This window comes from Podarcis filfolensis (assembly GCF_964270895.1).
Source record: "Podarcis filfolensis genome assembly, chromosome: 17".
NCBI classification, from domain to species: Eukaryota; Metazoa; Chordata; class Lepidosauria; order Squamata; family Lacertidae; genus Podarcis; species Podarcis filfolensis.
The window spans coordinates 1393778-1535149 of record NC_139621.1 but is presented as its reverse complement, the minus strand read 5'-3'; the positions used below and the strand labels follow the sequence as shown (position 1 = coordinate 1535149).

At 46.7% G+C, this 141372-nt stretch overlaps 5 protein-coding genes and 1 long non-coding RNA gene across 23 annotated transcripts in view; 4 read left to right on the top strand and 2 right to left on the bottom strand.

Moving 5' to 3' along the window:
- S1PR2 (sphingosine-1-phosphate receptor 2) overlaps nucleotides 1-22353 on the top strand; it is a 49705-nt gene extending 27352 nt beyond the window's left edge. The window contains exons 2-3 of one of the 2 annotated variants that reach the window (XM_083592272.1): nucleotides 12728-12844; nucleotides 16352-22353. In XM_083592272.1, coding sequence (XP_083448398.1) covers nucleotides 16478-17533 — 1056 coding nt within the window. In that variant the 5' untranslated portion in view covers nucleotides 12728-12844; nucleotides 16352-16477 and the 3' untranslated portion in view covers nucleotides 17534-22353. Of the gene's footprint in view, nucleotides 1-12596; nucleotides 12845-16351 lie in introns of both variants that reach the window. The other variant, XM_083592271.1, reaches the window with a different exon arrangement.
- Nucleotides 22354-54833: 32480 nt separating this feature from the next.
- On the bottom strand, nucleotides 54834-60842 carry LOC310752296. The gene is made up of 2 exons (XR_014542900.1): nucleotides 59290-60842; nucleotides 54834-55826 (listed from the first exon to the last, which is right to left on the bottom strand). It is a non-coding gene; the product is annotated as an uncharacterized lncRNA (long non-coding RNA).
- Nucleotides 60843-60940: 98 nt separating this feature from the next.
- On the top strand, nucleotides 60941-109625 carry DNMT1 (DNA methyltransferase 1). 2 transcript variants are annotated; one of them, XM_083592089.1, is made up of 34 exons: nucleotides 60941-61126; nucleotides 67223-67265; nucleotides 67396-67503; nucleotides 69303-69579; nucleotides 70352-70424; nucleotides 71404-71506; nucleotides 71841-71881; nucleotides 75438-75489; nucleotides 76460-76543; nucleotides 76625-76734; nucleotides 78274-78392; nucleotides 79839-79931; nucleotides 82022-82173; nucleotides 82486-82673; nucleotides 83366-83555; nucleotides 87311-87408; nucleotides 88023-88170; nucleotides 91087-91202; nucleotides 91872-92076; nucleotides 93609-93742; nucleotides 93977-94150; nucleotides 94653-94874; nucleotides 97093-97285; nucleotides 97773-97869; nucleotides 99623-99757; nucleotides 99955-100237; nucleotides 102064-102205; nucleotides 102689-102855; nucleotides 103599-103776; nucleotides 104292-104487; nucleotides 106147-106310; nucleotides 107281-107397; nucleotides 108299-108389; nucleotides 109127-109625. In XM_083592089.1, the coding sequence occupies exons 1-34, from the start codon at nucleotides 61080-61082 to the stop codon at nucleotides 109162-109164; spliced, it is 4578 nt and encodes a 1525-aa protein (XP_083448215.1). In that variant the 5' UTR covers nucleotides 60941-61079; the 3' UTR covers nucleotides 109165-109625. The 2 variants fall into 2 exon arrangements, with proteins under 2 accessions (XP_083448215.1, XP_083448216.1); XM_083592090.1 differs by having other exon boundaries at nucleotides 60947-61126; nucleotides 97773-97864; nucleotides 99624-99757.
- Nucleotides 109626-111093: 1468 nt separating this feature from the next.
- On the top strand, nucleotides 111094-118536 carry EIF3G (eukaryotic translation initiation factor 3 subunit G). 2 transcript variants are annotated; one of them, XM_083592278.1, is made up of 11 exons: nucleotides 111094-111263; nucleotides 112351-112397; nucleotides 113741-113863; nucleotides 113963-114051; nucleotides 114518-114577; nucleotides 115611-115715; nucleotides 116107-116296; nucleotides 116427-116534; nucleotides 116734-116870; nucleotides 117122-117228; nucleotides 118432-118536. In XM_083592278.1, exons 1-11 carry the CDS (start codon nucleotides 111244-111246, stop codon nucleotides 118445-118447), a joined length of 1002 nt encoding a protein of 333 aa, XP_083448404.1. In that variant the 5' UTR covers nucleotides 111094-111243; the 3' UTR covers nucleotides 118448-118536. The 2 variants fall into 2 exon arrangements, with proteins under 2 accessions (XP_083448404.1, XP_083448405.1); XM_083592279.1 differs by having other exon boundaries at nucleotides 111099-111263; nucleotides 117122-117392; nucleotides 117453-118536.
- A 2215-nt stretch (nucleotides 118537-120751) lies between these two features.
- On the bottom strand, nucleotides 120752-136503 carry LOC310752244 (suppressor of SWI4 1 homolog). 2 transcript variants are annotated; one of them, XM_083592222.1, is made up of 12 exons: nucleotides 136235-136503; nucleotides 135948-136118; nucleotides 135129-135230; nucleotides 134118-134168; nucleotides 132996-133166; nucleotides 129965-130041; nucleotides 128040-128147; nucleotides 127439-127562; nucleotides 127141-127219; nucleotides 125732-125861; nucleotides 125431-125591; nucleotides 120752-124672 (listed from the first exon to the last, which is right to left on the bottom strand). In XM_083592222.1, exons 1-12 carry the CDS (start codon nucleotides 136250-136252, stop codon nucleotides 124239-124241), a joined length of 1626 nt encoding a protein of 541 aa, XP_083448348.1. In that variant the 5' UTR covers nucleotides 136253-136503; the 3' UTR covers nucleotides 120752-124238. The 2 variants fall into 2 exon arrangements, with proteins under 2 accessions (XP_083448348.1, XP_083448349.1); XM_083592223.1 differs by lacking the exon at nucleotides 132996-133166 and having other exon boundaries at nucleotides 136235-136394.
- Nucleotides 136454-141372, top strand: part of KIF17 (kinesin family member 17) — a 38680-nt gene continuing 33761 nt past the window's right edge. For 7 of the 14 annotated variants that reach the window (XM_083592163.1, XM_083592160.1, XM_083592159.1 and 4 more), the window contains exons 1-2: nucleotides 137536-138616; nucleotides 139736-139882. In XM_083592163.1, the coding sequence (XP_083448289.1) occupies nucleotides 138386-138616; nucleotides 139736-139882 (378 nt within the window). In that variant the 5' untranslated portion in view covers nucleotides 137536-138385. The other 7 variants (XM_083592169.1, XM_083592167.1, XM_083592161.1 and 4 more) reach the window with 5 other exon arrangements.

Sequence of the window (141372 nt, the reverse complement as noted above, 5' to 3'; positions counted from 1 at the left end):
CAGCAACATAAAATCAATAAAACAGCTAATGCTAAATACAAAATTGCAAACTGTGAAACATCCAAGATCTGAAGGCTTCCTGTTTCTGTTGTTGGTTAAAACAACAGCAGCAGATCCTGCCAGCTGCTTCCAGACAGGCCTGCTCCAACAAACACGTTAACCATCAAGAGACCTGCTTCGGCCTCTTCTCTCCAGGCCTTCAGCTCCATGCAGACGGGGGTGAGCCCTGACACAGCTCAAGCAAATCTGCTACTGGAGGCTTCAAGAGTCAGCAGTGAAACTGCGTGTGCGCAGGCAAGAGGCTGTGCCAGGGCAGGGTTGTGCTTTCTCTCTCCACAGATGGCACTAAGCCAAACAAGTTATTGGCAGCTATGAAGGAGGGGGGAAGCGGGGAGCCAGCTGGAACTGGGGCTGAAGCTGGGATGGGGTTGAATCTTCATTCAGATGGGAAGTGCCTCTTGCTGTTTGTACTTGGGAGGTTGGAAAAGCCCTGTGGCGCTGGCCTTGTATCCACTCTGCAGAGTGTAAAAGCATTTAATTATATTAAGACAAGTTTGTAAATAATCAGCCAGGCTTGCAATGATACTCTCCAGGCAACCAAGCAAGGACGTTTCTGTAAAGCGGGAAATAGTTGCTTCCTTCCCTTTGCCTCTTTTGGGCCGTTGGTGAGTCATAGTGACTCATTAGACAGGTATGCATAGTAGGTAGGCTAGTAAAAAGAATTCCTAGGTTAGTTACTTTTTTGTGGACTAACTGGGAAGACTGTGGATGACAAAAGTTAGCAGTAAGTATATATAATGTCGCGGGTGGCGCTGTGGGTTAAACCACTGTGCCGATTGGGCTTGCCAATCAAAAGGTCAGCGGTTCAAATCCCCGCAACGGGGTGAGCTCCCATTGCTCGGTCCCTGCTCCTGCCAACCACACAGTGCAAATAGATAAATAGGTACCACTCCAACGGAAAGGTAAACGGTGTTTCCATGTGCTGCTCTGGTTTCGCCGGAAGCGGCTTAAGTCATGCTGGCCACATGACCCGGAAAAACTGTCTGCGGAAGCGGACAAATGCCGGCTCCCTCGGCCTGTAAAGCAAGATGAGCGCCGCAACCCCAGAGTCGTTTGCGACTGGACTTAATGGTCAGGGGTCCCTTTACCTTTACCTTTACCTTTATATATTATGCATTTGTGTGAACTATGATTTCTATAGAAAGAAGCATTGGGGTTCACTTCAAGAAGAGAAACATGGTGGACTGTACAGTGTTACTTTGGTTCTCAAACTTAATCCGTTCTGAAAGTCTGTTTGAAAACCAAGGCACGTTTTCCCATAGAAAGTAATGCAAAATGGATTAATTCATTCCAAACTCTTAAAAACAACCCCTAAAACAGCAAACTAACTTGAATTTTACTATCTAACGGGACCATTGATCCATAAATTAAAGCAATAATCAATGTACTGTACTATAAAATAAATAAGACAGTATTGGAGATGATAAAAATTGAAATTAATTTTTTTCCTTACCTACACTGGTGATAGTCATTGTTTGCATGGGGGGCTTTTATCCATTTCCACATTCACACAATCAATCAATCAATCAGTAGCTGAACTGGGTTCCACACAGTCACAAAAACAAATTAACCAAAAAAGCCTCAAAAACAAAAATACAAAATAAATAGCAAAACCAAAAGTGCCAAATACAGTGGTACCTTGGTTCTCGAACTTAATCCGTTCCAGAAGTCTGTTTGACTTCTGAAATGTTCAAAAACCAAGGCACAGCTTCTGATTGGCGCAGGCACCTCAGAAACAATAGCCGACAACCGCATCGGATGTTTGGCTTCCGAAAAACGGAACGCTTATTTCCAGGTTTTCAGTGTTTGGGAACCAAGGTGTTTGAATACCAAGGCGTTTGAGAAGCAAGGTACCACTGTACATCCTTTGCCAGCAGGCTGCCGACAGAGATAATTACGTGGCAATTGATAATAGCCAGGTGTAAATCTTGACTATTGAATTCACTCTGGAGATAAGAGTGCACAGGGGATTAACCTCTAATGCTCTGAAAAAGCTGTTTTCTGCATTGGGAGACTGTCAGCTCCTGGAAACCTTCACAGGTGTGAGCAACTTATGAGCGGAGGACTCTACATCGTACCCAAAAGCCACCTAAGAGCCCTAATGGGCATGGGATCTGCATAAGCCCCCCTTTTAAAATAATCTCTGAGATAGTTATAATTTACAACTAAAAGAGGTTTCTCTGTCTGCTGGTGGAAATTCACATTCAGTGTGTGAGCTACTTACTGGCTTTAGGAAGAAGGGAAGGGTTATACTTCCTCTGTGGGAAAGGAATATGTTTTGATAACACTGTGAACATCTTAAAGTGGAGTCGGGAATTGTAAATAAGATCAAGAACATTCAGTCTTGCAAATACATTGTTGGACATTTACCTCCAACCCATTTCAAAATAAAAAAAGAGTACAAAGCCTTATTGGCTGCAAAAAAAAGGCAGTCTGTATAAAACTCTTGGTCTGTGTTGCTGAACGCTTCGCTAAATAATGATATATATAAATAAATAAATAAATAAATAAATGCCCAGTAGCACCTTAGAGACCAATTAAGTTTGTTCTGGGTATAAGCTTTCGTGTGCATGCACACTTCTTCAGATACACTGAGACAGGAGTCACCAGACCCATATATATAGTGGGAGGGTGGGATGGGGTTTTTCTCAGAAGGGTAGTGGGAGATGGGTAATGATGGGTATGGTAAACCTGTTGACGACCGTTAATGACTGCAATTAGTCCTACAGGAAAAAGCAAGGGATAGTATGCAGAGAGCTGGACCATAAAGAAGGCTGATCGCAGAAGAATTGATGCTTTTGAATTATGGTGCTGGAGGAGACTCTTGAGAGTCCCATGGACAGCAAGAAGATCAAACCTATCCATTCTTAAGGAAATCAGCCCTGAGTGCTCACTGGAAGGACAGATCCTGAAGCTGAGGCTCCAAGACTTTGGCCACCTCATGAGAAGAGAAGACTCCCTGGAAAAGACCCTGATGTTGGGAAAGATGGAGGGCACAAGGAGAAGGGGACGACAGAGGATGAGATGGTTAGATAGTGTTCTTGAAGCTACCAGCATGAGTTTGACCAAACTGTGGGAGGCAGTGGAAGACAGGAGTGCCTGGCGTGCTCTGGTCCATGGGGTCACGAAGAGTCGGACACAACTAAACAACTAAACAACAACAACAACAAGTATGCAGATGACCAAAAATAGCTTTAGCATATGTAATGAGACAAGAATCCAGTATCTCTATTTAGACCAGGTCTCTCCGTAGTTTTCAGTTTAGTAATAAGTTGTAATTCAGCAACTTCTCTTTCAAGTCTATTTCTGAAATTCTTGTTTTGGTCATTGGGAGAATTACCGGAATCTTTGGGAAATGCCTACATTATGTTGATTCTGAAACAAGAGACTGATTTAGTGTTAGTGAAAAATTATAGGCCAGTCACCTTGCTAAATAACTATTGTAAATTATTTTTAGCAGTATTGGCAAATCAGCTGAAATTAATATTAAAGGACTTAATACATCAAGACTAAACTGGATCTTTGCAGGGTACAGAGATGAAGGAAAATGTAAGAAATATAATTGAATACCTGGAAGTAGGAAACAAGAAACAAGCAGTACTGATGACTTTAGATGTAGAGAAGGCTTTTGATAATGTTTTGTGGACTTTTATGATCAAAACACTAGAGATGATTGACTTTGGGGAGACTTTTATAAAAGGCAATAAAGCCATATATTCTAACCAATATGCAAGTTTGATTGTAAATAATATAACTTTAGAAAAATGTATAATATCAAAAGGGACAAGACAGGGCTGTCCTTTATCACTGTTACTTTTTATACTGGTTTTAGAGGTCTTGGCAAGAAGAATAAGAAGTAATTTAGATATAAAAGTCACATATCTGTGGGAAATGAAGACACCGTGGTGGCTTTCGCCACTTGAAAGACATGACTGGGCAACATATAAATACCTATTAACAGAAGTAGATCAAGATATAAAATTAAAGAGGTTTGAAGAGTTAGGACAGCAAGTAACTGATTGGCTACAGTATCATCAGCTTAATGTTTCATTAAGTTCGATAAAAGAATGATTTTTCTAACCTAACCTCGCAATTTGAAAGAGATCTAATAGAAAATAAAGATAAAGTGATTTCTAAATTGTACAAATTACGTACTATTGGAATGGCAAAGAAAAGATGATCAGTGATGATACACAGGGCGAGGGATATAGGTTATAACATTGAATTGGCTCCTTGGGAGAGGTTATGGAATGTTGATTTGAAAATCATAGCATGTTATATTAAACAGTCAAATGGTGGAATTGTGATGATGGAGTGGAATGAAGCCATGGATGGAGAGATTAAGAGGAGATTAAGAGACATCCTGCGCTAGCAACAATAGAGCTAAGAAAAAGCTATCAAACCTCTGGCACGTTTATTGGAAAAAGATTGAAGAAGCATAAATGGAAGGGATAATTTTTAAAAATAGGATGGAAAACCACTCAAATACAACAGATCATAGAATTATAGAGTTGGAATGGACCCTGAGGGTTAAACTGGGTGCAAATTAAGGAATACATATCAAGAAATGAACTATGGTATATTATTTTAATATACAGTGGTACCTCTGGTTGCGTTCCGCTCTTGTTATGGACTTTCAGCTTATGAACTCGGCAAACCCGGAAGTGTTTATGCCACGTGCACATGCGCAGAAGTGATCTGTGCGCTGCGCGCATGCGCAAAAGCACTCAATCTCACTGCGCACATGCGCGAAAGAGGCACTCTAGTTGCATACTTTTCAGGGTGCAAACGGCACCCCGAAATGGATTAAGTCCACAACTGGAGGTATCACTATAAATAAATAAATAAATAAATCTGTATAACTCCCTCCATCCATAGATTTCAGGGTGGTTCACAACACAAAAATACAAGATTTTAAAAAACCAAAAAAAAAGAACAAAAAAAACCTCAATAGCCTCCCTCGCCCACTAAACGATTGAGTTCTTACCCTTCACCATTAGGGTCCCTGGGCGGGCAGGCATCAACACAATACAAGAAAAATGCTAGCATAATAAAAACATGATCATGGTGTAGAGACTCTGATGTGGACAAAGATGGAAAGGCTTATTATTGTTTAATAATATAGAGAAATGGTTGTTGAAGTTATTGGAGACAAAGCTGATATGTTTGATTAGAGGAAAACCCATTGCTGCCGTTGGGGAAATATTGCTTAACATCCTGGAGTGAATGTTTTGAATAATTTCTTTTATGTAACTGACATTTATGTAACTTCTTTTCTCCCCCCCCCTTTTCCCCCTTTGGTGCCCTCTGCTCTGGGCCACTTTTGGGGTCCAAGGATTATAGACACATGAAGGTAGTGGATGGTTGGTGGAAGGAGCCTGAATGAGAATCTGGGAAGGGAAGGCATCCAAGAGTGAGAGAAGAAGGGAGTCTTCCAGGCAAGAGCCTTCTGTGGGTGACAAGGGTTAAGAACGTCCTTGGAGACAGGAGCCTGAGTTTTCTTTCTCTGTTTTTGTTTTTATTTAGATTAGTTTCTTTTATCTTATTGTAGTATGAAAAAGCTTAAATAAAATCTTATTTTAGGAAGCAAGCAAGCAAGTATGGGGATTCATATGATACTTACTCCATCTTTAAGGCAAGAAAATGGGGTGGGTGTACTCATCTTAAAGCAGAACCATTCAGCGTTGGAAACTGAGGTATGAAAGCTGGGCTCTAAATGGCACCTTAAACCTTGGTTATGGCCCAACAATGGAATGTCTAGGCACTTTTTATAGCAAGAATTCAAAGCTGAAAATGAATGAACTGCAGCTAAAATCTTATGTTCATTTTTCACATGGTCTGGTCCTTCCCCTGCCCACCCCCCTGATATTCTTAAGAGGGTCTCTTCTCCAGTCCTTAAGAGAGTAGCCGGAAGTGGGAAGGCAGAAAAAGGTCCTCCTTTCCTTCCACTCTGCAGTTTTAATCTGTAATCTTAGGCGCAGTACTGTGTCCAGAGCTCAGAAACTGCTCACGCTATGAAATTCCTTGTCGCAAAATGCGCCTAGAACAATGGGAGTTTCAAACATTCTATATATGTTTGTATATATGGCAGCATTCCATAGCTAACTTAAAGCATCAGCCAAATGTTCTTTTTTAAATTTCCTAAGAATTTTGAAGAAACTTGATTTTCAGGCTTTTATGTGTGTCCATGAGGACTAGGAAGTTGTTGCACTCGATGGATTTCTGCTGCAAGGTCCTTCTTCTTTCTGGACTATTGGCTGAAAGGCATTGTGCCTTCCACTCATTTCAGTGGGCTTTTTATTTTTTATTGTTACAGTTACAGCTCACCACAAGGTTCTCTCCCTTCTCCTTTTATCCTCACAACACCCCTGTGAGGTAGTGACTGCCCCAGTGAGCTTTGTGAATGAGCGATGACTTGAGTCCTGGCCTCTCCGGTCCCCATCCAACACTACCCACTCCACCACATGGCTCTCTGCTGGAGAACTTTCCAGTGGATTGGGCCCCTCTGGTAATGCCCCTTCCCAAAACCAAGAGCAAGTGGTAATATTTTTTGATGTTTTCACAGGAACCATGTTTCTAAGGAGTGTCAGTCAAATTAAAAATGGCCCTTCCCCTATTTTAGTCCCACACATTTAACAATAACTGAATTTGTAATTTTTAAAGGTTGGAAGAAACAGGTGTCCTCACTTAGGTTATTAACCCTCCCCTCCCCACCTGGGCTGTTGGATATACGCAGCCATACCAGGCTCTGGCTGTGCTGAAATCAGCATGCGATAACGAGTTCTGTTGCTTGCAACTGTCCTGGTTTGCTTCACCCTAAATTATGCTCTTTAAAAAAGGCCTGAGGGGAGCTTCTCTCTCTTTCTCTCTTTCTCTCTCTCACACACACAAACGCACACATGCACACAACCTTAGCAATGGAGTTGCATTGGATGTGGGTACTGAATTTCTGCTACAGAGAGTCCTTAACCAGGTTTGATATCTCGGAGTGAACAAACCCCAAGCAACTTTATGCATAATAACCAAATTCTTAGAAGCCCTGTTAATTTTGACCAGTTCCTGCATAGCCAAGCATAAGCCTCCATGGTTTTTCTTTTGTCATTTAATTGAAGAGCATGGAAAAACCTTACCATTTCTCCCTGCCTGACTGATTTTTATTTATTTCAGTCTACTTTCCTTAAAGGCTGTTAGCAGTTAATAATTAAAAATGTAACACATCCAGAATTTTTAAAGGACAAGAAAGCAGCTGATGTTCTTGCTAAGAGACTGTGGAAATAATAATAATAATAATAATAATAATAATAATAATAATAATATCCTCTCTCTTTATGTCTTCACACTTTATTTTGGAACTTTCTAGAATAAAAAAGAAGCAAATGACATTCTTTTCCAAAAGAGCTAAGTTGGACTTTCTATGATACTGTACTCTCTCCATAGAAAGTTAATTGAACTAATTTGCTGTCTTAAACTTGGGGCAGGAAGGAGGAAAATATGCCTTACCTGAAATAAGATGTTACCAGGAAAGGTCTGTTCTACAGCAGCAGGAGAGCCATTTGCCCCTTAGCATTAGGCTTGGCAGAGGCGGGGAGGTTCAGACCTGAAAGCAGCTTGTGATGCCCCCAGAAGCAAACAAGAAACGTTATTGGGGAGAACGAACAGCAATTGGAAAAGACGTGGATAAGCTTGGGAAATTGGGGTGGGAGCCTCAGACGGGTGATGGGTTGGAGCCAATGCAAGGGGGAGAATGAGGCTGTAGAGAGGCACAAGGAAAGGAGGTATGGCGGCAGTGTGGTGTAGTGGTAAGAGTGTTGGGCTAGGACTGAGGAGATCCAGGTTCAAATCCCCACTCAGCCCTGAAACTCACTGGGAGACCTGCCATAGAATCATAGAGCTATAACACTGGAAAGGGACCCTGAGGGTCATCTAGTCCAACCCCTTGCAATGCAAGAATCTCAACTAAAGCATCCATGACAGATGACTAACCTTTCTCACAGGGTCATTGTAAGGACAAAATGGGGTGTGGGAGATTCATGCATATCGCTCAAGCAACTTGGAGCTTAAGCTGGCTTGTGAGGTCTACTTTGTTGTGGTTTGTACTAGGACTCTGAGGTCCATTTGGCAGAACCAGATGCAACACAATCATTTGGAGCAGGGCAAAAGAGAAGGGCGAGAGATGTACACTTAAAAGGAGGGATCAGGACAGGCCACCTCTGAGCATGTACTCGGTCCATAAAAAGCAAAGTAGCCATGTTGGCCTATAAGAAAACAAGTCCCAGATCCACACTGGGCAACACTTTACCAACGAAAAGGTCACCAAAGTGTATCAAGCTTCTGAGTTCTCCAGAACTCTCCATCAGGCAAGATGTTACACAAAGCAGGGGCGAGGGAAGCAAAGAAGAGCAAGAAGAAGAAGAAGAAGAAGCACAAAAGACTGGGGAGCCATGAGTTAAAACTTGTAGACACAGTTCCAAGATGGAGATTACAGGCTGAAGAAGCCCTTCTCAGGTAGATATCTAGAAGGATTCTGCTTACAAACCTACTCCATTCAGAAATTTGTTCTCAGTAGTACCAACGCTGAGCTCAGGGTTCATTCTCAGGAAACTTGATTTCTGGCTTTCTCCTGATGCTTCTTAGCTTCAGCTGCCCAAATGGATTAGGGACTGGTGATGATGGAATGCCTTTGTGTTGTTGCTAAACAATTGGGAAGTGGAAATCTGTGGCTATATGCAAATCATCCTGAGGTTCTACCTGCATAGATCCTGATCTGCCTTCCGCCCTTTGCTGCCTTTATAGGAAGGCGCCATATGAGCAAACATGAGGAAGACTACGAGGAGGAGGAGAAAGCGCTGGCCCTCAAGCCCACACAGACCAAAGCCGGTCCTGCCTGCATTTTCCTACACCTTCTCATCATGTAATAGTATAATAATAATAATAAAAATAATAATTACATTTAATAATAATTAATAGTAAAAAAAATGAATGACATGTCCCACCAGGAGGTAGACTTGCCCGTTCTTCCATAATTGGAAGGTCCCAAACAGCCACAATGAGATCAGCACCATACAGAGCATGTTCTGCTAGTTTAGTCTTAAGGTTTTTAAAAGGCAATATTCAAATAGGACCCAAAAATATAGTTGTTTTTTTTCCACCAGATTGCTGGCATGAAGGAGAAGCACATTTGGGAGTGTTACTCTTCATCTGGGGGTTTCCAGTTAGTTTCTTTCCACTTTTCCTCCGCAAGTGTTGGAAAGGTCAATCAATATAAGCTTTCCTAGGAAGGACACCCCAGTCTCATGCTATATCCTAAATATCTTCACAGAAGCTTATGAAAAGCTTGGTCTGTCACTCAGCATCCAAAAAACCAAAGCGCTGCACCAACAAGCACAAAATAACCCCTCTGCAGCACCACAAATCCAACTCAGTGGTGTAAAGTTGGAAAATGTTGATCACTTCTCCTACCTAGGCAGTTATCTTTCCACAAGGGCCAACACTGATGCCAAAATCCAGCATCACCTGAGCTCTGCAAGTTCAGCTTTCTCCCAATTGAAGTGCAAAGTGTTTGAGGACCGGGACATTCACAGGGAAACCAAAATGCTTGTTTACAAAGCTATTGTACTACCAACCTTACTGTATGCTTGTGAAACATGGACCACTTATAAACGCCATCTCCAACTCCTCGAAAGATTCCATCAACAGTGTCTCCGAAAAATTTTACACATCACTTGGGAAGACAGGTGAACTAATATCAGTGTACTGGAAGAAGCAAAGATCACCAGTGTTGAAGCAATGATTCTTCAACATCAACTTCGTTGGACTGGTCATGTTGTGCGGATGCCTGATTATCATAACTGTCAACGTTTCCCTTTTTTAAAGGGAAATTCCCTTATTCCGAATAGGATTCATCACAAGAAAAAGGAAAAGTTGACAGCTATGATGATTATCGTCTTCCAAAGCAACTACTCTATTCCGAACTTAAAAATGGAAAGCGTAATGCTGGTGGTCAACTGTCTCAAGGCAAATCTAAAAAAATGTAGTATAAACACCGACAACTGGGAAACACTGGCCTGTGAGCGCTCCAGTTGGAGAACAGCTTTTACCAAAGGTGTCATGGACTTTGAAGACACTCGAACTCAGAACACAAGGGAGAAACGTGCTAAGAGGAAGGCACACTTGGCAAATCCACACTATGATCAACTCCTGCCCAGGAACCAATGTCCCCACTGTGGAAGGACATGTGGATCCAGAATTGGCCTCCGCAGTCACTTACGGACTCACTGTTAAAACCATGTTTATGGAAGACAATCTTACTCAGCTACGAGTGATCGCCAAAGAAGAAGATATGAGCATATGAACTCTTAATGTATAAAAAAATCAAATCTGTGTCCAGTGTCTGAATTTCACATCCAATATAAATGCAAAATGAGTTGTCTTGCATGATTTTTCTTCTATTTTTAAAATTCTGCCATTTGTACTGTTTTGCATAGCAGGTTGCTAATCAGGGGAAGCGGCAGGGTGCTGTGCACTGGAGCAGGGTCCTCTGACTGCCAGGTATCTTACATAGCTGCTGCTCTCTCGGGGAATTGCTCATGGCCACAGCCCACAATGGTTAGCAGGTGGCCCAGTGATCCTGAATCTTTCATACCAGGCCCCAAATTCTCTGTTCCGTCCCTCTTTTTATAATTATATGTTTTACTTTGCTTACAGGGTGCATCTTAATTTTTCCCAGAGGCGCTTTATACATTTACAGTGGTACCTCGGGTTACATACGCTTCAGGTTACATATGCTTCAGGTTACAAACTCCACTAACCCAGAAATATTACCTCAGATTAAGAACTTTGCTTCAGGATGAGAACAGATATTGTGCAGCGACGGCGCAGCGGCAGCAGGAGGCCCCATTAGCTAAAGTGGTGCTTCAGCTTAAGAACAGTTTCAAGTTAAGAACAGACCTCCAGAACGAATTAAGTATGTAACCAGAGGTACCACTGTATACAGATTTGTGTTAGGGACTAGAAAGAGGCAGAGGTTAGTCTAGTTCCAGAGCCACAGCATTCTGTGTTCTGTTTGGCCTGTTGCCCCCCCCCCTTTATTTCTAATAAAGTTTCACCATGTGACCACTGAGGTGTGTGCAGTTGGCAACCTCCGTTTCAGAAGTCCCCATGTGCCCAGATCCCTTTGGGCTCCGCACTGCTGGAAGCCTGAGGCCAGGCTGGGTAAAGCCAGACCTTTGCCCTGCTCTGGGAGAGAAGCCGAGGCCTGGGGAGCTGGCTTTTCGCTCTGCCACTTGGCAAGGGATTGGCTGGAGGCATGAGGGCACTGGTCCAAGATCCCAGGATCTGAAGAACTAACCGTACATTCCCAGTTTATATTGGGATGTGAAAAGGTGCTAGAAGATGATATATTTTTTATGTATTATCCTTCCTTCCTCACATTTGTGAGATCAGCAGAGTGCCCTAGATAGGCTAGTTTTAGCCTTTTAGTCTAAGTAATGCAGGAAGCTTTAAGGCAGACCAGATTCTCCTGGTATTTCACCCCTTTCTCTCCCTTAAAACAATAATCACACAAACAGTCTTGTAAAAGGTTTTACTCCCTCAGAATACTTGTTGAAGAGTAACAGATACAGAAGCTTTGTTTAGGCAGGCTTAACATGGTAATTCAGTTACAAATACATACTTAAGTCTAGCTTAAAATTGATGTTCTCACATTGCTGGCATGGTGAAAAGAGGCAGGTGGGAGAATATCTATAGCTCTGCCCTCCCCATGTCGGCACAGTGGGAGCGTCTCTCACAGAGTTCTCTCTGGCAAGTTTACAGGAAAACTGAGTTTCAGCTCTGATCCTGTGCCTATCTAGCAAAACACGAATTGTTGGTTTGACTGCACTTTAAATATCCCCCCGTTTCCTTCCTTGCTTCTGGGGCTGTAGGTGACCAAAAAGGGTGGTGGTGGCAGCAGTTGCCAGAGAGCAACCCTGGCAGCCCTGCAGGGTTGTTGTGCGGCAGTTGAGCAAGGAAAAGGTGTGAGAGGCTCTCCTGGCAGCTCCCTTCCCAAGTTCTCTGAAGCGCTTGGCAACATCCCTGCCCACAGACTCTGCCTCCAGGCACTTTCCCCCAGCTGGGAGCAAACTACTCAGGGGAAAGAGACGGTGGGAGTGAGAGGGTTGCGCCTGCAGCCCCCTTTGGCCATCCAAACCACCTTCCTTGTCACCGAGTCATTTGGTGATCTAGTGCCTGAATCACTGTCTGCACAGAGTCCTGCACTGTTAGCAGAAATCCAAGGTGCTTAGATTATGCAAAGGCAAAACTAGGCATTATTTCACCCGGGTCAAAGACCCAGTTTGGCACACCCTCCCATGCACATTTGCGTGTGTGTGCGCGCACACACACACACAGGCTGGGAGCCTCAATGGCACCCCACCCTGGAGGCTTCACCCAGAGCAAAAATCCTGGCTAGCCCCCCTCCAGCTACAGCTCTGGCTTTTGCAACTTTATGCATGGCGTTTCCCTAAACTTATTTTAATTTATACCTTGCCTTTTCACAGGTGGGCACCTAAGGCAGCTAACAGTATGCATACCAGAAACGCAGCATAACTTGCAGCTATGAGAAGCCTGGAGAAAATGACCTGTGGATGGTCCACCCACTAACGGCTCTGCATTTTGTATTCTTCCTCAGAAGATTGCAGTGCTGGCTGCTGCTGGAAGCTGGGATTCTGAAGTGTAAGTGAAGCAGGGATATTCTGCATCGGCCAGCAGCCTTTTCTGTGCCTTACCGAAGGCTCTGCTTCCTCAGGTAACTTGCATTTCCGTTGTGCTTAAACTGCTGCGTTATCTGTGTGGGGGGTTTTTTGGGGGGGGGGAGGATTCCCCACAATTCTTGGAGATGTTACCATAGAGGACTTGCCTGATTTTCAATACTAGAAATGAGATGTGTCTGGAGAGCTTTCTTTTCTAGTGCATGATAAATATGTAGTTATTGGCTCCATAGGATCAAAAGTGCACTCTTCTCATTCACCCCAACCGCACATCTTTGCACGGAATGACATTTTTGTAGTACAGGCACGACCATTTTGCATGGGGATGGAGTGTGCATAAGCTTGCCCTGTTACACCCTGCCCCCGTTACTCCCCCATTCACCCCACTTCTGGGTCCAAAAGGACCCACATGTCGGGGGTCACACATCAACTGGATACACCTAAACAGATTGCCGACTGCATTTGCTTGCTGGATAAGTGCTAGAATTTGCAGTGTTGCTTGTGCTGTTTTATTGCTCCTATTGCCCATAGTACCACTGGCAAAGTGCAACACTTTTTCTCTTATCCCCGGTCCCTTCATCTCCAATGCCACCACCATTTTAATACAAGCAACAACCATTGTACATGTGTTGAATATGTGTGCAGCTGTGCGCATGTGCATTGCCCCGAACCCAGACGTGACTAGAAAAATGTCAAAAACAGCCCTAAAAAGAACACTGAAAGGGCAAAAATGTTGCAAAAACAGCACCTGTGTTTACAACAAGTCCCACGAGCCTTACAAAGTGCAGTCCCTGGAGCCATCAGCCACTGAGGCCTGTGGAGAGTTGGAGTTTGAGCAAGGAGGTTTGGAGAGAGTCTGTCAAGTGCTGCTGGTTTTTAAAAGAGGTTTTCAAGGCTTTCCAGAGGTTTAGAGGGTGTTTGCAGGCTCTTTCAAGGATCTTCTCAATATGCACTATTTCACTTAGACGTGTGGCGTAAAATGGTTGTTGCCTGCATTTTAAAAGTTGGTGGCTTCCCACTGTGTCTCTCCAGTGGAGGTGGGGGCACTTGGAGGAGGGTGGAATATGCTTGGCAAGCCATCAGTAAGGTTGTTTTCTATCCTTCAACAATCCCTGGTCAGCTATGTACTTCCCCTTTAAATTCCCTGTGCCTTAATGTGTACATGACAACACAGCAGCCCTGCAATGTCCCAGCATAATCCCCTCCCATTCTAACAGGCAGTCTTTTCTTTGGGGCTGGTGCCTGCTCTCAGGCCTGGTTCTTAGGAAGGTAAATCATTAATGATTTGGGATAGAGACAAGGCAGCGTGATTGAGGGAAGCCATTTCCACCCCACCCCCACCTCCTGCCTTTCCGTGGGCGCGGCCGTCGCCTGCCCTTCCCGCCTTGCCCCCGGGCCAGACCTCGCAACTCCCAGAGACTTGTGTTGGAGAGGGAAGGTGGCGCACCTAAGCTAGTATTAAAGTGAAAGTTGAAGTGTGATATCTATTTAATTAAGAAGAAGAACACTGTTACTTGAATACCTGCCTTGTTGCTCTGACAGTAATGCTACATTGTTTAGTAAGTGGAAGCACACCTTAATTGTTATATGGATGTTTCATTAAATGTAAGGATCTCATTACCACTGTACTGTGTATTCTACCAAAGCAAGTTGAAAAGATCAAAGCAATGAGTTATGAAAGCTGAGACTTTAACAGAAGCCGTGTTGGCCACGGTTTCTTGGCAGGGCCTGCCAATTGCTCCTTCTTGCTCCTTCTTCCCTTACAGCTGGCCAAGGCCTGGCCTACCAGCCAAATGTGGCCCCCCAACCACACATGGAGGTCAGGGGCTTGACCATCCTTTGTTTTTATTTTTGCAGTTGCTGACAGGTAGCCAAATAAGAGGCTCCTCAACACCCTTATTGGAAGTCTATACATGGCCACTGGGCTACACTATGTAGGCCTGATCAAGTCTACATCAGTTTACCGTCTGCCTGCAGCTGTTTGCATTCCCATTTAATTTGCGTAGTTCACCTGACATTATTCTCAAACAACACTGGTCTTGATACTTTCCCCTTCTAAAGTTGGGTTTACTTGACACAGGGCTAATCTGATAAATTAGGGGAAATTGGGCTCCAAACAGCTCTACGCATTGTCAGAGATTATTTGTTTTAGCATCATAGAATTGTAGAGTCAGAAAGGACTACGAGGGTCATCTAGTCCAAGCCCTGCAATGCAGTGCCCAACATGAGGCTCATAACCCACAACCCTGAGATTCAGAGTGTCCTGCTCTACAGACTGAGCCAGCTCAGGGATGAGCAGATTGATTGTCTTTTCTGCTGCTCCCATAACTGCTGTTCCTTCTGTGCTTTCCCCCCATCTGGGCTCGTAACTCTTTTTGGGGCACTCCTGAAAATGGGAATGTTTCCTTTTATTTTAAATCCCCAGATTAACACAAACACAAAACTGTACAACCAAACTTACATAAAATTTCCATGGTGAATATATTGAACAGCCGTGTGTGCTGAGAACTTACAATCAGAAATGGGGAGGCCTGGGGAAAAACTGGAAAAATTGAAAAACAACAACAGTTCCCCCCTCCCCCGTTTTTGTTTTTTTCAAATAAGGAAAAATGGCTTTGGGGAAAAATGGGGGGGAAACCTGGATTCCCCCCCCCCCACACACATTTTTCCAGTTTTTCCCAGGGCTTCCCATATCTACTTACAATAGCTTTCATTTGTTTTTCATACTTCCAATTTGTGCAAAATCAGAAAATAGCACAAACAAATTTGCAATTGCCTGACTGCAGCATTGCACACATGTCTGGTTGGTATTTGGTTGTCACAACGGTTTTGTGCTGTAATTTCCCCAATGTTTTCATAGGTCATACCATGTGATTAAATTTGGAATGGTGTCCTGGCATACAGTTCTTTACTGCCACTTTAATGGGGAAACAGAAGCAAGTCCATGCGTAAAGGATGGTGACATGTCCAGTGGCCTCTCCTGTTGTGTGGCACCATGCCCACTAGTGCAAATGAAATTTAGTGCAACATGGCAGCATGTTGATAAAAAAAACAAAACACCACAGTTCCATAATGCAACAGGCAAAAGGAATGTTAGCAACCAGGACACTTTTTTTCTATCTCCCTTAGTAAAAAGCTGAAGCAGGAGGGGGGAATCTGCAGCCCTCCGGATGTTGCTGGACTACAACTCCTATCATCCCTGGCCATTGGCCATGCTGGCTTGGGCTGGTGGGGGTTAGAATCCAGCAATACCTGGAGGGCTTTTGTCTCTGGGCTAAAGACTTGTGCATTCATTTTAGAAGGGAGGAAGAAAAAGAAAAAAGAAAGGAAAGCTGCTCTCTTGCAGTCAACTCACACCCACGCACACCCTGCAGGCCATGACCCTGTAAATGGAAGGCTAAGACTTTGAAGACTAGCACTTCTGATGCACATGCCTCTCTAACAGGGTAAGGCTATATTTTGCCTTGCATTCCCAACACCACACTCCTTGTTCTTTGTTCTAAGCTCCTAACCCTGTTAATTTTATGTGTTTTCATCAACCCCAGGCTTCTGCAAGTTGACCCCTCACCCCTCTCTTCTGAACGAACACATTCTCACTGTGATCTTGCCTTGATGCCTTCTAATACAGACGTCCGTGAGTGGGCACAAGTGTAACCTGTTGTTGGAAAGCCATGGGGAACACCTTCGATTCCTACTTCAACAAGCACAAGATTGTGGAGCACTACAACTACACCAAGGATAGGCTGGAGAAAGATGATGACCCTTCACTCTCAAGCGGCTCTGTTGCTATCATTGTGCTTTGCTGCTTTATAATCCTGGAGAACCTGCTGGTGCTCATGTCCGTCTGGAGGAACAAGAAGTTCCACTCGGCCATGTTCATCTTCATCGGCAACCTAGCCTTTTCAGACCTACTGGCTGGCTCAGCCTTCATAGCCAACGTTGTCCTCTCGGGCCCAGCCACTTTCCACCTTACCCCGCTGCTGTGGTTCGTGCGAGAGGGCACAGCCTTTGCTACTTTGGCAGCCTCCGTCTTCAGCCTGCTGGCCATTGCCATAGAGCGGCATGTGGCCATCACAAAGGTGAAGGTCTACAGTAGCGACAAGAACTGCCGTATGGTGCTTCTGATTGGCGCTTGCTGGGTGATTTCGGCAGCCATTGGGGGGCTGCCCATCCTTGGCTGGAACTGCATACATGACCTTGACAAGTGCTCCACTGTCCTACCGTTTTACTCCAAACACTACGTTGTCTTTGTGGTCACCATCTTCACCGCCATTCTCTTCTCCATTGTGGTCCTCTACGTCCGGATCTATCGCATCGTCCGCTCCAGCCATGCTGAGATGGCTGGCTCCCAGACTATAGCCTTGCTCAGGACAGTCACTTTTGTCCTGGGGGCCTTCATCATCTGCTGGCTCCCTGCCTTCATCATCCTCTCAATAGATGCTTCATGTGCCAGGAAGTCTTGCCCCATCCTTTTCCAGTCGAAATATTTCTTTGCCTTTGCTACCCTCAATTCAGCCATCAACCCTCTCATCTACACCCTCCGCAGCAAGGACATGAGGAAGGAGTTCCTGCGAGTCCTCTGCTGCTGGGGTATGATGGGGCAGGGAAAGCCGTCAGAGCGCTGCATGATTCCCCTCCGCAGTTCCAGTTCCTTGGAACGCTGCACCCAAAAGCAGGACAATCCTACTGCGCCTTTCATGAAGAAGGAACATTCCACTTTTGTGTGAAAAAACACAAGGAAGGGAACTATGGGGTGGATGATGAAAGAAAGGGGAGTGGGTTGGACCTAAGTGAGCGGTACAAAGGTGATGTGGTACATGGGATGCTAACCTCCTCGTGGCCAAATCAACCTGCCTTTGACATAGCTGGAGGTGTCCGTTTGTTCACTAGACCTGCACAGTATTAGAACGTTCTGTTAGTGTGTGTGTGTGTGTGTGTGTGTGTGTGTGAGAGAGAGAGAGAGAGAGAGAGAGAGAGAGAGAGAGACTGAATGACTTGAAGTGAGTGAGCAGCCTGCTCAGATGCTGACACTTTGCTTTGGTACAGTTCTGCGCCTTTACTCTAAAAGGTGCCCTGCCTGTTTTGTACGCCCAGAGTTCCTTCTGTCCTGCACCTCAGAGCATGCTTTCATGCCTTCCCTCCTTCCCAAAGCATTCACTCCTTTCCAAGGAAGTAGCAACCAGTCACTCAAATCTGCTTGGTTCTCTTTGCCTTGGTCCTAATGTGGCCATAGAGCAGCCAAGGAGCTTCCTTGAGTGACTGGAAGTGAAAACAGATGCAAAACATTTTTGGAACAACAAGGGCACTTTGATAGTTCTGTTGCTGCCTGCAGTGCAAATGTGTGTGTGTGTCTCCTGCTCTGGGCTCTGCTCAAACTGGTTTTGCAGGTTTTCTGTGCATTTCAAGTTGAGCCAGGAAAAGGCCAATTCTTCCCGTCATGGAATCACAGAATCATAGAACTGTAGCATTGAAAGGGACCCCAAAGGTCATTTAAGCAAATCCAGAGATGCTTGTGTGGCTGGCATGAGTGCATGTTGGCTAGAGTTTGTTTTTTCAGTAAAGCCAATCTATGTGCTCTCTCCATCACTGATGATCACTTTGGCAACTGTTCTAAAGGTATCTGGTTACCGCACCGCCACCCCCCTTGGTGAGGTGAAGGATGTGCATAAATGCATATAGAGCTCTTGGGTGGGGGGGAGTCGTATGAAACTGTCCTGCCCTATGCTCACACTTAACATGTGTGTGTGTGTGTGTGTGTGTGTGTGTACACACACAAACACACACACACACACACACACACACACCAATATATATTATTTTTAGCATGGCTTATTAAACAGTGCATTCAGTCTCTCCCATTCTTAAAGTGTTTTTTTGCAAAGAAGTAGCAAGAAATCATTGCAGCATTGCCTTGCTGACTTAAGATTGAGGAGAGAGTCACAGGGGCAGTTAGTTATAAGGGAGGAATCGTGCTGGAAATAAATACAGTGACCCTGAGAGCCACTTCCAGGCAGGAGCAGGAGCAGGAGCAGGAGCAGGAGTGGTCTGGTTCCAAATAAGGCAGTTTCCTGTGTCCAGCTGGATGGGAGGTGCATCAACAGTCCCCTTGGTTGTTGGCAGAGATGGGGGGCCGGGACAGGGGGCTGAGCAAAAGCTAGAGAACTGGGTGTTTCAAATTTTGTACCTTGTTTGAAGGGCAACCCATGCCAACATGTGGATAAGTGCCGGTCTTTTGATGGCTCAGGTTCTGTATTTAAAATGCAGAGCAGTTTCCCACTGGATTGTATCCCATGACAATTAGCAGGAGAGGCTGCCACCTGGATTTCCCTCTCCCGGCCCTTAAATGTCTTGTGTTGAGCTGGAACAGGGGTCAGCAACCTTTTTCAGCCGTGGGCCGGTCCACCATCCCTCAGAACATGTGGTGGGCTGGACTGTATTTTGAAAAGAAAAATGATCGAATTCCTGTGCCCCACAAATAACCCAGAGATGCGTTTTAAATAAAAGCACACATTCTACTCATGTAAAAAACGCTGATTCCCGGACCGTCCACGGGCTGGATTGAGAAGGTTATTGGGCTGCATCCGGCCCCCAGGCCTTAGGTTGCCTACCCCTGAGCTGGAACAAGCCCATCACCAGCTGAGCTCCCAGCCCCCATCCTCAGCACACCCTGGGTGAACTGGAGGGCGACTCAGAAGAATTTAAAACATACTGCAGCCTAGGGAGACAGGCGTACGGGGTGTGCCAAGGCAGCATTGAGGGGAAAGTTGCTTCTATGATTATTAGTAACAGTGTGGTGCATGTCTACTCAGAAGTAAGTCCTGCTGAGTTCAGTTTAAATTACTCCCAGGGAAGTGTGTGTAGGATTGATGGCTGGTTAGACAGACTTGGCTTCATCCTGTTTAGTCATCAGAATCAAGAGCCCTCTTTCCTCCAGCACTGTGTGTGTGTGTGTGTGTGTGTGTGTGTGTGTGTGTGTGTGTGTGTTGGAAGGCTAGATTTGCACACACATGCAGCCACCCTCAGGATGCATCCCCAACCTGTAATACCAGTCGACAACAGGAGGCCCTGGACTTCCAGCCCCTCTGCAAAAGTTCTTCTGTAGTGTGGGAACAAACGTGTGGGTTTGGGGGAGGTGGGTTTGTGAGGCTGGGGGCATTGCTAAGGAAGAGGTGAAAAGAAGAGAGGTGTGCGAGGGCTATTCCTTGAAGGAAAGAGCCAGGTGTGGGTGGGTATCCTGCCTACAGCTGCTGCAGGTAGAAACGTGATTCACCCGGTATGATGTGCGGGGACATGCCATTGAGAATGAGGAGGGTGTTTTTATGAATGGAAATGAGATGCAGGCGTGGGAACCATGTCCCTCCTCAAGCATGGGTGATGCAGCCCAGAGGCTGGAGGGGGTGGGAGATTGCTTTAAATAACGCACCCTCCTCTTCGCTGCCTTCACCTCCTCAGAACAACATTTTGTAGGAATAAAATAAGCCTGTGTGGTACTCTTTTTAAAAATCCTTTTCCTGGCTAAAAAGCAAGCAAAACTTTAAAGAGTGTTGCTTCTTGGTTTAACATGGCTGCTGGTTCTAAACAAGAACCCATAGAAATGTAAGACTTGCTTATGAGTGGGGAACTGCAGTGTAAGGGTCTGTTAATGGGCAGTTATGCACCCTGTCAAATGTTGCGTATAAAGACCTTGATGCACAAACCAGGACATATCTGAGTCAGGTCTATTTCATCAGAATATGTGAATTGGGATTTCTTTAGTTGGATAGTAGCTAGCCAGCTAAGTCATCCACCTCAAACAGAGCCCTTAGGATATTTTTACCCTGGCCCTTCTGCAGCTATAAATTTAAGCACTGAAAGGTACAGATACCAGGCACATGGCAAAGTATGCAGAAGATGGGTGAAATTGCAAATATGTGCATGTATATAGTGAGCCAGTGCACAGCAAGTTGAACTGAATAGGACTTACTCCCAGACAAGTGTATGTAGGTTTGACGTTTAAAGCTGTAGAGCCTGTGAAGCATATGTGTGCATGCTCTTCTTCTTGTAGCAATGAAGTATTGCATGTGTGTGCGCACACAACCTCTGTGTGCAAGTGCCAGTAGTTGTGGATGTGTGAAGTTGCCTGGCTGCAAGGTATTTCTTGAGTTATAATTTTGTAATCTGCATTGACACAGGTCTGTGGCCTGTGTCCATGCAATCCAAGCCAGTGACGTGTGCATTTAGGCTGGTGCCTGTGCTTGTTTGTGCATATGAACATTTTCGTTTTGTGTGAATGGACCTGGAGTGCTGCTCTCCTCCAGCAATAGCATGGTACCACTGTAACACTTATGTGCACGTTCTGTGATGCCATGCAGAACCTCACTGGCTCCCTGTTCCCTGTGTCTGGTTTTCTTGTACTTGCTTATATCTCTCGCTTCTCTTGAGCCCTTGGCCGCTTTCAAGAGGAGACTGCTCCATGGTGCTTAAGTGTATTCTTCTGCCTCTGGAGAGTGAGGGCCATCCCACCCTTGCTTTAAGCACTTATTCCAAGCTACTGCAAGCAAATGAAGGGGGTGCACCCAGGGAAAAGAGAGCAGAACATTTTTATCTCTCCCCCCCCCCCACCAAGAGTTTTGGCTTGCAATGTTTCGTAGGATTATTGCCTCTGCTGTGAGCTTCTTCCCACTGTTCAGAGGTTTTGCAGGATTTTGTAGAACTTCAAAAACCTTCCAGTAGCGCCTTAGAGACCAACTAAGTTTGTCATTGGTATGAGCTTTTGTGTGCATGCACACTTCTTCAGATACACATACCAATGACAAACTTAGTTGGTCCCTAAGGTGCTACTGGAAGAAATTTTTTTATTTTGTTTCGACTTCGGCAGACCAACTTCAAAAACCTTGTTTAATTGGAGACAACACTGGGGCAAAAGAACGGCATGTTGTTTGTGTACAACACGCACACACAAAATGGCTCTACCTGAACCCTTTCATTTCTCCTAAGAACTATTGTTTGTCCTCACTTCTGGAAACAGCCAATCCACTCCCTGCTCCCACATCCAAATGCATCAAGCCCCTGCTTGATGGCCACCCCTCTCCGTTCCCCCATGTCCATCACTTCATAGCACTGCTGTGAGTAGTGACAATTTCAGGACAGGCTGTAGCTGGGAATTTTAGCACTGGGTGAGGCCTTGGAGATCTTTCAATAGAATTTTCAGCACCCTCACTAAATTGCAATTGCAAGGTTTCTGTGGAGGAATAAATGACCTTAAAAATATACGAAGCTGGCAATACATTTTGTAGTACAAAGTGAATTTAGTGTTGGAAAGCACTGGGTCAGTCACTGGAAGAATTCTAGAGGCAGAAGCGGACTGTTGCACTCGCTCTCTCTCTCTCTCTCTCTTTCTCTCTTGCACACACCAAAGGGTACAGTCTTGACTATTCAATCCTACTATCCTTTCCCTAATAGAATCTTGCCTGTGGAAACACTAACGGGGTGGGGTGGGGTGTTTTTTAAACATAATTCTCCCTTTTAATGGAGATCTGTATGTATTAAAATACTTGCTTCTACAGTTGTCCTTTGTGCATTTTTCCCTTGCCCATGTTATCTGAGGATGTGCACATTTGCAAAAACACTTAAGGGTTGACCCTCTTTGGTTTTTTACCCTGGGAAAAATATAATCATTAGGAGTCTCTGCTCTAAATAGAATCATAAAAGCTTCCAGGTTCTGACCACCTCTTCCCTGTCCCAGACCTCCCAAGGCTTATGCAAGAAGGCACAATGATTTTTTCACATAGTATGTTTAAAATGCATCTTTTTGGCATTTCCACTATGGGAATGTTAATGTGAGACAGATTACAGAAGCTATTCAATGTAAATTTTGCATTTGTATATGAAAGAAGTGGTTCAGCTTAGTAGCTAAGAGTGTACTTTGAAGGAAGAGTATACGTAAATAAAGGATGGAGAACGTGTAACTCTTCCCATAATCCCCATGGCTTTCCTTGCATGGCTAGGGCTGATGGGATTTGGAGGTCTGCAGGATCAGAAGAGCCACAGGTTTCTCCTTCCTACTGTAGGAGCCACTGATATCCCTCATGCTCAGTCTACCCTTTGGACTCTTCACTGACTAGGATCCGTCGAATCCATAATGCATGAGATCTCTTCCCTTATGTACATCTTACCTGCTTTTTCTTATAGGAGTTGTCACAATTAGTGAATAGTCCCATGGACGGCTCCTTAAGAGGGGTAAGTCCAGGCATTTGGCAGGGCCCCAACATTGGGCCTCCCACTCCTAAGAATGCCTCGATTTCCACATTGCAAAGAGTACCCAAGTGGGCAGATAAGGGAATTTGCAGCTCTCTCATCTTAAGGGTGTGCTGACTATGGCTGATGGCAGTTGTAGTCCAACAAAACATCTGGACAGCACCAGGTTGGGAAAGGTTGACCTGGTGGTGAAAAGGCTGTTTTCTTTGAATCTCCAGCTCACGGTTGTCCCACTTTCTGGGACTCCAGGCTTTATTTCCAAGCATTTCATCTAACACTAGGTTGTGGATGGAATGGGACCATAGTCCAAATTATGAGGCTTTCCCCAGCCTTGCTGGAGCAAATCTTACTGCTGCTTTTCCTCCAATCCATTCTAGCAAAGAGGAAAGGGCACTGTGTATTTCTTTGTTCCAGCCCCTGGCCTCCTGGATTCCCTCCAATCCTTCTGTGGGGTAGGGAAGGGAAGGAAATATTCATGTATCAATTTGCAGCTGAAATACAGCAGTAGCTGGGAGACACACACACACCACTTTGGCCCTGTGCACGCACACACACATTGTCTGATAGGCTATGGGAGCCAAGCCCTTTCACATCGAGGGGGACAGAATGATTGTACAAGATTGGTATTTTTTTACTGTTAAAAAGCCTCCTGCCTACCCCCATCTCCTAGAGGGATCCAGGCAAGAATCCTGCTGAGAACAGCACTTTTCTTTGCTCCCAAAGGCTTAGCCCAGCCACTCCTATTTAACTTTGGGGATGATGGTGCAGTAGTGTTGAAAGGAAAGCCATGCTCCTTTGGGTGTAAAGTAACAACACAACTGACGTAAACAAGCCCTTTTCCTGACTCTCACATCCACAGAATCCTTCAGAGCTGTTCTTTCTTCCACCCCACCATCAAGGATGGTGACTAGTGACCCAAGGGCTGAGTCTGGACCCTAAAGCTATTGTTTTTTAGCCCATAATACAGGTATTGGGGATCTGTGGCTCTTCAGATGTTGTTAGGCTCCAACTCCCACCATCCCTAGCCAACAGGGCCAATGATCAGGGGTGATGGGAGTTGTTAACCAACATCTGGAGGGCCACAGTTTCCCCCACCCGGCCTTAACCCAGCCAAATTTGAATCAAAGTGCTGATAAAGAGGCAAATGTGTTTTGTGTTTTAAAGAAGAGAGCAAGAGAGAATTCAATATTTTAGGTGCCAAGCAAAAATGTTCTTTTTTAACCAGGCCTTTGGTTGATTTGATTGACATCCTATGCCCTTTTAAAATGTGGGGTTTTTTTGGGGGGGGGGTTATTGGGTTGTTGTTTTTATTTTGATTATATATTTTGTGGTTTTATATTTTTATTTTGTTCTGTGAACTGCCCTGAGACCTCCAGGGATACGGCAGTATATAAATTCAATAAATAAATAAATTAAATAAATCAGCCAACCTAGAAGTGGTGGGTTGGGGTCCAACAAGTGCCCTTGTACACTGCCAGAAGATGTTACCTACACAACTGAGTTTTTGAACATAGAACCTTCACATCTGTTGTTGCTAAGTAGGGATGTGGAAGAAATGAAATGTTCACAAAGGCAAACATGCTTAATTTTTCCAACATTGCAAATCTAACCTTATTACCCATATCCATCCCACTGTCTCCCCTCTTGCCTAATTTGCACTTTCTGAAACAATACACAGGCAAAAGCAAAGCTAGCCTTTGAAATTCATACTTCTCCTCATTTTGCAATGCAGTTTGCCAGCCATGTAGTGGATGAAAATTCACACAGCATGGTAAAGTGTAAATGAAAATGTATATATTAGTGAAAATAACACAGAGAATTGTGTTGCTTTGCAACATTGTGCACATGTGCTTTTTTTAAAAAAAATACTTTTTTGACATACCAGATTTGCACAAAACAGTGAGTTGCATTTCAGTTTTTAAAAAAGTGTCACCAGCAGCCCCCTGAGGAGTGCCTCACCAAGCGGAAGTCGGGGGTGTAGTGATGGATGGTCCCCAGCAAAGCATCATCATTCATGTGAAAAAAAAATTATCTCCACACAATACGCTTTAGTACATCCATGGCTGAGTAACATATTACTTTACACTGTTTTTTTCCTTCTTATTGCATTATCCGCAAAGCGGGCAAATTGAATTAAGTGGTCAGAAAATGCAGGCTGCCACCTGGGTGAGGCCAACATTGTGTGAATCACATGCCCACATGGGATGCATCAAATCCATTTTAAACAACTGCTGTGTGTACACAGCCAGAGCCTCTCAACAATTACCGTATTTTTCGCTCTATAAGACGCACCAGACCACAAGACGCACCTAGTTTTTGGAGGAGGAAAACAAGAGAAAAAATATTCTGAATCTCAGAAGCCAGAACAGCAAGAGGGATCGCTGCGCAGCGAAAGCAGCAATCCCTCTTGCTGCTCTGGCTTCTGGGATCGCTGCGCAGCCTGCATTCGCTCCATAAGATGCACACACGTTTCCCCTTACGGTAAATTGGTGGTTGGGATAATGTAGGAGCAAGTGGTCCTTCAAGTAACATGGGCCCACAAACAATGAAGGACTTCAGAAGGGTTATGATCACCGGCACTTGTAATTGGGCTTGGAGGCATTTCGACAACCAGTTCAGACATTGACATCACATGCTCCAAGTAGCTGGCCGCCAATAAGAGCTGGGCAACAGCACTGTGAGTCAGTCACAGTTTCTGCACTCCCTTCAGTGGTAGCCTCATGTAGACCACTTTACATTAGTTCGATGGTCTGGACTGTGAGGAAGCTCATGTAAAGGTAAAGGACTCCTGGACGGTTAAGTCCAGTCAAACTTGACTATAGGGTGCTGCACTCATCTCACTTCAGGCGCCAGCGTTTGTCCGCAGACAGTTTTCTGGTTCGTGGCCAGCATGTCTAAACTGCTTATGGCGCATGGAGACACCGTTTACCTTCCCACCACAGCAGTACCTATTTATCTACTTGCACTGGCGTACTTTTGAACTGCTATGTTGGCAGGAGCTGGGACAGAGCAACAGGAGCTCATCCCATCGTGGGGATTCGAACCTCCAACCTTCTGATCAGCAAGCCCAAGAGGCTCAGTGGTTTAGACCACAGCGCCACATGTGACAGTGGCCAGATCTGCATTTTTCAGGAACAACTATACTTGACACAACAACCTACCCTGTGCAGAAGCACCTCAGCCACAGCAGCAACCTGACCCACCAGGAGTAAGATCAGGTTCAGAAGTACTAATATTTCTTCACAATATTAATTTTGAAACATGTTGCCAGCACTTAAGTTCTAAGGCCAAAATCTGAGATGTTCAGAATTTTTTTGTTACACCCTATGATTACATTTTTTCCTGAACGTTTTTTGGTTTAAAAACCCCAGAATCCAAAATATGCACCCAGAGTTGTTGTTTTTTTAATTAACAAATTTCACCTAACCTTTTGAATATATTAGAGCTTGAGCTTTTGTAATCCAGTGTCACCTCAGCTTTGCTCCCACTGCTTTCTGGCCACAGAAGGCAGGGTAAAGTATACCACGCAGCAATACTGTAATGCAGAGGTTTCCAAACTCTGTATTGTGACACGTTAGTATCAGCTGCAGTGTGTAGGTGTATTGCGTGAACGTGCTCCTCCTAGGACTCAAGGGGTTAAGTTTAACCCCTGGTTTGCTAGTAAAACTGAATTACTGTGTCACGAACTTTTGGATGTCTATAAATAGCTCAACAACTTTACCCCAAAAAGTTCATCAACTTTTAGATATCTAAAACCCTATCTAAAAAGTGTGTCACCAACATGAAAAGTCTGGAAAGCTCTGCTGTAATGAATAATTAGATGCACAACCATTTGATCAAAAGGTGCAGGATCTGAAAAGAAGTTAGGGGAGTTATTAATACAGGCCAGATTTCCCAGTCTTCCTTTCAAGCCCTCCTCTGTCTTACTGAGCTCATCCCACTGGGGACACAAGGTCCTCCGTCTTCAGCATAGTGAGGCCAAGAGCTACTGAGAGCTTAGACCCGAAAGAGAAACATTCCCAGGGAAGCTGGAGGGGTCAGTGCCTCCTCTGCGGCTGCACAGGCCACAGGCGGCCTGGGGGGGGGGTGAGGGAAGCATGTTTTTCTTTTGCAGACCAGCATCTGCAATGGATTTGCTTGACTCTGTGTGCACAGATGACCACAGAAGCCACAAAACACAGTGCAAGAGCCACCATCTATTTGATATACCTTTCTTACATATTTGGTATGAAATTCTCAAAGTGGGGAATGCATGCTAAACTGCAGTGTGAAACGATAAAACAAAATTGTAAAATAATGCAAACAAAATAGGTCATTAATACCTTCTTGCTGCCCAGCAGTAACTCAAGACTCAGTTCTTGCGATTTCACAAATAATTATCCTCCTAGTTCAGCCACCATTCCCCATCTCCTATAGACCACAAAGTATCAATCTCAGAACTTTCACTGGGCTAGGAGACCTGGGATGGGGAACCAGTTGCCCTCCAGATGTTGCTGGACTCCTTTTCCCTTCTGCCCCAACAAGTACATTTGACTAGAACATCCACAGGGCCACACCCATTCATTTTAATAATATGTCAAAATCTGCATATCATCTGGGGTGGGCTGCCTTGCCCTGCTTAATCCCTTCTCTGGTATATTACAGCTTTCATTTAGTGGGGGAAAGGGGGGGATAAGTCATAAACACTTTCACATGGGGTGGTAAGAGGGGAAAGATGCTCGGGGCATTCGCCCTAATTGCCCAGAAAGCGCCTGCCTTTCAGTGTTCTAGCCAATTAGTGCAAAGGCACAATAGCATAACCGGCAAGCATGGGAAGTAGTAAAAGCCTGCTAAATTTCCATCCCCTCACCAGTGAGGGGAAAGGAAGCAAGTGTGTGTTTGTTTTTGTACTTTCCTCCCTTCTCAGTTATAGGCAATTGCTTGTCAGCTATGGAAGGATTTCATCCATATAGGGAATTTTGGTAGGACATAAAGTAGAGCCTGGCAATTAGAGTAGAGCCTGGCTGCTGGATCCGGGCAAAGGCCCATCTAACGCAGCCTTCTTTTCTCACAGTTGCCAACCAGGCGTCCATGGGAAGCCTGCAGCTGCAAGCCAGACTGGGCTGCAACGGCCGCTCTCCCCCTGCCTTCCCCCAAAGCTGATTCTGCCTCTGACCGTGCAGGGAGAAGCTCGGCAGTGCGGCTGGCAGCCCTGGAGAGCCGCCTCCTCTGGGAATGTGACTTCCTCCTCTTGTGAGCTGGCGCCCGTCACTGCCTTTTGAGGAAGTGGGCTCCGCAGGCTGAGCATGGGCCAGGGGAAGAAATCCTTCCTCTTTTCGGAGGGTGGCCATATGTCCACTTTCCCCAGCATAGGTCGTCTTTTTCGGTGCTAAAATTGGAGTCTGTGGGGAAATGTAGAATTTGGTCAAATGCGGGGGGGGGGGGGAGCAGTGGAGGACATGATCCAGCGCCTGAGCCGCCCCTCCCCTGCCTCCTCTTCCCTGCTCCCCCCTCGCAGAGCTGTGCCCCTCCTCGTAGAAATGCTTCCGGGGGGGGGGGTCTGGGCTGGAGTGGTTTCTCCCGTTCCTTGACGGGGGGGGGGCGCAGGCAGCTCTGGTTGGCTCTCCTGGCTTTGCCCAAGAAAAGGGGGGGGCAACTTTCCCATGTTCACTCCCCACCTCCTGAGGGAAGAAAGGGGAAGCGGCACCCTGTCAGGTAGCTGAGGTTTACAAACCTCCACCCCACTCTCTCCTACTCCCTGGGAGACTGGGAGGATCGTGGCGCCACCTTCCTAACCAAATGCACACGCCGAGAAGAGGCCCAAAAGAAAGGGGAAAGAGAGAGCTGCCGGCAGATCCCCCCCCCCCCCAGTTGAAGACACCCACACTCCCCACTATTATCAATATCAATACAATCATGACCCTCTTTTAAATCTGAAAGTGACAGACCATGAGGTATTTGTTTATATTTGTTTATACTTCTAGCAAGGCTGTCTTAAGCATATCCGGCACCGTGGGGCAAAGGGGAAGGATGGCCAGTGGTGCCTTGTGGGGGGAGGCGGCGAGCAAGGGCTGTCGCTCGCTGCCCCCCAAGCGCTGCATTCCTCCGCCGCCGCCGCCGCTGCAGCAGCACCACCCCCAGCGGCTCCCACTGCCTCTGCCCTCCTCCGGTTCCGGGTGTTACTTGCGGCCCCCGCTCCGGGTCCTGGGCCGATGCTGAGCAGCTCGGCCCCAGCAGTGACCGCTGCTGCTTCTCCTCACAGGGCGCAGGACAACACGGAGAGGATTTGGGGGGGGGGGGAGAGAAAGTTCTGGCTTGGGGAGGGGAGAGAGAGAGAAGTCAACTGGCTCCTCAGACAGAGAACTTTTGCCTCCCTTTGCTTCCCCCCCTTAAACTCCCCCTCCCAGGTCCAGTTAGCCACCTCCTTCCATACATCCACCCTGGACGCACTCCTTGTTCCTCCAATGACAATGGGGAGATCACTGCCAGTTTTTTTTGTAATGCGTAGTAGATCGCAGCCTATTTGAAGCTGGACATTTCTGGTTTATTGCTTTCATTTTATGGATCAATGGTTTCGTTAGATAGTAAAATTCATGTTAAATTGCTGTTTTAGGGGTTGTTTTTAAGAGTCTGGAATGAATTAATCCATTTTGCATTACTTTCTATGGGAAAGCGTGCCTTGGTTTTGGAACGCTTTGGTTTCGGAACAGACTTCCAGAACGGATTACGTTTGAGAACCAAGGTGCCACTGTAATCCCTAGCCCTTTTCACAGCTGCGGCACACTGGGTCACCATCTTCCTCAGGCAATCCAAAATGGCCCCTAGGTCTTCTTTCTGGTCAGTCACTGCAAGTACATGCGAAATTTAGTAGAAACAATTTTTTCCATCAATGTGCATTGTTTTACATTTCCTTTAAGTGTAAATAAGAGTGACTGTTTGCTACAAGACAGAAAACACTGGAGGAAATGACAAACAGATAGTGGGGCAGGGGGCAGTTTACAATCCTAATGTAGTCTATTTTCAGTCTAAAAGCAAAATTGATGTGGAGTCTTGACCACGGTGTGCACGTCATCTCCCACTGCTGGATCGGAGCCTGGGGTATGGCCAGTTGGGACACTTGGCAGGTCTGGCAGCGCAGGACCCACTCTTCTACTGCCCCATCAATGCCTGGCCATCATATGTAGCTCCTGGCCAGAGCTTTCGTATGTACGATGCCTGGGTGACTCACATGCAGAGCCTCCAGCACTCTGGTCCACAGCTTAGCAGGGATCACAACCCACTTTCCCCACATCAGCCATCCCTTGTGGACTGACAATTTGTGTTGCCAGGTGCCAGAGTGCTGTCAGTGGTTGCCCAGGGAAGTATAAAGACAATGAAAAGTTTATTATAGTCCTTGATTAGTTTATTACAGTGCCATCTGTCTTCAAGCTCTTTGCTCTTCTACTTTTAAGCTCGCTGGGTTCTGGGAGATGGTGGGTCTGGAATGCTTTCTAGTGACAACGTGTCTGCCAGCTGCTGCTCTGGCTCTGCCTGCTCCTCCTCTCCCATTATTTCCCAACTTTCCCCCTCATCTGCCTCCGAGCTGTGACTTCCTGCAAACCTCTGTTGTAAATCTATACTGTCTTCCTCTTCCTCCCAGGAAGGGTCAGGATGGGGAGGCGGTCTCCACCACTACTGCTCCCCTGCCCAGCCCATGACACCAGAAGTTGAATGGAGAGAATTCTGCATCGAGGGGCCCCAACATCTGTGGCACTCCCTCCACACAGAGTGGAGGACGCAGGAGAGGGTGCGATGCTTCGCCGAGTGCATGGCAATGTCTGTGGTACGGAGTGGGGGCTGAGGCAGAGTCTCCAGAAGCATTATGCTGTGGGCTGGGGACAGGTCAGCTTTAATGCCTGGCAATGGCAGGCAGCTTAGGGCATCTGGGTGGCCCAGGCTCTTTCTGAGACGGTGGTGCAGCACATAGTCATATGCATTGAGAAAGATGGACCACCGCAGCATCCTTGGGGACAGGATCTGGGGATCTGATGATCAAGAGGCCCAGCAGAGGCTTGTGGTCAGTCACGATTGTGGGTGGAAATCCTGCCACGACAGCCAGGGCCGCCTTGTTGATCTGGGTGCAATTGCATTCCGTTGACGACAAGGTCCTGGAGTAGAATGCAATGGAGGCCTCCCCCCCATCTGGCAGTTAGTGGCTGAGGACTGCCCTGATCCCATATGGGAGGCGTCACAGGCAAGCACAACAGGCTTAGTCTCATTGAAATGGGTAAGGACTCTGTCAGAGGAGAGCAGGTTTTTGACAGCATTGAAAGCAGTGTCCTGAGTGGGCCACAGATCCAAGGAACTCTCTTGTCCAAGAGCTGGTGTAGCCGCTCCACATTTGCTGCCTTATGCGGAAGAAAGGAATGGTAGAAGTTCCACAGGCCCAAGAAGGACGGCAATTCTTGCTTGGCATGTGGCGGTGGAGTGCTCTGGGTGGCCTCAACCTTTGCTGGTGTGGGGTGGATGCTGTCAGCATCAATCAGGAACCCGAGGAACTTGGGTTCCTCATCACTTTTATTTCTTCACCTTTAGGCCGGTGTCTTGTAAATGGCAGAAGACCTCTTGAAGATGGCCCACAAGCTCTGCCTTGGGACTCCCGCCACCCCCACCCCCGCGATGACGACGTCTTTAAAAGATGGAATGACATGAGGGAGGCCCTTCAGTATATCTTCCATGAGATTTTCGAAAAGGCCTGTCTTTTCCACTGTCTTTTCACTGACACTGAACTGTAGTCACTTGATGCAGAATGCCCTGCAGTTGGTCTTTGTCTTTGCCTCATAGGTGGCCTCCTGGTCGATGGGCCAGGAGTTGTTGGTATGCCTGGCCAAGTCGAGCTTCACAAAGACCTTTCCACAGGCCAGCAATGTGAGGAGGTGACTCACGACTGGAACAGGATACCTGTGCTGCTGTAGGGCCTCGTTGAGGGTGCACTTGTAGTCAGTGCAGATCCTCACGTCCCCATTTGCCTTGAGGGGAGTGATTATTGGAGTTTCCCATCGAGTGTGTGGAACCTTGTTCAATGAGGTAATCCAGCTTTGCATTGATCTTCGGCTTCAGGCCAAATGACACCCACTGGCCTTCATGCGGATCAGTACGACAGCTGGGTTGAGGCATAGTGCGACCAGTGGGCCTTGGTAGCACCCCAGCAATCCCATTAAACACGGCTGTGAACTCGTCACAGATGGCCTTATACCTGGACTGGCCAATGTGCTGAACCCCAGTGACATGGATGCCCAGTCGAGGCCAAGTAGGCTAGTATGGTGGCCTTAAATGACCACCAGCTGCAGGGGTCTGCTAAAGTGCTTGAACTGGACTGTGAATGTGCCGATGTCCCAAATGGGCACACGCTTCCCATGGAAGTCAGTCAGGATCACTTCAAACGGTTGCAGGTGGGAGGCTCTGCCCTTATAGCAGATGCATTGATATGTCTCAGCACAAATCATTGAGAGCGCTGACTCAGAGTCAGCCTCCATTTTGCAAGGTAACCCCTGGAATCTTCTCTCGAGTAGGCTGCTGCACGCTCTGGATAAACATGGCAGCTGGCCCCTGTGTGCAGGCACACTTCGAGATGGCGTGGCATTCTTCTGCATGTGGGGTCCCGCAACCCTCCCTAGACCCTAACATTGGACTCCGGGGGGTGTTCCACTGCTCCTTTGCCCAGCAGGGGTGTGCAGTATGGCCAGTCTTCCCACATGCTCGGCACTGAGCATCATGGAAACAGCATTACTGGCATTCATGTGGGCCTCTGCAACTGGCGCAAATCCCCCTGGCACTTTTCAGTTGGCCAAAACACTTGGACGAGCTGAGGCGCAGTCTCAGGACCTCCTCACTGTCCACAATCTCCTCCGGGTTCACAGCCTTGGCCTTCTGTTTGGTGAATCTCTCTTGTCATCCTGTCAGCTATCTCCGCCATGAGGGCCTTGTCTAAGACAATCTGGAAGGTCAGGTCCTTCTTGGCAAAAAGGCGCCACTGTAGTTTCTTGTCCCTCAGGCCACACATGAGACAGCCATGGAACATTATCTCCAGATTGCTGAAGTTACAGTGGCAGGCGGCCTGCTGCAAGGCCCCAATGGTTTCACAAAGGCCCCAATGGTTTCACCTGAGGCCTGGTCTCATTTATAGAAGGCGTTTTGGCAGGCAATCTCTCAAGGCTGGGGAACAAAGTATGTGCTCAGCTTCTCCATTATTGTGTTGCACAGCATCTCACTCAGCTTGGCCAGGGCCCATAAAGCCTGGACAATCTCAAACATGACAGGTCCACACACACACTGAATAGCATGGTCTGCTTCAGTTTGAAGTCGGTCACCCGTTTGGCTGTGAGGAAAAACTCAAGCCATGTGACGTAGGAGTCACATTTTCCTGGGACTGTGGGGTCAAATTCCCCGATGTGGCCCTGCGTGGCCATGAGGTCCAGCCTTGTGGCTGTGGTCAGTGATTCCAGCCAGCTGAAGCAGTAAGTCCTCAGCGGAGATTCAGCTCAGCCGAGGCAACAGTTTCCCAGCAGTGATTTCAGCTTGTGGAAGCTAGCCTAGCACCCCCTCCTTGTCACCAGTGAAGTATCTGTGGGTCAAGCAAGACCCAAGGCAGTGATTCACCTTAATGGCTTTATTGAGGCATCAGGAACAGACTGGGGGAAACAGGGGAAAGGCTCTGATTTATATTCACTTTGGCCATTATGTGAATGAGCAGGGGGCACTCAGGAACATAACATAACACTACCTGCCCTGCTCCCTCTCTTTTCCCCACAGGCGAGTAGCCTTGCCCTTGGCCTATCTGATCTCATGGATAGTTTGACTTCGCCACGTAACCCTGCTCTGGCCTTCTTGATGCAGCTCAGCTTCTAGTTGTGATGCCTTTTGAGACGCGTCCTGCAACCAAATCCAGCCACCACACAAAAACTGCAGCATGAAGCATCCCTCTCTCTCAGCAAATGAGCCTAAAACACCTTGTGAACGCCTGAGCAGGCTTATAACTGAAAATATATTGTAACTTATGCACCGCTGCCAGGAAACTAACTGGGTTACGAATGCTCAGTATTAACACATTTCTTCTGTTTAGAATTGACTCATCCTTTCTATAGAACTTATTCCACTTTGTATGCAAAGTTCTACATGAGTTTCATTCTGATGTGTGTGATACAGATTACTGCACATCCCTAAGTGAGGAAGGAGACCCTGGGCAAGTGGAAATCTCACAAAATTGGGTAGGGAGGGCTATGGTGCGATGGTGTTGATGGATTACTCTAGAGAAGGATCTGACCAACAGATCAGTTCAGGAGACCATGGAGGGAATTCAGCATATTAACTCATTGAAAAAAACAGGATCATGTCTGGATTGGGATTGACGTTGTGTGTACAATGCTAAAACAACCCAGCACACAGTGTGCCAGGAATGTACACTAAACTAGTGTGTAAGTAGCCTGATAAGACCCTTGCTCGTGTGCAGCTTCCCATTCCATTTCAGAGGACAGGGGCAGACTTTGGTCTTTCAAATTTCGCCATGCCAAAATTACCATGCCAAAATCCCCCCCACCACCTCTTGCCTTCCATTCTGCTCATTTCCCTATGTCATAGTTGTGACACCTTACAGCACCCCTAGGCTCGGGATCCAGCGCAGCGGGACCAGTCATGCTGCCTTAAATCCCCCTCTGCAGAGGGCAGGGAGAGCCATGTTCTGTGGAACAGGGCAGGGTCTGCCCAAGACCATTTTGTGCTTGAGGTGAGCCGCAAAATGGCATCCCCTCCCCTCCAGGGAAGAAGGGGTGAGTGAATAAGCGGGAAATAAAAAACCACATCAGGATCTGCTGCCCCTGTGGGTCCTGCCATCTGAGGCAGTCACCTCACCTTGCCTCCTGGATGGGCCAGCCCTGGAACAGGGCCTCCAGTGACCACATATCACATGACAGCCGGTGGGGGCAGTGGCAGACAGGGCCCACACCAATACCAGGGGTGGCATGGGCATGTAAGTGCTCACCAGGACTGATGCTAGTCACCATGATACCCTTTCTTTCATTTTTAAAAGTTTATTTCCAGGCATGTACATGGTTACAGATGTTAATTTTATTCATTCTACTTTAATATATATATATATATTATCCCCTCTTTTTCAAAACAATAAAACGGTATTTATTCCCATGCCCATGTTTAGCATCAGGGCAGCAGAAGCAGAGCATGTTTTATTCCTGTAGTAATGATGATACTATTATTGAAGTAAGTTTCAAATGCAATGTTCTTTTTCAAACAGGACTAGCAAACTTTGTGTGCGTGTGCTAATGTATCAGGAACGTAGAAGCAGATGCATGGAATGACAGTACAAGGGCAGGAGGAACAAAATGGTTAATTGGGCACTTTCACAAGTGAAGTAATCTGCTTGCCTATCTAAAGGTTACCCCAATAAGTGCTAGCAAAGTCACTTAAATAATGCAGAGTCTAGAAGCAAATGTCCTGATAACACTTTACTAAGCCAAAAACTGTATAATTTGAGGGGAAAGGAACAGAGAGCTTTTGTCTTTCTTAGTTCAGGCCTTGTACATATAGCAGGGAGACATTTAACAGAAAAATACAGAGGAAAATGCCCTCAGAACTACACAGTCAATCAGAGCATGTGTTACCTCAGTAAATATCATGCCACCCAGCCTGGATGCTAAGCAATACCGCCACATAACCCATCCACCCACCCTTTGGTTAGCTGGCTTACTGACAACAAATTTAACTCTTTAAGTTACATACTGAATGATCTCTGCTGTTGCACTTTCAACAATAAGACCATTAAGTCCAAGGTCTACACAATCACCAAGATGTGCCACTGGAGGCAGGCCCTGTGCATCTTCCTCACATCCTGCAGGTGAATGCTGGCCACTTGCCCAATTTCACATGATGACTGAGCTACTTCTTTCCCTGGCCTGCCTGGCAGTGGCAGTAGCTGCATTGTGGGGTGGAAGAAGGGGCTGCGGAACCACTGACTCAACGGCGGAGAGAGCTGCCAATTTCTGAGTGGCAGCATTTGATGCAAATGATCTGGACGTGTTTTCGCATAGTGAAAAATAATACGCCTCCAAGTCAGACAGTTTGACTTCTTTGCTGGCAAAGCTCTCAGATGCTCAGCATCTCTAGTACGCCAATGTTTGAATTGCTTAATCGTCTGGCATCTGACCAAGTGTTATATGCCCTGCCAGTGTGTTCATTTCAAAACACAGAAACTGTATTACATACTAAGGAAGACACATCATTTTTCAAAAGAGGAAAGTCCCTTGGTGAAGCCCACAAGCTTACTGATAAATAGAGCTGTTCCTACCATGATGGTAAGGTGACAGCTTTGGGGGCAGATTTTAAAGAGTGGGGGAAATTTTTCAGTCTGAGGACTGCATTCTCTTTTGGCCAACCTGTCAGGGCCGTGTGCCACTGGTGGCCAGAAGCAGAAGTTTGTTTGCTTTTTATTAAATTTATATTCCAACTATTCTCTAAGGAACTCAAGGTGATCTCCTCACAACAAACCTGTGAGGTAGGTTAGGCTGAGAGACTGTGACAGACCCCCAAATCACCTAACAAGCTCCTGGCTGAGTGAACCCTGGTTTCCCAGCTCCTAGGGACGTGGATGGCACTGTGGTGTAAACCACTGAGCCTTGGGCTTGCCGGTTGGAAGGTCAGTGGTTTGAATCCCCGTGACGGAGTGAGCTCCCGTTGTTTGGTCCAGCTCCTGCCAACCTAGCAGTTCGAAAGCACGTCAAAGTGCAAGCCGATAAATAGGTACGGCTATGGCAGGAAGGTAAATGGCGTTTCCATGCGCTGCTCTGGTTTCGCCAGAAGTGGCTAAGTCATGCTGGCCACATGACCGGGAAAAACTGTCTGTGGACAAACGCCGGCTCCCTTGGCCAGTAAAGCGAGATGAGCGCCGCAACCCCAGAGTCGTTCGCGACTGGACTTAACTGTCAGGGGTCCTTTACCTTTAGCTCCCCCCCCCCAGCTCCTAGCAAGTCTTACCCTAGTATGCAGGCTACACAATCCAGCCATTCAAAAGCCAAACATTTCCACACCTCCACACCTCTCCATCTTGGCAAGCAAGAGGCATTGCCACAGTTTTAGGACTCTTTCCAGCCAGGCCAAAGCAGTCAAGGAGGGCAGGGAGCAGTGGCAGTGAGAGACATAACATCAGCTGGATAGCTCAGTTGGTTAGAGCATGGCGCTGATAACGGAAAGGTTGCAGGTTCAATCTCTGTAAGGGACAGCTGCATATTCCTGCATCGTAGGGAGTTGGACTAGAGGATCCCCAGGGTCCTTTCCAACTCTATGATCTCCATGATTTCTTTGCCCCGAGGAAAGCTCCCATAAGTGGTGGGTCAGACATTGTGTTAAGGGCAAAAGAGGGAGGACACGAAGATCTGGCCCAGGGATGGGTTCACTCCACCAGGACATTCTTCCCGAAGAGAACAGGAGCTGTGCAAGGTGCCTCCCACACATATTAAAAGCTGGGGAACAGAAGGCCATTTGGATTTTACAATTCCACCATGTAATCGCCCTTTGGTTTGGTCTGTGCCTCCTCAAGGAAACCTGTTGGAGAAAAAGCAGTGATTTAGTCCTGCTCCATCATCAGAGGTGACAAGAAGAGGTCCTTGCAATCCCAAACAATGTCACAACCCCCAGCAAGATCTATCTCAGGAAGTAACCTGCTTCCAAGCATGGGAATAGCCGGGGGGCAGCTGAACCCCAGATAAACAATAAGTAAAACAATAGAAATGTTTAACTAACCGACCAATCACATCTGTTCTGCCCCCCACAAAAGTCCTGGCCACACCCATCCTCCCACAGGCAAACCAGAGAGGTCCCAGGACGAGGTCTAGTTCCAGTGAGTCTCCTTATTCAGCTGACGTGTGGTTCCTTCTCCTTGCAAAAGGAAATAACTTTTTGATAAAATACAGCTGGCTGTAGCTGTGCTGCTGTTACTGGCTGGGCTTCTTGTAACAGCTCAGCAGGCAGGGACTTATAAAAACTATTTGCATACACGCGCACATCCGCTGCCTCCGTGTCTGTTCTCCACTTCCTAATTAGGGACCGGATCCTGAAGAGTAATGAGCCTTGTTGCAGTGGGACTTCTCATATGCCATGCTGGACTTGTGGGGGAGGTGGCCTCTGAATAATCTAAAACTTGGAGAAAGTCAAAGCCCCTTTAAAGAGGAAATAGTTGCTTTCTGTGACTGCCTCTTATATGGAATTTAGAGAGGAGCTGAGCTTCCTCCTGTTCACACCAGAAATTTACTTCTTCCAGCCCAGCCAGCGTGGCTAGTGATCTGGGATGACAGGAGCCGTAGTCCCAAATATCAGGAGGGACCACATTGGCTACCCCTGATTTAAATGAACAAGTTGGAGTTGGGAGCAGGAGAGGTCAAGGGGTTAATAAGGGGCTGGGGAAAGCCCCGCCAAATGGCAATGGTGACCAAGTTATGGTTAGTGTCAGGATTTGGACTGAAATTCCTTGCCCTTGGTGGGTGCCTCAGCTGTAGATTTCACTACTCCCCTCCAGTACCAGGTTTAGGGTGGAAACAGACATTCCAGAAATTAATTAGAAGCTGCATTCTGATGCATTTGATTACAAGACCGGGGATGTACTTTTTAAGCCACTTCCAATTCAGAAGTAGGGCCAGAAGTGGGCAGAAGCCAGAGTGGGAGAGACAGGCTTGATTTCTGCTGGAATCCAAGGCTGTGGCTGTGAGAGAAGCAAGACCTTTGGGTCTTAGTGCTGTGAGCCCCTTTAGTGTAGGCTTAGGTTGTATATATAGGTAAATAAACACATATCCTAAAGACACCACAGTCTTGGCTATCCCTCATTCCAAGGAAACCAAACCTTGGATAAGCGCCTGGAATCCCTAGAATCTCATACCACTTGGACAACAATGCTTACCTTTAATCCAGCAGAACACTGGTACTTGATAATGCTCTGTCTCCAAGGCAGATGATAGGTGGGTATAGATATTTCCAGAGAACAGCCTGCCTAGGTAACAGATTGATCAGCCTATTGTTCATGTAAACCATAGACCCTCTGCCTGCCCCTAATTCTTGCTGGCTTGCTTGCTTGCTTTTGTTTTGCCTTCCTAACCCACTCAAGTCTATTTTTCACCTCATTCTGTTCCTCCCCCCCCTTCAGATGAATGATTCAGTTACCAACCTTGGACTGCCCCAGTAATGCTGCTGTGCTGCTGCTGAGCCCACCAGCCCTTTAATTTGTCTTTGTCTCTTTGTCTTTGTATCTTGTCTTTGACAATGGAGACTATATTTTGCTCCTGCTTCAGTCTTGTAACCACTGTCAGCTATGAGCATCTGATCAGATATCATTTTTAACTTATGAAAGACTGAGGACCCAGTGTGTGGGCCATCCCTGGATGTTCCATTTAGGTTCAAGAAGTGTTCTCATTAGTGGTGCTGTTCCAAAAATGTGCTTCCTTTATTTCTTTCAGAACCATTCTCAATCAATTAATGAGAAAAGAAATTGCATTCAAAAATTATCAAAGGGAAGAGTGAAATTCTTATAGGTGTGATGCAGACTTTTTATCCTGCTTAACATACTTTCATGGTGGCAGAGGGGTATTTGTGAGGGACCTTTCTGGCATTCCTCAAATCATCTCTCTAGTGGTCTGCAGCCTGTAGCCTTCCTGGGTGCCGAGGTGGGGGTGGGGGTGGGGAACCATGAAAGCACACCACTCATGGGACTTTTCAGATCAGGAAGCACAGGCAACTAGCGAGACTGTTGGGGGAATGTTTAAAGCAATGAGTGGGGAACCTTTTTTGGCCTGGTGGGTCAGACTTTTCTCTTTATCCAGCCCCTCAGGCTAACTTTGACAGGTGGGTTGGATAACCCCACCTGTCAATTGCCTGATGCAGTGGTGGACTTTGGGCTTTACAATTACAGTGATGCCCTGTGTGAGCCCAAAATTTGGTGTGCACCACCACCTCTTGCCTTCTGTTGTTCATCATTATTGCAGTGCCCCCTCGGCTCAGCACCCAGCACAGGCAAGCCGGTCACGCTCCCCTAAATCTGCCTCTACCAGATGTCAGGCAGGTGGGTTGTCCTGTCTGCCTGTCCAAGTTACAGTGGTACCTTGGGTTAAGCACTTAATTCGTTCTGGAGGTCTGTTCTTAACCTGAAACTGATCTTAACCTGAAGCACCACTTTAGCTAATGGGGCCACCGCTGCTGCCGCGCAGCCGATTTCTGTTCTCATCCTGAAGCAAAGTTCTTAACCCAAGGTACTATTTCTGGGTTAGTGGAGTCTGTAACCTGAAGCGAATGTAACCTGAAGCATCTGTAACCCGAGGTACCACTGTACTTGCTCAGCCCTTTCCAAGCACTCGACAGCCAGCTGATTGTCAGGTGCTTGAGAAATGCTGAGTGCAGGACTTTGCCAACCTTATGCTCCCCAGTTGTGAAGCTGGCTGTTTGGGAAGCGTTGTTCAAAATGCTTGGTGAGACTCTACACTTCCTAAGTCCTGAGCATAGGGTGGGCAAAGCTGATTTCTGGAGGGATCGGCTGCACTATCAAGTTCCCTACAAGGGAAATCAGCTGCACAGTGGCAGTGGTGTGTGAGTTTGGGTATGGGTGTGTCATTCCCTCATAACAGCGCCCCCTCAAATAAAGGAAAATCTAGTTGCGTTCCTCACTGACTAATGCAAAGAACAACTCAGTCTCAGGGGACTCTGTTACACAGCTGTGCTTTAAATGTGTTGTGAAGTGCAATATACAAATATGACACTACAGTGAACGCTCGGGTTGTGAACGTGATCCATGTGGGAGGCACGTTCGCAACCCACAGCACTGCATCTGCGCATACGCGGGTTGCGATTTGGCGCTTCTGCACATCCGCAAAGAGCGATTTAGTGCTTCTGTGCATGTGCGAGCGAAGAAACCCAGAAGTAACCCGTTCTGATACTTCCAGGTTTCGGTGCATTATATGCGTGTAGATTCCATCAGGCACTCCTATTCAGAAGTAAGCCCCATTGAGTCCTCCCAGGTAAATGCACACAGAAAGAGAGAAAGGTGCACCTCATGGAATCATATAATGGTAGAACTGGAAGGGACCACAAGGGTCATCTAGTCCACCCCCTGCAATGCAGGAATCTTTTTGCCCCATATGGGGCTCAAACCCATGGCCCTTAGATTAAGAGTCTTATGTTCTACTGGCAGAGCTTTCTTGTTGAACCTGGAAATGAGCAGCAGCAAAACGAAAAAGAAATGAGATGAGGAGGGCAGAGGCATGGGGAGCAGCCCAGAGACACGGAAATGGGGGAACTCCAAAACCGGGATATGGCAAACACATATCACATGGCACAGTGGCATGGAATGGATTTAGAAAATTTCACATTAATACCAATTAGTTGAAAAGTGGATTTTAGCTTCAAGAAACCTGACAAATCACCCTGCCTGTAGGTGTCATGTGTTTCCTACCCCCCAAAATGAAGAAACAATCAAATTTTGAGATGGTGCAGATGAACGTTCAGAGTCCAGGAGTTTGTTTCAGTAGAAAGACACTTGCTGGCTGTGAGTGATCAGGAAGGGACCGGGTTTTCTGGCAAGACCTAGTGAATAGCCCCATCTGCTGCCCAAGCAGTAGTGCTTTATATTTGCCGAATGTCTTCAGACACTGGTAACTTAACTGGCTTCAGATTCTAGTGCAAAAATAATGCTGAGAGAATGAAAAGCAAGTATGACTGTGATACAACTTCAGCACAAACTAAACACTAGACACTTTTATTGTTCACTGTGGCTTTTGCTGGCTCATGATGTTAGCCACTGTAGACTTTTAAAGATTTTTACTGCCTGCTTGATTTGATTAAATTTCCATTGTATTTGCATAGTTTTGAATTGTCTTTGCAAAAATATTGTACATGTCTGCAAAATAGGCAGTATATAAGTATCTTAATAAATAAAATAAAGCAGAGTTGGCATGCACAAAATTCCGAAACTGGTCTCGGTCCAGCTTTGTGGTTGCCTGGGGAAAATTTTTCACTCCTTTGTTTTGGATTCTTTTCAACAAGGAGTTCAATGCCTTTATAACAATACTCCTGTTAATCAGTTTACCAGGGCCAGTATAGCTGTTCTAGGAATACAGCAGTAGTTAGCTGATCTCCAGTTTTAAAATAGCACTATGGTTTTGACTATGGCTTTATGCATAACTGCTGTAAACTGCTCTGATATTTTTTATGAATAGAAGTATATAAATATTTTTATATAGAAATAAATGTGGTCTAAATGGTGCTGTCTTTAAAATGTATCATAAGAGTTTAGTTGATACAGAATACAGCAGGTAGATTGCTGACAGGAACCCATAAACTGGGTGTTAGCCAATACCTGCTTTAAACAGTTACAGGAGAAAATGAATGAAATAGCAAAATGCTTGGGGTCAGGTTACAAAGCTTATTGAAACTGACAAACGAAAAAATGAAGGAAAAATAAATGTTAGAAATTAGAATGAAATTATTAGAAGGAAATAAATATATCATATATATTCTCTCACTCACTCATTTGGGTCAGCCCTGTTTTGAATACTGTGTGCTATTCTTGTTGCCAAATCTAAGAAAGATTGTAGACTTGATAAAGGTAAGAAGAGAGAAAGAGAGAGAAATCATATAAAATAATATTATCCAAGGCTGGAGACATTCCTGACTTGGAAAATCTTAGCGTTTGGGTTCCTTCTAATTTAGAAAACTTTAAAATATGAGTTATTGCCTAACTACATATTAGCTGCAAACTCAAGTAACAGAAACACATATGCTGTTTGAGGCTTTTTGTTTTAAGGGAAAATCAACTTCAGGAGAGCAATTTCTGATAAAGGTGCTTAATCTGTTCCCCACCTGAAGTTTCAAAATATTCTCCTCAGATGCTTGTTGCCGATACATTTCCAAGTGTGTACGTAATCAGAGCCATATCATGAGAATTGGCACATCCCATTAATGTGATTTTGCATTGAACCACCCTGAGTCTGTGGATGAAGGGCAGTATACAAATTTAGTAAACAAAATAAATATGTATGATTGTTTATTGAATGGTTTCCTGTCCCACCACAGGCATCTTCAATACAATATTCTCAGCAACGCTGAATAAATTATTGCCAATCTTCAACTGTAAAAGGTTAAAGGTGGGAGAGGCTCCAGAGGAGGAGGAAGAGTGGCAGCTGAAAATGATGGAATGCGCAGAGCCAGCAGCCCTAAGCAGCAGGGCAGGAGAACAAGAAGGACGAGGGTATAAAGATGAATGGGAAATATTTGGGGAGTATCAGGGAAACAATTGTAGGCAAGTGAAAACGCTAGCAGGATTGTTGTAAATTCAACAGTATAATGTAGATTAAGATATAATGGAAAAGGGGAAACTAGATGGAGGAAACAGAATATGCAGTTAATCTTAGAAGTACAAGGAAGTCGTTGGATGTATTGTATTGACCACCTGTTACCATCAAGGAAATCAAGTCACTAATTGGAAAAGTAAGTCTAGGAAAGCACCTGGGGCTGACTTTATTCCCCTGAACTTTTGAAGTGTAACATCAAGTGGTGGGCCCCTCTGTTGGTGACTACACACACAAACACACAATCTGCAGGTTTTTACAGTAGTCATGCTAATGTCCTGATCTTTTTGTAATTTGTTTGTAAATATTCAATAAACCAGTTCCATTTTTTGAGAAAAAGTTTGTTGTCTTGATTTCTTATTCTCCCGATAAGTTCCACCATTTCTGCATATTCCATTAATTTCTGCAACCATTCTTCTCATCAGGACTTACTATTCTTTCCATTTTGGGGAAATATTCTTGCGGCTGTAGTTGCATACATAAATAAGTTTCTATATTGTTTAGGTAGCTCTGATCCCATTATCCCCAAAAGAAAAGTTCATTATATATCATTTCCCAGTAAGCTTTAGCCTTATTACAAGACCACCACATATGGAAAAAGGTACCTTCTTTCTCTTTACATTTCCAACACTTGTTGGATTTTGATTTATACATTTTTGCCAATCTACTAGGTGCTAGTTACCATCAATATAACATTTTCATATATTTTCTCTTATACCATAACACGCTGTAAATTTTATATCCATATTCCACAATTGTTCCCATGCCTCCATTTCTATATTGTGACCAATATCGATTGCCCATGTATCATTGAAGATTTCACTTATTCATCTTTTGTCTCTCATTCCAATAACGTTATACATTTTAGACATCACTTTAACATTACCGTAATACCTCCGCGAATGTCCGCCTCGTCTAGTGGCCGTTCCAGCGAACGTCCGCGGCAAACTCGGAAGTACCAGAACGTGCTCACGCATGCACAGAAGCACAAACCGCTCTGCACATGTGCACAGAGCGTCCTTTTCGGCTAGCGGCCAGGGCTCCGGAACGGATCCTGGTCGCAAAACAAGGTACCACTGTACAGTCTAACAGGTCTTTTTTGAGATATCTCCCCCAAAAAACCCCTCGTTTCATATCCTTTTTAAACACTTCATTCAACTGATTATATTGTATCCAAGTTGTTAACATTCCTGATAAATCAATAAACACTTTTAATTTGAATTCTCCACTTTCCTCTCTTAACAAATTTCTATACGCTACACAGTTTTCATTTTTAAATAATAATTTTTATTAGTTTTATTAATTTACAATTACAGTCCAATAACAGCCTCATTATAACAATACCAATTTATAATACAATTATTAATATCAATCATTCAAATACCGAATTATATAATTTAAATAAAGCTGGGGCCCACGTGCTAGATTTGATTATTTTCTTTATTTCTGTGTTCCAAAATCTTGTTAATCTCAATTACATTCTAGTCGTCATCATCATCATCCCTCATACAACAACTGCAACATTAATAACTTCTATTCATGTTGACACATTAAATGATTTATAAAACAAGTGAGGAACTCAAGCATTACCTTGTTCTTCCTGTGTGTGGCAATTATTTTGTCCGTGGTGTTTCTTCCTGTCCTTGTAAGATATTATGTCTGTGTTTTCCCCGGTTGTTGCTGTTATCCGTCATGCCTTGGACAGAGCTGATATCCCATTATTGTTCCAGAAATTTTTCCATCGTTCCGTGCTTCGTTGTTTTGCAACTTTAACAGAAGCTTGATTTTATCTTTGATAATGTTAAGACCTACTATTTCTGAAAAAATTTAAATCTCTTCTAATGCTTTTGGAATCAATATCACCACATCATCAGCAAATACTTTTAGTTTATATTGTCTCTGTCCCCACCCTTATTCCTTTAATTTCTTGATTACCTCTTATTCTTTGCACCAAAACTTCTAAAACAAATAAAAATAATAAAGTTGACAGCAGACAGCCTTCTCTAATCCCTTTAGGTTTTTGGTTGGGTTTTTTTACAATTCTCCGTAAACACATTATTTACTATCAATTTTGTTGACTGTTCAGTATATATTGCCTTAACTCCTTTGATAAAAGTGTCTCCACAACCCATATACAGTGGTACCTCGGGTTAAGAACTTAATTCATTCTGGAGGTCTGTTCTTAACCTGAAACTGTTCTTAACCTGAGGTACCACTTTAGCTAATGGGGCCTCCCGCTGCCGCCAGAGCACGATTTCTGTTCTCATCCTGAAGCAAAGTTCTTAACCTGAGGTACTATTTCTGGGTGAGCGGAGTCTGTAACCTGAAGCGTCTGTAACCCAAGGTACCACTGTGTTCCAAAACTTTAAACATAAAGTCCCAGGAGACTTTGTAAAATGCTTTCGCTGCATCTAAAAACATTAAGGCTGCCTGCTTTTCATTTCTCACTTCTAAATATTCTATTACATCAATTACGTTCCTAATGGTATCTTTCATTTGTCTTCCTGGAAGAAACCCTGCCTGATGTTGATGAATCTTTTATTTTATTTTATTTTTTAAAAGATATTTATTGAAATTTTCACAAAAAAACAAAAAACAAAAAAACAAAAACAAAAACAAAAAGACACATATAATTGCATTCCTTTCTTTCAATAACATATTTCCTTGACTTCCCCACACCTCCCCTTCTTGTATTCCAAATCAATTTTTAGTTCAGCAAGTTCTTATCCCCAAATTTTACCTTATTATATTTAATTCATTTTAATTAACCAATTTTAACATAAACCTCAGTCTTTATGCATCAGTACTTATTCTTAATATCTTTTTCTAAGGTCGACCCCAATTCCCTTTCATGAGTTCCCCATTTTAATATAAGTAGCAAAACAAAATAGATAAAAACAAAGTATAATTGTACACCCTTTGGATTCCCAAAGCCCCACTCCCCGCCTTTCCCGGTTTCGAACTCCAACAAATGTCCATCAGTCTATCTGCAGTCAGCCTGGTGACCTCACATCCGAGGCTCTTAATTCTCTCTCAATTCCTCTCTGATGGTTTTTTTGATAGTCCTTTATATTAAACACCAAATCTCGGAGAAGCTCTGTCCCAATAAGGTCCATATTTCTTCCAGCCAGACCTCCCTATTTAAAAGTGTAGTCCAAATCTTGTTTCTTACTTCTTTTAAGTCCAAATGTCCCAGAAACTCCAGTTTCCACTTTAGTCAGGTTTGTAATCCATAAGTCTTCAGATCTCCACATGAGGAGATCTCTCCATTCCTCATTCTTCCATTCAAACCAGATTTTCATAATCTCATTCTTATTTTCCTTTATATCCATCTTAACAGGCCTCTGGCTCTCCTTAATCATCTGCAGCATTATAGCTCCTCCTTCCTTTCCCTCCAAATCTTCATATATCTCTTTCCCCACTTTCTCAAATTTCTCAGATTTCTTTTCTTCTTCAGCTGCAAAGATTTTTAATTCAGCTACAAAAACTTTTTGTTCAGATACAAAGACTTGAATCAAGTCCCTTCCAGATTCAGTAAGTTTATTTACTGTTTCATTCAATGTTGTGACATTTGTAGCCAAAACATTGCTTTGTTCTTGTAACTTTCCCAGGAGAAGGAAAGCCCTTTCCAGTTCAGTCAGTTCCACTTGCAACCATTCTTGTAATGTCCCAGAGCCCCCTCTAGAGGAGTTCTGGTTACTTAGTATTCCTTCCAGTTCCAATCCAAAAGTCAAATTAACTTTTCCTCTTTATTTTCAACAATTTATTCCCTGAATGTAACAAATATAACCAGCAAAGGCAACAAAAACAAAGTTCTCTTTTTTCCCCAGCTTTGACAGCTAGTTTGACAGCTGTCAAAATCTTCTATGTCTCTTCAACAGGCTCTCTCACGGATCGCTCCCGGGTCCTGGGGGGGGGGTGACGGTTCCACTCTCAAAATTAACTCTTATCCTCCAGCAAATTCACTTATACTGCCAAAACGTGAAATTAATTACTTTTATCCTCTCAAGAAGAAGGTGTTCTCTCAACCTTAGTTATCTAGTCCTTGCTTTAAAATGTTTACAGGACGGGGAGACAGACTTCCTCTTTGCGCCTTCCCCGCTCGTGCCAAATCCGAAAAAGAAATTTAAAGTCCAATTTCCGTATTACTCACGGGTTGTTACTTTTAGTCCAAATGTTCAAAGGAAGAAGTCAGCGCTCTCCGACCATGGCATGCGGCTTCACTCCGTAGGGGAAGCAGTCGACTCACAGCACCGCGCCGCTCCCTGTCCCCCGTTCCGAAGCCTTTAAAAAAGCTCCTTCACGGGTCGGGGGGGCGCAAATGGTGCCCGCCGAGTCACCAGGTCCACAGGCTTCAGCACCTGTGGTTTCTGAGGGTCCCCGCGTCGCCGCCGCGGCAGGACCCGTCCCCTACTGAGCAGATTCCCTCCGGAGCTCGGAGGGAATCCGCCATTAGTCGATCGCGCTAACCCGGAAGTGAATCTTTTAATACAGTTTTCAATCTATTAATTAATATGCCTGCAAAAAGTTTATAATCATTATTCAACACAGATATAGGTCAATAATTCTTAAGCAACTCTGGGTCTCTGTCTTGCTTAGGAATTAGTTATACATGCACACTTCCAGGATTCTGGGAGCTTTCCTGTATTTAAAGTCATATTCATAATACCTTTTAATGGTTGTAATAGGTAATCTTGTAACTTTTTATAGTACATTGCTGAAAGTCCATCAGGTCCAGGTGCCTTCCCTGCTTTTACCCATAATATTGCTTGCTGTAATTCCATCATTGTCACCAGACCATTCAGAAATGTCATTTTGTCTTTTGCTATCTTAGGTATTCCACTGTCTTCTAAATATTTCCCCATTTCTTGTATATCACCTTGTTTAGCTCGATATAGTTCTGTAAAATAGCTCACAAATTGATCTCTTATTTCTTCCGGATTTTCCACAACTCTTCCTCCTATATATATTTTGTTAATACAAGTTTTTTCTTGTTTCTTCTTTATTTGCCTAGCTAATAGTTTTCCAGACTTATTGGCCTGTTCCAATTGTTTCTGTTTTAAATATTTAATCCTCCACTCTATTTCCTGATTTACTATCTTTGAAAAGTGTGTTTGCAATATCTTTCACTGTCTCCTTTTTCGTGGGGAGTTTATTATTTTTCTTTTCTTATCATTTCTTCTAAAATGTCTTGTTTTTCTGCTCTTTTCTTTCTTTGGTATGTGTTTTGCTGTATGAAAAAGCCCTGCATTAACACTTTACTCACATCCGAAACAACCTTTAAATCTGTCATAGAATCATAGAGTTGGAAGAAAACAACCTTTCTACCTCCTCTATGTGACATCCTTTTATATATTTGAACATGGCTATCATATCACCCCTTAACCTCCTCTTCTGTCAGAGGTTACAAAGTCCTTTCCCAATCTTTTGTTAATCAGAATTCTTCTATGTTTCTTCGCAATATGTGTTTCTTGGAGACTGATCACATCCAGATTTAACTTCTTCACCACATGTTTGATCTTATTTCTTTTAGTTTTACTATTCAGTCCATTTACATTCCAGGTTAAGATTTTCAATGCCATCGTATTCTTTATTTTTCTTTCACCTCAACTTTTGTCGGGTCTTATTCTTCCTGTCCTGCTTCCAGTCCAAATGCATTTTCTCCTTCTAGCTCTTTCCCACATATTCTCCATAATTTGTCTGTTTCTGTAGGATCCTGACACCTTTGTTTTCTCCCTTTATATGTAAAATATACTCCTTCTGTATCAGAGCTGAGGGCTTCTTTCTTCACCACAAACACCATGGGAGCCTCTCGACGTTTTTATAGTTGTGATGGCCTGGGAATCCGATTCAGAGGCTGAACCGGAGGAATCCCAGCCTGCACAGGAGTCCCCGCCTCCAGGGCCAGCTGAACTGGGGCAGGGCCTTGATTCTGAAGCGCCTGCACCTGTGCCGGATCCTCAGGAGCAGGCACCAGGTGAATCCATTCTGGCTCCAGAGGTGGTTGAGGGCTCAGTGCCTACAGGTGAGTCTCCCCCTGGGTCCAGTAACCCTTCAGCCTCTCCTGAACTGCAGAGGCTCAGGACAGAGAGGCGGAGGGAACTGGTTTCTCCCAGGAGGAGTGCTCGCCTTAAGGCCAGGAGAGGTGGGTCTCCTGGGGGCCGGGACCGCCCCTGGCCTCAGAGAAGATAAAGGCCAGTCAGCCCGGTCCCAGGTTGCGGGAGTAATGTCATTGATGAGCTGTTTCGGCCAGCATCCAGTCCTGTTTCCCCCAGAGTTCCTGTCCTTCCCGGCTTCCTGCTGTGGACCCCGCTTCGCCCAAGGAGGACTGTCTGCCGACCCTCAACTCAGGTTCTGGACCTCGCCCCACGGTAACCTCCCCCCTGGACCAGCACAGTTTGCTCCCGCCACACCTGCACTCCCCCTTTGTTGGGGTGCGTTCGGGAAAAGCCAGAAGCCATGGCCGACCAGGCAGCTGCGCTGGTGGCATTGGCCCAGGAGAACCAGGCCTTGACTCACACCGTGCAGCAGCTCAGCGATGCGGTTACGGCACTTCAGCAGCGGTTGGACGCCCTAACGGCTCCTGTGGCCGACGTCCCAGCTCCAGGCAAGTACCCAGTGGCCTTGCCAGAGAAATTTGATGGGGCCCCGGCCAGCTTTCCCATGTTCCTCGCCCAGGCCAAGTTGTATATTCAGGGGCGAGCCCGGAACTTCCCTGACGACTGCACCAAGGTGCACTTTTTGATCAGTTTGTTAAAGGACCAGGCGGCCAAGTAGGCATTGTCGCTGCTCAGGCAAGACTCCCCTTGCTGACAGACTATATGGGGTTTTGCAACCATTTGGAGGCCGCATTCGGCAACCCCCAGAAGGAGAGTCAAGGCAACCGGGCAATTAGGCGTTTGAAACAGGGCAAGTCCACTGTGGCTGCCTACACCATGGAATTTCGGCCGTTGGAGCAAGACTTGTCTTGGAATGACTCTGCACTTCGGGACCAGTATTTTGAGGGACTGTCGGACGAGATACTGGACCAGTTGGCCATGATGGATTGTCCCACTACGCTGGACGCCCTTATTCAGCGGAGCCTGCAGATAGGCGATCGGTTGGAGGACCGTCGCCAGGCCCGGGACCGCCAGCACCCCCGGCTCCTGGCTCCAGTCCTTCCCAGCAGGTCCACGCCCACAGCCGAGTTGCCGGACGAGCCAAAGCAGCTCAGGGCTGCGCGACCTCGCTTCTCCCCCTCGGAGAAGACATGGCGTCTGGAGGGGAACCTGTGTCTTTACTGCGGTGGGAGTGGACATTGCGCCCGATCCTGTCCCGAGAAGATGCCAGTCGCAGGAAAACCGCCAACCTCAGTAGCCGAAGGCCCTAGCAACCTGGGACCCCAAACCATGCAAGAGGGGCCATCACCAGTGGAATTGCGACATCTCATGGTTCCGGTGCGTCTCTACCCTCCAGGTGGGCCCTGGATTCTTACTCACGCTCTGGTAGATTCGGGGGCAACCCGCTCCTATATGGACGCTGCCGCTGCCATGATTACCGGGCCCTGAACAAAATTACCATCCCAGACCGGTACCCCTTGCCCCTTATTTTGGAGTTGCTGGAGCGGGTGCAAGGGGCGCAGGTGTTCACCAAGCTAGACCTCCAGGGGGCCTACAATTTAATTCGGATCCGAGCTGGGGATGAGTGGAAGACAGCATTCGGGACCCGGTACGGGCAGTTCGAATACCTGGTTATGCCCTTTGGATTGTGCAACGCGCCCGCTGTGTTCCAACGGTACATCAACCACGTGTTCCAGGACTTGCTAGACAAGTACGTGGTGGTGTACTTGGATGACATTCTGGTTTTCTCCCGTGACCCGGCTCGCCACAAGGGTCATGTCCGGACCGTGCTGCAGCGCTTGCAGGAGCACCGCCTGTATGCGAAGCTCAGCAAGTGCGAGTTCCATCAGCGGTCAGTGGACTTCCTTGGTCACCGACTCTCTCCAGATGGGGTGCAGATGGATCCTGGGAAGGTGGCAGCGGTTCGGGAATGGGCGGCACCTTGGAACCGCAAGGACCTACAGCGATTCCTGGGGTTCGCCAACTATTACCGGACCTTCATTGCAGATTATGCTCATCGTACCACCCCGTTGACCCGGCTACTGCGCCTTCTAGTTTTCTCTGACCATTTCACTAAGATGGTGCACTGCGCCCCCTGCCCATCCGTACCCACAGCTAAGGAAACCGCTCAGCTGTACCTTCAGCCTGTCTTCCGCCTGCATGGCCTACCTGAGCGTGTGGTGTCCGACCGGGGCGATCAGTTCACATCCCGGTTCTGGCGAGCATTGCACCAGACCCTCGGGACAGAGGTCTGTCTCTCATCAGCCTCCCACCCACAGACCGATGGCCAGACGGAACGGGCGAATGCGGTGCTGGAGCAGTACCTCCGGTGTTACTGCAGCTACCAGCAGGATGACTGGGTCGACCACCTAGCATTGGCGGAGTTCGCCTACAACAACGCGATGAATGCGTCCACCCAGCAGACCCCGTTCCAGGCCAGTTACGGTTATCATCCACGGCTGTTTCCGGATGTGCTGCCCACATCCGCGGTCCCTGCGGTGATGGAGTGGCTTCAGGAGCTCCAGTCCCAGCAACAGCTATTGATGGAGCAACTGCGCCAGGCCAAGGAGGCGTACAAGGCCCAGGCCGACCGCCACCGCCAGGTGGGGCCGGAACTCCACATCGGTGACCTGGTATGGCTCTCCACTCGCCACCTCCACCCCTCTTGACCTTCGCGGAAGCTGGATGCCCGTTTCACCGGCCCGTTTCCCATCGTGGACCAGGTCTCGTCTGTGGCATTCCGTCTCTGGTTGCCCGCAACCCTGAAGGTTCACCCGGTCTTCCACAGGTCCCTTCTGAGTCCAGTGGCCCCACCCGACGAGTTCCACCCGAACCGTCCCCGACCGCAGCCAGTTTTGGTTCAGGTGGAGCCTGAGTACGAGGTGGAACGCATTCTGGACTCCCGATACCGCAGGGGAAAGCTACAGTATCTCATAGACTGGAAGGGGTATGGACCGGAGGACCGTTCCTGGGAACCAGCAGCCAACGTCCACACGCCTGCCTGCCTCCGAGATTTCCATGCGGCGTACCCCAGCAAGCCGGGTCCAGACCCTCGATCGAGGGGGGGGCCTGGTAGGGGGGATGGTGTGATGGCCTGGGAATCCGATTCAGAGGCTGAACCGGAGGAATCCCAGCCTGCACAGGAGTCCCCGCCTCCAGGGCCGGCTGAACTGGGGCAGGGCCTTGATTCTGAAGCGCCTGCACCTGTGCTGGATCCTCAGGAGCAGGCACCAGGTGAATCCACTCTGGCTCCAGAGGTGGTTGAGGACTCAGTGCCTACAGGTGAGTCTCCCCCTGGGCCCAGTAACCCTTCAGCCTCTCCTGAACTGCAGAGGCTCAGGGCAGAGAGGCGAAGGGAACTGGTTTCTCCCAGGAGGAGTGCTTGCCTTAAGGCCAGGAGAGGCGGGTCTCCTGGGGGCCGGGGCCGCCCCTGGCCTTAGAGAAGATAAAGGCCAGTCAGCCCGGTCCCAGGTTGCGGGAGTAACGTCATTGATGAGCTGTTTCGGCCAGCATCCAGTCCTGTTTCCCCCAGAGTTCCTGTCCTTGCCCGGCTTCCCGCCGTGGACCCCGCTTCGCCCGAGGACTGTCAGCTGACCCTCAACTCAGGTCCTGGACCTCGCCCCACGGTAACCTCCCCCCTGGACCAGCACAATAATCTTTAATTACAGTATTTACAACGGGTCATTAGCACATCATTATCATCCATCAGAGTCACTCAGTTCAGATCTCTGCTGAGGCCTGCATTTGCGCCTCCAACAGCTCATAAAATAACAAAGTTTCCCACCTCCTTTCAGCCCTCCTCTTTTCCACATGCCTCGCAAGAGCCCCCAATTCTGAGCTCGAGCTTAACCCTTGCGTTTCCTGTGAACGTCCCGGCTCCCTAGCCCTTCCTGCCTCCTGCTCTCGGCTTATTCCAATCACTCTCTCCTCGTTATCTCCCTCCCCCTCAGGCACCTCGTCCACTTCTTCTGCTCCCAGGCTCCCCCCTCCCTCTGGGGAACCTGAAACCCCTGGTTCGTCCCTGACATTCTGTGTATTCCCAATGAAGGGGATTTTATTACCGTATTTTTCGCCCTATAGGACGCACTTTTTCCCCTCCAAAAATGAAGGGGAAATGTGTGTGCATCCTATGGGGCGAATGCAGGCTTTCGCTGAAGCCTGGAGAGCGAGAGGCGTCGGTGCGCACCGACACCTCTCGCTCTCCAGGCTCCAGGAAGCTATCCGCAAGCCTTGCACGCCCGGGGGGAGTTCCCCCAGGCGCGCAAGGCTTGCGGACACCTTTCGGAGGACGCCCTTCGGAGGACGCCCCGTGCTTCGCGCAGGTGTCCGCAAGCCTTGCGCGCCCAGGGGGAGATCCCCCAGGCGCGCAAGGCTTGCGGACACCTTTCGGAGGACGCCCTTCGGAGGACGCCCCGTGCTTCGCGCAGATGTCCGCAAGCCTTGCGCGCCCGGGGGAACTCCCCCCGGGTGCGCACGGCTTGCGGGCGGCAGCCAGCAGCCTGCAGCGCGGAGCACGGGGCGCCCTTCAGAGGACGCCCCGCGCTTTGCGCAGGTGTCGGCGAGCCTTGCGCACCGGAAGGAACTCCCCCTGGGCGTGCAAGGCTTGCGGGTGGCAGCCTGCAGCGCGGAGCACGGGGCGCCCTCTGGAGGACGCCCCGTGCTTCACGCAGGTGTCCACAAGCCTTGCGCGCCCGGGGGAACTCCCCCCGGGTGCGCACGGCTTGCGGGCGGCAGCCGGCAGCGCGGAGCACGGGGCGCCCTTCAGAGGACGCCCCGCGCTTCGCGCAGGTGTCGGCGAGCCTTGCGCACCGGAAGGAACTCCCCCTGGGCGCACAAGGCTTGCGGGTGGCAGCCTGCAGCGCGGAGCACGGGGCACCCTCCGGAGGACGCCCCATGCTTCGCGCAGGTGTCCGCAGCCTGCCTCCATGTCTTCTTTCATCCTCTCTTGCTCCCTCTTATTTTGACTTGTAGTTTCTTGGAAGATTCCTCCAAATATGAAGTTTTGGCCTTTAATGTCTGCACTGTTTTTCCAATTCTAATGTTTTATGTGACAAATCTTTAATTTCTGTTATACAGTGGTACTTAATTCATTCCAGAGGTCCGTTCTTAACCCGAAACTGTTCTTAACCTGAAGCACCACTTTAGCTAATGGGGCCTCCCGCTGCCTTTGTGCCGCCGGAGCACGATTTCTGTTCTCATCCTGAAGCAAAGTTCTTAACCCGAGGTACTATTTCTGGTTTAGCGGAGTCTGTAACCTGAAGCGTATGTAAGCTGAGGCACCACTGTAAATTTGCAACTGCTGAGGTTTTCTGTTCCAGTCTCTGTATACCTCTTTTCATTTTCCCCCTAATTTCTAATAAAATTGCCATCAGGTCTGACTTTGTTTACCTTTCTGCGATTGAACCTTTACTCTGACCTAGAGAAGTTGTTGGGCCTGAAGGTGGCTTTTTTGCTGTGTTAGCCATAAAGTTATGAGTTGAATTATTAAAGTTCAAAATACAAAACTTATCATCATCATCATCATTGTCTTAAATTTTCAATTTCCATAAAATAAGAATCAGGACTTGTGATTTCCTCAAAATTCCAACAGATGGTTCTGTTGCTCCTCTCCTGGGAAGGTGCTTAATGAAAAATAACAAACGTAAAACAAACAAACAAAACAAATCCCCGGTAATTATTTTTCCCACCAGTGTCGCTGTATTTTTTGTCTCAACTATTGCTCTTTCTGATGTTTGGTTTTCTGTTTCCTGAACAATTCCAAACTTGAACTTCAGGGTATTATTCTAAGCAATGGGGCAATAATCTTTGCACGAGCATGCTGATAATAGGGCAAGTGTAAGAGAACATGGTCTATAGCAGAGGTTTTCAACCTTTTTGAGTCCACAGTTCTCTTGACCAACTACTCTTTCTGTGGCACCCCTATGGGGCTCAGGAGCCCAGTTATGTCCCCTCCCTTCTCTCCCCCCGCCTGCAAAGCTGGCATGGAGTAAAATCTGCAGGGGCTGACAAAAGAATAAACAAATACCCGCTAATAGTCTTTTTAATAAGCATTCCAGTACATGAACTGAACTAAAAACGTGCATCAAGGAAATACTGGATGCATTATTTTTAGACTTTATAAGTACTCTGTCAGGAACGTCCTACACACGAGTAGGCATCCAACAGAGACACATCCCCGACTGGCATGTTCTCTCCCTCCTGGTCCATCTTTCGGGAGCTTCAAAAGCTTTCTAGAGCCCAAACATCACAGCGACTGATATCAAGAAGTATCAGCACACTTCAGGATTCTGCAGAGTACTGGCAGTTTGCGTGACAGACTCAGCAGCACAGCATTTTGGCTAAACTACTTTATTTACCCCCTTCATGGATCACTGCCTTGCCGTGGCGAAGGGGCTTGAATAACTCAGAGAAGCTATGAACTATGTCAAGCAGGGCACCCAAGATGAACAGGTCATAGTGGAGAGTTTTGACCAAACGTGATCCACCTGGAGGAGGAACCGGCAAGCCACTCCAGTATCCCTGCCAAGAAAACTCCATGGACAAAGCCAACAGGTATATAAAAGTTATGACGCTGGAAGATGAGCCCCTCAGGTCGGAAGGTGTCCAACATGCTACTGGGGAAGAGCGGAGGACAAGTACAAGTAGATCCAGAGCTGATGAAGCGGCTGGGCCAAAGCCGAAAGGGCGCTCAGTTGCGGATATGCCTGGAAGCGAAAGGAAAGTCCAATGCTGTAAAGAAAAATATTGCATAGGAACCTGGAATGTAAGAACCATGAACCTGGGTAAGTTGGATGTGGTCAAAAATGAGATGGCAAGAATAAATATTGACATCCTGGGCATCAGTGAACTAAAATGGACGGGAATGGGCGAATTCAGTTCGGATGACTATCATATCTATTACTGTGGGCAAGAAAACCGTAAAAGAAATGGAGTGGCCCTCATAGTCAACAAAAGAGTGGCGATAGCTGTACTGGGATGCAATCTCAAAAATGATAGAATGATCTCAATACGAATCCAAGGCAGACCTTTTAACATCAAAATAATCCAAGTTTATGCACCAACTACTGGTGCTGAAGAAACTGAAATTGACCAATTCTATGAAGACTTACAAGACCTTATAGAAGTGACACCAAAGAAGGATGTTCTTCTCATTATAGGGGATGGGAATGCTAAAGTAGGGAATCAAGAGATAAAAGGAACAACTGGCAAGTTTGGCCTTGGAGATCAAAATGAAGCAGGGCAAAGGCTAATAGAGTTCTGTCAAGAGAACAAGCTGGTCATCACAAACACGCTTTTCCAACAACACAAGAGACGACTCTACACATGGACATCACCAGATGGGCAACATCGAAATCAGATTGATTATATTCTCTGCAGCCAAAGATGGAGAAGCTCTATACAGTCAGCAAAAACAAGACCTGGAGCTGACTGTGGCTCAGATCATCAGCTTCTTATAGCAAAATTCAAGCTTAAATTGAAGAAAGTAGGAAAAACCACTAGGCCGGTAAGATACAATCGAAACCAAATCCCTTATGAATACACAGTGGAAGTGAGGAACAGGTTTAAGGATTTAGATTTGCTGGACAGAGTGCCTGAAGAACTATGTGTGGAGGCTCGCAACATTATACAGGAGGCAGCAACTAAAACCATCCCAATGAAAAAGAAATGCAAGAAACCAAAGTGGCTGTCCAACGAGGCCTTACAAATAGCGGGGGAGAGAAGGCAAGCAAAATGCGAGGGAGATAGTGAAAGATACAGGAAATTGAATGCAGATTTCTAAAGAATAGCAAGGAGAGACAAGAAGGCCTTCTTAAATGAGCAATGCAAAGAAATAGAGGAAAACAACAGAATGGGAAGAACCAGAGATCTGTTCAAGAAAACCGGAAATATGAAAGGAACATTTCGTACAAAGATTACCATAATAAAGGACAAAAGTGGTAAGGACCTAACAGAAGCAGAAGACATCAAGAAGAGGTGGCAAGAATACACAGAGGAATTATACCAGAAAGATATGGCTGTCTCGTACACCCCAGGTAGTGTGGCTGCTGACCTTGGGCCAGACATCCTGGAGAGTGAAGTCAAATGGGCCTTAGAAAGCACTGCAAATAACAAGGCCAGTGGAAGTGATGATATTCCAGCTGAACTATTTAAAATTTTAAAAGATGATGCTGTTAAGGTGCTACACTCAATATGCCAGCAAGTTTGGAAAACTCAGCAGTGGCCAGAGGATTGGAGAAGATCAGTCTACATCCCAATCCCAAAGAAAGGCAGTGCCAAAGAATGCTCCAACTACCGCACAATTGCACTCATTTCACACGCTAGCAAGGTTATGCTTAAAATTCTACAAGGCTTAAGCAGTATGTGGACCGAGAACTCCCAGAAGTGCAAGTTGGATTTAGAAGAGGCAGAGGAACTAGAGACCAAATTGCAAACATGTGCTGGATTATGGAGAAAGCTAGAGAGTTCCAGAAAGACATCTACTTCTGCTTCATTGACTATGCAAAAGCCTTTGACTGTGTCGACCACAGCAAACTATGGCAAGTTCTTAAAGAAATGGGAGTGCCTGATCACCTCATCTGTCTCCTGAGAAATCTCTATGTGGGACAAGAAGCTACAGTTAGAACTGGATATGGAACAACTGATTGGTTCAAAATTGGGAAAGGAGTACGGCAAGGCTGTATATTGTCTCCCTGCTTATTTAACTTATATGCAGAATTCATCATGCGAAAGGCTGGGCTGGATGAATCCCAAGCCGGAATTAAGATTGCCGGAAGAAATATCAACAATCTCAGATATGCAGATGACACAACCTTGATGGCAGAAAGTGAGGAGGAATTAAAGAACCTTTTACAGTGGTGCCTCGCAAGACGAAATTAATCCGTTCCGCGAAGCACGGCTATTAGCGGCTTAGCGGCTATTAACGGCTTAGCGGCTTTAAGAAAAAGGAAACAAACTCGCAAGAACTTGCAAGACGTTTCGTCTTGCGAAGCAAGCCCATAGGGAAATTCGTCTTGCGGAACGACTAAAAAAACGGAAAACTCTTTCGTCTTGCGCGTTTTTCGTCTTGCGAGGTACCACTGTATTGAGGGTGAAAGAGGGGAGCACAAAATATGGTCTGAAGCTCAACATCAAAAAAACGAAGATCATGGCCACTGGGCCCATCACCTCCTGGCAAATGGAAGGGGAAGAAATGGAGGCAGTAAGAGATTTTACCTTCTAGGGCTCCGTGATCACTGCAGATAGTGACAGCAGTCACGAAATTAAAAGACGCCTGCTACTTGGGAGAAAGGCGATGGCAAACCTAGACAGCATATTAAAAAGCAGAGACATCACCTTGCCAACAAAGGTCCATATAGTTAAAGCCATGGTTTTCCCAGTAGTAATGTATAGAAGTGAGAGCTGGACCATAAAGAAGGCTGATCGTCGAAGAATTGATGCTTTTGAATTATGGTGCTGGAGGAGACTCTTGAGAGTCCCATGGACTGCAAGAAGATCAAACCTATCCATTCTTAAGGAAATCAGCCCTGAGTGCTCACTGGAAGGACAGATCGTGAAGCTGAGGCTCCAATACTTTGGCCACCTCATGAGAAGAGAAGACTCCCTGGAAAAGACCCTGATGTTGGGAAAGATGGAGGGCACAAGGAGAAGGGGACGACAGAGGATGAGATGGTTGGATGGTGTTCTTGAAGCTACCAGCATGAGTTTGATCAAACTGCGGGAGGCAGTGGAGGACAAAAGTGCCTGGAGTGCTCTGGTCCATGGGGTCACGAAGAGTCGGATACGACTAAACAACTAAACAACAACAACAACTTTATTTACATGTAATACACTCGGAGCATTCTGACTCAGCTCCTTCCTCTTTCTCATCAGACAGCAAAGAGAAAGAGACAAAGGATAATAGTTCCACATCACAGAACACAGTAATACAAACATCCTGTCTCCATCACTTCCCACTATGTGGAATGAAAACATACACTGTCATGTGAGAAAAACAATCCCATGACTGCAAGCACAGGGCAAGAATCCTAACACTCTCTGGCAAGTTTGCCAAACTGCAAAAGGACTTAAACTGGACATTGGGGAAGGTAAAGAGAAGAAAGCAGGACGTGGACTTTGTGGATTGATTGATATTAAGAAACATTTTTCTTTCTCTTGCTCCTTTTCATCTTCTGAACCAAAAGAGGCAGGCACTGCAAGGGTGGAGTTAAAAAAACAATATTTAATATTGGGAATTGTCTGAAAATATTTTTAGAACTATCTAAAAAATGAAGTTTTTTTTGAGACTGACAGAAGCTGGAAGTGGTTTTGAAGCAAGGTAGCGTTTTTCTTTTCTCTTTTAAAGAAGGGGACGACAGAGGACAAGATGGTGGGACAGTGCTCTCAAAGCTACAAACATGAGTCTGACCAAACTGCGGGAGGCAGTGGAAGACAGGAGTGCCTGGCGTGCTCTGGTCCAGGGGGCCACGAAGAGTCGGACACGACTAAACAACAACATATTTTTGCTTTATAATCTCCTGCTTTTAAAGTTTGTATGTTTGAATCAGACAGCCTGGTGGATTATTCTAAATATGGATTAACGGCTTTTTGAAGAATCTGAAGAAAGGAGGGAGACTTGGTTGGTTAAAAGATTTTAAATTTCCCAAAAGTGGATAATAGGAGGGCTTTTCAAGAGGTTGAAGAAAACAAACGATAAATACTGTGGATTGATACTGTTTTATAACTCTTTAAAATTTGTGTTTTTAGCTGAAGAAAAAAACGGGACTTTTAAAACTTCTGTCTGAGTAAAAGGTTGAATTGCTAGAACTTTCTATATCCTATAAAACCTTATGACTGTCAGGGTAAAAGAGGAAACAGAAAAACCGAACAACAGAATGATAGTAGGCACAAAAAATACAGCGACACGGTGGGGTGGGAAAATAATTACAGGGGATTTTTTATTTCTTTTTAAAAAAAGTTTGTTATTTTTCCTGAGGCGCCTTCCCGGGAGAGGAGCCGCAGGGCCAGAGAGAGGCGCCTCACCCCGCACAGGGCCGGGGCTGCTCCGGGGCATTGTGGTGCCCGCCGCGGAAGGAGCGCGGAGAGAAGAGGGGCAGCAGGGCCGGGGGGGGGATCCCCCCGGGGATCTGCTGCCGAGGCTCGGGCCCCGGGGGCCGCATCGCCAGAGCCACCGGCCGCGGAACAGCGAGTGCAGCCTCGGCGCCGCCCGCGGAAGACGGGGCTGGGGAGGCGTCCCTCGGGCAGGAGCGCCAGGGCCGAGCGCCTGCATTTCCCGCCCGCCCCGGCTCCGAAAACCCGCTCCGGGCTCCGGCCTTTCAGTTCCCCGCTGCAGAGATGCATCTGCCGCACGCAGACAGATAGAAAGGAGAATGGTACCTCCCACCCGCCTCGCGCGCCTCTTCCGCTCCCCCCCATTTGGTTCCTCCCTCTCGGTGAGTGGCGGCCGGCGAAGTCCCGCCCCTTCCTCCCCGACTCCGGATGGTCTGCCCGGGTCCCGCTCCGCCCCCTCCCTCCCTCCCGGCGCGCGCGCGCGAATCCGTCTCCGCCCTCCCCGCCCGCCCGCCCGCCCGCCTTGCTGCCGCCTCGCTGCCCCGATGCCCGCCCGGGCCGCCCCGCTGACCCCGGAGGAGCTGCGCCGGCGGTGAGTGCGGGTCCCCTCGCGGGGGGGGGGGGAGGCGCTTCCCCGCCCCACCGGGGGGTCCCCAGCCCCTTTCCCGAGGGGGCGCCTTCTCCCGCCGAGGCCGGGGCTCCCTCAGCGCCCCCCCCCGCGTCCTCCCGGCCAAGGAGCCTTCCAAGGAAAGTTTCCCGAAAGGAGGACTCTGGTCTCCTGAGGGGGCGGCCGGAGGGAGCCTCGCCTGCGCGGAGGCCCGCATGACTGGGGGGGGCGAGTTCTCCCCCTCCGGGAATTGCAGCGCTTTCCCTTTTAATGCATAATTGGAGGGGTGCTCCGAGACCTGCAGTGCTGTGGCTGTCAAATCACAACTCGAAGGGGGTTCAGCTGTCGGGAAATGTCCCCAAGGAATTGATTGTCAACTTTCCGCTCCCTCCGCCCCATCCCTTCTGAAGGGGCTGGTGCCCCAACTTTTCTTCGTAAAAAAATAGGGTTCTAGGGAATGAAGGTGACTAATTCTCTGCTAGGATTTTCCAAAAGCAGCGACGATGTGAGGAGGAAGAGGAGTCACTTTTCCTGCAGCCAACCTGCCTTTCCTTGGGGTGCAGAGGGGAGAACCAGCAGAGAAGCCGAAAGCAGCCCTTCAGTTTTCTGGGGGCTCACTGGCCCCCCTTCTCTCCCTGTGCCCCCCTTGGCACCTGCGACAGGAAATGGAGGAGCGTTTCTAGTGGAAAGCCTGGCTTGGCGGGAATGTGCCTGTGTCTCTTGAGGGGAAGGGTTAAGCGGAAGCCCGGGCAAACGCCATGGTGGGTTGGCGTCATTGGCAGCCACGAGCTTGCAATGGCTGCTTGGTTCTCCACTTTCTAATGCCCGCTGCATTTCAGTGGAGCCCTTCCCTCCGCTCCCCTTGGGAGGTGTTTTTTGGGTGCCCCCCCCCCCGGTCTAATCTCGCCTACCTGTCATTCCACATAGTAGTAGCTGTCTATTTCCCTAATCTGTTCAAAACAATTTCCTTTGTCGAAGTGCCTCTGCTTGCTGCTTCTGAAACTGATATCTGTGCTCTGCTGCCAAAACAGGTTGGGTCTTGGATGGGAGGTAGGCACTGCCCTCTCTTGCCCCATTGGGATTTCCTCCTAGCCTCTCACCTAGAGGATGCCAGTTGCTTCTTTACACTGAAGTAACGCTGCACACCTTTACTGTTTCTCAACTTATTGAGCTTTTGATCTTATTTCTGAAATTGTTGGTAGCAAATATTTATCAACATCATTGTTTCTGTATTCTGTTTTCTAACTTTCACTTTTCTCTCTCAGATGGAAAATAGGCATGTAATCCTTGTTCTATAGGGTGCTGTTGTAGCTCAGGGTCTGTCATGTCTCTGTGTTCCTGCTCTCAGAGCCAACCTAGATGGTCCTTTGGGCCCGATTGCAAAATGGAATCTGGAAAGTAAACAAGCTAGCCTTTGCACAGCCATGCAGACCGAAAGAAGGAAATGGTTATTTCTCATTTCTTTCCTTTTTTCAGCCTGCTTTCCACCTTGAAGGCTCTAGTATGTGCATTTTGCCCACCATTACAGCTGTGAATGGTTGTGAGGCTGTAGCTTGTGCTGCATGGTGCATCTGTTTGCTTATCTACTTCCTGAGTCTCCCTCTCAGAGCAGTGCAGGCGGGCAGCAACTGCTTCTCTGCTGTTGTCTGGAGTCAACAGTCTGGGAGGAACTCGCTTGCCTTTCCCTTATGAGAGCCAGTGGTGGCTCTAAACTTCAGCTCTGGGATTTTCCTAAACTATTTTCCCCCTTTCCGCATTTTTCGATTCTGCCCTCAATGGGAACATACCATTCTTGGAAGAGGAGGGGCTGATGGTAGACTCTTGTCCAACACAGCAACATGTTCTCAAACAAAACCTCTTCAGTTTCCATTATTTTCCATCTCTGTGTTGCCTTGCACACAAGTTTGGTCTATGGTGCTTTCGTTTGGAAGGGAGCTTCCGAGTGAAGGATTCTGGGCCAGCAGCTCAGCCTAAGTGCTCTGCCTGTAAGTTCTATTCTAACAGTTCAGACTTCTGTTTCTCTTTGGCAAGGGGTTGTGGGTAGGTGGCATTTCTTAGGATTCTGAATTTGGCCCAGTAGATTTGCATTGTTGACCTTAAGCAAGTTATACATTCAGCACTTTTAGTCAGAGTTAGGCAGTTTGTTGAGCACGTCTGATAATGGCAAATTTGAGGAAAAAATAATTCAGATTTGGCAGCTTCTCTCAAGAGTCTTCAAAGAGATTCTTCCCCAAGGAGAGAAGGCATTGGAAGTACTTGCATTTTAGCAGCAAGACTTCTTGCCTAACAGGCTTCCATTTCCATTTTGCGCCAGGAATGGACGACTCCCTTGACATTGCAGGGAGAAGCAGATAAAGATAATGAGAATGGTGGGGGTTAAACCATTCTCAGAATTCCTTGGTGGGCTTGAGAGGAACGGGCTCTCATCCGCTGTTTGCCCTGAGGTCTGGCACTCACTCCCCCATGGAGTGTGAGAACAGGCAAAGGCACTGGGTGCAGAAGCACTTTGTCTGCTGCAACACCCCGGACTCCTTTTCTGGAAATAGAGGTCACCTCATTAATTGATTTTTAAATTGGCTTTAAAATAATGGGGGGTGGGTTGCTGGAAAAATATGCAATGATAAACTGTGGGACATTCAGCTGCATGAACTGAAATAAGATTTTATTTGGTGCGAGAGACAGAGGGAAGCCCATGGTTTGCTTATTCTAAGCTTCTTTTTATATTTATGATTCGGCAACCCTCTCTAGAATGCAAGATGAAAAAATATTTACAAGTGAGGAAGGGAGAAATTTGAGTATTATTGAGATTAATTAGCAAGAATGAAGACTGTGTGTGACTTGAAAAGAAGAAAGGAGGGGGAGGGGAAGCTCAAGTATGCTGGAAACATAAGAGTCGTTCCCCCCACCTCCACTTAAAACATCGAAAAAGGAAGAAGAGACTGAGATTTGTTTGTGCTTCTGACAGAATGTAATTTAAGATAAAGGATAATTGGCCATAAATCTCAGCTGAAAGGAAGAAAGGAAACAGGGCTGTGGGAGTGGTGTTGCAGAGATACTGAGAGTTGCAAAGGAAAATCTCCAGCACATTCGAAAATAGCCCACTTGCCTAGGCTGAAGAAAAACAAAGGTAAAGGACCTCTGGACAGTTAATTCCAGTCAAAGGCGACTGGGTATCTATTTATCTACTTGCACTGGTGTGCTTTTGAACTGCTAGGTTGGCAGGAGCTGGGACAGAGCAACGGGAGCTCACCCCGGATTCAAACCGCAGATCTTCTGATCGGCAAGCCCAAGAGGTTCAGTTAGCAGGCTGTTGTCTGTTCTGAGACACTGAGGCAAGGGATGGAGAGATAAGTCCTTTGAGAGACTTTTGAGACGCAGTTCTGCCTCAAGTCATGATGGGAGGCAGCATCAGCTGGAAAGTGAAAGAGACAACACCATATATGGTCAAAAGGAATCTCCATGGACATAACAGTTTTTCACATGCAGGACAGAACAAAGATAATACAGTGGATGCTCGGGTTGTGAACGTGATCCATGCGGGAAGCGTGTTTGCAACCCACAGCGTTCACAACACGCAGTGCTGCGCATGTGCACACGCGGGTTGTAATTCGGAACTTATGCACAAAGCGCAATTTAGCACTTCTGCACATGTGCAACTACCGAAACCCAGAAGTAAACCATTCCGGTACTTCCGGGTTTCGGCCAGTCCGTAACCCGAAGAAACGCAACCTGAAGCATCTGTAACCCAAGGTATGACTGTAGTTTGAATTCCTCACTTGAAGTTTTATAAATTTATATAATATAACAACACGAATGGAAATCATTAATTATGCAGCTGTTGATTAAAAGATTATTATTATAACTGAAATATAACTGAAATTAATGAGATTATGAAACACAGTGACGTAAGATCGGAACTGCATCCAATCCATCATGCGGGAGCCATTTTAACTAAAATGTATTAATTGAAAGTTGATTGGCATTTGTATAATTGTATTAATTGGGAATTAATTGATATTGTTATAATTTGGCTATTATTGAGGGAATATTGGAAAACTAATAAAAATTATTTACAAAAAGACTTCTTGCCTAACAGAGATTTCTTCCCTACAGTTCACTAAGTTGTAAAACAAGAATGTAGACTAGTGCGCTAAGGATGTGTTATATGCTAGGGTAGTGGTGGCTGGCCACTTTGGATTTGTAGGATAAGTAAAAAGAGACATGGGGAAAATATCAAAATTGGATGCAAAGTTGGAGTGGGGGGGGGGGGACTTGCATGTGGCGGCACTCCCTTGGCCTCAGGGAATGTCACAATGGAACAGGAATTAAATGTGCAAAGTGCAAGCAAATGGCGCCCTTTTTGCCTTGGCTTGTGTCCTGGGGCAAAGTGTGTCAGCAGCTCTTTGTTTTTGGTTGAGGGGGTGGTTCCCTGGTACGCATCCAAAGAGAAACATTTTGCCTCAATGGAGTTAAGGAATTAGTCAGTTTCTGAAAAATTTGGTCCTGTTCTTACAGGCATGTGTGTCTGTACACATCAGGAAATGACAGAAAGTGCAGAAGAGGGTCTCCAGAGTTGCTTTCTGGAACATATTGGTGCCTGTATGTAGCTGGGGCCTCTGTTTAATCATGTGCTTTGAGGGAAAACTTTCATATGTCATTTTGTAGATTTCTGGCTTCCAGCTGGAAATGTTTGACTCTTGAGAAGAGGACACATAGATTTTGGGGGAAGTGGAATTCAAAGCCTAAGGTCTCTATGTGAATCCACAAATACAGATACATCAGTATAGGAAGGGGGTGACCAGAGGGAAGCAGGTTTTCTATGTGCATTGCAGGGGGTTGGACTAGATCATCCTCGTGGTCCCTTCCAACTCTATAATTCTACGATTCATCTCTCCCTTGGCCTTCATCAGTGGAACCCATTCCTTCCCTCCAACCCAAATTGGCATGTCAGCAACCCCACTGCTGCTTCCCTCTGGGTAGGCAGCTGTGGGTCTAGGTTAGGGGTAGCCAACATGGTGACATTTGGATATTGTTGGATTTCAACTTCCATCAGCCCCAGCAAGCCTGGCCATTGGTCAGGGATGAATGGGAGTTGTAGTCAAACAATGTCCTGCAGGACATGCTGGCTGGCTTGCCCTGGTCTAGGTGCTGCCTCTGAAGGGCTGAGCTTGGCTTTGGCTCTCTCCCCCCCACCCCAGCCAACTCTTCCTGGGAAATTAGGGAAGCATTCCACAGATCTGAAATAATCCTTGCCAGCCAGCTAGAACATGCTCTCAGTTTGTGGGTCTGTGAAGGGGTGGGCAGTAGCATGGATTTCCTCCCTAAATTGAGCACTCTAGACCCCCACCCCAGCTATTCTAAGGGATAATCTTTCTATATAGGTTTCTACCCCACTCAATTCCAATTCTTCCCTCAGAATGGTTTTGTTGGATTGCCATCTTAGTGAATATGGCAAATAAAGCAACAACAAAACAAATAACAGCATGGAATGCTAAGGCATGCTTGACTTCTTCCCGGGTTCTTTGTCCTTCCTGGGCTTGGATGACCAAATTCTCGTGTCAGCTGAGGGAGACATCCATTTTCTCACTCTGTGGAAATGTATTGATTTCTCTTTCTCGAGGTGAGGCTTCCTGAGCAGTGCTGGTGGGGAGAACCAACCAAGTGATGCCAGCCCAGCCACAGCCATTAACAGGGCTAGAATAAGGGAGATGGAAGTAACATTTTATTCTTTCAGCCAACTTAGGTATCTCCTTATTCTCTGCAGTAAGCCAGGTGGCTCTTGGGTACTATTGACAGATGACATGGTGCAGATAAAAGAATCTGAGACATCTGGAGGGGTCAGGTTCTCCATTTCTGCCAATAAACCCCGCTTCCCCCTGAGTCCTATTGCCCAGGCATGAGGGCAGCAGGGAGACGTGTGTTGGTGTCCCACATACTGATGCCAAGCCCCTCTTTCCCCCTTCCCTACCCCAGTGTCATCCAGGAGGTGAAATACCACCTGTCTCAGCCCTCTGAAGCTCCCTTGTAAGAGGCTGTTTCCTAATGAGGAACTGTGCTTGTTTTTGTTTGTTTTTTAAACAGGCTGAAAGATCTAGAAAGGGATGAAGATGGTCTTGGTGAAAGAGTGAGTGCATGAGTGTCCCCCTCCCCCTTTTAATGGAGAGTCATGCCAGTGCCTCCTTGCAGCCACCCCCTGAGAAGGTGTGAGCTGCCAGTTTAATATGCTGTCTGTCTGCCTCTCTGTCTGTCTTTAGGAATGCGTTAAGGAAAAACTGAGTCTGATGCATGGCTTCTTGCAAGCCGATGTTCAGAATCAACTGAAAGACCTGGAGACCAAGTTTCACAAAGAGGAGCTTTCAGAGGTAGGTAATTATAGGGATGGGTCAGTTCCTCCTGTTCCATTCAGATACTGTTCTGTGGGTTTGACTGTGCCTGCCTTCCCAGTTGGATGGGGATGATTTCTAAAATGAGAAAGGTTCTCCAGTTTGCTGCAGTTATCAACTCATTTATTTCTTTTTTTCAGGTGGGGAGATAATGACTTCATTCACTCTTGATCTAGCTAGCAGTGGGGAACAAATATATATATGTATATGTATATTTATGTATTTATTTGTGTGTGTGTGTGTGTGTGTTTACACACACACACATATATTCTGCTGGGCAGATCAGATGGTTTGTGGGGTAACGTGGCAGCAAAAGACTTGTCTTTCGGTGCCACACTTCCCTGCAGACCACCTGATGCACCTGGCAGCAAAATAATAATAATAATAATAATAATAATAATAATAATAATAATAATAATATTGATTGATTTTATTGATTGCTTGCTGCTGTAGGGCGAATTAGGTGGTCTATGGGGTAGCATGGCAGCAAAATTAAAATGGCACCTAGACGTTTTGTTTTGGCGTCTAGAACACAAGTCCCAGGAGCCACATGGTTCCTAGCTTTATATAAATTGGTTTTTTTTTATCTAAGGCAGATTGTAAATTCCATAGATTGCTCTAGATTGCGCTAAATTGTATGACTCTGCATTAGCATCATAACTAGGATGATAACTCCACGGTATTCTGTTGAGACAATTGCCAAAACAATAGATTTCTGCCTGTCTTTTTCTATACATATTCAAGGACACTGAGCCAGATCATTGCATTGTAGGCTAAGGGCTATTTCACACAGAGTTTGAAACTCCCATTATTCTCGGCGCATTTTGTGACTGGTAATTTCATTAGCTCGAGCAGTTTCTGAGCTCTGGGTGCAGTACTGCGCCTAAGATTTCAGATTAAAACTGCAGAGTGGAAGGAAAGGAGGACCTTTTCTGCCTCCCCACTTCTAGCTACTATCTGAAGCCTGGAGAAGAGACCCTCTTAAGAATATCAGGGCGGTGGGCAGGGGAAGCATGGCTTTGTTTTTTGAAATCTTCAGATGAGAACTAGACAATGTGAAACATGAATATGAGATTTTAGCTGCAGTTCATTCATTTTCAGCCTTGTATTCTTGTTAAAAAAAGTGTGCCTAGGCATTCAATTGTTGCACCCATAACCTAGGTTTAAGGTGCCATTTAGCTCCCAGCCTTCGTATCTGTTTCTAACACTGATTTCATACTCTGGCCTGGCATGTAGACTCTATAGTGTTGTGCTGTAAGAATAAGTGTGTGTGGGGGTATTATTATTAAATTTTGTATACCACCCTACATCTATAGATCTCGGGGTGGTTGGCAGCATACTTATCATGCTATTGCATGTCAAAAATATTGTGTGAGTGAAAGGATATATGTGTAGATTTGACTGTGATTTATATCTTGGCCAGGCAGTTCATCTGCTGTAAAGGAGCATGGACAGATTGTCCACTGTGTTCCACAGCTGGGCGATAATCCGATTTATTGTCTGAAACCGGTATGGCATTCACATTGCACTATCGGTTTCAGACATTTTGAGCTGCCGATACGTCTTGGCTCCCCATCCACCATGTATTGGCAGCTCAAATTGCCTTCACTGGAGCTGGCAGGTTGCGTCTTTCCTCTTTTGCTCCCGGAAGAAAGACGCAGCAGGTGGAACCAGGATCTCAGAATTTCTTATCTCCCCCCTCCTCCTCTGCAAAGTCCATTGATGTGCCCAGAATATGTGCACTGCACTCAGCCTGTTCCTCTTTCCCTTTGCTGCAGGAACTGTACCTGGCCAAAGTCAAAACCTTGCTCCACCAAGAACTTGCTTTGGAGAATGGAGATAGCCTGGAGCTTGGCCAGAAGCCCAACGGCTGCACAGAGAATGGTGCCTATGGCAGTGATGAAGAGCCCGAGAGAAGAAGCAGCAAGGGAGAAGAGGACAGCACCATGGAGGTGGAGGAGGCAGCATCGTCTTGCTCCTCCACACCATTGGCCTCACCCTCTGTGCCCAAAGCCCGCAGGGGTAGGAAGAGCAAGTCCAACAGTGAGAACAGAAGTACGTCATTTAGAGACTTGCTTTAACATGGCTCTTGGGAGTCTCCACTACTTTGACTCTGGATACATAGCATAAATGGCAGGAAAGCCAAAGCCTTCTGGAAATTGAGGGTGTTTCTCTCCCCACTCCCACTTACTATTTAGGTTTCAAATAAATGAGGGCAGATGTGGCAAAGTTACTTCTGTAGACTTGTTTGCCAGAGGTTGGCCTTTGACTAGTTTTATTAGTGGAGCATTGCAGGTTCTCATTTACATTCAGCCTGGACAAATGAGCCATCTGCAGGATCTGCTCCTAGCTCCTATTCATGAATTGGCTTGCTGTCTCCTTGCATACAGGTAGATTTTCATTCTGCTTTAAGAGCGTGAACCCTTTTTTTAAAAAAGGAAAATAGGAAGTGATGACGACAATGATGATTTTGAGAATGCAAATTCTGTTTCAAAATTCAACAAGCCTGATAATGAACATTTTGAGTCCCTTCCCTTTTTATTTTTCTTTCCCTTTGGTGAAAGCATCAGGGTCCTGTGACATCTGGAGGGCACTGTGTTGGGGAAGGCTGCTGCAGATAGTAAAGGCAAGCTCTTTGTAAGGAATATATGCAAGCAAGTCTGTCCTTCAAGTCTGTTTCAGATTAAGATTCTGCAGTTGGTAATAGAAGATGGGCTTGGCTGGGGGGGGGGCGGGGAATCTAATCTGCCTTAAGCACTTTGAAAGCAGCAGAAACCTTTTATGTATGGTAACTGCAACTGATTCTATTTTTTAAATTAATCTGCAGAATCCCCAAGCAGTTCAAGGATCACCCGTAGTTCTGGCAAGCAACCAACCATAGTAGCTATGTTTTCCAAAGGGTGAGTAGGCTGTGTGTAAACCTGGTGTGACTGTTCTTTTGTGGGTTTTTCTTAAAGATTCTTTTGCTTATTTGACTCTCATCCCCCATACTGCTGCCACCTTTTACTCTGATTGCCTCATCACCACTTACATCAAGGCGGTTAACATTGAGCACTGAACGGTACAGGTGTTCATGTGAGACATGGAGCAGCCAGGTGACCTGGGGAAAGAAACATCAGGCAAGTGGACCTCTGTTGGAGATCAAGAATAAGAGTGCAAGAAGATCAAGTACAGTCGTACCTCGGAAGTTGAACAGAATCCGTTCTGGAAGTCCGTTCGACTTCCAAAACATTTGGAAACCAAGGCGTGGCTTCCGATTGGCTGCAGGTAGCCGCGTCGTATATTTGGGTTCCAAAAGAACATTCACTAACTGGAACACTCACTTTTGGGTTTGTGGTGTTCGGTAGCCAAAAGGTTCGACTTGCAAGGTGTTCAACTTCCGAGGTAGGACTGTATATAAAGAGGAGTGGAAAAATTTTGTGGAATATTTGGAAAATAACTGTAAAGCAAGTGAAAATGTAAGCAGCATTAAGGTAAATTCAATAGTATAACACACAGTAGAGAGAGATAATTGCCGGGGGGGGGGGGGATGGACAACGATGACTAAAATGGATTTTTTTGGTTCTTAGAATATGCAGAAAATATGGGAAAATTTAAAGAACCATGGAAGGGGAAGGAGGGAAGTTGATGAATGTACGGCTACAATGGTGGATATTTAATGATGGAAATGTATATTTGATCATTTTCAATAAAAATCAATTAAAAGAATTAAATTAAAATGTCACATTTCCATGGCTATCCAATTCATGCTGCGTTATCTGAACATGGTTTGTAAAGTTAAAACCCATTTATTTTTTCTTAGCTTTCCACCTTCATTAATAAGCACAGTGAACATCTTGTCAAAATAACGTTACCTAAATTAATTCCTTTTTGCAATAGATCCAATAAACGCAAATCTGAGGAAGTGAATGGAGACCTGAAACAAGAAATTAGTGTAGAAAATGAGGAGGAGGAAGAGGAGGAGCAGCAGCCTGGAGAGAAGGTAAATGCTGATTGCTTTACTAGTTTACTCCACCACCACCAGAATGCTTGAAATGTATGCATGAAACTTCTGAATTCTCACTTGCATTTGGAATTTTGGATTTAATATTGCTGTTTCACCCTGGAGTGGGGATAAATTATGGGCCCTTGAAAAGCCTTTACCAGCTTGGTGCCCTCCAGATGTTTGGCACTGCTGTTCCTGTCAGCCTGATGGGAGCACCTGGAGGCTTCCGGGTGGTGAAGGCTGCCCTAGAAGGTTAATACTTCACACCTAATTTTAAAGAAAGAGAAAATGTTTCTTTCTTCTCAATACCATCTTCCTTTTTGCTCTCAAGGAACAAGATGAGAAAAGAATCAAAATAGAAGCCAAAGAAGGGTAAGTGACTGGGCGCATGAGATCTCATCAGCTTTCTCTGCATGTATGTTTGCTAGCAAGAAATGTAACCATTTTCATCAATGGATACAAAAAGCAACACTCTCTTTTTGTTTTTGGGAACATACTTATATATTATTTATATAATTTATATACTTATATAATATTTATTCCCCACCAATCTAGCTGGGTTTCTAGCAGCACACATAAAAACATAGTAAAGCATCAAACATTAAAAACTTCCAGATACAGGGCTGCCTTCAGATGTTGCTTGGTTCTTTATCTCCTTGACATTTGATGGGAGGGTATTCCACAGGGCGGGTGCCACTGCTGAGAAGGCCCTCTGCCTGGTTCCTGGTAGCTTCACTTCTTGCAGTGAGGGAACCACCAGAAGGCCCTCGGAGCTGGACCTCAGTGTCCAGGCTGAATGATGGTGGTGGACACGTTCCTTCAGGTATACATGACCAAGGCCGTTTAGGGCTATAAAGGTCAGCACCAACATTTTGAATTGTGCTCGGAAATGTATTGGGAGCCAGTGAATATTCTTTAAGACTGGTGTTATATGGTCCCGGCGGCCACTCCCAGTCACCAGTCTACATGCCGCATTCTGAATTAGTTGTAGTTTCTAAGTCACCTTCAAAGGTAGTCCCATGTAGAGCGCATGTCAATAAGCAGGAGATAGCCAGAGCATGCACCACTCTGGTGAGACAGTCTGTGGGCAGGTAGGGTCTCAGCTGGTGTACCAGATGGAGCTGGTAGATATTACTCTGGACACAGAATTGATCTGCACTTCCATGGACAGCTATGAGTCCAAAATGACTCCCAGGCTGCTCACCTACTCCTTCAGGGCCACAGTTGCCCCATTCAGGACCAGGGAGTCCCCCACACCCATCTGGCCCGTCCCCCAGAAACAGTACTTCTAGTCAGGATTCAACCTCAATCGGTTAGCTGCCAACCATCCTCCAACTGCCTCCAGACACTCACAGGATATTCACTGCCTTCACTGGTTTCAGTTTAAAGGAGAGGTAAACTACAAGAAAGAAGATTCCACCTAAACATTAGGAAGAACTTCCTGACAGTAAGAGCTGTTTGACAGTGGAATTTGCTGCCAAGGAGTGTGGTGGAGTCTCCTCCTTTGGGGGTTTTTAAGCAGAGGCTTGACAACCATATGTCAGGAGTGCTCTGATGGTGTTTCCTGCTTGGCAGGGGGTTGGACTCGATGGCCCTTGTGGTCTCTTCCAACTCTATGATTCTATGATTCTGGGTATCAACAGCATACTGGTGAAAACTCAGCCCAAACCCCCTGATAATCTCCCCCAGCGGCTTCATATAGATGTTGAAAAGCATGGGGGAGAGGACAGAACCCTGAGGCACCCCACAAGTGAGAGCCCAGGGGTCTGAACACTCATTCCCCAACCAATTTCTGGACACAGTTCCAAAGGAAGGAGCCGGACCACTGTATAACAGTGCTCCCAGCTCCTTTAGTCAGTCCAGAAGGAGGTCATGATTGATGCTATCAAAAGCCGCTGAGAGATCCAGCAGAACTAGGAAACAGCTTTCACCTATGTCCCTAGCCCACCAGAGATCATCAACCAGCGCGACCAAGGCAGTTTCAGTCCCATGATGAGGCCTGAACCCCGATTGGAAGGGATCCAAATGGTCCACATCCTCCAGGCATGTCTGGAGTTGTTCAGCGACCACATGATCAGTCACCTTGCCCAATAATGGATGGTTTGAGACTGGGCAATAGTTAGCCATATTGGCCAGGTCCAAATATCTACCTACCTATGGCCCTCCCTCAATCCAGTTTCCAAAAATCTAGAGCAATTTACCTGAGGAGACTAGGACAGTTTGCTGTTTACAGACTAGGGGTGATGGAGCCAAACTTAAGTCATGCTTAGAGAAGACCCATCAAAATCAATGGCACTTGACCAGGCACAGGCAACCTTGGCCCTTCAGATGTTTTGGGACTACAGTTCCCATCATCCCCGACCACTGGTCCTGTTAGCTAGGGATCATGGGAGTTGTAGTCCCAAAAAATCTGGCGGTCTGAGGTTGCCTATGCCTGCACTTGACCATGACATTATTTCAGTGGGTTTGACAGAGTCTAAATCCAACACTCAAGCCACTGGTGGTGTGGGAGACCAGGGTTGAAATTTCCACTCAGCCATGATATTTTCTGGCTGCTCTTGGGCCAGTTACAGTCTCTTAGCCTAACCTACCTCACATGGTTGTGAGGATAAAATGCAGAGGGATGAGAACCACACATGCTACCTTCAGCTCTTTGGAAGAAAGGGGGGATATAAATGTAGTAATTGTAGTAGTATAGTGATGATGATGATGATGATAAATAGATTTCCTGAGGGTCACATGCCAGTGTTGGGTGTGGCAAGAGTTAAAAGCAAGGAGTTCGCCCCTTCTCTCCCCCCCCCCCCATTGAGCAGCTGGAAGGGAAACGGGTTGTTCTTGCTGGAGGCTCAAACTGATTTCTTGCAGGAAGCTTTTGAAATTGGCCTGAGAGCTGCTGGCTGCTCACCCACCTCTGCCAAGAGCAGTGCCAGCTGCAAATAAAAGGTGCAGTGGGAGCAGTGATAGTTCATGTTCTTTTTAGCTCTGGCTGTCTGGTCTGAAGAAAAAGCAACCCTGTTGCACTCCTAAAAATGAAAAGAAAAAAAAAGCCCTGTAAATGTTGCCTCTGGCATGAGGAGAGAAATGAAGTATCTCCATATTTTGGAGAGTGGCTGCAGTGGGTGTTTGGATTACACAAAGCCACTCCTCCTTGGCTAGCTTCAAACATCTGTACAGATGTACTAGTTAGCTCTGTGATGGGAAGAAAGGAGAAATTTGCATGTAGGAGGTGCAGGGGAGAGAATCGGCTCCTTCCCTGAATCTGGTCCTCTCTAGATGTTTTGGACTACAGCTCCTGTCAGGCCCAGTCAGCATGGCCAAATCTCGGATGTTGGGGTTGTAGCCTAAATTATCTAGAGGGCCTCAGACTGATTACCCTACAGAAAAACCATTGTTTAGAGATCAGGAACATCAGGAATCCTAACCAGGTCAGAAGCACTTTGTTTTCATTCCTTAGGCTAAATAAAGAAACACAGAATATTGAAATGGAGCAGTCAGTCTCTGCCCTGTTCATGCATTGATGGAAGTGAGAGTAGAGGGTATAAAATGGCTCCCCAGAATACACAGTTTCTTTAAGCTGAAAGTGTCTTTGTACAGTGGTACCTCAGGTTACATACGCTTCAGGTTACACACTCCGCTAACCCAGAAATAGTGCTTCAGGTTAAGAACTTTGCTTCGGGATGAGAACAGAAATCGTGCTCCAGTGGCGCAGCGGGAGGCCCCATTAGCTAAAGTGATGCTTCAGGTTAAGAACGGACCTCTGGAACGAATTAAGTACTTACCCCGAGGTACCACTATATATGAAAGCATTTTACTGCATGGACTTATCAAAGTCTCTGTATCCAGTGACTTAAACAACAGTATTCTTGTAATAGCTTATATTACCCAACTTGTTGCACTGTGTGAGGGTTTTGTTTTGTTTTTTGCCCAGGTCTGAAATAAAAGAAGAAGCAAACCAGGTTAAAACTGTGCCACCTGTTAAGGTCAGTAAGTGTTGGTTTGTTTTGTATCTGGTTGGAATACTAGGCATTTGTGGTGTGCACATTCACACACTCCGCCCTGGAATGACTGGAACATCAGCAGTTCAAGAAGATACTATTTTTTCTGATTTTCAGGACAGGCATTTAATGCCTCTGTCAGGTGGAACTTTGGGTGGCTTCAGATATACCACATCAGCATTGCTCTGATACCATATCTTGGCCTTGGTTTACTGTCTTTAAGAACAGAAAAATAGTGAATGAAAGTGGCATAACTTTGTGTGTTTTGTTCTTAAAAATGAGTCAGAAAAGCAGCTAAGCATTTGGAAGGGCTCCATAAATGATGGCCAGTACAGTGGAATGGAATGTAAGGACTGATGAAATCCTGCCTCCCCCTTTCAGCTAGATTTAGCCAACTATGAGTGAGCAATCCCTGCATTTTCTAGAAATGCCACTTATGTGCATGAAACCTGTTGGGTATCCTTTCTGGCTAGGTACCAGTGACCCAGAGCAGTACAGTAACAGCTTTTACACCAGGGATGGGGAACTCTCTTGCCCTGCAGATGGTGATGGACTCAAAGTCTCATTATCACTGACCACACTGTCTGATGGGAGTTGGAGTCTAACTACATCTGGAGAGATGCAGGTTCCCTGACCCTGTTATCATCCTTACCCAGCCTGGTTCCCTTCAGATGTTTTGGGCTCCCGTTTCCCATCAGCTCAGCTGGCATGGCCAGTGATCAGGAATGATGGGAATTGGAGTTCAGCAACATCTGGAGGGAACCTGTTTTTAATATGATTTTTGTAAGTGGACCTATAAATGTTTTACTTTGAAATGGTAGGGTCTAATGTCACTTAAGTAACAAATTCCCAGAGTTATTCAGCCACATCACAAGCTTATTGGCAGCACCATTTTTAGATCCTGGTTACCTGAATTCACCACCTTGCATTTTCTCCTTATATCTTTCTCTTCCAGACCACTCCTCCCAAGTGTGTTGAATGCAGGCAATACCTAGATGACCCTGATCTCAAGTTCTTCCAAGGAGATCCTGATGATGCCGTAAGCCCATCCTTTGCAGATGAACAAAAATAATTCTATCTTGCTGGTATATGTCTAGAATAAAATTTTGTATCTTCCTAGCTGGATGAACCCGAGATGCTGACCGATGAGCGCTTGTCCATCTTTGATGCCAACGAAGATGGGTTTGAGAGTTACGATGACCTGCCTCAGCACAAAGTGACTTCCTTCAGGTGAGGCCTTGTGCTGACTTGCCATAAAGCAGGGCTGGTTAACTTGTGGTCCTCCAGTTGTTACTGTTGGACACTGGCTCCCACCAACCCTAGCCAGCATGACTAGTGGTCAGGGCTGATGGGAGTTGTAGTCCAGCAGCAGTGGGAGCATGCCACATTAGCAAGCATCACTGTAAAGCCTAGGTAATTGAATCTCAGGGTGGGACAAGTATGGAGGGAGTCATGAATACTGGAAATTTGCTGCCTGAAGGACTGCCCCTCCCTCCATCTCTGAGACTCCAAGCAGGAATCTGCAGTAGCAGCAGTTGGAGGAAGGATCTGCTAAGCTCTGAGGCTTAGAAACTAGAGGGTGATAAGGGCAGAAGGAAGCAGGTAGCAGTCTGCTCAAAAAAGAAAGCTTTGAATGTCCATTTATTTCTGATCCAGAGGTCTACAGTGCTGCTGTGTGTGTTTGCTTGCCAAATAGAAAGGGTTGAGATTGGGCAGGGGCGAGGGTGCAGCAGTATGGGGCACCTTATTAATAAACACAACCCCTTGAGGATACGCCAGTGTGTTCCTAGGTTTGGGGCTGTGCTCCATTGCAGCCTCCAAGCATCCCCACAGAAGTCTGGTAGGGATCCTTGGGGCACCTGCTGGAACTGTGTTGCTTGAGTGCAGTAAGATCTTTGGGAAGGCGGGTGCCCAGCAGCACAGTCAACTGCACCTGCAGCCCTCTGGAGCCCCTAGCCCTTAACAGGATGGTGTGGTTTAAGCTGCAGGAAGGGGTTTGGGATCTCGGGTGATTTTCAGAAGCGGTGACTTTCTGAATCCCAACTTTAACAATGGGAGCAATTTAAAGGCTTCCTGCACTCCCTAAATTAGACTTCTGACATAGAGAAAGCTTTGGAGGAAAAGACAGGCTAAGTTTTTAACCCTGGGCTGATCAGGGTTAAAGAGACACTGTCTTTTATTCTCAGCTTATGTTCCTGAACCACTATTTTGGACTTTGCTCCAGTTGGTGGTCCTCAGTTTGTAAGTAAATAAAGCAGAACACACAAGTTTCAAGGCTGCCTATCCCTGGTTTAAGTCACCCCAGCTTTTGTGTTGCTTTTGATTTTCCCAGTCTGGTGGGACAGTTCCCTGTGTACAGCTATGAAATAGGATAGGGTTGGCCAGGAAAGTTGTCCGCAGTGATGGGTAATATTAGTACAGTACCTATCGGTTATATATGGTTATGGTTCTTGGCCTTTGGCAATTCTATAATCAGTGTGGCTTCCTTTTACTTTACAAAAGAAAAAGGTGAATCAGTCTTCCTGTGTTCTGCATCTCATGGCCTCCACTTACGTTTTCAAGCCTCGCCACTACTCTCACTGGAGCCCTGACTCTTCTAGTTTGCTATCACCACTTGGTTTGCCACCCTTTGCCCCAAGAGCTGTAAAAGCACTTTGTACACACTTTACAGCTACATTAATGAGAAACTGGAGGTTTTTTAGTTGGCTGTTGTGAATGACAGGTGTATAGACAACCAAAGACTATGCAACCTTTTCCTTTTCTGTGCAGTGTTTATGATCGAAAAGGCCACCTGTGCCCATTTGATACTGGTCTCATAGAAAGGAATATCGAACTCTACTTCAGTGGTGCAGTAAAGCCAATATATGATGATAACCCTTGTCTGGATGGTAAGTGTGGCCCTGCAGGCAGGTTTTCCCTATCCCCCCCCCATTTAATTTATATGATGCTCTTAATTTAAAACTCCAGGGCGGGGTGTTCACATCCACTCTGCCACATACATAACTGACACATCATATTAACCTGTCATAAAACTGGAGTGCAAATTATGTCTGATTGACTTCCAAAGGAAGGGAGTTTCACAGGGAGGGTGTAGCAACAGAGAAGACCATCAGCCATGGAACTGCCCCAGGGCCTCACCCAGAGGCAGCACCCAAAGAAGACCCCTTTAATCTTAGTGACCAGACTGGCACATACCAAGAGAGGTGCTCTTCCAAGTTACATGGACCCTGAACTCTTCAGGGTTTAAAGGTTAATGGTAAATCTTAAATTACATATGTAAATGAATAGGTAACTAGCACAGATCATGGAAAATAAATGTGATATGACTTCAAAGTGGCTTGCTGCTCAATAACCTAGTGGCTGAAATCTATACCAGCTTCTGAACAGTCTTCAAGGGCAGCCCCATGCAGACCACATTACAGTAGTCCAGACTTGAGGTAACCAGGGCATGGATTGCTGTGACAAGTCTATTCAAATTCAGGGACAGCCATAGCTGGTAAACCAGCCAGAGCTAGAAATAGGCTTTCATTAAGCTATCTGAGCCTCCCGTGGCAAAGATGGATCCAAGAGTGCCCCCAGGCCACGAACCTGGATCCTTCAAGGGGAGTGCAGTGCCCTTCAGGACACACCGTTTACCCATCTTCTGGAATCGGGAACCAATGACCAGCAGAGCCAACAGCTTGTTGGAATTCAGCTCCAGCTTATTGGGCCCCATCCAGACCATTACCCCAGATGACCTGAGAAGGGGGAGAGACATTAACACATTTCCCCAAAGCCTTTGGTACCACCCCCTACGGCAAGGAGGCATTTGCCACTCCTTGGGCCCATCCTGTCAAGTCACAATGGGCTGCAGTCCAGGGTACAGGTGGTGGGACAGCATTTCAGAGGCTGCAAGTACACTTTGCCCACAAAAGAGACACTTAACCCCGTGTTTGCTTGTTGCATTACTAGATGAGCCACTGGATGCTGCTAAATTAGCTAAGCATCGTTCATTCATGACAGGAAGGTCAAAAGTTTTGTCTTTAATTAGCCATTGTAAATCAAGTAACAAGATATTTGCAGCTTCCCAAGGGTAAGACGGACCAATTAAGTGCCTTGGTTTTGGTGCAGGTGTGGATCTAGTGACCTGGTGGAAAAGGAAGTGAGCTTCTCAGCCAGCCCACTTGTATCTGCAAGCTTCCAGGGGGAGCAAAGAACCCTGAGAAACCAGCCAGAGGTGGTTGCCCAGCTCCTGTTCCTCAGTGTGGGCTTATTAAAGCACATGCATCCACCATGGCCTAGCAACTAAGTGATTTTAAAATATGATGCCTCTCCATTTTCATCGCTGATTTTAGGTGGTGTCCGAGCCAGAAAGATGGGCCCCATCAATGCATGGTGGATCACTGGTTTTGATGGAGGTGAGAAGGCTTTGATTGGATTCACCACAGGTAAGCTTTTAAGAAAATCATCATCCCTTTCAGTTTTGTCTGTGTCCTGCTTTTTCATGCTCAGCGCATACTTGGAGTGGCTCACAACAGCATCAGAAAAATCTACGTAATGAAATACCAGCAATATTTCAAGATAATTCACCAACAATTACAAAATATAACAATTTTTAAAGAAACAACCATAGGCCTCCCAAAATGTATTAATAAATATGAACAAATACAAAAATATATAAACAGCAGAAAAACATTACATATTTTTTGAAATTAAAGTTTTCCCCAACAAGAACAACCACTCCTAAGTCACTGACTCTTCTAAGTGAGCCAGATAGACAAGGGGGACCCAGGCCTTGCAGAACTCACAGCTCAGTCTCTGGGATTTGTTGAAGAAACTACTGGCAGCGATGAAAAGCGTCTTCCTCTGCCAACCCCAGTTCTCTTGCATGCTGTGCTCAAAATGGGGATGCCAATCCCCTTCCCTTTCCAGGTGGGCTTAATTGAGTGGCCTAATTGTCCCCCTTCATCCCTGATCACCTCCACCACTATGGGCGCTGCATATGTGACTGCGCAGAGCAAGCAACCCTCACAAATCCACAGCACGACCTATTTGCAAAGCTGCGCATGTGCTTTACCAGCCAAGGAGCAGGACATGCTGCCGCACATCTTTACATACATGTTCTGCCTACGTATCTAGGAGGAGGGAGTTCCACAGCCCAGTGCCATCACGTAGAAGCATTCTTTAAGAACCAAGTTGTGCTCAACTTAAAAATAGAAAAGCATTCTTTCAGAGCAGTGTTTCTCAAGCAGTTGATTGAGACCCCTCAGTGGTTCTTGGGCCACATTCAGGTGGACTTCAGTGTCTCGGCAGGAGATGGGTAGAAATACTTTGAGAGACATGTGGGAAGAGAAATAGATAAAACAGGCATAGGCAACTGGGCCCTCCAGATGTCTTGGCCTACAATTCCCATGATCCCTAGCTAACAGGACCAGTGGTCAAGGATGATAGGAATTGTAGTTCCAAAAATCTGGAGGGTCAAAGGTTGCCTATGCCTGATACAAAAGATAAAACCTTCTCCATTTAGAGCCTCTGGTTCAACAAATTCTGTCTTAAATGAGTCACAATACCTCCGGAACAAATGCCTGTTCTTAGGGTGAGGAAAGCTGAACTATGGAACTCCTTGCCACAAGGAAAACATTGTTGCAAATAATTTAATCATTTCCAAATATGAACCAGATAGCAGCAGAAAGGGGTGTCAGGAATTGCCAGCTGGTTGTGCCAAATGCTGCCTCCATCTGCCACCATTTTGTGACTGCGAAAAAAGGAAAACCCATGCAGGCAATAGTAATAGGCAATTACTGCAGTAAGATCCATTCCAAAAAAAAATTATTTTGTGGGTTTTTTTAAAGAGCTTTTCGTGTTTAAAAACTTGCTTGTTCTCCATTATTAAAACTTTTTCTTGTCAGTTTCACAGGAGCTTACTGTTATACAAAATTTGCTTCTCCAATAATACAGATTTTTGGTATCCGTTTCACATAATTTGCTTCTTCAGTTATGCACCTGCAAAAAATATACGTAATAGCTCCCATCAGTTACAGTTTTCTTTGTTCATAAACTCAAAAGGCCCCAGCCTTGTTGCTGACCCAGTGAGGTACATTAAATATACATGTATTAAAGTTGTTACAAACCTCATTCTGTTCTCTTTTATACAAACAACACTTGCATTCAAATTATACTACATGAGATTCATACCAACCTTACAAATGCCTTCTCAAATTTTCTGTCTTGGGCAACTGCCAGGGTTTACCCTCCTGTAAATATCTCTCTGTTGGCCATGACAACTGAATGAAGCCTCCATGTTCATTGGCAGTGTATCTTTGATAGCCCTTTGATAGACAAGCAATCTTTGTGCCTTCTGGCTGGCTGCTGTTGGGAACAGGGAGCAGGGTTAGACCTCTGGTCTTGCTCACTAATGCAGTTTTAGTCATTCTTAGGTGCTCACACATGTTGCTTAATCATCCACTCAGTTCATGGCTAAGTATGTATTTGTACCCAAGTCTTGTTCATTGGGAAACACATTTGCATTGCATTCTAGCCTTTGCAGATTATATCCTGATGGAACCAAGTGAGGAATATGCCCCCATCTTTGCACTGATGCAGGAGAAGATCTACATGAGCAAAATTGTTGTTGAATTCTTGCAAAATAACCCTGATGTCAGCTATGAGGACCTGCTGAACAAGATAGAGGTTAGTCCAGCAGACCAGGGCAGCTGTGTCTTGTGTCTGTAAGAAGACCGACGTCAAGGAACTCAGATCAGCATACATTGTCTATCCATCTCAATTCTTTTTGTCCTCAAAACAACCCTATGAAGTAGGTTAGACTGCCATTGTGTGTCACCATCTTGAGATGGCTGAGCAGCCATTTTTGAACACCAGGCAGTTGAGAGAGCAGATGAACCTGCTATTGCAATGCTTTTTTGCTCTTGCTTAACATTCTTCTCCTGACTTGCCAGTTTAAAACCAGTAGAATTGTTAAATTCCTTCTAATTCTGTCTCCAGACCACTGTCCCTCCTGCTGGATTAAACTTCAACCGTTTCACAGAAGATTCCCTCCTCCGGCATGCCCAGTTTGTGGTAGAGCAAGTGGAAAGCTATGATGAGGCAGGAGACAGTGACGAGCCTCCTGTTCTCATCACCCCCTGCATGAGAGACCTGATAAAACTGGCAGGAGTCACGCTAGGCAAAAGGTACGCCAGCAGCTGCACCCTGTGAGTGGCCCTTCAGAGGTGCTTCATCTCCTCCTTCGGGCTGTGCAACTTAACGCCAAAGGAGAAGGCTTGCGTCAGAGAACCTTCTTTGGTGCTCGGTATTCGCCACACTCAATGTTTGGGAGGTGGGCTCTAGACTTTCTCTTTGGTCCTGTCTCTTTCTGTGTGCAGGGAATGTTTTTTTAGGGAGAAGGATTCAATCATGTGACCTGATGTTTGGCATAGCACAGCACAGATGCGCCTCCTGCTCAGTCAGCCCGTCTAAACCAGTACTTACACCAGCTGGCAGCGGCTCCCCAGGATTTCAGGAAGGAGTCTTTCCCAGCCCCACCTGGAGATTATGAGGGTTGAGCCTGGGACCTTTTCCTTGAGAAGCGTGTCCTCTATCACTCTGCTAGAACTCCTTCTGCAGATCAGCTGTGTGCTATTTGGAGGAGCGTGTGGGTGAATTTTCCTCTTGCCGATGTGGTACCTTCCAGATGTTGGTGGCACTACAGCTCCCATCAGTCCCAGGTAGCCCAGTCATGGGTGAGGGGTGCTTAGTCCCAACAGCTTCTGGAGGGCACCAAATTGGCTTTGAGAACTGGAGAAAGGGGGAATTCCATCTTGTTCCAGTGTTTTCCCTGTCTCCTGCAGGTGCTTAGCTTTTCACATCTGTCTTCTCCTCCTAGACGAGCAGCAAGAAGGCAAGCCATTCGGCATCCTACCAAGATCGACAAGGACAAAGGCCCTACCAAGGCAACCACCACGAAGCTGGTCCATTTGATCTTTGACACCTTCTTCTCTGAGCAAATAGAGAAAAACGAAAAGGAGGAAGACAAAGAGAATGGCTTGAAGCGCAGGCGCTGTGGGGTTTGTGAGGTAACAACAAAAGAGAGGCTGCATTGGTGACCCAGACACCCTGTTTTGCCTACAGAGAAAGGGTGGCATGAGGTTGGCATGAGGAGTTCCAACATGGAAGGTTCCAACATGGAAGGGAAGCTTCCTCATCTTTTCTTTTTGGTCTCCTGGACACATTCATTTCCTGCCTTATGGAACTCCCCTTCCCAACACTGCTGCTCCTGGCCAAACAGTTCCCAAAGTCTTCAAATATAGAGCTGTCTGGTTCAGCACACAGCATGCAGATTAAGGTCAACTCCCCACTCTGCTTCTTGGGTCACTTTTACTTGAAGCAGGGCAGATAGACAGAAAGAGATGAGCTCCTGCATTGGTCATCGGCCCCTGGCTTTAATTTGGTAGCTGAAGAAGAGAGTCCCTGAGCATGTATTCCTGGATTTTCCTGCAGCTTTATCTGGTCTTTCATAGAGAAGACTACTGTTGTACCTTCCAGAGCTGAGGGAGAGAGCGGCGTTAGAAACAGAGATGTGAAAGCTTGGAGCTAAAGGGCACCTTAAACCGAGGTTATGGCCCAACAAGGGAATGTCTAGGCGCACTTTTTATAACAAGAATATGAACTGTAGCTAAAGTATTATGTTCATTTTTCACATGGTCTGGTCCTTCCCCTGCCCACCCCCCTAATATTCTTAAGAGGGTCTCTTCTCCAGTCTTCAGAGAGTAGCTGGAAGTGGAGAGGCAGAAAAAGCTCCTCCTTTCCTTCCACTCTGCAGTTTTAATCTGAAATCTTAGGTGCAGTACTGCGCCCAGAACTCAGAAACTGCTAATGAAATTCCCTGTTGCAAAATGTGCCTAACAATGGGAGCCTCAAACACTGAGTGGGAGCAGAGCTCTCTGATTACCTGCTATTACCTTTCTGCTCCACCAGAGGAAGCATGAAGCAACCTGAAGCAGACCCCAAAGCACCTGTGGTCACGTGACACAGGAAGTTAGTCATCCTTCTCTGCAGGGCAATGTGGAGCTCTTTAAATATGGGGTTGCCACCTTTGGTTGGGCAAAATAAGGGACAGGTTGTGGGAGGGGAGTTGGTGGGCTAAAAAGTACTTCACCTGGTGCAGAATGAAATTGTTTCAAAGCAATCCATTACAGTGGATTTTTTCCAGTGCTGGTCATACTCATAGAGTAGACCCAATGAAATTTATGGATCTAAGTTAGCAATGCACATTAATTTCAATGACTCACATCCTCCCCAACCACTGAATTTCTGCCTGTCAGAAGAATGGTAAATGTGGAAACCCAGCCAAAGAAAGAAAGAAAGAGCTGGAGATAGCAACAGTTTTGTTTCTCTTCCTAACAGAGCTTTGCCTCCAACGTCCCATGTGCCAGTTCTCTCTCTCTCTCTCTCTCTCTCTCTCTCTCTCTCTCTCTCACACACACACACACACACACACTAGTCAGACAAGTTCATCCTACCACTAGAGGTTTCTTGTCACATACCTGAAGCATTTTTAAAAGAATTCATAGAGAGATAGAATTGTAGGGTTGGAAGGGACCCCAAGGGTCATCTAGTCCAACCCCCTGCAATGCAGGAATCTTAACTAAAGCATCATTTAAAGCCACTAACAGTTGTGGAGTTCCACAAAGAATCCTGTTTAAAAATCATTTTATTTTCCATTTTCAGCTTTCACAAATATTTTAACAAGAAAAACAAAATCTTTCTTCCCCTTGACTTCCCTCTCCTCCTTTCTGTGGTTCTTTATTTCATATCTTTTTATTACTGTATATCTGATTCAAATATATTTACAAATTTTTCCTGATTTCCCCCTTAATTGTCTCTTACTGCACGTGCTTATATCAGTCCTGCAAATGTTTTAATTTGTTTACAAATACTCAATAATATTTCCCCAGTCTGTTTTTAAAAGTCTCTTGTCTTGATTTTTTATTCTTCTGGTGAGTTTCACCATTTCTGCATATTCCATTAATTTTAATTGCCAATCTTCCCTTGTCAGAACTGTTTCTTCTTTCCGTCCCCCAAAGAATCCTTGTTTGTTTTGAGACCCCCTATTGCTCTCCCAGAGATATAATCCCCAGAGTCCTCTGGAAAGAAGGATTGATTGCTAGACCACTGTTCTTTTTCAGGTAGCAAAATGTCTTGGGCCAACCCATTCCTGCCTATTTAAACAGACAGGAATGGCTTCCCTGAGCAGGTCACCATTTGGAGTTTCAGTATTTGTCCAGCCCTAGAAGAAAGTCACTATAAGTTCTACTGATTTTGCCAGTCCCCCTGCATTTTTATATCAGGAGTAACAAGGTTGGTCTGCAATACAGGGGTCTAAGAAGTACTGAAAAAATGGCTTTTTAAAAACCTGCAACCATTTCTAATAATTGTAGGTGGCATGTGCCATCATTAAAATATGCATTTAGTTCTATGTGTGAGAAGGGTGCGGGAAGCATCTTTCAAAAATAATTAATTGGCAGGATTAATAGAGGACACCTGATCAGTGATCACTCGTATGCAGATGCTCCAGAGCTGCTGCTTCTGGGACAGAATTGTTATATTAAAAAGGTAGTGGATCAAAACAAAGAAAGCCCCCTTCCCCAAATGCCTGGCCACGTGCTTCATCTTGCAAGCAAAACTAAACAAAACACTCAGGTTCAGCCATAGGCTGCTCCGACAACCACACTCTTTCTCTCCCCTTTGAAAAGGCTGCTGCTCCACTGTTGGCCACCCTGGAGCGCCAATCAGCTGGTTTTGGAGGGGAGGGAGGGCTCAGTTTCCTGAGCACATAGCAATTCTGGTTGCATGAGACAAGCAAGTTTGGGTGAGCTCACAAATGCCAATTTTGTTTTTATGACTTCAAAAATGGGACAAATAGGGTGCCAGATGGGACAGGGGACTCTGTGCCCCCAAAACAAGACAATCCCATTTTTTAAGGGATGGGTGGCAACCCTATTTAATATGACCCATATTTTCAGAACTCATTTGCACAATTTCTATCCTGCACATTCCTGAGATGGTTAACAAACTAGTGAAAAACAGCAAAAGCTACATTGGCAGAGGGTGGAGAGAAATAAAATAAAGCATATATCATTACACAACGAACTTAAGCAGTAGCAATCCACTCAAATGTACTGTAAAAAAAATGCCCAAATTTAAAAAACCCCAGTAATTCTTAAAAGTCTTAAGAAAACATGAATGTTTTTATCCTCCTGGTGTGAAATGATAGTAACAAGGGTTACAAGGCAGGCTGCCATGGGAAAACTGTATATAAAGTTTAAGGGAAGAAGTCAAACTTCTTAACATTTCCCCCAAATTCATTCCGTCTCTCTGTCTCTGTCTGTCTGTCTCTCTCTCGTAGCCTTTGCCAACCTAGCACACTCCAGATATTTTGCACTGTAGCTCCCATGGAATTGGCTGGGGCTCATGGGAGTTGTAGTCCAAAACATTTATCATGGGTAGTTCCCTCCCTTTCCTGGGCTACCGTCCTTTATGTTATTTAAAGGCTGTGATTTGTTTTAGAGACTGCTTTGTTTAGAAGCCTGTTAGGAATTGCCACCAATGGAAGCCGGGTCAGCATCTTACTGTTTCCTAAGAGTTTGCTGAGTCTTCTTCACAGTGGAGCCTATCTTGGTTTGGGATACACCTGCCCATTCTGCTTACCCATCCACAGTTTCCTTGTGAACTACCCTTGTTTGGATACTTGTCTCCTGGCAGGTGTTGGGCCATATGCATATGTTGTCTCGGCTCCTTCTTCCTTCCTTCCTTTTTTTTCTCTTTCCAGGTTTGCCAGCAGCCAGAGTGTGGCAAATGCAAAGCTTGCCAGGATATGATTAAGTTTGGTGGCACTGGGAAGTCAAAACAGGCCTGCATAATGAGAAGGTAATTATGACCTCCGCCTTGAAGGACTGCAAGCTTGGGCAAGAGATTCATCCACCTGTGTCCATTTTTGCTGACCCAACAGTTGAAAGCTTATACATGCACTCAGGTTTATATAATGCACATAATTGTGTTACTACTCTTATTGAAATAAACCTCCCACCACACAACTTATCACATCTCTGGTCAAGATATGTGAGGAACTGTTGAATCCTGACATGGCTATATGGATTTAGAATCAATGTGAATTGAACAGTTATGAGTTGAGGATTTTTTTTAATTGCCTTGCTTTCTGTCTCTGAGCAATTGCATCGTTAGTCCCATCTTCAAACTCTTCTCTGCAGCAATAAGGGCTGGATTTAATGCTGCTCAGTGTCAAAGTATTGTAAAGCACTGTAGAAATGAGATGATTCAGGCAAACTAAATTAGCCAGGATTATGTAAAACAAAACATGTTTGTACTGTTGATATAATATCTCAGTTGAGAAATCTGCTTGCAAAATGAACACATTGCCGAATTGAAGGGTTTGCAGGGAGGGGAGTGTGTGTGCATGTCTGTGCCAAATTAGGCCTCCATTTCTCAGCTGCACATTGTATTTTTTTAAAAATTGGTTTTAGATGTCCCAATCTGGCCGTAAAAGAAGCTGATGAAGATGAGGAAGTGGATGATAACATCCCTGAAGTGCCCTCGCCCAAAAAAATGCTGCAAGGAAGGAAGAAGAAGCAAAGCAAGAGCCGAATTTCCTGGGTGGGAGAGCCTGTCAAGGTATAATGCCTGCCCAGGAAAAGGCAGTTCAAGCAGTTGGAAAAGGGATTAGCTTGGTGTCTCACATCCAAGTTTGGGGGGCGGGGATGCAGAGATCCCTTGAGTTCAACCTTTGCATTCTTGTTGTGTATTGCACTTCACTGTGTCATTTGGGGATACCCAGCAGGTTGCACTCCAGATGTTGCGGGACTAAATCTTCCATTATCCCTGACAATAAGCCATGCTAGCTGGGGCTAAAGGGTGATGGACACCCGCAACAGCTGGAGGGACCATGTTGGCTGCTGTTGTCGTTTAGTCATTTAGTCGTGTCAGACTCTTTGTGACCCCATGGACCAGAGTACGCCAGGCACTCCTGGAGTTTCGTCAAATTCATGTTGCTTGCTTCTATAACACTGTCCAGCCATCTCATCCTCTGTCGTCCCCTTCTCCTTGTGCCCCACATTGGCTAACCCTGGTGTAAAACAATGTTGTGGTGCATTGCTAGATGCCCAGTCAGTAGGTGTCCACATTATGGGCCTGATATTCCTGGGTGCCCTATCATTTGTGGTTTAGACACATCTTTTGTCTTTTTAAAAAAATACTTACTACATTTTTTTAATAGAATCATAAAATTAGAGAGTTGGGAGGGATCCCAAGGATCATCTACTCCAACCCCTGCAATGCAGATGCCAGTCAACCTCTGCTTAAAAACCTCCAAGGAAGGAGAGTCCGTTCCACAGTCAAACAGCTCTTACTGTCAGAAAGTTCTTCCTTCCTGATATTTAGCCAGAGTTTCTTTCTTGTCATTTGAAGCCATTGGTTCAAGTCCTACCTTACAGAGCAGGAGAAAACAAGCTTGCTCCATCTTCCATGTGATGAATGTCACATGCTTTAGATATCCTTTAAATATTGGAAAATGCCTAGCGTATCTCATTACGGTCTCCAACCAACCAACCAACCAACCAACCCATAACAATCATTCTCTAGACAGTTCAGAAACCAAAAACATTAAAGCACAAACTAATTAAAGGAAGCTGAAACAATTTCTTTTTTGCAACCATGAGAGTTTGAGACATGCTTAGCAGAAAATGAAAAGAAATTAAATCCAAGCTATGCAGAGACCTAAAGAAGGCAGCAATTCTACACACTGCCAGCCAGATGCTTTGGTTCCTGGTGCAGTTGTGGCCAGGCAGCATCCTCTAATCCAGTGGTTACCAATTAGGGGTCCAGGGACCCCTGGGGGTCTATGGAATGCACCCAGCAGGTCCGTGGCCCCATCCCTTGCCTGCCCCCAACTAAATTTTTGTCATTTTTGCATGGTAATATCACAAAATTTATGTTCAGTTTTAGCGCTGTGCGATTTTTCAATATATTGGCCAAAAGCAGTTTTGAAATCACACCGTGATAATGATTTTGACCCAGCAATACACAGTAATATATTGCTCCTTGCACAGGGGAGAGCAGGGCAGCCAGTTTCAAGGCACCACCAATATTGCACGATGATCTCAGCTGATAACGCTGCTGATCTGAGCTGCCTTCTCCTCATGCTGACGGAGAACAGGGCAGCTGGTCACCCTCACTCCAAGGCACCGTGGCACTACCTTCCCCTGGCACTCAGGCAGAGCAGCTTTTCTCAGCAGGAAAGCAGCAGCACCCCCACCCCCTCCCACTCAAACCATGTGGTGGAGGGGACTTCATTTCCTCTCCTCCCCTCACCCATCTGATCCCCACGCGTCATCTCCAATTTCAGACATCTTGATATAGCAGAATATCATGATGTTTAGCTGCTGATATATCATGATGTTGAAAGCCAGATACCTTTCTCGCCCCGACCTGGCCACAGTGATCCATGTTACGGTCACCTCCAGGCTTGACTACCGTAATTCGCTCTATGTGGGGCTGGCCTTGAAGCTGTCCCAGAAACTCCAGCGGGTACAGAATGCTGCAGCGAGGCTCCTCACGGGGTCTCTGCCATGGGAACATATTCACCCAGTGCTTTTCCAGCTGCACTGGCTCCCGGTGGAGTACAGGGTCAGATTTAAGGTGCTGCTTTTGACCTTTAAAGCCCTTCAGGGCCTAGGACCCTCGTACCTACGGGACCGCCTCTCCTGGTATGCCCCACGGAGAGCCTCAAGGTCCATAAATAACAACACCCTAGTGGTCCCGGGCCCTAAGGAAGTTAGATTGGCCTCAACCAGAGCCAGGGCCTTTTCAACTCTGGCTCCGGCCTGGTGGAACGCTCTGCCTCATGAGACCAGGGACCTATGGGATCTGATTTCTTTCCGCAGGGCCTGTAAGACAGAGTTGTTCCGCCTGGCCTTTGGCTTGGAGCCAATTTGATTCCCTCCCTCCCTCTCTTTTTTCTTTTCCTTCTCCTCCTGCAATGAGGCTACATTTTAATATTTTGATGTTCCATTATTTTAATGTTGTATTTTATTTTTGTTTTTAAGTTGTAATCATTCATCTTGTTTTTATTATTGCTTGTAAGCCGCTCTGAGCCCGGCCTTGGCTGGGGAGGGCGGGGTATAAATAATAATAATAATAATAATAATAATAATAATAATAATTATTATTATTATTATTATTATTATTATTATATTGCTCAGCCCTAGTCTGGTTTTAGTATACTGAAAATCCTTTGCTTTTTAGGGAGTACCCCACATTTTGTTCAAAAAATTGCTTTGCAGAGTTAATTTCCATAGAGTTATCAAAATATTCAGAAGTAAGGGGTTCATGGCTTGAAAAATAGGGGGTCCTCAGTGATTAGCTGATTGGGAACCACTGCTCTAATCCCTTCTGCCAAGGCAGAGGGAGCTCTGAGATGTGATGACAGCAAGCAAGGTGGGTGTCAGTGTGCTTATGTAGTCTTCAAGACCCCAGCACTGGTGCTTTTCTCGTCTTGCCATCTCATTGACACCACCCTCTTTCTGTCTGTAGATTGACGGCAAAAAGGATTTCTACCAGAAGGTGTGCATTGATTCAGAGGCCCTGCAAATTGGTGACTGTGTCTCTGTCAGCCCGGATGACCCCACAAAACCTCTTTACTTGGCAAGGTGTGCTGTCATGTTGGTGGTGTAGGGGCTGGGCTTGGACTCAACCTTCCGTCCTGTCGTGTAACTTGGACAAAGGCTACCCAGAAACTGTATTTAGGGATAGTGGCAAGTTGCCTATTAGGCTGTATACAATATGTATGTATTTTATTACCAAGCATGTTAGAAAGAGAGAAGCCATGGAAGGGGGATTGCATTTACTGGTATGAATTATTCTGAGCCCACTGCTGCTTCCTAGAAGGTGGTCTCCCCTGTTCAGTAGAGGCTTCTTTTGTAAGCTGTTGCAATGTCCTGGTTAGGGGGCTGAGCTGTGAACTAGGAAGCCCTAGGTTGAAAGACGGCCTCAGCTGTAAACTTTTCAAGTGGCCCTATGCAGTCTGCTCTCTCCCAGCCTTAGTTCTCCCCCCACCCCCAGTCTTCAGTATAAAGGGGTCTACTGGCCTACTTACAGAGTTCATAAGGATTGCTGATTTTCTTTGGAGCCTTTCTAACCCTTTGACTTGCACAGAGCTATAGGTAAAGTCCTCTTGCCTGCCCCACATGTTTTTTGATGCATTCTCAGCTAGGCCACCTTTTCTGGGAGCGCTTCAGACAAAACATCTTTTTCCGAGGGGGGGGTGATGTCTTTGCCTTGGTTTCCAGTTTGAAGCTCATCTTTGTTCCTTCTCCCAGAGTCACTGCCATGTGGGAAGACGCCAGCACTGGGCCGATGTTCCATGCCCACTGGTTTTGCCGTGGCACTGACACCGTTCTGGGAGCAACCTCTGATCCGCTGGAACTTTTCTTGGTGGACGAGTGCGAAGACATGCAGCTGACTTACATTCACGGCAAAGTCAATGTCCTTTACAAGGCTCCCTCAGAGAACTGGTCCCTAGAGGTATGTTGAGGAATTCCACTGCTCTGGCAGCTTAGATGGAAGGGTGGCACCACTGTCTCCCTCTGGAGATGAAGGGCCAGGCTAATATGCTCACAGTTCTCCACTATGTCTTGTTCTTATCTTACGCCTGGCTCCAGCTTTTGGGAGGCAGCACTGCAGCAGCCCATGGCAGCTACTTAGGTTGGTCACAGCACCATGCCAGAGCTGCCTTTGCCTGCTCATGAGGAGTAACATAGGAAGACGTTAGGTAACTGTAAGGGGTGGGGGGTGTATGTGTATACACACACACATACACACACTTTATATTTAGTGGAATTAGTATAATTCTTAATTCTAAAACAGTCCCTAAGCAGTGTATATAAAATAAAACATACACTCAAATTACAGTGGTATGTACCTAAGGTTACATACGCTTCAGGTTACATACGCTTCAGGTTACAGACTCCGCTAACCCAGAAATATTACCTCAGGTTAAGAACTTTCCTTCAGGATGAGAACAGAAATCGTGCTCCGGCGGCACGGCAGCAGCAGGAGGCCCCATTAGCTAAAGTGGTCTTCAGGTTAAGAATAGTTTCAGGTTAAGAATGGACCTCCGGAACGAATTAAGTACTTAACCTGAGGTACCACTGTATCAGTAAGAATCAGACTTAAATACAAACTAGCCAAAAGAAAATTGCAAGATATAAGTAATATCAGCAAGTACAAAATAAGCATTTTAAAAGAAAACCACATGCTAAAATGTTACATTTACATATCTTCACAGGCTTGTCTAACTAAACACAAAAGGCTTTAGCCAGTGCCAAAAAGAATGCAGCCCAAGTGGCTGCCTAATGTCAAAGGGCAGGGAGTTCAAGGGCATAGATTCTTCCCTGCAGAAACATCAGTTTCCTGCAAGTGCCAAATGAACATCCTGTGGCATTTGTAAAAGTGCCGGTTCTGCAGATGAAGCAGTAGAGTGGGCATATATAGGGTGAGGTTGTAAAGAGGTTCCCACCCTAGTCAGATTAGGCTGCTGGCTGCAGGAGGGCTGCCTGCCGGCCCCATGTCAGGGGTCTGGGCCAGGCAAAGCACCAGCTTTTTCTAAGACACTGGAAGGATCAAGTCACCTGATAATTCCAGTAGGAGCTGTGACTTTATGTGCAGTCTCCTTGCAAGGTGGTCTTGAAGCATAGGTTGTCCCACCCCCAAACATTTTTCTTTCCACTTCTGCCAGCATCTGTTGTGGCATTTCTTATTTTATTTTTACTTCCAGCTTCATAGGGACACCTTGGGCATGACTCTCATCTCTCCCCCACCATAACTATTGCAGCACATTTTCTTTTTGTATCCGGTCCATGTGTTGCCATTCAGAACATCCTGCAGCCAGGAATTCCTCAGACAAACTGAACTTGGGCTTTTGTGGCTTCTGCGTGTGTTTGGGTGCATGTGCACATGCTGAAATCATAGTGGCCATTCTTGTTCTGTTTAGATAATCTGCTTGCTTTCATCTCTCTCCTCCCTACCCCTCAACTTCCAAAATCTTCTTCCCATAGGGAGGGCTTGATACAGAGATCAAAATGGTGGAAGATGATGGCAGAACATATTTCTACCAAATGTGGTATGATCAAGAGTATGCCAGGTTTGAGACTCCGCCAAAGACTCTGCCTCCTGAAGACAACAAATACAAGTTAGTGCACCAGACTAGAAGGCTTTGGCAGGGGAGGTGTAGCTGGAAAATATTGAAAGTGGGGTAGAAGGCATGGATGTGTAGCCTTAAGTGCGATAGAACTTTATGGCATTGGTTTGGATGCTCCAAACTGTTTCCGTTGTCCCATTAATCTAGTGCTAGAAGGTGAGGGTTTGTTGGTGTCTACCCCACGCCACTCAATCTAATCCAAGTATCCATCTGCTTTCCTCCCAGGTTCTGCATGAGCTGCGCAAGTTTGGACGAGGTGAGGCAGAAGGAAATCCCCAAAGTCTTGGAGCCCCAGGAGGAGTTGGAAGGGAAGATGTTCTACAGCATGGCAGTGAAAAATGGAGTGCAGTATCGGGTGGGAGATGGAGTCTTCCTCCTTCCAGATGCCTTCCTGTTCAGGTTGGTCTTTGAACTGGCTTCTGGGTGGAGCAAGAGAAGGGATTGCTTAGTATAGGGCTGGCTCCTTTGTTGATAATGCAGGAATCAAAAATCCAAATTGATTCATACCAGCCCAACGCATTTAAAAATGTTTATTTTTCAGAATATCACATCTTAAAACGTCATTTAAACATCAACAGTAGAAGAAAAGGGTCACTAAAGGGGAAGGAAACTCGTGGGATACAGTTGTGGGAGTTAAAGAATTAAGAAAGAAATGCAATTACATTGCAGATCTTCAAGGCAGCCTTCTAAATATTATTGATCAGTCAAGAGTCCTCAGCACAGCCTTGCAAACCAATCAACAATAATTATTGTGCAGGCCACAAAATTTTGTGCCCATTTGTCTGCCCACACTTATACCAGTTTGAAGTCACTCTCCTCCTATTTGCAGAAACTTTGACTTTGTGTCGCTCATTGATTGCCCTGGTTTTTATTTCATTCCCATTTTCTCCCCTCTCCCCAGCCTGAGGCTTGCCAGCCCTATCAAGCGACAGAAAAAGGAGGCAGTGGACGAGGAACTGCATCCTGAGCATTACCGCAAGTATTCTGAATATATCAAAGGCAGCAACCAGGATGCACCTGAGCCGTATCGCATCGGCCGAATCAAGGCAATCTACTGCAATATTCGCAGCAACGGCAGGCCCAACGAAGCAGAAATCAAGCTGCGTGTATACAAACTTTACAGGTAAACAGCAACCAGGATGGCTTTACCAGCAAGATGGAAAAATAAACTTTGTTTGTGAATTGGGGATGCAGAAGGCATCTTCCATATGCATATCCCTAAATGGGAAACTTCGTGTCTTCCTGGGCGCAAAGACCTTGCATTCAGGATTGCCCATGAGGTAACCTTTCCCCCCGCAAAGCAAAACAAAGATATATGATCCTGGTAACTTGCTGTTCAGGAGAAGGAGCAATGTTTGGATTCAGGACCAAATGGCCACAACCAAAAGCATCTTTGTATTTTAACGTGTTATTTTTAAAAATGCTAAGATCAGTTGCTGAATGAGGATTGCAGCAGGCAGGGAGGAGCAGCTTAGCTCTTTCCCCCTTATTGTGGTCTTGATGAAAATTCCTGCTCATTGAAGCTGCTGTTAGCGGGGGGGGGGGGGGAATCCTCTGTTTGCGTTAATAACGTGGACACACTTTGTGTCTCTTCTACTTAGGCTCCTCCACTGTATAGCAGGTCAGTGGGGTTAGGATGTATGTGCCCTACATAGTGGAGTGTAGAGGACTAGCAAAGAGTGGGCAGCTTACAGTTATAAAGAGGGCTCCTTCCTTCCTTCCTTCCTTCCTTCTACAGCCCACCTTTCCTCCAAGGAGCTCAAGCTGGCATACATGGTTATCGTCCCACTTTTATCGTCACAAAACCCTGTGAGGTAGATGAGGTTGAGAGTGACTGACTGACCCAAGGTCACCCAGTGAGCTTCATGGTAGAGTGAAGATTTGAACCCAGGTCTTCTAACACACTAACCCCTTTGGAGATGAGACGTAGGGAGCAGACCTCATAAAGGAAGTTTTGAGAGAACAAATGGTTGCAAGAAGGCTTGAGGATTTTTTACATGGCGATCGATTGGTTATGGTGATGGTGTTGATAGATGTCAGGAGGCAGGTGTCCTGCGGGAAGTCCCTGCATCCTGGTAACAAAATGGTGACTAAGGAAGATGTACACGGGCAGCATGGGACTGAGGGAGAAATCCTCAACTTAGAAAAATGACTGGCTGGCACACCAGAGAAGAAAACACCGAAATGTATTTCTGCAAAGTGTTTGAACTGAAGGTGGAAGGGTGGAAGAGATCAGTGTTAGCCAATTTAAATAAAACCTTTATTTTTGAACTCTTAAGTGCAGCTGTTTTGTAGTTCATGAAAATCTTTAATAAAAATTATTTTTTAAAAAACAGCAGTAGCAAGTAAAATACATAGTTCTAAAGTGCCTTCTAAGATAAAGTAGCTGAACCAACATTGAGAAACATCTGAAATGGCAAAAGTTAGGCCTACACTAGGCTATGATGTGAACAGGTACATTTTGTTCATGTAAAAAGCAGCATGTGGGTGGAGTGTCTGCTACCCCATTCTCAAAAGTAAATATCTCATATGGCCGCTTACAGATATTACTATAAAGTCAGTACAGTAAAATCCAAAACTGCCTAAGATCAAATCTGCATATGCAAAAATGAGTCATTGCAGGCCTTCCAGAATAAACATGTTTTCAAAGCACAATTAGAAGTGCAACAACCTTTCTCTCAGCCTGACTCATTCCTAGTATTGGAGCTGGGCTTGTGGGCCTGTTTAGCTTCTTGAAACCATTGATCAAGAAAAATACTCTTCTGCCTACCCTGCTTTATTCATGCAGAAGACAGAGACATGATTGGTCAGATGTGGCTGCTCCATCATTTCTAGCTTGGCTCCTTACTGAGTACATTAAAATGAAAAACACCAATATTCAATATTTGAGAGCTTGGTCATCAAACAGAATTTAATAGTACAAGTGTTTGTAACCCAATATCCAGTGTGTTCAGTGTTTCTATTTATTTTATGGGGCGGACAACAAATAATGGAAGAAAAAGCAGTGCAGGGAATGCCCAACTCCCTTCAGTCTCAGCCCCATCGGCATGGCCAGTAGCCAGGTAGGATTATGGAAGTTGTAGTCCTAAGAGCATCTGAAGGGCCACGGGTTCCATGCACTTGGGACAGAGGAGTGAAGTGACCAAATCAACACCCAGACAAAATGTGGATGGCAGAACTGAAGGCAGGTAAGACTGCCTTCAAATACCAGGGCAATGGGAAAAAAACCTCTGAAAGCGACATGGCTGAGAAAGCATCATTTATTTCATGTTGCATGTTTTGTTGTTTGGGCCTGCTCTCTTCCCAGAAGAAAATACTTCTCTGTGCTGCTGTTTTTCCAGGCCAGAGAACACCCATAAGTCCGTGAAAGCCAGCTACCATGCAGACATCAATTTACTATACTGGAGCGATGAAGAGGCCACCGTCGAGTTCAAAGATGTGCAGGGCCGCTGCATGGTGGTGTATGGGGAAGATTTGACAGAAAACATCCAGGACTATTCTGCCAGTGGCTCTGATCGCTTCTACTTCCTAGAGGTGACCTTTCCCATGGCACAGTTTGACTTGTGCAGGCATTGATGCATTCTCTACATGCCAGCTGGTAGCCAAAGGCTGCTAAAGCCCTTAGTGGCTCACGGCATTTTGGGGTCAGAGATGCAAAATCCATCCCCACCCCAAACATGCACTAATGAACATGAAGACCAATTCACTGGCACGTTTCCCCCGTGTAAGCCCCATTTATGATAAGGAGAGACCTGGGCAGGAGAAGCACTTAGTAGGATGCGCCCCTTGGGTCAGGCGGGGCTGCTGCCTGGCATCCAGAATCCACTACCTGAGGCAGCTGTTTTATGGTGGGCTGGAGCCTTTGGTCTAAAGTATTAATTTTCCACTCTGTCCATGTGTCCCAGCTATGTACTTGGGAGCCCAAGGAACTTTCAGAAAAGTTTTGTGCTTGGTCTGGGCTAGCTTGAAGGCCAAAATGTTTAGTGTTAAGTTTATTTTTATTTATGTTTTTGTTTTCTAGGCATATAATGCAAAAACGAAAAGCTTTGAAGACCCACCATATCATGCCCGTAGCTCTGGAAATAAAGGGAAAGGGAAAGGGAAAGGGAAAGGGAAAGGTGGGTGCTTAATCAGTACATAACTGCCTCCGTCAGACTGGTGTTTGAGCCCAGCCCACTCTCAGGGCGGGATTCGACTAATTAGTCCTGCCAGTGGCAGGCTGTGCAAAGACTTCCCCCTTCCCCTCGTTGGGGGGTCAGGATAACCTCAAAAACAGCATGCAGGGGAGGAGAGCAGGGGATTGTTCCACGTGGAAGGCTGAAGAGTGCTGAATTCTTCCCTCAGACCTTTGGAAGTAGAAAGGAAGGCTGTGTAAATGCTGCCCTGCAGGGAGGCAGGCTGGGGGTAAGGGGAGAGAATCAAAATTCCGAATTAATCCAGTAATTCTGCAGACAGAAAAATGATTTTAGCAACTCATATCAGACACTACAACGTTGGGTGGAGTTCAACCAAGTCCTACTCTGAGTAGACTCATTTAAATTAATGAACCTAACTTAGTTATGTTTGTTAATTTTGTTAGGTGTACTTGGAGTAGGACTAGCATTGAATTTCACCCATTTCTCATAACTGATGGCTTGCATTATTGTGCTAATCCATGTGGAGGCACAAAGAGCTTTGCAGGGCATGGAACCAACCCCCCCCCTTGACTGCTGAGGGGAGCAGCTCTGTCCTCAAGCATCTGGGACGACTCTAGCGCTATATATTTCAGTCCTAGTTTTGCAGACACCAGGGTTAGATCCAGTGGTAGGAACTGTGGAGAGTTATTTCCAGTCCCAGTGGCTGAAGGCAGTTTCCTGTGTTCTTTTAATGTATTGTTAAATGAACACACAGGACACCCCGTTCCTTACTCTCATTTTGCATAACTGCACGAAAGCCTAATCTGTAGCGGGGTTTTCTGAAGGGTGGGGGAGCCACTCACAGTAGGCTCCCGCTCTCCCTCCCACCAGTTGCCAAATATTCCAGCAGCTTGTCTAAGAAATAGCACTACTGTCTCCGAGGGATAATAACACCCTAAAAGGGAAATGTAGTTGGGGGCCCATATCTGATCATGTGGGAAAGCCCCAAGTCCACCCAGCGAATGGGCAATAGAGGCTTTCATTGTGGGCTACCCAGAGGCATCTGGTTGGCCACTGAGAAGAGGATGGTGAACTAGATGGGCTGCTCAAATGTGTGTAAGTTATCCAGGGAAGCTGGATACGCATGCAAATGTAATGAGGGGAGGAATGAGGAGGCAGAGTTTCTGGGTTGTAGAATGGGCTGTTGCAGAATGCAGGGAGGGATCTTCTTTTTGATGCTCCCCTGCATGAAAAGCTTCCTGCAAGTAGCAAATTAATAGATCAGAGAATGGGCTTGAACCTTTCTTCGCTGCAGCATTCACTGCAGCAGGGGTCATTTTTAAAAGATAGCATCCCTCCCCTGGTAGCTTAAAGTAAGGTGCCCATTCCCTTTTGTTCTGCTGCCCAAACTCTGCCTCTTCATTCCTCCTCTCAGTACATTTGCATGCATGAATAAAATAAAGGAAAACCACGAGAGGCTCCCCCCCCCCGCCTTTTGCATGTTGGGGAGGGAGGTGAAGGTACAGTGTCCTAGCTCCCTATGGAAAGCCAGCAGCTGGCCTTCAAAAGCCTCTTATACTTCTTGAAAATCTCCCTTGCATTGCAGTGTATCACTTTCTGAAACTGCTCTTAAGGGGGCCTTAAAAACCAACTCCTGTCCTGCACCCTGTGGGATCAGAGTGCCAGCTGTGTAGCTGTCTTGCTATGACCCAATTTTGAACACCCTCTCACCCGTTTTGTTCTGTTTTTGACACAGGTAAAAGCAAAGGGAAATCTTCAGGAGCAACGGAGCAGAGTGAAATTGAAACTGCTGAGATTAAGCCATCAAAGTTGCGCAGCCTGGATGTCTTCTCTGGCTGTGGAGGCTTGTCAGAAGGGTTCCACCAAGCAGGCAAGGCCATTTAAAAAAGCCATTGGAAGGCTAGGAAGTGCAGGATTAGCAGCCAAGATGATGGAGCCAGTGGTAGATTCAGTTTTGTTTGCCGGGAGGGGGGGGGGCAGGATTTTGTACCCTGCCACCCGGCTTTGGAAGTGAGGCGTGCAGTGTAAAGCTCTTTTTCCTCTTTTGGTTTCTTTTCCCAATGGCAGAAGTCTCAGAGACTCTGTGGGCCATCGAGATGTGGGAACCAGCAGCACAGGCCTTCCGCCTGAACAATCCTGGCACCACAGTGTTCACGGAGGACTGCAATGTCCTGCTCAAGCTGGTCATGTCTGGGGAGAAGACCAACTCCTTGGGTCAGAAGCTGCCACAAAAGGGAGACGTGGAGATGCTGTGCGGTGGACCACCTTGCCAAGGCTTCAGTGGGATGAACCGCTTCAATTCGCGCACCTATTCAAAGTTCAAGAACTCTCTGGTGGTCTCCTTCCTCAGGTTGACAGTGGCTTAATCAGCAATATAAGTTCTAGGGGGAAACTATTACTCAGCAGTAGATCACATGCTTCAAATGCACAAGATTGTAGGTTCAGTCCCCAATGCCTCCAGGTAGACTGGGAATGTCCCCCCACCCAATCTGAAACCCTAGGGAGCCATTGCCAGTCAGGGTAAAGGTAAAGGGACCCCTGACCATTAGGTCCAGTCGTGGCCGACTCTGGGGTTGCGGCGCTCATCTTGCTTTATTGGCCAAGGGAGCCAGCGTACAGCTTCCGGGTCATGTGGCCAGCATGACTAAGCCGCTTCTGGCGAACCAGAGCAGCGCATGGAAACACCGTTTACCTTCCTGCCGGAGTGGTACCTATTTATCTACTTGCACTTTGACGTGCTTTCGAACTGCTACGTTGGCAGTAGCAGGGACTGAACAACGGGAGCTCACCCCGTCACGGGGATTCGAACCGCCGACCTTCTGATCGGCAAGTCCTAGGCTCTGTGGTTTAACCCACAGTGCCACCCGCATCCCGCCAGTCAGTGTAGACCATTCTAAAAAGCTGAATCAGGGTTGTGTATATGTTGTAGTTCCACAGGAGGATAGAACATGGACCGTGACAGTGACTACAGAGTTCAGCTTTCCTGGAAACTCTCTGTGTATTCTTTTTTTTTAAGCTGGAGGTGAAGGTGAGGAGGCACATTTCTAGGCCTTGCAAGTGTAAATGAAACCAAAGCAGGTAGTGTGGGTGGAGACCCTGTGCCCACCCCATGGTGTTGGACTCCCACTCCCAACAACCCCAGTCAGCATGGCCTGTGATCAGGGATGACGGGAGGTGTAGTCCAGCAACACCTGGAGGGGAGGGCCACAGGTTCCTTGCCCCTGTTACCAGCATTTCCAGTGACTGGATGGCTTCAGTGCCCTACATACTGTATTTTTTGCACCATAACACTCACTTTTTTCCTCCTAAAATGTAAGGGGAAGTGTCTGTGCGTGTTATGGAGGGAATGCCTACGGGTGGCATGCCTACGGATTTTCCTCCTCTAAAAACTATGTGCGTGTTATGGTCGGGTGCGTGTTATAGAGCGAAAAATACGGTATCTCCTTCCCCCTTCACATAACTAGAAAAACCTGAATTATTGTTTCCATTAAAATGAAGAGAAATTATGCAGTTTGTTCAAATTTGCACAATTACAGCCTGAACTTTGAAATGCACCCACTGTACACCTTGTGTAAGGGGAAGCTTTCCTCAAGAACAAATGAAAGGTGGCTTGGGAATTTGAGATCACAGGTAGATTTGTGGGAGGCCGAGAGAAGCTGCGCAATAATTTCATTTTAGGATCCCTCATCTGTGCTCTGATCAAGGGAGAAGCAGAGTACACACCCGTTAAGCCATTGTGACATAGTGGTGAGACTCTGCTTTGAACTGGGAAGGTCCCAGTTTGCATTTCATTTCTGCTATGGATTTGCTAAGGCAAGCCACTCTCTCATCCAATGGCCCTCCAATACAGGAATCTTATCAAACCACCTTAGGTAAGGTATGTGTGTAAGGTATGCTTGAAGCGCTTTGAATGCCCCAGAGCACCATAAAATGCTTTTATTGTTACTCCTTACTGCAGTGTGTTCACTTTATGAATAAGCATGCATGGAATGGGTGAATGTTCTGTCCCTCAGTGGCCGGAACCCTTGTAAGACCTGAGGCTGTACTGGGAGAGTGGGTGAGGTGGTTGGGCTGGGACTTGCCCCCATATCCTAGTGTTGCTGAGGAAACCTGTCTGCTGTTGGAGAGGGGAAAAGAGCCCACCACTGAACCCCTATGACCCTTCTTGTTCTCCAGCTACTGTGACTACTACAGGCCGAGGTTCTTCCTGCTTGAGAATGTGAGGAACTTTGTCTCCTTCAAGCGCTCAATGGTGTTAAAGCTCACCCTGCGCTGCCTTGTCCGGATGGGATACCAGTGCACTTTTGGGGTTCTGCAGGTATGTTAGTTGGGCAGCCTCTCTGTCAGAGCAGGGGACGTGTCACAGTGAGTGTGTCCTCTGCAGGTTCTCAGGAGAAAGATTCCTCTTAGATCTGGAGTCGAACCAGAATGCCATGAAAAGTGAGAGCTGTTAGGTGGTTTTGCTGAGCTCCCTCCCTCCCTCCCCCCAACCCCCAGTATGCCAATTCTTGGGTCGCATCAATAGTTTTGAAGAGAGTTTAGAGCACAGGTGGGAAACCTGTGTGGCCCTCTAGAATCTGGAGGGTTACCACCAGATACGGAACTCCAAGCTAGGGTAGATGCTTTTTTAGATTGGAATTGTTTTCAGGTGGTGAACTGGTGCTAGCTGTAGATTGTGGCAAACTTGATTGAATAATGCAAGGCAAGGCAATAAATTCAAAACGACAAGTTTTTAGGCAAGTTTGCAGCTTTTGTTCTTCCTCAGCATTAACGTGTGTGTTTTAATCTTCCTCCCTTCCAGGCTGGTCAGTATGGTGTGGCCCAAACACGCAGGAGAGCGATTGTGCTGGCTGCAGCCCCAGGAGAGAAGCTTCCCATGTTCCCTGAACCTCTGCATGTCTTTGCTCCCCGAGCCTGCCAGCTCAGTGTGGTGGTGGACGATAAGAAGTTTGTTAGCAATATCACAAGGTAATGGCCGTCTTTCAAACTTAACTGTTGGCAGTTTCATGGTGTGTGCATGTATGTTTGGGGTGCCTTTAAAGACAAAAAAAAAAAAAAACAGAACCCGGCTAGAGTTCAGCTTTCAAGGATCCCCTGACAAAGGCTCTTCTCTGCCATCCATTGTTGGACTTAAGGCTATGCTCCTAAACTTTCTTCAGCATCAGCATGTCTAGAATCACACTGAACACTGATTATTTTTAGTACCTTATCCAAACTGCACAGTTTCATTGCAAGATCACCACTGTTTGCAGATAAGCCTCTTTTTTACATATGTCAGGTTTCTCATTCACATTTTGGATGCATGTTTGAGCTGATTCTCACATGACAAGGGACAGATTTATCTGAGCCCCTCCACTTGTGCTTTGAGCCCTGTTCACTGAGTGCAGAATGCCTTCCACCAGGGTCCAACATACGTAAAGAGGGCAGGAAAAGCTCCCAAGAGCCCTGCAGCAAAAAGTTTTCGCCCCCTTCCCTTATTCTGGCCAGCAGCCATAATCTTGAAGCTGTTTTCTGAAACTTATTTTTTAACGTTGGGAATAACTACTCTTCTCAAGTAAGGCTTTTTATTTGTCAGTGGAAGCAAGTTTTAGCCAAAGCCTGCTAATGAACCATGCTTCCTGGTATGAGTGGGGCCATGCCCCCCCCTCCCGAGTAGGGGAAGGCCCAGGCAGGAGTTGATCTGTAAAGCACCTTCTTCTGCTGTTCTCTAGGACCTATTCAGGCCCATTCCGAACCATCACAGTCCGGGACACCATGTCTGACCTTCCTGAAATCAGGAATGGGGCATCAGCACTTGAAATCTCCTACAATGGGGAGCCACAATCTTGGTTCCAGAGGCAAATTCGAGGCTCTCAGTATCAGCCCATCCTCAGGGATCATATATGCAAGGTGAAGCACTTTTTCTTACTATGGTTATCTGGTGATGGGGTGAAATGCACTGTATTGAGGTCCAGAGCTTCCTAGGAAGAAGGCTCTCTTGATAGCTGCATTCTGATTTCTGAAGCAAAGTCCTTAGGCTTCCACACAATTTGAACATGGGAAACTGCCTCATGCAGAGTTGGACCTTTGATCCATCTAGCATTGTTTCTGATTGGCAGCCTTCTCTTCCAGCGCTGCCTGGAGATGCCATTGGGGATTGGACCTGGGACCTTCTGCATGCAAAGCAGACCCTCTGCCACTGAGCTGCAGCCCTTCCCCTTGTGCTGCTGGAGAAAAGGACCCAAGCAGCTGTGCTGTGCGGCCCCCTCCTCACCATTGTGCCCTTTGTGCCACTGAGGAGTCTCCTACCAGGGAAAGAGTAGTCCCTTTTATACGGAGGTGTAAGCGGTGGCCCTAATGGATTCTGACTGGGAAGCTGATGCCGCTGAAGCGCAGGGGATGAACTCTTGACTTTGTCTTCCTAGGATATGAGTGCACTGGTGGCTGCTCGGATGAGACACATTCCTCTGGCCCCAGGCTCAGACTGGCGTGATCTGCCCAACATTGAAGTGCGTCTCTCTGATGGCACCACCACCCGCAAGCTGCGCTACACACACCATGAGAAGAAAAATGGGCGCAGCAGCACAGGAGCCCTCCGGGGGGTCTGCTCTTGCGCTGAAGGTACGGGATGCCGAAGGAGAACTGTTGCCACAAGTCACCAGAGGATGGTTCTTTTAGTCTTCAGTCCTTTAGATGGTCTTCTCATCCCTAATGGATTCAGTGCTTCAGGGTCTTTGTTGGGTCTGTTACCTGAAATGTTAATAACCAGGGCTGAGAACTAATTGAAAATGGTTAACTTGTAAATGATTAAAACCTTAGAATAGCTGTATAGTACATTGCATCTTACGCACAATTTGGTTCAAAGCCAGCCAATTGAAATTGCACAAGGCGGAGAGCTTCAAAGCTCTTTATGTACTGGCTTTTCCTGATGGAGAAAGAGCTTTGAATCTCTCCGCCTTGCTTATCAAGCAAGTCCCGCTTAGCACATGGGCTCTAGGATTCTCTACTGGGAACTCAGACGGCCCCGCAAGTTCTTGTAAGACCATGCCAGAATGTGTGCTGAGCTTCAAAGCTCTCCACCTTGCTTGCGTGGTAAGGAACGTGGTCAACGAACAGGCTCTGAAAGGTAAGGGTACTTGTGTGGGGGCAGATCGAGTATACACGACCATACTGTAATTGAAACTGGAATATAGGTGTATTTATGAGATTGTGAAGGAAGTGTGAGTTGTTACAAGTTAATAAGCAAACTCTGCCACTCTATTTTGGTACAGGCCACCGATAGATAGATAGATAGATAGATAGATAGATAGATTTTATGTCTAAATTGGATCTTCACATTGTGCCTAACTGGAATTTAGTGGCAGGAACAGTGAAATAGTTGCGAGGTGGGGCGGGGGGGCGTAACAACCCCTTGCTCTCCCCTCCCCAAAGCTACAGATCTTTCCTGACCTAGGTTTGTGGGCCTGCATTTCTAAGCTACCAGGGAATATTCTTTGTAGTCCATGAGTAAGCCCCAGGCCCACAAGGCAAATGGCATTTTACCAGGGCAGCTGCGGGAAACCTCCGAACCATGGACCTAATTGGAACCAATGCTGCACCCAATTAGTCCACAGAGTCATTCCATACAAGCAGCCCCCGGCTGCTCCAGAAATGGATCTGTGTGCTCTGTGTGGAGCAGGTGCAGTTGGCAGGTGGGTCTGTTCTCTGTCCATGTCGATTAGCTTATTGACCCTGACAGGGACCCCCATTGGAACTGAGTTTTTCATTGGGGTCTCCCTAGTGCAGCCAAGAGGGGTCGCTTTCTCCGTTTAGAGAAAGTGGTTAGGATCCTAACCACTTCTGCAAATGGACTGGCTTTCTCCTGCAAAAGGTTTGCATTCAAACCACTTCCTTCGAAGTTTAAAAGAGGCTTGCTGGGGCCAACAGATGGCTGGGCAGTGGGTACACAAATCCCTTTGAAGGTGCAATCCCAGCAGTGCTTTCAAGTGAGGTCACTGTAAGTGCTTATCAGTTGATTGGCAATTGCAGTGAATTCCTTTGACAGTAGACCTCAGGATTTTGTGGCAATTTTAAATACCCTTTTAAAGGAATGGTAATGAAACGGTATTTCGAATTACAAAACAGAGACGGTGGCTTTTCTAGGATGTTACAGGCCATGGCCCCTTGCAGTTTTATTCTGAGGCTTGTGGTGTAATTCAGATTCTTGTGTTAAAGGGTTGTTGTCCCCCTTTGTCCACACATTCAGTGGAAGGTTTGTCTGAACTCTGTCATCCTTCCTAGGCAAGCCATGTGACCCTGCGGACCGGCAGTTCAACACCCTGATCCCCTGGTGTCTGCCCCACACGGGGAACCGGCACAACCACTGGGCTGGCTTGTATGGAAGATTAGAGTGGGATGGGTTCTTCAGTACAACAGTCACCAACCCTGAGCCCATGGGCAAACAGGTAAGAGAGAACTGCTTGATAATGCATTCAGTGGCATATTTTGTGAGTTTAGCTGTATTGCCTGGTGTCTTTTCTCTGTGGTGGCACCTCTGGCCTCGCAGAACTCACTGCTCAGGAAGTCCAACTGCCCAACGTCAGGGACACTGAGGAAGCATGGAAAACCTTTTCCATTTAGAAGGCTTCTTTTCTTCTGTTAGGCCTTTCTTCAGTTACTCTGAATTCTAAAAGTTTCCCTGAAGATTTTATGCAGTATGGGCTGCTTTGGATTTCTTTTCTTTTTATATTTTTATGTAAAGAAAGCTGTTAAATAAGCCATGTGGAGGACCAGGAGGGGCCCCAGGGGCCCTGTCAGAGGGGCAGTTCCCCCCCCTCCTTCCCCCGCATGTTTTCCAAATTGACTCTGTTTCATTTATTTTACCTCATGCTTTTATCATGTGAACTGCTTTGAGATCTTTTGATGAAGGGCAGTAAGTAAATATAATAAATAAACGAAACAGGGTCAGTTTGGGAAACGTGCACAAATAAACAGTCAAAACAGAAACAACAAAACAATAACCCCCCTTCCACAAACACATTTAAAAGAGCATTGGATGTCAGTCAGCCCAAGGCCTGAGGAATGTTTCTGCCTGGCGTCTAAAGTTATATAACGAAGGCACCAGATGAACCTCCCTGGGGAGAAAAGTCCACAAACGGGGGGCCACTGCAAAAAAAAGGTCCATTCTCGTGTTGCCACCCTCTGGAGCTCATGTGGAGGAATGCAGAGTCTGGGTCAGTTTATATGGGGAGAGGCAGTCCTTGGTATATTGGCTCAGGTGTGGGGTGGAAGAACCCCAGAACTGCAGAGGGAGGGGGGTTGTTCAATCTGGCGAGCTGATAGTGCAGCGCTGAATTCTACCCCTTATGCCCCGAGAAAGGACACAGCCCAAATATCAGCTGGAAATGGCTCATGGCCTTCCACCCTTTTTTGCAGGGGCGTGTGCTTCATCCTGAGCAGCACCGGGTTGTGAGTGTGCGTGAGTGCGCACGGTCCCAGGGGTTTCCAGATACCTACCGTCTGTTTGGAAATGTGCTTGACAAGCACAGACAGGTAGGTTGACACAGATGTTTTGAGTGGGGAGGGAGACCTTTAGATGTCAACTTTTATGGGACAGCTTCTTACGCTTTTAGAGCATGGGTAGGACACCTGTGGCCCTCTAAATGTTCCCATCATCCCTGACCATTGGCCATGCTGTCTGGGTGCTACTGCAAGTTGGAGTCAAACAACACCTGGAGAGCCACAAGTTCCTCATCCCTGCTTTTAAAAGAAGTGGAGATGCCCAGGAAGATGCCAAAGCATCCCTGTTGCTTTGTTACTTTTTGTTTGTTTGTTATTTAGCTGTCTGAAAGTTAGTGCTAGAGCACAGACCTATCATTATTTCAAAATCAAAATAAAGGGGCTGACAAGCATATAGCTGTCTTGCCTTGCACATTTCTTTAGAAGATTAGAGGTTATCAAAGCCATGTAAGCTGGAACAAGTTTTAAAACCTTCCGATGAAACCTTTAAAGCCTCCTGATGCTTCAAATTTCTGAATTTGTGTAAACTGAGAAGAACTCAAGATGCTAGAAGCAGCTGCCCAGCAGGATGCAACAAGGAGATTTCTCCATCAGGGAAGAGTGAGCGTGTTTGCATGCGTGTATACAAATACGCATACACAAGGAAAGAGATTAAATACCCTTGCTGAAATATTTATTGTAAAAGATAGCATTAGATGATGGCTTAATATTCTAATGCGTTTTATACTCTGAAACTTCTGATTGCCAGATCAACAGATGGCTTGCTCACAGTGAGCAAAAAGAGGAAGGGAGAAAGTTTTGGTACCTTTGGGTTCCATTTGCACACACCCCCACCACCACCTGCTTTGGTGGCCCTACCAATACTTAGCAGTAAGTGGTTTGCAGACATGTGATGACTGTTTATTCTGCCCCTGCCCTGGCGGTGTTTTTGCAGGTGGGTAATGCAGTGCCTCCACCTCTGGCCAAAGCCATCGGACTAGAGATCAAATTGTGCGTGTTGGCCAAAATGAAAGAGGATGCTACAGGTAAGCTATGGAATTTCGGTGATGTATTTTAAAGAGGACTTCTGAGCAACCTGTTCCCACAGCTCTGGCAGACTCCATGTCCCATCTGTGGCATGAAGCAGGGACATGCCTCCACACCTGTTTGGGCTACGATTGCAGCCTCTTTAGCAGCACAGTACTTCTGCATTATCTTCCCTGACTTAGGTCAGTTGCTACCACTGTATCTCTTGACTGTCCTGGGAGTAACTATTGAGGCAGCTGAGGGAGGGAGGGAGGGAGGGAGGCATTTCCCCCCACTCCAGAAAGAACTAATGGGGTTGTTTTTACAGTTGTACCTCGGGTTAAGTATTTAATTCGTTCCGGAGGTCCGATCTTAACCTGAAACTGTTCTTAACCTGAAGACCACTTTAGCTAATGGGGCCTCCCGCTGCTGCCGCGCCCCCGAAGCATGATTTCTGTTAACATTCTGAAGCAAAGTTCTTAACCCGAGGTACTATTTCTGGGTTAGCGGAGTCTGTAACCTGAAGCGAATGTAACCTGAGGTACCACTGTATTTGCACAGGGCCCATGTGCTTCTTGGACACCCTCACATGCACACCTAGAGACTGGAGGACATTTAGCTCTCTAGATGTTGTTGGACTACAACACCCATCATCCCTGACCACAAGCAATAAATGCTGCCTGATGGGAAGCCACAAGTTTCCCATCCCTGGAATAACATCTAATTTATCTCTCTGGTATATTTTGTTCTTCTGCAGGTAACATCAAGCAGGAAAAGATGGACATTTCAGATTAATTTGTCAGTAGCCCGTCACCTGCTGCTCTTCTGTTCCAGCACCTGAACACCCAAACATGCACTGATTGTTTTTAATTTTCTTCGTTTCATTTTCTGGTTTATTTGCTTTCTTCTGGACATGCTGAAAATTGTTGGAAGTTTTTGTTTGTTTGGGGAATTATTTTGTGTTCTGTCTTTCTCTTTTCAAGCCTGTATTTGTGAGCAGTGTTTGTCTACTTGGCTGACATTCTGAAGCTGTTTTGATGTTCCAAATAACCATTCTCAAGTGATCCAACTGTGCAGTGCCTGCTACTTCATGCGTGTGTGTGTGTGTGTGTGTGTTGGGGGGAAGGGTTGCGGGTGTTTTTATTATGCATTGTATTGAAAATTAATCAAACCACTTTGTACAAGTGGAAATTAATACTTTATGTAGTTTTTATATGTTGTAATATTTCTTCAAATAAAAACTCTGCTATAAATTATTCAAAGAGGGTATTTCTGACTTTCTTCAGATGAATTTGCCCATTGTGTCTGGTGTGCTAGTGTTGCCTCTGAAATCTAAGCACAAGAATGCTGGCTCATTTCTACACACCAAGAAAATTATGGCTAGTAGGTAAGCAGGCCTGAATGTCTGCTTTAAGGGCAGAAATGTCTGCCTGCCTGGACTCTGTGCTGGAACATGAAAATTGGCAGGGCTTTATTTAGTTCAGCTGGGATCATGTGCCAGGGATTCTCTTGCGGAAGAGAACGTGATCAGCAAGAGGGCTACTTCCGACCCCCGACCTTTCATATATACAGGCCGCAGAGTATGTTTTTAGTGTAATGTGCTGAGTAATGTGCTGTGCTTTCCTGCCTCTCTTTAAGTCCTTTCTCACCCTGGAAAGAAACCTTTGGGGAGCAATTTTCCCCTTTCGGCTCCTTTCTCACAGAATTACAGTACTGTAGAGTGGGAAGGGACCCCGATGAGGATCATCTAGGCCAACCCACGGCTGTGCAAGAATATGCACTTGTCCCATCCTTTCTGCATTTGCTCTCAGCACTCGTTTTCCCTTGCCTTTTGCTACGTAAATTTACACAACACACACAAATATGGTTTACCTCTGATTCTAGTCCTCTGAGTAGACTCACTGAAATGAAATAAAAATCCAAGCATTGATTTCAAAGGGTCTGCACTAAAGTAGGATTTAGTTGGATGTAGCCTGTAATTATAACCAAAGTATTTTACCCCAAAAGAGCTGCACTGGCCAGTTTATCTGGGTACATTATTCGGGGGGGGGCCTCATTTATTTATAATTGCTTAATCATATGGAACTAAATTGCATTAAGCTGTAAGGACCTTTCATAAAATCTTACAATTGTGGAGTTGGAAGGGTCATCTAGTCCACCCCTGCATCCAAGACAGGAGACCACCCAACCTCCGCTAAAAACCTCCAAGGACGGAGAGTCCACAACCTTCCCAGGGACATCGTTCCCCTGTTGAACAGCTTTTGCTGTCAGAAAGGTCTTTCTAATGTTTAGCCAGAATCTCCTTGTAACTTAAAGCCAATGGTTCAGGTCCCTGTTTCGTCACGTGAGATACTTTTAGATCTTTCACGATGGCTCTCCCGTCTCCCCTCCTCCAACTCCTTCGCCATCATCTTGGTCTCCCTCCTCGGCAGACGCTCCGGCTTGTCAACATCCTCCTTCAATGGCGATGATTCCTGGAGGGCTCTGACCAAGGCCGAAGAGGCTGCGCTGCCGTTGATGCAGCCAAGACTGCTGGGTCCCGTAACGGGCCCTGCTGGTCAGCCACGCGTCCTCCATCTTCTTTGGCGAAGCTGCTTAGAAGAAGGGAAAGGAGCCTCCCGCGTCCCGGGCTGCGATTCAGGGAACGGGGGGCGCTCCAAGATGGCCGCCCGGCCGCCCGCCCAGTCCTCCTGAGGCGCAGGCGCGAGGGGCCTCCCCACCCGTCAGCCCCCGCGCCGGAGAGACTACGCTTCCCAGGGTGCTGCGCGCGCTGAGGCCTCTGCTCGGCTCCGCGACGCGCCCGAGAGTCGCCCGACCCGCTTCGTGCGCCCGAGGCCCGCGCTTCTCGTGCTGCTCGCGCGCTGCTGGGCGGCCATGCCGACGGGGGACTACGAGTGAGAGCGGGGGCCGGGCGGGGGGGGGGGAGGGCGGCTGCCCGGAGGCCTCCCCGGAGCCCCGCCAGGGCCGCGCGGCCTGCTCGCTCCGCCCGGCGCTCGGGCCTCGTGGAGACGCGGGCTCTGAGAGTCCTAGAATGGCAGAGATGGAGGGAGCCCTCAGGGTCATCTAGTCCAGCCCCCAGAAAGCCCCGAGGCGGGAGTGGGCCTGCGCCGCCTCTGCCCGGCAGCCCCTGGCGGCTTCCCTGGGCCCCTTTCAGGTGGCAGAGCTGCGGGTGGGAGGCCGGCCCCATCTCCCCCTGCTCAGAGGCAGGCAGGGGCTCCAGAAGCCCGCCTGTTCTCCGTGAGTGTGGGGAGATTTGTGCAGGTGCAGAGGAGCTCTGGACGTGCATTGGGTGCCTGGACAAGAGAAGGCCTCGTAAGGGCGGTTGAGCTATTAGAATGAGAGGTAAATACTTTGGCCAGGAGAAGGTGGTTCTTTGCTGGCTTTGGGGCACAGTGAAGCATGTAAGGCTATTTTGAGGGGGTGTTGGAAGGCGAACAGCAGGCAGGAGTGTAGAAGAGAGAAGGTGAAGCCTTAGCTTGGGAGACCTTGTTCTGTGGGACTCCTGTGCCCTTTGGGGGACGTGTTTATCTCTTGGGGGCAGAACTCCTGGGCCTTGGCCAGAAAGCGTGAGAGAATGTTTAGTAGGTTGTGGCTGACTAGTAGTCGGATGCTTTTCCTTGGAGGTTGGGCAGAAGAGGAAATAAAAGAACAGCTGTTGACCAAATGGGTTAATGGCAGAGTACCTGGAATAGAGTTTCAGGGTGGAGTTAGTATTATGGATGCCATTTGGAATGTGGTTGGAAGACATTCCTATCTTTTATATGAAAAAGCCAATGTGCATTTTGGTAGAATTAAAGTGACTCGCAATGAGAGTATGAGGTATATGGGTGAGGGTCAGGGACTAGTCTTACTACAAGTAAGTAGTAAGAAAGTACTGGGTGTGGGAAGAGCAATTGCCAAGGTTAGAGGATCAAGCAAGAACTCTATACATTTACATTAACTGAACAGATACTTAACTTGGTCTCTCTAACTCTGTTTCAGCTCCAAGCCCAGTTGGGCAGACCAAGTGGAAGAGGAAGGGGATGATGGTGAGAAATTTCATGTGTCATTGAACAAGGTGCATGTTAAAGGAAGAGCAGCCCCTTTCACCCAGGAGAAGTCAGAGCAGACGTCCACCCCATCTCGAATGGGTTTTATTTTCCTTGTACCTTGAAATCTGTACCCACATCTTGAACACACCAAGAAAATTAGATTGCAGCTAGCCTCTGCTTTTTCCTTCTCTATCCCACCTGGATGCCTTCAGACAAGTTTATGGTGCTATACAAGTCAGGCAGCTGCCTGCCTCCCAGTGTGGCCCCATTCCTCTTGCCTCACCACACTTCCTTCCGCACCCCAAGAAGTCACAGTGCTCTTCCAAAGAAATGGAAGCCTGGCCCCAACAATCCATTTTGAAGGGGCAAGGAGGGAGTATAAGTGAAACATGTTACCGTATTTTTTGCCCTATAGGACACACTTTTTCCCCTCCAAAAATGAAGGGGAAATGTGTGTGCGTCCTATGGGGCGAATGCAGGCTTTCGCTGAAGCCTGGAGAGCGAGAGGCGTCGGTGCGCACCAACCCCTCTCGCTCTCCACGCTTCAGGAAGCTATCCGCAAGCCTTGCGCACCCGGCGGGAGTTCCCGCAGGCTCGCAAGGCTTGCGGGCGGCAGCCTGCAGCCCGAAGCACAGGGCGCCCTCCGGAGGACGCCCCGTGCTTCGGGCAGATGTCTGCAAGCCTTGCGCGCCCGGCGGGAGGTCCCGCCGGGTGTGCGAGGCTTGGGGCAGCAGCCTGTTCTGTGGGCTGGGGTCGGGGGAAGCTCGGGCTTCCCCCGCCCCAGCCCCGCAGCTGGGGGGGGGGAATATATTTTTTTTATTCATTCCCCCCCCCCAAAAAAACCGAGGTGCGTCCTATGGGCCAGTGCGCCTTATAGGGCGAAAAATATGGTAATTCTGAGTAATAGTTTCTGAGCCACACTGAGGGCAGATCATTCCATCAGGTAAGCAGATATGCTTGCTCAGATGGAGCAAATTGCTAATGTTGAATTCCTTCCAAGAGGTCTTAACTTTCTCATAATAATAATAATAATAATAATAATATTCATTGTGAACCCAGAACCCTCCACTCCAAACAATGAGATATTCCTCTAAATTTTCTTATCTCTGTGCTGTCAACATTCCAAAGGTACTTGAAGTTCATGGGGCCGTGTTCAGGAGTACTTAGGTATTTATAAGCATCCTTACCTCTGGAATCCCATGTATGTATTTTATTTTGGGCAGCCCTGTTTTCATTCCCAATGGCTATACAAATTTGACTATACTAATTTACTATTAGAGAGAATGATAATATCCTTCATGTAAAGACTTTAATTGAGTTATTGTGCTTTCCCAACACAGATAAATGCATCACCAGTGACCTGCTCAAGGACATCCCCCTGAGTGGAGTGCTGGGTGGAGGTGGAGGTGGAGGTGGAGCTGTAAATGTAACTGTAAGCATTGAGCCTGAGCTTGTGAAAGGAGGTAAAAGTTCACTTTGCATTTCAAAAAGGGACTGCAGTATTGGGTGACTTGGAGACACAGAAAGATTACTATAGTTCCCACCCCCACTACTTTTTACAGAACCTCTCCCATCACCCAAGGAGCTTGTGAATGGAAACATCAAAACAGTGACTGAGTACAGGGAAGAGGAGGATGGCCGCAAGGTGAAGGTGAATGAGGGCTTGGGATCAAGCCATATCTCTCTTCTCCCCCCCCCCCCCAGCTCTCATGGGTCACCTCCATATTATCCTCTTGGTGTCTTGTGTTCTTAGGGATTTGGCCCCACCCTCACTTCCAGTTGCCTTTCGTTGACAGTGAAAGTTCATCTCCCAGCACGCCACTTCCTAGGTTGTACGGGGGCAGAACTCTCCATGTCTTGTGGTTCATTTCTGTTTTTAGTCTGAAAGTGATGACCCTGCTAGATGTTTTCCTCCAATATACCATGTTGCTCGAGTTCTGCAGGCTTGAGTGAATAGGTTTTTGGGTAGAGGTTGGTTGTGACTTAAGCACAGTAACTGTGTGGTCAGGAAGAAGCAAGCAAATTCTACCTGCAGGTGTGATCCTCAGACTTTTCCCATTTCCTCTTTGTTGATTCTTGCCCTGAGCGTAATATGACATGTTGCTATCCTTTGCCAGATTATCCGCACCTTTCGAATTGAGACCCGGAAGGCCTCAAAGGCTGTGGCTAGGCGAAAGGTGAGTCACCTAAGAGAGTGAAGCTTATCCCCTTGCACCTTCCTCCTTGACCACTAGGCATACTAGGCATATGTATACAGACATTTTATGCCGGGGTAGGCAACCTAAGGCCCATGGGCCAGATGCGGCCCAATTACCTTCTCAGTCCAGCCCATGGACGGTCCAGGAATCGATGTGTTTTTACATGAGTAGAATGTGACCTTTTATTTAAAATGCATCTCTGGGTTATTTGTGGGGCATAGGAATTCGTTCATCTCCCCCCCCCCATATAGTCCGGCCCACGGCTGAAAAAGGTTGCTGACCCCTGTTTTATGCCATCATCAGATCTGAAGTGATGGTACTGGAGCAAGAGATGTCTAAAAGCCAAAACAATATATATTTTTAGCTCAAACCAGTATTCCAATGAAAAACAAATAGATCCATAAAGAAGTGAAGTCTGGGATTTGTTCTTGATTGGCTTAAAATTGGACCTGAGGCCCACCCTCAGCCAGGGCCTGTTGAAGGGAGGTCCCATCATTAGTTGCACACACAGTTATGCAAGTTTTGGTGCTCATCAGACTTTTCTGTGAACTCAGCCTCCTGATCGGTTACATTTTAGTCTTGCTCTCTTTCTGAGTGAAGACGTTGTTTTTGCATGTATTCTTCACATTTGGCTAGATGATGGGAGTTACATTCCAACAACATCTGGAGGGCACCATGTTGGGAGGGGCTGGCTAAGGGTGGGGGGACACCCAAGGTTTTCTTTTCATTGTAGTATCTCATATTTTGAGATGCTGGATCTTAAATGGTGTTTTGATACACTTTACGTCTTGTTGACAGAATGTTTTGCTGCTGCTGTTTTGCTTTGGAGCAGCTGGTGTGCAATTTGCTCAGAATTTGGAATCTGCCAGCTGGGGATTCTTTTAGAAATCACCCTGCTGGTCTCTCCAGCCTATTCCTACTATGTCTGTCTTGCATCATCTTTCTCCCCCACTTCTTGGGGATTGCAAATGAGATCAAAGACTTCATCCAGCTCTTTTCTTCTGCTCTCTAGAACTGGAAAAAATTTGGAAACTCTGAGTTTGATGCCCCTGGCCCAAATGTGGCCACTACCACTGTGAGCGATGATGTGTTCATGACTTTCATCACCAGTAAGGAGGTGAGTGGCAGCATGCAGGAAGAGCAGAGGTTTCAAGATGGGTTGTGGTGCTTGTGTTTCTGGGGGGAAATGGCACGGGAAGCTGCTTTGTTCTGAGTCAGCCCCCTGGGCCATTGAGCAGCTGCTCTCCAGGGTTTCAGGGAGCAGGTCCTTCTAATCCCTACCTTGAGAAAGGGAAACATGGGGCCTCCTGCTTCCAAAGCAGGTGTCTGCCACTGAGCTGTTGCCGTTGCCTGTTAACGTTCTGACATCCCTAAGACTACTGGCACAGCCAAGACACTGCTGATAAGAGACACTTAGTTGGAACTTAATCGTTTTGTGGGCTCTGAATGTGGGTGGGAAGACAAGCAGACTTTCAGTTGCTCACACACTCAGATGTGTCCTTTGCCAGGACTTGAATTGCCAAGAGGAGGAGGACCCCATGAACAAGCTGAAAGGGCAGAAGATTGTGTCATGCCGTATCTGCAAGGGTGATCATTGGACCACTCGCTGCCCATATAAGGACACCCTGGGACCTATGCAGAAGGAGCTGGCAGAGCAGCTGGGGCTCTCCACAGGCGAGAAGGACAAACTGCCAGGAGGTGAGGGGTGCAAAAAGGCAGAGGATATGGGGTGAGCCCTTCCTGCAGAGACAGATAGGTTGGCTTATGCCAGGGGTGAGAAGGAGAGTTGTGCTTCGAGTTTCACTAACACTGCATTTTGTTTCTGCAGAACCAGAACCTGTTCAAGCCCAGCAAAGCAAGACTGGGAAGTATGTCCCACCCAGCCTGAGAGATGGAGCCACGCGCAGAGGGGAGTCCATGCAGCCTAACCGTAGAGGTAGATTGCCTTTGAGGGGAGGTAGGGACTGAATCTGACGTGTCCTGACAGCAGTAGCTGTTGGCATCTAGCAGTCTAGTCCTGTGTATATTCTGTGCCATACAAGCCTAGGCCTGTTTTAAAGATAGTTGAGCTGGCAGGTATTTAAGAGTCCTTCAGTTTCTGCTACCCTGATCCAACAGTTCTCCTTGTATCTTAGCCGATGATAATGCCACCATCCGAGTCACCAATCTGTCCGAGGACACCCGAGAGACTGACCTGCAGGAACTGTTCCGTCCTTTTGGGTCCATATCCCGCATCTACTTAGCCAAGGACAAAACCACTGGCCAATCCAAGGTGAGAAAGAGGGATTGATAATTGGGCTGAACTTGGTAGGTTCAAAGTGGGGAAAGAGGTGGCAACAGGTGAGTGCTGGAAGACATTGTGCTTTTATATTGTGCTTTTATGTTGTAACTGCCCTAAGACCTGCAGGTAAAGGGCGGTATACAAATGATTAATAATAAATTAATTATAAATAATAATATAGATACAAGCAAAAATTACCTTCCTTATCTCTTATTTTCATCTTTCCTGTTGCTTACCTTCAGGGCTTTGCCTTCATCAGCTTCCATCGCCGAGAAGATGCTGCTAGGGCCATTGCAGGGGTATCTGGCTTTGGCTATGATCACCTGATCCTAAATGTGGAATGGGCCAAGTAAGTAGGACTCTATATAAAGGTAAAGGGACCCCTGACCATTAGGTCCAGTCCCAAACGACTCTAGGGTTGCGGCGCTCATCTCACTTTATTAGCCAAGGGAGCTGACGTACAGCTTCTGGGTCATGTGGCCAGCATGACTAAGCCACTTCTGGCGAACCAGAGCAGCACACAGAAACGCCGTTTACCTTCCCAGCATGACTAAGCTGCTTCTGGCGAACCAGAGCAGCACACGGAAACGCCGTTTACCTTCCCGCCAGAGCGGTACCTATTTATCTACTTGCACTTTGACGTGCTTTCGAACTGCTAGGTTGGCAGGAGCTGGGACCGAGCAACGGGAGCTCACCCCATTGCGGGGATTCGAACCGCCAACCTGATCGGCAAGTCCTAGGCTCTGTGGTTTAACCCACAGCTACACCCGTGTCCCTTATATAGGGTATAGGGTAGGCTATTTAATTCCTTTCAGCAGTGCGCCTGTCGAACAGCCTCAAATTCTGCTGTTACTGCAAATTCATGTTTCTTACATAAATCTTCAGCCTGCTTCTCGCTGAGACAGTAGACCTGTTTCTATATATTAGTCTTTCAGCTGTACCATTTTAAATGGAATTCTCCCTCATTATAAGATTCCTATTTACACAAAATCTATCTTCTAGTATGGAGGAACATTCATTTGTGAGAACTTCTGCCTGCTGTTTGAAGTGGTGCAGTGCTATGTGGATTCACTATTTCAGTTTTTTAAAAATAGCCCTCAGTTTTGGCCATAAAATTCAGCCTTAGTGGAATTTTGAATCAGACAATTTTGTTGGAAGCAAAGTCAGGAGCACTTGGGACCAGTGATTGGGGGAACAAAGCACCTCAGTGCATTCTCCCCCACCCCCTCAAAAAAAGGAGGAGGAGGAAGAGCAGGACTTGGCAGCCTAGCAAATTTCCCACCTTGCCATCTTTTGGAGCCAGCCACAATTAGCATGTTGGAATGAAGAGCAACGGGCACTTAGGGGGAAAGACAGTAGTCACCATTAAATTCCGAGTCCATAGCTGAAGTTGCCCTTAAATTTTCAAGGTTTTCTCACAACATGAGGCCTAGCAACAGCTTTGTTCTTAAATATGAGCAACAGGTTCTCCAGGTGATGCATTGGATGCAAAATCTTCAGTCGTCCACTTGTTAAAATATTAATGTCTCTTTTTTCCCCTTCCCACCCCCAGACCTTCCACCAACTGAGGCTTCCTGTCTGGCATTTGTCTTTGGAAATTGCCCAGTTTTGCTCCTCACTGGAAATAATAGTCACTAATAAAGGTTCCTTTCAGTCACTCTCTTGTGGTTTGTCTCAGTCCCTCATCAAAATAGCCCTATTGTTGCTGGAGTCACCCAATTTCATTTTAACAGCTGAGTTTCTTTTTACTGAGTGATTTGTTAAATACACAGGCTTTCTGATGCAAGAGTGTTTAATATTTTTTGTGTTAATAACCCCGTTTTAGATAAAGACCCAGGCCTCTAAAGTAAATGTTGAACTGTTTCACTGGGTTTGATCCAGAGTGGGATTAGGTGTAGCGAAAGGAAGGTGTCTTTGTGTGGCTTGCTCAGCTGATGCCATTTACTGACTTACTGCCACATTCTGGACTCTCTGCAGCCTCCTCCAGTAATTAACCAAATTAATTGACCAAATTAAGAGGAGTGAGTAAGTAACAGACTCTTACAGTTCTCTTTAGAAAAGGCTCTCAATCTTACAATATCCCTTTAATTCCAGTATGCAATGTAAGATCCACTTTACATTTTTTGCATGTTTTTAATCTTTTCTGCCAGGATGCCAGCTGCACCTTTTTACAACCATGCAAAAGTAATTTAAGGTGGTGCAGTTTGCTATGCAGTCACATCTACACAGTGGCCCTTACCTGCCTTTTTCTAAAAAATTAAGCTGACCAGCAAACAGGCACTGCTGGTGGCACTGACCCATTGGAGAAATATCTTTATGCAATGCATTGCTGCTCGAGAAAGTGACCGTATTGGTGTAAGGAGCCTGGTCACACTTCTCTTCTGTGGCCTGTGGCTTGTCTTTCTTTGGGATGTGGGAGGCTGCCCACTCAGCATAGCCTTGTGCAACTTTTGCTGCTTAGCTTAGCAAAAGGCTTCAGGCAAACAGGAAATAGGTACCATGCCCTAGCAGTGCCAGAGGCCAACTGCTTTCCCTCTTATCCCTCCACCCCCCCAGCTCTTCTCCCTCTGGGGTGGTGGAGGGACTCCAGATTAGGTGTGGGAGGCCTCCAGTACAACTGTTGGTTAAGGCCCTACTGTTAACTTCTTGACTAGTGGTAACCCAAGCTCAGCATGTTGCTTCTGATGTTATCTTTCTGATATTTCATAAATCACTACTTTGCCTGAGTTTTGAAACAGGCCCTCTGCAGTCCTGGTTATAACTCATGACTATTTTTATCATCCATCCATAACCTCTTGAAAGGTTTTCTCACAATTACTGCAGCTTAGTTTGTTACTCCCCTTGTTGTGTGGTTTGTGGCTAAACACTTCACAACCTTATTAAATAAGGATAAAAGTTTGAAGTTATTTGTCCCACCCCTTAGAACAGGAGATAGAGCCTTGTCAACTGGTACATCACTGGCCAATCTTGTCATCTGCTGAACAGGTTACAATTACTGGGTTTATTACAAAGAATGGTAGGTCAGACAGACAGTATGTTCTTAAGCAAGAGTGCATACTCAAGGTGACTTCATACAGCTTATGCAACTCGAAGTGTTCACATCCAGAAGTGCTGTGTCTGTGCGCAGTGCGATTTAGCGCTTCTGTGCATGCTGTGAAACCCGGAAGTAACCATTCCGGTACTTCCGGTTTGCTGTGGGACGCAGCTTGAAAAGACGTAACCTGAAGTGGACGCAGCATGAGGTATGACTGTACTGTGGGATTCTGCTAAAGAAGTAGAACAGGGTCTAGTGTCTAAGCTGTTAATGCAAATAGACACGGGATGCCAGTGCTGCTTTTCTGGGGGTACTCAAGGGTATGCAGTACTGGCACCGTTTTATATTTAAAATGTTAAAAGTTTGGCACTTAACTGTAACAACTTCATGGTGAGTACTGGCACCTTTTTTCTTTTTAAAAAGCACTGGGTACAGATGGTTTAAGGCAAATGCAGGAAACAGAGGTGTGGATCTCAGTGTAGAGGAAATCTGTCTCTGTGAGACGTAGCACTTAAAATAGTGCAAAAATGGCACTTCTGCCTATGCAGTTACCCCATATAAGCCCCTCAACAAACTGCCAGAGGCTGTAGAATCTGGTTCTTACAAACAGGTGTGGTGGACCTTTGGGGAGGTGGCTGTTCTGAGAGGAAGGATTTGTCCAAATAAAACTTACGTCTAAACTTTTAAAAAGTTCTACTAACAGCCAGGCTCACAATAATGAGGTAATACAATAACTTAGAAGGTTCTTTTCTAACAAATTGGTACAATGAAGTATGGCAAATAGCACTTGTGAAATTTTTTAAAAGAAAATTGGCACAAGGCCTGAAGCAAAGACTCATTTGTATTTCAATGGCACAGCTTTATTACATACAGTACATGGCTAAAATCCAAACTAGAGGACTCCTCTCATAAGACTGTATTGGTTAACTTCAACCATTTATCACCTTCTATACAAATATAAGTCTGAGATAAGAACTTCTGTTATTATTTTGCATGCAAATATCAGCTTCTGGGTGAGAGTGGGATGTTTTATTACTGTATGTCTCTGATTAAATGTTCTATGGTGAAAGGATTTTTTAAAAGAAAAAAAACAGAAGTCTGCTTCACTGGGAGGAGGGAAGAAATAGAAGGTCCTATAAACTTAAAGATCAAGTACTACTTGGTCAAAAGTCCAACTGCTTAAGGAATGTAACCTTAGGGAACTCATGCAGGTCTTAACTCTCCGGTCGGTCGTTTGACTTGGCCCTGGAGGCACAAGGCAATTCCACCCAAACAAAGCAACAGCACAAAGAGCACAGCACAAGGTGCAAAGTATGCTTGAAATCATTAGAATAGATGTCTTCTAAATTGCTTAAAGACCTTTTGGGAACAAGTGATTAACAAGTCAAATGAAAATAATACCTGGTAAGTTTCAGTGCCCTGCATGGCTCCTTAGCAGAGTAAGTTGATACAAACTGCAGAACTGGTTGGGCACAATCCAGTCAAGAGTTAAAATGTTTTCAATTTCCATTGATTTGGGCATGTTTAAAGTTAGCTGGGTCATGCCAATTATGGGGTGTTGGGGAGGGGTAGTCCCTTTAGTGGGGGAGATGTCGTGCTCCTTCTGGGGTACTTTGTCCACCTTTGGTTTCCAGCTCTCACCTGTGAGTCCTTGAAGCTGTCAGTATGCAAGTGGCAACACCCAAGAAATGGCTTCAACTGGCCGGCTTGGGGAGATAGGGACTTCCCCTGCCTGAGAAGACAGCCTTCAGCGTATTGAGTAGTGGGTCCAATGGCCAAGGTGGCTTTTGCATGTGCTGGAGATGGAAGTGAGAGGTGGGTGGGGCTCAACAACCTGAGAAGGTAGCCCACATGGGAGAAGTAAAATTCTGATCCAAAGCTCCACTGCCTCACATCTTTACCTATTCATGAGAAAGGCTTCAGGAGGAGGAGGAGGAGGAGAAACCCATACCCACTTTTTTGGCAGGACATCTTTGGAATAAGAAAAGGCGAAGGAGTAAACGTAACACAAATCTAGAGTGGAGTATCTAAGACAGTTGGATGGTGTCTTGTAGGTCTCCTTCCGGCAACTCCTGCAACCAACCTAGTGTCAAATGTACTGTTTTCCTTTCCTTTGGACCACATCGGTGGGGCCAAGAGTGTGGTCTTGTTGTCTGGGCAACCCAGGACCTCCATCCACACTGCCCAGGCTTGTGCCCCGGAAAGGTCACTTCAGTGCTGCTAACACGGCAAAACCAAAGCTGGAGGCAGCAGTTAACAGTCTCTGCAGCCACAGCAGGCGCTGTAATTCTCCAGTGGTTTGACTTAGCCCCAGGAGGCACACTCCATTGTCTTGAGACAGACAGATGCCAACGAACTTATGACTCGAAGGCGAAAGGTGAGACGCATGGACTTGAAGAAAGCATTTGGCAAAGAGCTTTTCAAACAGGACAGAAAACTGGACACTTTGTGGATCCTCTCAAACATGTTTACAACCTAAATTCAGCAGTCACCAAAACAGGAATGGAGGGATAGATTGAAGGGTATGTAGTTCCTATAAGATATATTTCTCTTGATCAATGTACAGATGGCTGCTTAGTATTTTATAAGCAAATTTCAGGCCTAAAGAATCCTGTCAGAGAAAAGGTCCCACACCCACCTTAAGATAAAAGGAAATGTTCTCCAGAGTTTTTGATGGACATTTGAGTTCCCATAGAGCATTCCTCTGACAGTCAAAATGTGGTGCAGACTATTAAGGATGCTAGTGATTGCCACTTTGAGAGCTCCATTTATCATTTCCATTTATCTGTCTCTCACATAAGTTTTTTTTCCTGATGGGGGAGAAACAGCTGTAGTGGTGTTTTGTTCTCTCAGGCAAAAAGACAGAGAAACCTAAATAAGGACCTCTTAAATCAACTGCTTTAACAATGAGAGATTATCATGCCAAGCTGTGTTAACCATGGTTCAGCTTACTGCCTGAAATGAGCCACAGAGATCACTATTCTAAAAATTGTCTTGCCCATGAGGACTAGAATACTTGCTCTTACTATTATTTCAGAAGGCAAGGCTTTCGGAATTCCAAACATGGACACAACTATGAAGAATCTGTAAAGTGGTCATGGCTAAGCAGCAATTTCCTTTAATGGGTCTCATTCTGAGACCAGAAAACTATTGAAAATTGCTCATGGAATCTCATCACCGTAACAGTGTGATCAAGTATCAACCACTTCTCAGACAAATGGGTCTCCTCAAAGAGGAATATCCACACTTTGTCTATCTTGCTCTGACCTCCTTCAAAGGCAGGGATGGAGAGCGCATGGCTCCCCAGAAATTGTGGACTCCACCTCCCAGTTGCCCCAGCCAGCCAGCGTGGCCGGTGGCCAGGGACAATGGGAGCTGGAATCCAACAACCTCGGGGTCACTGGTGCTCCATGGCCCATTTTAAGGGGTGTCCAAAAGTAATTTAAATTACTTTTAAAAAGAGCAAAGAGGAGTAGAACAGAATTAGTTATGAACTATATATAAGCTGCACAGTTAAGAACTTAAGAAGAGCCTGTTGGATCAGTCCAAAGAACTATCCCGTTCTCAGTTGTCGGGTGCCTGTGAGAAACCCAGAGACAAAACACAAATGCAGCCACCCTCTCCACTGTTGCTCTCCAACAAGAGTTATTCAAAGGCATATTGACACTTGATAATGGAGGTAATGTGTATCAGTGACTACTAGGCTTGCTGGCTAAGAATTATCCTCCCTGAAAAGACATTTGCAATGGCAGCCATCACTACATATTGCGTGAAGGAATCAGGCTGGCCCAAGAGGACAAACTAGGCACTTGCCTCGCCAACCTCAGCCTGCCTGCCCCCGCACCTGCCTTCTCACTTACAATCAGTTCAGGGGGCAAAACGGCATGCCAATCTGTCCCCCCCCCTTATTATCAGTGTTGCCCTTCTAGGAAGAGGCAGAAAACAAAATGAATGGGATTGGCCCACTTTTGGCTCGGGCTCCACTTACTGTTGGCCTCTCTCCCTTCTGCCTCACCAGTTCCAGTGGATACCAGCCACCACACTTTTCAGCTGTCTTCAATCTCCCACTATTCCAGCAACAAATGATTTCCCCCTGCTCCATTTCCCCTTGCCAGCAAACAAGCCTTATCAGCCACCATATCCAGCTGACAGACACCGCTGGCCAATTCTGTAGCGATTCAAAGATATTTGTGCCTTGCAAAGCAATGGGGAAAGAGCAAGCCCCACAGAGACAGTCAGACAAAGGCAGGCAGCTCACGGTGAATCAGTAGGTATATGTATCCTGCAAACAGCTATACAAAACCAAGAGAGGGAGGCCCAGGGCTCTAGGCTGGCCTCTTCCCTGAACGTCCGGGCTTTCGGAAGCTTCCTTTCCCTTTGAGCACCGGCTTCTGCCGCAGTCCAGACTTGCCCTGCCCCCAGGGCCTTGAGCCAGGCTGCCGCCGGCTGTGGTGCTGCCCTGGGGTCTGGGGCCGCTTCCTCCTGGCCTTTGGTGACACTCTGTGCTGCACCGCGGGCTGACCAGCCTCCCTCGGCTGCTGACTCTGGGCCCCCTTGGGCTGTCGAGGAGAGAAGCCTCTCAACTTCTGCTGCTTCCACTGGACGGGCCGTGGGGTCCTCTGCTTCCTTGCCTTGGTGCTGGTCCCTGCAGATGCTGCTGGGCTCTGGTCACCAGCAGGATGGGTGCATTTATGCCTTTTCCCAGCTCTGGTGGACTGACTGGGCCTTCGTTTCCTCTTAGCGCTTTGGGGAAACAGATCTAAAGGAGGGTCACAAGGAGAAAAGATAAAGATAGCTGCAGCCTCTACGCTGCCTTGAAGTCCAAAAGGCTCTTTAGGCCACTGGTCTTCAAGTGGTATGTCAGGACCCTCAGAAAAACAGAGAGCTGCTGGAAGAGAAAAACAAAACTTGTAGCATTGTAGATTACAAAGGGGAAATTTTGGAAGGTGGCAACTTGTCCTGCTGGACTAGGAAATTGCTGATAAAATTTTCCCTTCCTCTGCATCTGGTCACTCTGGAAGAACATCACTCAGGGTCAGAAAGTTAGGACAGGGTCCCATGTAAAAGGGTGGGACGGTGGCTGCTTCTGAGCAGACTATTACATGTAACACAGGTATAACTGGTGGTCCATATGAAGCTAGGAGGTAGCATTCACACATGCAGTGTCCCTCCCTCCCTCTCCCCTTGGATAGATGCACCTGAGCGTTTACCTAGCAAGTGTCCCAGCTCATGCTCAGAAGCACAACTGTTTTCATCAGCCGCATCCAGGAGGGTCCCTAGCTGCCAAGTCTTTTAAGCACTACTAATTAAGATACCAGTTACAGGTAGGTAGCCGTGTTGGTCTGCCGCAGTCGAAACAAAATAAAAAAATTCCTTCCAGTAGCACCTTGAGACCAACTAAGTTTGTTATTGGTATGAGCTTTCGTGTGCATGCACACTTCTTCAGATACATGCATCAAACTTAGTTGGTCTCAAGGTGCTACTGGAAGGAATTTTTTTATGTAATTAGATACCAACCTTCATCAGGCTCTTCTCCTACTTCCTGCCGATAATACTCCATGTCATCGTCTGATGGCTCATCCACCTTCTGGTCCTCTTGCATCCCAGGATCCTCCGCATCACTGTCACTTCCCTCTGCCTGCTTCTTCTTCCTCTTTATCCCCTCCAGACTCTTTTTCCTGCAGCCCGCAAACCAACAATACAATCACAAGTGCATATATCGGTCCTCCCAAAGCAAAGCAGCATGCTACTTTGGAATGTGTGCATGTAGGGACAGCGGCTTTGTGGGACGCAAGGTTCTGGCTCTTCTCTCCCTCACCTGTGAGCCTGCTTCTGCTCCTGCTTGCGTTCCACATCTGCCTCCTGCTTGCGGCGCCGCTCAGCCTTCAGCTGCAGCCTCGCCTCTTTCCGGGCCAGGGCCACCTGGAGCTCTTCCTCCGTTTTATAAACTGAGGGCAGGAGTGAGAAATTAAAACCAACAGCTGTGAATGTTGACACTACACATTAGCAAGTATAAAACAAACACATGGGGATAGATTCAATTAAGCAGTTATGCTTAGCGGGAGCCAACCTAATGAGTCCCAGTAGTGGAACTGGGGCTTCTCTCCCCAACTGGCAGGTGGGGAAGGGTAGAAACCCCAGAACTGGGGTGGGCGGGCTCCGAGAGAGATCATTCCATCCGGCAAGCTTAAATGCTTCACCGATGGAGTGATTGCGTTCCACTCAATATCTACTCCCTTAGAGGGCAGCTGGGAACCCAGTGGGAGCAGGTATCACATAGAAGTGCTTTTTATCTAAGAAAGTGACGGTGGCACCACTAACACAACTCAGCAACTGAAGACGATGGCTGACAACAGGCTCACCAACCTGAATGCAACATGCTTGGATGCCCAACAGCCTGTTTTTGCTGTTCTGGGGAGGCAGCAATGGCAGATTTATTCATGCACTGTTGAACATGGCTGGAAGTTACACAGACTTATTGTCCAATATATTTAATACTGGGGTACACTCCTAGCTATTCACTTTAACTTCCCCCCACCTTTAAATTCAAAATGCTGTTTTTGACCTATAAAGCTTTAGATGGCTCAGGACTCCCCTGCTCAGCACCTGAGGGCCCCTGTCCTGCGGGGCCTGGCGGGCTCCATAAAGGACTGCTGTCGCTGGGCAGAGAGGGCTCCATTTTTGTTTTTGAAATTGCTGTTACTTTTTTACCTATGTCATTTTAAACTGTTATGTTAATGCTGTATTCTTAGTTTTAGATTTTGATTTATGTGGAAATTGTTTTCCATTTGGTTGTGTAATTTTGATGTGGTTTATTTATTATGACTTTTGCAATTATGTCAATCTTGCCGTGTTGTAAGCCGCCTTGAGCATTGTTGTTAACTGTGGAAAGGCGACATACGAATAAAACGATGGCGATGATGACTGCAATACCTCGAGGACCGCCTTTCACCATATGAATCAACCCAGAAGCAGAGATCATTCTCGGAGGCCCTTCTTTGTGTGGTCTGGAGGGTGGCAACACAAGAATGAGCCTTTTCTGCAGTGGCTCCATTTGTGGAATGCTCTCCCCAGGGAGGTTTGTCTGGCACCTTCATTCTACACCTTTAGGCGCCAGGCAAAAACATTCCTCTTCAACCAGGCCTTTGGCTGATTAATATTCTAGAGCCTTTCAAATGTGTTTGTGGGGATGGGGGGTATTGCTCCATGAATGGGGAAGACACTCACTGAAGCTGTGATAGAGCACATTGCCCTGGCTTAACCCTTCCTCCACCTTGATCAGTTGCAGGGTCATTCGAGGGCCAATCTGTTGGGAAAAGAGGCAGAGACTTCATTAGTTCAGAGATACCATCACCACCACCACTCCACCACCTGCAGGAGCCTGGCAGCCCTCATGGCTATCCCAATTTGGATGATCAGGACTTTCACTGCTGAAGTAGACAGCAGCTGGAAGAGCAGAGGTCAGCTCTATGCTGCGCCCCCCACCCACTCCCATTCTGTGAGCTCAAGAGTTCCATGGCCTGACCTCGGTGAGGCGGACAGCGCTCTGTTGGGCCTTCATGTTCCCCCGGCCAGCGTAGGCCTGAGGCAGCTCTGTGGTGTTGTGACTGCCATCTTGCTCAGCTTCACTCTCAGAAAGATTGATGTCTCTGCATTGCACGGAGGGAAGGAAAACATTGTTATTCCTGGCATGCTGCTAAAAGAGGAGCTCTGCACATAAAACAAGGCAAGAGAAGACACTAGCCTTACAGTCCTCAGGCTTACAGTCCAAGCAAGGTGAGACACACAAGGGAGAAGTGGGGTGGAAAAGGAATGGGCAGCAATAAAGAAGAGGATGTATCAGTGGGAGCATGAGAATCAAGCTGGTTTGGCATTCCACAGGAGTTTAAACATACACGAAGAAGTAAAAAGGAACAGAAAATAAGAGTAAGGGCATCATGAAACAGGGCCCAAAATGCACAAACCTCCTTACATCCTGCCTTATTCACAAACCATTAGTCTCTACTGAGTCTCTAGCTCTACTAAGAACAGCTCAACCTGCTCCAGGACCCAAAAAGAACCTACACTTTGAATGGGGTGGGAGTGGGGGCTTAGCTTTATGGGGAGGTGGAGGGTCTTTTTCTCACCTAACCAATAGTTCACTGATGTCCTCCAGACGGCTCATGTTAGGAAACTTCTCCTGCATGATCTTCTTCAGCCCTTTGCTTATTCCTACAGGCACCACTTTCAGACTGCTGCAAAACACAAAGGGCAGGAGAGGTGCATGGAGGCATTCCATCAAGCAAGGGGAGCAAGCCACTGCTATTGTGTTTGGTGGGTAAGGGTGGAGGAGGCAGAGCGGATATGCACTGCCATGTACCAGGTCCTAAATTTAGTCACTGGCGTCTCCAATTAAAGGTTATTTGGATGCAGGCCTAGGAAAGACTCTTCTCTATTCTGCCTGAGGCCTCTGGCAAGGGTCAGTATGTGAAATGTGATGTGCTGACATTATCATCTGGACAGGGGCTATCCCTGCCTTGCTCCTATATTAGCTGACATAATCTTCTTACAACTCTTGAAGCAAGCTTGGCTTCCAGCTAGGGGTGTGGAATACCATCTAGAAAATTTAGCTGTTAGATTCAGGGGCAAACTACTTGATCCTCACTTTATCCAGGGAAGTATTCCCACGACCTGCTGTCTTCCACTTGCTCTGGGCCCCAACAAGGCAGGTGGCATAATATACTAGAAAAAATGTTGGTTAGATAAATTTTCCAGGGTTCAAAACCCTTTTCACTTTGATATGTATCTTTGTTATTAGTTTTCTCCCTCTCACTTTTCCTTCTTTTTTTCTGTATCACTGTATTACCTTTAATTGAAATCACCTTAATAATTTTTTTTTATAAAAAAAAACACCTTGAAAAGGAAGAAAGTAGTGTGACACCACCAGATAGCAATCCCTTAAACTCCTGTTCCCAAGCGGCTTAAGATTCATCAGAATGTTTTGTTTCAGATTAAGACCAGAGACACACCAGCAGACCACACTCTCACCATGTGCACCTAGTTTGCCCTTCTTTTCCTCCTAACTCCCAGAATGCATCTTTCCTGTGGTGGCTTATCTGAGATCAGGCACACCTAGAAGCTATTTTCTGCAAGTACTACTACAGAACAAGTGTGGATGGATGATAATAAATCCCCCTCCCCTCCAAAGGCAAATGTGGAAACATTGCCAAGAGGCTTGGGTATGCCTCCTGCTGTGCAGAAGCTAAAACTAGGCATGCATTAAGAATTCACTAACTAGTTAACTTACAGAACCATGGTGTACATTTTTCCTCAGAAGTAATATTTGTAAGTAGGTGCAGGATGGAATCCTAGGCTTGGGTTTATGGTTGGCATTGGAGGCAAACAGGATTCTTGTGCCTTTAATTGCTGTGTGTCAGGCTGAAATTCAATAGGCTAAACCCTTTCTTATATTTGTTGTTGTTTAGTCGTTTAGTCGTGTCCAACTCTTCGTGACCCCATGGACCAGAGCACACCAGGCACTCCTGTCTTCCTTTCTTATATAGAAATACAATTACGGGAAACGTTTCACTGTGGCTACTCTCTTAATTTTGTGCCATGCCATGCCCCCCCAGCAGCCATATTGTACCATTTTGTGACTAGTGCCAACTGCACTCTTTCAAAATCTGAAATGTGCCCCGGTCCAAAAAGGTTGGTGACCCCTGGTCTATACTATTTTACATTGCAAGGATAAAATAGGATGTACCCCTGGTATGCTGCCCTGAGCTTATCTTTTATCATCAAACCAAAGCCACAAAGAAGTATTTCTTCCCTGAGTGTACATCCTTACAGTGCAAAACAGTGTTTTGTTTAATGAGCACAATAATATGAATGTTTGACGTGCATAATGCGGACTGGCACACAAACAATGAACTGATAACAGACTAATTAAAATATATTTTATGAAAGTGGCCATGCATGCAATATGTCCCTCTTGCAGATGCAGATTACTGTGAGCTCAGATCTGATCCTTCAGCACTGGGGAGGAGCACAGCATGAGACAGAAGATACTTACTAATGACGGAATTCAAGGATCTGGGTGTCTGGGTTATAGTTGATCAGTACACAACGCTTGATGGCATTAAGGTTTACCTGGGGCAGGGTGGGAGAAAAGAGAACACAACAGCATGAGAACCAAGGCTCACAATATGGCATAAGAGGGCCTTCTCGGTAGTGGCACCCGCCCTGTGGAACACCCTCCCACCAGATGTCAAAGAGAAGAACAACTACCAGACTTTTAGAAGACATCAGAAGGCTGAAGCTTTTAATGTTTAACAAACCACTGTATTTTAATATTTTTTTGGAAGCAACCCAGAGTAGCTGGGGAAACCCAGCCAGATGGGCGGGGTATAAATAATAAATGATGATGAAGTTCCTCATCTGACAAGTACTTTAGGTGGCAATGAAGATTCCCTAGCTGTGATAGCCTTTATAGAACCCAGGAGGCCTAGTACCCAATTTCCCTAGTACTCTTGAGGTGGAATTCAACATTGTGCTAAGGCAATCGTTCTGTCTGCACAAGCATTTCTGCTTGGCAGACGGAATGATCTTCCTTCTCCTCCTCCTGCTGGGGCTTCTCTTGACCTTTCTGGGCGGAGAGACAGGAAGTCCCATTCTGCTAGCAGGACTCAATGTGCTAGCTTCTACTAGTGCAGAACTTAGCTGTAGCCAGCTCTAGGTATCCAACTTCGGTAACTGAGCTTAAAAAGGTAAAGGGACCCCTGACTTACCGATGCAATATATCCAAAAACACAGTGCTGATTCAGAGTAAGTTTAACTCATGGTTGTGCTTCATCCTGTTCTTATATCCCTGGAATCTTTCCCGACTAGTGACGAGTGTTAGGTATTTACATATAAAGTGAGTGCTATCCAGTGAAGGACCTTGGGAATCCTACTTGTCCACAAAAGAATCAAATCCAGAAACAAAGAACAAAATCCCAAGCAGCTCAGGACTAGTTCTGCCTCATTTGCCCACAAACCGTCGCCTAGAGTTTCTAAAGAAGACAGGCTGTACTTGCCACAGCTTAATGCTAGAAGCACCAACTGCAGAAGGACCTCCATAAAGGAGCCAAGCACAGATGCACCAGCGCCATCACAGAGCATGTCAAAGGTATGCTATCATCATTTGCATCTGTTCCACCATTAGAACTAAGGTGGCAAGAAGGGGTGAGGTGTCCCTTAAAAAAAATAACGGCCACAATACTGATGTCGTCACTCTGAATTGCTCTATGCCTCCTGGAGCAGGAAGGTCTTCTATCCAGCACTGAACCCCATCCCCCAATGGAAATGCAGTTACAATATTCTAGAGATTCCCTCACCACCCTCTACCCCGCAGCTAACAGACACAGGGAATCCCAGAAGCACCACATGAGCCCAGTCCTGACTGGGGGGGGGGCGGGGGGAGAAATAGACCTGAAGGCAGGATGATGCAGGGAGGGGGGTTAGCCCACTGTCCTGAGAACTGACCAAGAAAATGTATATGCATCTCTTTAAGTGCAAGTGACACATCCCTCCAGTTTTAATTCAAGTGCCCCTGATATCAAACACATAACCCAGAAGCTGTACGCCAGCTCCCTCGGCCAGCTAAGCGAGATGAGCGCCGCAACCCCAGAGTCGTCTGCGACTGGACCTAATGATCAGGGGTCCCTTTACCTTTTTATTGCGCTATGAGGACCATTTGTAAGCAGATACTTCACTGTTCCTTGCTTCCTTTTAATGGGTAAGGAATTCCAATTCATAGGAAGGTTCCAGTTAGGCAGAGGTGGGGCGCCTGCAACCATCCAGATGTAGCTGGACTGCAGCTCACAGTGTTCCAGCCCATTGGCCCTGCTGCTGGCACCGGTGGGAGCTGGAGCCCAACCACATATGGAGCAGTAAAAAGACTGTTAGCACATTTGCCAAGCTATGTGGGGTCTGGTATGGTTTCAGATTGGATGGGGGACATGTTGAGATTCCTGCATGGCAGGGGGTTGGTCCCTTCCAACTCTACAATGATTCCCACTGCACAAGAATGGCGTCAAGATGCACTGCAGTTCCAACACAAAGATATACCGTATTTTTCACCCTATAGGACGCACTTTTCCCCCTCCAAAAATGAAGGGGAAATGTGTGTGCGTCCTACGGGGCGAATGCAGCCTTTCGCTGAAGCCTGGAGAGCGAGAGGGGTCGGTGCGCACCGACCCCTCTCGCTCTCCAGGCTTCAGGAAGCTATCCACAAGCCTTGGGAGCCCGCGGGAGTTACCACCGGGCTCCCTAGGCTTGAGGATAGCAGCCTGCATCCCAAAGCCTGGGGTGTGCTGAGTTCAGCGCGCGCCGGGCTTCAGGCAGATATCCACAAGCCTGGGGAGACCGGCGCGACTTTCCACCGGGCTCCCTAGGCTTGCGGATAGCAGCCTGTTCTGGGGGCTGGGGGCGGGGGAAGCTCGGGCTTCCCCTGCCCCAGCCCTGCGCCTGGGGGGGAAAATAATTTTTTTTCTTCCCCCCCCCAAAAAAAACCTAGGTGCGCCCTATGGGCCGAAAAATACGGTACATTAATTTCCACAATCCCTTTCCAGAATGGAAAACAGGTCTAAATCACAAACACACTCTATATATCCTGGATGAGGTCATCCTGTCACTAGCTTTGTTGGCACAGAGGTGCCATTTCAGACTGAATGCTCTATAAAATTAACCTCTCTAACTCACATCAGGGAGTAGGTTCCACTCTTGCCTTCTCCCCAATGTTTTCTAGGTGAGGGATATTTTTTGTCTATTAAGAAGCTTCCAACTATGTGAGCTTTCACTTCCAATCTAACATGGTAAAGCCAAGACACACCTTAACTGAGGCCACATGTTTCCCACTTAACCAACCTCACAGAAGTAAATTTGCCCTGAGATTTGCAGATGAAGAAGACACAAGTGTTATGAATAACATACGCTCTTTTTGAGAAGCAGGGCAGAGCTGACCTGTATGACACCCCATGGGAGACCAGGGCCAGAGGCATCTGAGTAGCAGAGCAGGACCATCAAGCTGACTTCCCCCAGTCTCCAGGCCAGCACACACCTACCTTGTGGACATTGATGGAAGGGAACATGTTCTGGAACATAGTCGCCATGACCTTGATGTGCATGCCCTGAAGGCCAAAATTGTTGAGGACCAGGAGTGGGTGGTGGGTGAACTGCTGCTCATGCATCCGGTGCCGCTTCAGGGTTGACACAACATCTTTGATGAGCGAATACTGAAGTGAAACAGATGAGTGAGGCAGCAGCAGAGGTGTATTCTTGTACTTTGTATTCTCATTTTGTATTTTTTTTTCGTGAACCACCCTGGGAACTTCGGATGAAGGGCAGTATACAAATCTAATTAAATAATAATCAATAATAATAATAATAGAGAATCTTGCACTACTACCAAGAGGTAGTACACCACAGTAGTGCCCCACCACCAAGAGGTAGTTCCTCACCACCTGTAAACTAGTGGTGGGGAACCTGTGGCCACTATTGGACTACAACTCACACCTGGGTTGGATGCTATTGGACTACAACTCACATCTGGCCTGGCCAGCACAGCCAAAGGTCAGGGATAATGGGAGTTATACTCCAGCAGTATCTGGAGTGCCCATCCTTGATGTAAACCCTGATATCCAGAAGGCCTGTAGACTTGGTACTGGTTCAGCTTCATGAGCATCTCAAGCTTTCGTTTAAAAAAAAAAAAGGTTTCTAGACCTCATAGCAGCAAATATATGCTAGGAAATTGTACTCCTGAAATCCCTGAAGCTAGAGGGGTGGCTGAATATGATGTTCAGTAGTGATAAAGCCAGGATAAATTAGGCAATTTACATAAGTGATATAGGCTGCAAAATTTACACTGTCTTGAAGTACAGACAAATAATTCACCTAGGTCAAGGATTCACAGCACACCACATTAGCAGTCTGTAAGAGGAGTGGGAGGGTGGTTATTGGTTTGCTTGGTTTTTGTTCTTGTTTTTATTATGTGTTTTGTTTTAATCTTGTATTTTTATGCTGTGAACCACCCTAAGATCTACAGATGAAGGGTGATAGATAAATAAATAACCCACTAGAAAGAACAGGTAGCAAAAAACCCTTCTAACCTTAGCAAGCTATAAAAGGGTCTTTCAGAGGCAGCTGTATTCTAACTAGCCTACCCTACTATTTCCAGCAACTGGTACCTGAGCAACTCTGAAGGTCAAGGTTGGTCCACCAGGAAGACGGAAGAATTTCTGAGGAAGAGAGAAATCAATCAGAGCAGCCTCTACCACAGGCAGATTGGTTGTCATAATTCAAACTCTGCTTTTAGTGTTCTGCAAAATCCAGATGCATCAGTGCGTTTACTTTGAAGTGAGAATCACAGGTTTCACTCAGCAAAACACATTGTCATCATTTGCATCAGGTCATCAGGCAGAGTTACAATGATACTTCAATTGGGCCAACAAAACCAACAGAGGGTATAAGAGGAAGAGGACCTGAGCTTTCACAACAGTCCATCCTGCAAAGCAGGGCTCTGGAGAATGGTAAAGTTCTTCAGAAGCTTATCAGGACTCCCTCAGTGAGAGGGTCAGTACCAGACAAGCCTTTCCGACAATTCTGCCTTGCCATACTGCTTCATGGTAGCCTTTCCCAACCTGGTGCCCTTCTGGATGGCATCAGGTTGGGGAAGACTGCTCTTTGACTACATATTGCAGGGAGTGATCAGTGTCCGGGGCAAGCAGGGGGACTTGTGTGTCCTAGGAGGCTGTACTCAGTTCACACTCAGCAACGAGGCCCAAGAAGCTTGGTCACTGCTCCATAGGAATTGACTGTAAAATCTAGTACATGCTCCAGAATCTCCTGCCATGAGTAGAAGCTTCACAATGACAACACAAAATTGTCCTCAACATACAAATCAATTTGAAGACAAGAGTTTGAAAAGCATCAATATAGAGAGAAAGAATTCAAGTTGCACATTCTAACACAGGCACAGGCAAACTCGGCCCTCCAGATGTTTTGGGACTACAGCTCCCATCATCCCTAGCTATCAGGACCAGTGGTCAGGGATGATGGGAACTGTAGTCTCAAAACATCTCGAGGGCCGAGTTTGCCGATGCCTGTTCTAACAGAACCAAAACACGAGACTAGCAGGGCAGAATAATATTGGAACCAATTGTTGCCACCACTCAGCAACTTCTCACTGCTTAACTTACAAGGTTGATATTGGTGGGGGTTTTTGTGAACACCAGGAAGTGAGTCACACCGAGAGGTCCAGCCACTGCCACAAAGTCTTTCAGAGTGTTCTTCTTGCGCACCTGAAAAAGTCAAGACCTGTAATCAGTGTGGCTCTGCTGTCTGTGCTGCCAGACAAAAACTAGGGCATAGAATTGTCTTTAAATTACTTAATTAAATTAGTTGAAGTAAAATGCTTTGAAGTTACTAGTGTTTTAGAAATCCATTTTGAGCAAACATGTGCTCAGGAAAGCCTCTGGTATTCTTACCCTACCTGCCCCCCCCAGCCATTCCCAACTACATCCTTGAACACTTTTGCAACAAAACTAAACAATCGCAAGGACTAGCATTTTGCATTAAATATGCAAAATGGCTAGGTACTATGTGATCCAGGTTTCATAAACACAGATCTGTATAACTGGCAAAATGTTCGCAAGATTTTTTTAAAACAACCACACAGCCCACCCCCTAAATGATCCAGAATTTAGACAGCCCCTGTCAGAGGGAGAAGATTATGCTGACTGGAGCAATGTTTTATTGTTCTGAACAAAAATGGTCCAAGACCACACATTTTTAAATGTATGTAGAGAGAGAACCAAACTGTTTTCTGGGCATTTATGTGTGTATTTAATTCCTCATCCCCAGATAGTAGCCTATATTCCCCTTAGAATCAGTCAGAAGCCCCATTTTCTGCATTTCCTATCGTAAGCCATCTAAGCCAAATTCCCTTTGTAAGATATGGAATTCCTCTCCTACCTGCCCCCATTTACTTCCCCTTTGCCTCCCTTTCCCGGCCTCACCTTGAGGCTGGAGGCCGTGTAGGGCTGCATCACGCGGCGGACATCCAGGATGAGCTGCTGCAGGTTCTTGCCCACGCGGCCGCGGTGGAAGACGAAGGAGTGCGGGACGGAGCCGAACTCCTCCTGGCCGCGCAGCTGGGCGGCCGCGCGCTCCTTCTTCTGGTTCTTGGTCTGCAAGGGAGGAACGCGAGAGCTCGTGCAGGGCCGGCGGCCAGGCAGGCAGGCAGGCAGGCGCCGCTCCCTCCCCGGACGCCCCGCGCCCGCCCCCGCCCCGGCCCAGGCCTCACCTTGCGCGGACGACCCATCGCGGCGGCGGCGGCTGCTGCTGCTTCGGGCTCCTCCGGAGAAAGAGCGAGCACGCGGCCCGCTCCACTTCCGGCCGCGTGTGCCCCGCCCGGAAGTGCCGCGCAATCAGCGGTCCGGGTTGTCCCCTCGACGCGCCAATCTCCGGTCCGAGAAAGCGGCCCGCCTGTCTGGCCCCGAGCAGGCCGGGCACTTCGGGGCGGGGGGGGCGGGGGGGCTGCTGGGAACAAGCGGCTCTTCTGCGAAGTGAGCTGGAGCAGCGCGAGGAAAGCGAGGCCTCAGTCGCGGGGAGCAGCTGCCCCCTCGGCCAATGAAACGAGAGAACTGCTGAGCTGGCCGGTCCCCTAACAAAACTCCCGGCCGCGCCCGCTCCAGCCGGATCGTTCTCTTCCACCCCGGTTCTGTTTCGTGTATCTTAACTATCTTTTATCCCAAAGGTGAGGGAGGGCTGCATGTATTTTTAGGTTTAAAACGCACACGCAGGTATAAAACAAAGCACCAAATTTCTGAGCGTTTTGTATCCTTTACTATGCAGGCAGGGCAGAAATGCTTGAAAGAAAGCCGGTGGAGATGTTATTTTTGAGTTAAGACGGCGCCGAATTGCCGCGCCTGGTGCATAATTTCCCGCACCTTTGGATTCAGTCCAGTGCGGAAGTTTTAATGCTCCGGGGCAATTCAGGGGTCGCACTTTGTGGTCGTGCGTGCGATTGAGCGCCCTTTCTTCCCATCCCGTGCCGGCCCCGAGTTCCCCGCGAAAAGATTTCGTGGCGGGAAGCCAGTTTTCCTGAGCTGCTTTTAGAGTTTCAACATGAAAGCCCGCTGGGGCTCCGGGCGCCGGAGCAGCCGCACCATTCCCCAGGAAGGGGCCTCTGCTCCCCCCTTAGCCCAGCTCCGCGCCCGTGGGGCAAGGGCCAAAGCCACCCGCGGACCGGGGCGCGCCCTTGCCGGCCTCCGGGGCCGGGCGGGACTGCGGCGCTCCTCGCCCCGCCTCGGAGGCTGCCGCGCGCCCAGAGAGGCGCCCAGAGACGCTGCCGGTCGCCCGAGCAACGCCGACGCCGCCACTGCCCGGAGCTGGCGCCCCGCAGGCCAGGCCCGCTCGGAGGGGACGGCGAGAGGCGCCCGGCCCGAGCCTCCCTCCATGCCAGCCCCGCTCCTCCCTCCCGCGCCCTCGACCCCCGAGGCGGGTAGGCAGGGGGCTGTGCCGGCGGAGCGGGATCCCGCGCCTCGGCCGCGCCGGGCCTGGCTCCTTCCGGAGCCCCCGTAAGGCTGCGGTGAGGCTCCCCGCGCTCCCGGGCCCCTCAGCTGTCCCCCCCCTCTGCTCCGCTTGTGGGCCAGGCCTGAGCGGTGCTGGAGAAAGGCCCCCCTCCCGGGCCAGCTGCCCCCATTCCCCGCCCTCCGTGCCAGTTCCCAGCTGCTCAGGCTGCCGGGGCCTGGAGCTACAAAGGCTCTGGGCTTGACAGCCCCCTTTATGGATCATCTCTAGCAGATTTAGAGGTGAAACTGATGCGTGTCTCCCCACCCATTGTTCCCTTCAGCAACACCCAGTCCTTGGGGGAAGCAAGAAAAGGGCTTCCATGCCCGCCCATGCACAGTTGCGCAGAGCTGCAGGCCGCTGGCACCGGAGCCTTCATTGCCTAGCAGGGTCTTTGTGAGGTCACACTCACATTCCAGGTTCTGAGGAAACGCCTCTACTGCTGATCGCTGCTCCTGCCAAAGCAAGACCAAGGAAGAACACCTGTTCTTCTGCCAGGCTTCCCACCCCACTGCCCTAGCATAGTACTGCCTTCGGCCGCTCACATTCTTGGCACTTCTCTTGTGGCACTTCAGGTGTCCCATATTTTCCTAGAAAATTCATCACCTGGTGTAGCACATGTTGCCCTGTTACGGTCACACCCCCTGCACTGATCTTACTCAAAAGGAATTACCTGTTTTGTACTACTTGCTTTGCCAGGCAAAACAGTCTTCACCCTTGGCCAGTTGTCTGACAGCACAACAGCTGGCCTTCAAGCTGCCTTTTTCTACTGCCTTGTTCTTGACACCCCATTGAAGTGAGCACAAGCCCTACTTCCTGAGCTGGAAGTAACGTGCCTTAGCCCCACACCAAGTCTCCAAGCCCAAGTTCATGGGCCTTGAAGATGGCCTCAGAAGCGGTGAAAGTGATTGTGCGTTGCCGCCCTTTGAATGAGCGTGAAAAGCAGCTGGGCTGCAAGGTGGTGGTCAACATGGACAGCTCCTGTGGCCAGTGCTTTATCCAGAACCCTATGGCATCAGAAGACCCACCCAAACAGTTCACCTTTGATGGGGCGTATAACATGAGCCACAACACAGAGCAAATCTATAATGAAATTGCCTACCCCCTCATAGAGGTGAGTGCAACCAGCTGCAGATACTGCGTTTTCAAGCGCTCTGGCTTCTGTTGTGGTGTTCCATTGCACCAGAAGCAGATCCAGAAAGCTGTCTGGGTCCTTTACCTTTACCTATTGGGAAATCTACAGCTCAGTGATATAAATGTCACATACTGTACTTAAGTGTGTGCGTTCATACTTTGCTTACCCTAGGGAAGTGGGTAACTTAAAGCAGGGGGGAAATTAAGGTACTGGAGCAGAAAAAATCTGTATCAATGGCCTTTAATTTTTTCAGACTTAGGGCCCTCATTTCATGTTAACCTGCTCAAAACAAAATTACAGAGCAAGCCAATGCATGACCTCAGAAGGTGATGCAGTCTCCTTCATTGAAGGTTTTTAAGCAGAGTTTGGGTAGCCATCTGTCAGGAATGCTTGAGTTGAGATTCCTGCACTACAGGGGGTTGGACTAGATGACCCCTTGGGTCCCTTCCAGCTCTACAATGCTATGATTCTGTGACTACCAAGAAGTAAATCCAATTCAAAGGGACATACCTCAGGAAAGAGTGCAGTATGTAGTTATAATAATATATCACACACACTTTTCAATTTCCTCTCCCCCCGCCCTCTTTCTCCTGTAGATGATGATGGGCCCTGTGTTAGATCAGATTGCAATTCAGCTGTGGCATGGTTGAAGACTGATGGTTATCTATTGGGGTGGGGAGTCTCTGGTCTTCCACATGTTGTTGCACTCTATTATTAGCATAGTAAGTGATGAGGGATGATGGGAATTGAAGTTCCCTGCTGATCTATAGGACAATATGTATGAAAGACTATTCTCCCTACACAGAATTCATCACAGAATTCATTGCAGAATTTGCAAGTAGCAGTAACTCTAACTTCTGTAAGCCCTGGGCTATGGAGCCCCTACATCCATGCTATCTCATATCCAATTCTTTTTGAAACACTCCCAGAGATGCTTGCTTATTCTAATTAAATATTTGAGTGGATCTTAATAGAAGCTGATGCCTGTGGTTAGTTTGCCTGCAAACAAAATCTCTTGAGGAAGGGTAGACACTGAACTGAGAACACAAATCCAAGCTGGTGGTTATTATTAATCTGCATTTTCTGTTTAAATTCCAGGGTGTTACAGAAGGCTATAATGGTACCATCTTTGCCTATGGGCAGACGGGAAGTGGGAAGTCTTTTACCATGCAAGGGATTCTGGATCCATCTTCCCAGAAGGGCATAATTCCCAGAGCATTTGAACACTTATTTGAGAGTGTGCAGGTACATATGATTAAAATTGTCCAATGGACTAGCTGGCTAAGGGCTTGTTTACACAATTAGCAATTCTGATATCTAGAGGGCCTCTCTTTGGACACTTGATTTGATAAAATTTGAACCTTAGCTGTCTTGGAAAAACTGATAAGCAAGGTACACTTGTATAGGGGACAAATAAAGGAGGGCACATGACAAACTTTTATCGAAATGCTCCCTGCAGTGTTCCTGCTACTAGGTGAGTTATTAAATCCAAGACTGGCTTAAGAAAATCCAGAAGCCCCACCCTGACTTCCCCCAATGCTAGCCGAGTCATAATCTCCCCAAAGACATCTAAAATTGGTAGCAGGGACATCACAACAGATAAGGCAACATAGAGCCCCACAGCACTGATTACCTCCAAAAGAGAACAAATATCAGTTTGAATGGAATTTTGATTCTGGCTTGGAAGCAAGCTGTGAACCAGGAAGTGGGTGAGAGACTCGTTTTGCATGAGGGGAGCAAGAACATGGAGTGTGAGCCACAGGTTGCTCCTGAGAGCAAAGTCATGTTTTGGTTGAGTTTTCTGAGCAGAGGTGTTGAAATAAAACAGACTGATATGAAATGAAAGTCAGTCAGCCAGCAACCCTTAGCATAAGGTTACCAGATTTTTTTTCAATGAATCCGGGGACACTTTAAATAAATAAATAAATAAATAAATAAATAAATAAATACATACATACATACATACATACATACTACATGTTTGGGACGTTGGTGCTGCAGCGATGGCCTTGACCTCAACCGCCACGTTTCCCCTTCCTCTGAGGCTTCTATCTCCTTTCTCCATGAGCCTAGGCAGCCCCTGAGTTGTTGGTTCTTCGGTGGTGATGGTGGTGGTGAAGCAGTGTGCGGTGGGTCAGGCATGGAAGGCAGAGAAGGAGGGCCAAGAGCAGCAGTGAGGCTCGGGCAGCACGATGCCTCCCTTCCCACTGGAGCAGCCCCAATCCCATTCCTACTTGCGTGCAAGCAGGAGGGGGCACGGATCCCTCAGCTGGGAAGGGAGGCTTCCCCTTGCCTGAGAGATCCCTGCCCCCTACTGCTTGCACGCAAGTAGGAGGTGGGAGGCTGCTCCGAGAGACAGCATTAAGCCTCCCTTCACAGCTTAGTTGCTGGGGTCAGGGAAGGTGGAGGCAGCCCGGAAGCTGCATCTTGGAGCCCCTGCAGCACCATCATATGGGGACTTCCAAGCAGCTCCTGAAGCCGGCCAGAGCCAACTGCTCCGGGCTGCTGAGACTGCCGCTGCTGCATTTCCCGGGGACATTAGATGAAATCCAGGGACATTCCGGGGATGGAATTTGTCCAGGGACTTATTCGTAAATCTGGGGACTGTCCCCGGGAAATGGGGATGTCTGGTAACCCTACCATAGCAAGATCGGTGGTTCTTGACTTGTCTTTCTTTCTCCCTGGGAAATGTGATCATGTAAATAATTGTAAGGTGGTTTTTTCCTTGCTGGTGG

What these genes read in the sequence shown, in the direction of transcription:
- EIF3G (XM_083592278.1), top strand. Translation starts at nt 111,244, where the DNA reads ATGCCGACGGGGGACTACGA. An exon ending in GGAAGAGGAAGGGGATGATG is followed by an intron (nt 112,398 to 113,740) that starts GTGAGAAATTTC and finishes TTCCCAACACAG; the next exon opens with ATAAATGCATCACCAGTGAC. An exon ending in AGGATGGCCGCAAGGTGAAG is followed by an intron (nt 114,052 to 114,517) that starts GTGAATGAGGGC and finishes ATCCTTTGCCAG; the next exon opens with ATTATCCGCACCTTTCGAAT.
- LOC310752244 (XM_083592222.1), bottom strand. An exon ending in TGACCTTCAGAGTTGCTCAG is followed by an intron (nt 133,167 to 134,117) that starts GTACCAGTTGCT and finishes GTTTCACTTCAG; the next exon opens with TATTCGCTCATCAAAGATGT. An exon ending in GAGCAGAAGCAGGCTCACAG is followed by an intron (nt 125,592 to 125,731) that starts GTGAGGGAGAGA and finishes TGCGGGCTGCAG; the next exon opens with GAAAAAGAGTCTGGAGGGGA.
- DNMT1 (XM_083592089.1), top strand. Translation starts at nt 61,080, where the DNA reads ATGCCCGCCCGGGCCGCCCCGCTGACCCCGGAGGAGCTGCGCCGGCG. An exon ending in AAACCTCTTTACTTGGCAAG is followed by an intron (nt 91,203 to 91,871) that starts GTGTGCTGTCAT and finishes TCCTTCTCCCAG; the next exon opens with AGTCACTGCCATGTGGGAAG. An exon ending in CGTGTATACAAACTTTACAG is followed by an intron (nt 94,875 to 97,092) that starts GTAAACAGCAAC and finishes CTGTTTTTCCAG; the next exon opens with GCCAGAGAACACCCATAAGT.